The sequence below is a fragment of the Sminthopsis crassicaudata genome, chromosome 4 (assembly GCF_048593235.1).
Source record: "Sminthopsis crassicaudata isolate SCR6 chromosome 4, ASM4859323v1, whole genome shotgun sequence".
NCBI classification, from domain to species: domain Eukaryota; kingdom Metazoa; phylum Chordata; class Mammalia; order Dasyuromorphia; family Dasyuridae; genus Sminthopsis; species Sminthopsis crassicaudata.
In genome coordinates, this window is record NC_133620.1 from 377,524,623 (window position 1) to 377,668,801 (window position 144,179).

The window sequence follows — 144,179 nt, forward strand, 5'->3', positions numbered from 1 at the left end:
ACAGATATTTATAGATAAAGGTATTATGAGATATGATAAAGATTAGAGGTAGAGATTAGCCTTGTTAATTAACCTCCTAGAGGTATTGTGAGAATCAAGTGAGAAATTATAAAGCACTTTGCAAACTTCAGAGTAGTTAACTATTATTATTAGGAAACTTAATTTGCTTTGGAAAAATATTGGGAAAATAAAAATGTTGAAGAAAGTTATAATTGCTAGAAAGAACCTCAGGGTCCAAAACCCTCATTTTATAGGGACCTAGAAAATCAAGATCCTTTAAATGTAAATTAAATTTCCATTACATTATATTACATTACTTTAAATGTAAAGTAAATGTCAGAGGCTGGTCCTGGAACTTTGGTCTTCTCTCTAGAGCCAGTGCCCTTTTTTGCTGTACCATTAAATTTAGCATAGCATACTCCATCAATGCATCCATTTCTAGCCCAACCTGTACCTGAACAAGAATTCTATAGAAAAAAGCATTTCAATTCATTTCAACTAACATTGTCTCTTACTCTATGGGAGGTGCTATATGCTAGGCACTAAGAGCTCAAAAACACATCCACAGATAAATCCATACAGATTAATATGAAATAACTTCTGAGGAGGAGAGAGGGCCAATAGAAGGCACAGGTAGGGAAGGCTTTGTACAGAAGACAGAGCCCAAGCTGAGCTTAGAAAGAACCTAGGGATATTAGAATGTGCAGGACAGGAGGAAGCCATTCTCCAGAGTCCCTATACAAAGCAAAAGAGTTAAGAGATGGAAAACAACTGTCAAGCTAGTTGACAATCCCAACGTGCATCCATCCATCTGTTTAAAGGTTTCCATTAACATCATCAAATGAAATGCCCCTGTAGAAAAGAGTTCATAGATCAACTTGTCCTTTTCTGCTTTTTCCTTATTTGATGGACAGACCAGCAAACAGCAGAGTGAATCCCACATTCTACAGTCATTGAGTACACACATTCTCCTCCCCCAAAGAGCTATTAATGGCTCTTGTGGGCAGAAGCAGAATTTGGGAGTGATGGCCTGATGGAAGTTCCAAGTTCAGTTCCTTCTGAGCAGAACTACTTTGCTTGATGTATTTTGAATATCTATTTATGGGCCCTTTTGAGTACTTTGTATATAGTGATATCTGTTTATGATATCCTATGAGTTCTTTGGATCATTTGCATTTCTGGAATGGGGAAGGGAGAAGTGAAATCAAGGCTGTTCTGTAGTCAATTTGCATTTGTTGTACTGAGTGCTTGTATTGTAGCTGAAGTAGAAACCCATATACCAGCATATCTGAAATTTTTTCTTGAAGTAAACCTGGAATGGGGACAAACCAAAGAGAAAAGGACAATTTTGGGTGAATCCCCATGATGGTTCTTGTAAACTCAGGATTTAGCTCACACTTATATCCAATTGAAATCTTCCACTTTCCAACCTCCATACAACTAATCCTCTTGGGCCAAACAGAACAAGTCTAATCTCTCTTTCCTAGGCTAATCCTTCAAGTATTTGTTGATTGGTGGCATGTAAAGTATCTTCCCACCTTTACCTAAACTGGGCTGGAGGAAATGAAGTTCAGCACTGATGAGATATATAACAGGAAGGAATTCATGAACTACACACATACACACACACACACACACACACACACACACACAATTTCTCTCTCAAATAAAGAATGAACTGTGCATAGATTCTTGGAGTTAGAAGGGACTTTAATTTAATTCACCCTTGTATTCTATCTTGAGAGTCAAATCCCTTCTGGTGTTATTAAAACTAATTAATGAGACAGCCTTAAATCATCTTTTTTGATGGTCTGGGAGGATTGCACTGTATTCTTCATTCCCCTATAACTTCTCCCTCAAAGACCCAAATGAGAGACCGTAAAGTTACAAAATAAGATGTTGGTTTGTGTCTCTGAAAACAAAAGGTTTCTTTCTTACTTAATTGAGGAGTAAAACAAGCTATAGTTGGATGGGTATAATTTGCTTAAACCAATTTGCATATGACACTTCCCTTAATATCTCCCTCCCTCCCTTTCTCCCTCATTGTCTCCCTCCCTCTCTCCTTATCTCCCTCGGTGTCTCTCTCTCTCTCTCTCTCTCTCTCTCTCTCTCTCTCTCTCTCTCTCTCTCTCTCTCTCTCTCTCTCTCTCTCACACACACACACACACACACACACACACACACACACACACCCCTGAAAAATCAAAATCTCATTTAAAATGTCTTTGACATAAGGGAGACCTGGAAAACTATGTAAATAGAGATAAAGTTATAAGCACTTATACCAAATCTGAACAGGCTTTGATTACTGTCCAAACTTCAGATTACCTGAGATGTCCTATACCTGCTGTTTAAGGACCATAAAGACTAGTTAAACTGAAATAAAAATTTGACGTATATTTGAAGTATCACACCTACTTTGTGTATGACATTGTGGTGGGCTGCTGGGGATACAAATGCAATCCTTTCACTCCTAGCCTGCTGCCTAATGAATTTAGACAAAGAGATACCTGACCCTGGATGTAGTAAAAAAAAAAAAAAAAAAAAAAGATTCTGCCTTAAAATTCATCAGTTTTTGTTTTTTTGTTTTTTTAAATTTACCATTAAGACTTATGTGGGAAAGAAAAGTCAGAAATGATTTTATTTCACATATTGCAGGATGGAAAAAGGCTCAGACATGTACATCTGATCTCTTACTACCTGACCTCTTCCCTTTCTCTTGGCTCACTGAGGAAGATGATGTTATAAAACAGGGGTAACTGGAACTGAAGGAATGAACAAATCAATGAAAAATGAATGAGGTGCTATTGAGGTCTGAACTGCTAGGAGCTTCTCGGGCCTTTGCTCCTTCTCATTGTCTGAAAGAGATTAGCTGAAAGCACCTTACCTTCCAGTTGAATTGTGAGGTACTCCTAACTATTTCCTTTCTTCCTTCCTGCTCAGGTAGGAAGAAGAGACAGAAGGAGGGATAGAGATCAGGGCTTACATTGGTTGCTTCTTAGTTGTACCTTGTTGCTTTCTTATATATATCCACATAGTTGATAAATGCTACATCAGATAGATGTCTACATGCCTTTCAGTGTAAGTAATGACATCATGGATAAAGATTTGGGAGGAGGTTTTGACCCAAAAGAGATAGGAGATTATATCCCTGTTTTGAAAATGAACTGAGGGGGGGGAAGGGAAAAAGTTTCCTTATCCATAAAATGAACTGGAGAAGGAAATTCTAGCATTTTTGCAAGAAAACCCCAAATGGGGTCACAAAGAGTCAGACATGACTAAAATGACTGAATAACATAAGCAATAGAGTTGCATTGTAAATACATTCTCTAGACTAGGGCTTCTTAAACTTTTTGCACTTGCAACCCCTTTTTGCCCAAAAATTTTTTATGTGACCCTGAGTGTATAAGTATATAAAATAGGCATACAAATCAAACATTTATGGATGTCTTCATTTCATGACCTCTACATTCAACTACAAGACCCCTCATGGGGTTGCAACCTATAGTTTAAGAAACTGATCTATAGACTAAATAGTAAGCTATTTATAAATAGGAAAATTTCTAATTTTATTTTTTTCCGATTACATGTAAAAATTTTTTCATTTAACATATTCTTGAGTTCCAAATTGAGAAAGCAAACAATGTTATATAGGTTATACATGTGCAGAATAGGAAAGCACTTAAGCCTAAACCATCACTTATTTTCCTAGTTAGGACATAAAACCTTTGAGACAAATGAGAGCCTAAAAGGAACTGTGATGAAGTTGGGGAACCTTAGCGATATCTATTTATGTCAGAACTTGGCAATGCCACCTGCCTGGGAATTCAATGAAACAAATCATCCTTACATATGGAAAGCCTTGATCTATTTTACACAAAGATGAAAAAATGACAGGTTTTTGCTCTTAAGAAGTTATGGTTGAGGAGAGAGATCAGACATATCACATATACATAGGTAAGTACAATACAAGTTATCATCCATGTAATTGAGATCATACTGCTTGCCTTTTCAATGAGTAGTGGAGATGCTGGAGGGAAATTAGAACTCAACATTTTTTAAAGTTACTGTTAAAAATAAATCAAGTTTAATTTTTTAAAGTATAAAATAGGGGTTTAGGAGGAAAAAGAGATTAATCCATCACTTGAACAACCAACAAACATTTATCCAAAGTATGATAGGAAAATCTGAGGAGGGAGAGAATATTTGCAACTGGTGGTAAAGGGTGATGGTGAGAGGAGAGGAGGTGATAAGCAGGTGAAGCCTTTAAGAATTTTAAAGGATCCCTGATAAGGAGATAATGAATTCTAAGCTGGGAGATGCCTTGAGTAAGATCTGGAAAAGGCATCTTGTGTTCAGGAAAACACCTAGTTTTTAATGCAATTTGCCTATAAAGCAAGGGGATGAGAATAATACAAATTAAGGCTGGAAAGGCTGAAGGGAGAGCCAGATTGTAGAGGTTGTATTAGACTCTTCGAGATCTCATTTGGGGTTTTCTTGGCAAAGAAAACTGGAGTGGCTTACTCATTTCCTTTTCTAGTTCATTTTACACACGAGGAAACTGAGGCAAGCAGAATTAAGTTGACTTGCCCAGAAATGTATGAGGTTGGATTTGAACCCAGAAAGATGAGTGTTCCTGACTCCAGACCTGGGGCTCTGTGTTCTGTGGCAAGACCTAGTCTGTGATGAGTCCTAGAGGCAATAGGGAGTACTACAGATATTTGAATTAGGATACAAAAAAGTCACTTGTGCCTTATGAAAAATTTTTGGCCACAACATAGAAAATGGGAAGAGACTGGGAGGAAAAAGCCAAAATATAGGAGACGTTTATGTAATAAGAGTCCAGGAGAAAGCTGATGAGGGCTTGAACCAGATTGGCTATGAGAAAGAAAAGAAACTGAATGTAAATCATACAAGACCCAGCAATTATTTAAATGGAGATGAGAAGAATTGCTTCTAGGATGATAGTTGTTCATGCTAGGTTAGAAGCAGGGCCAGTGATCTGGAAGCATTGCTATCCTTAGAGCGCTTAGGTTCAGGCACCTGCAGCTTTTGGGAGGTGATCATCAGGTTAGCTTATCAACTCATCTTTCCTTTGAACTCTCTTGCTACTTCACCTAAATTGGCTTGGAAATAGTTGGTGTTGGTGATGACAAGAATGTCAGCTCCCTTTCTCCATATGGGTCACTCCCCCTTCCCATGATGGTAAAAGGAGGGACAAGCTGGCATAGGAAAATATAATTTAATTGAAGATTTGATCCTGAGAAGACAGTTGTGCTTTCATTAGAAATAAGGGAACTTGGAGGAGGGATCTGCTTTGAAGTAGTCAGGTTTTATATATACATATATATATATATATATATATATATATATATATATATATATATATATATATATGTGTGTGTGTGTGTGTGTGTGTGTGTGTGTGTGTGTTTGTGTGTGTGTGTGTGTGTGTATGTGTATGTGTGTATGTGTGTGTATCCTGTAGAGAGTTTGAGGTGAAGGACATAGCAATGTATGAATGTAGTTGAAGAAAAAATTTAGGCTTAATTCATGGACTACTATAGCACAAATCTTGGAACAAGGACCAGATGACTTCTTGTTAGAGGAACTAGAGAGGTATAGATTAAAATAGATAACTCTGACGGCCTTTTGCAGGTATGAGATCCTATGATTCCAACTAGATCAGGCAAGATGTGGAGATTGGGAGGCGGTGGATAAGAGTGAAGTCTTAAACCTCCAAGGAGCAAACAAAATCAATCTTTGAGTTTCCATGTCACTTAGTTTTGCTCAGCCCACCTGTGGGCCACTCCTCTGTTTCTTTTGCTTGATCTCCATCTTCATCCCACCTACACATAGAGCATATTGCAATAGGGTATGAAATTTAATTTAAAAATTTTTAATTTAAAAAATGTTTAAGGTGAACAATTGATTAAATATTTAACCCTGACATTTTTATTCATTAAAACAAAGAAATGAAAACAAGTTTTTTTGATTATTATTAACATGCAAACTTTGTATTAAAAGGACAAGTTTAAAAATAAGATACAAAATACCAAAAAAATTTGGGGGACATTAACTTGTGCCTACACAAATCTGGCATTTTCTGGACTCTTCCCCACCCCAAAACCCACTCGCCCAAATAGCAACAGTCATTCCCAGTGCAAGCAAGTAATGATCCTAGTGCTAACTTTCTTCTCATGCTGCATGAGAAAGTTCACTGAGGCTGCCATGATGATGATGAATGAATGTGGGACTCCACATGCTATGGATTGGACTAAGATGTAAAATCCCTTAAAACTATGAGATTCTATTCCCAATTCCTCCTTCTATTCCACTGAATTCATCAAAAATTTTGTATGATAAGAGTTACTAACTTGATTGGAGGATATATTTTGTGCTCCTGCCTCAGTGTTACTTACCACTGGCATCAGTTGCCCTGTGTCCTCAAATGACTAGTGAAGGGAGATCTTAAGACAGGATTTCCCTGGGCTGAGAGGTCCTGACCAAAGCTGAGAGCTAGAGAGAGAAGGGTAATCTTAAAATCAAAAGATGGTAGCTAAAGAGTTGGACATCTAGTGCAATCTCCTTTTTTAATAGATGAGGAAACTGAGGCACAAAGAATTTAAGTGATTTGCCCAAGATGACACAAGGTAATAAGTATCAAAGAAGGTTTTTAAACCCAAAGCCTACTAACTCCAGATCTAGTGCACTTTTTTTTTGTTGGCTTGGCAAATCACCAAAATCCTGAGATGTTTTACAACAGTGTATAGAAATGAGCAAGAAATTACTAGCATTTATATCTCTCTTTAAAATTTGCATCTCTTTACATGCATGTTAGGTAGGTTAGATAAGTGATACAGGTAATCTTGTAGGTTAAATAGATGCTATTATTATTGCCAATTTAGAATGTTCTTTCTTGGTTCTTCTTATACTGATTTTTCCTACTCATTCTCTTGCATTGGATCAATATTCATATCACACCTTATAATTGTGAATGTACTTCAAGGCTCTGATCTGGGTCCCCTTCTTGTCTGTCTGCCCTATCTCACTTCATGACTTCATCAGTTTCCATCATTTAATTTCATCTCTTTCTAGTCTACTCCCAGATCCACACATCCAGTGAAGACTGATGCAACTCTCTCCTGATGTAGCTCTCTTCTGAATTCTAGACCTGCATCTTTAATCAAATGTTTTCCACTGGATTGACTCCAAAGCATCAACATCTCAAACCCAATGTGTCAAAAACAGAACTCATTATATTTTCTCCAAAACTCAACTTTTTCTGAACTTCACTATTTCTGTTGAAGATATCAACAATCCTAATAATGATTTAGCTTAAGTGGCACCTTCCACATGAAACCTTCTAGATCCTCCCAACTTTTTGTGCCCATAGATCAACTCTTACCTTCTTGTTATCTATTTTGTATGCATCTAAATATGCATTTCTCTTTGGCTAAAAATCTGAGATAGAGATTATTTCTACTGGCTAGCATAGTAGGTGCTTATTAAGGGCTTGTTGGTTGTCTGATTGAATTGTAAAATGGTCACAGAACTAGTTGCATGTTTTACATTAGGGTAATTGTGAGGAAAGTGAATTATAAATCTTAAAATGCTGCATAAATATGAGATTATTAATTTAAGATAAGCCAATTTAATACTTAGCTCTCAAATTCTCAACTGATATGCAAATAATTCCCCATGTGCATTAAAACAAGAAACAAATTTTAACTCTAAGCAACCTTCTTCCTCCTACCTAGGAAATTTCTGGGCTCCCTGCCATCATTTAACATGTGTTCAGGCCATCCAAAATAACTTTAATAGCAGTCTAAGGAAAACATAATTAAGAAGGTAATGCTATGGCTAAAACAAACTATACAATGCCTTCTAAAACCATCAATGTTTTGGCTTATCCAATTTTATAAAATTGGTACCATACCATTAGCAAAGATAATTAAGGCTAGATTATAATGACTAATAAAAATAGCAAAGCCCAACGTTTTTACTATAGCATTTTTACTTTCAAAGTATGGTTATTCCTATAATTTAATTTTGTCCTCTGAAGATTTTTTTAAGAGAAAGAATTAGTTCTCCTTTTTAAAATAGGGCTATAATTCTTGACCAGTCAAGGAACAAGAAAAAGCAATGGATTAGGAATTTAGAAGACGTGAGTTCTACTCAGGCAAATTATATCACTGCTCTGGACCTTATTGTGATTATCTTTAAAACAGAGATGGAGTAGAATACTATTTGAAGTTCTTTCCAAATTTAAAGGAGTAATTATGAAAAAAGCAGGCTTGTCCCTACTATAGATATCTATTAAAAGGCCAGGAATTTAGGGACAAGGAGAAAACAATGACCTTAGCTTTTCTGCCTACTCATATTCTCTTGTATAGCAGATTAAAAAAAATTTAAACCCCTAAAAGGAGATAAAGCATATCAGACTCAGATGTTTCTCTCACTTTTCTTTTTTTTTTTTTAATATAAACTTTTTATTTTCAAAACATATGCAGGTAATTTTCAACATTCACCCTTGCAAAACTTTGTATTCCAAATTTTTCTCCCTCCCTTCCTCCTCACCCCTCCCCTAGATAGCAAGTAATCCAACATATGTTTAACATGTGCAAATGTTCTGTACATATTTCTACAAATATCACACTGCACAAGAAAAATCAGATCAAAAAGGGAAAAATGAGAAAACAAAATGCAAAACAAAAAAGATGAAAATACTAATTTGTAATCCATATTCAATTCCCACAGTCCTCTTTCTGGATGCAAAATGGCTCATTCCATCACATGTCTATTGGAATTGACCTGAATCACCTCATTATTGAAAAGTTTTTCACTTATTTTCAATTTTACTCTATCTACTGGCTACTTTCCTACTGCCTACAAACACACACATTTCCTTCAAAAATCTCCATTAACTATCTTATAGCTTTCCTTGTTTTCATGAGTAAATTCCTTGGGAGAAAGTCATCTACAATCAGTATTCCCCACTTTCTTCCCTTTTTCTCTCTTCTTCACTCTAAACTAGTCTGGCTTCGAACTTAACTGAAAACTACAAAATTATCATTTATCTCTAATTGCCAGATCTAATAATCTTTGCTCAGTCTTGATGCAGCTTGAGAACCTGTACCAGAGTGGTGAACGTAGTGGAGAGAAGGAATTATATGATATTGTATATAACCTACAATGTGGCTATTGTGAAATACAAATGGCAACAACTGATGATAGATACAGTGTGTGAAGTGAGGAAGAGAGAGAAGTTGATAATCCCAAAAAGAGTCTAGTGATTGTGGGAAGATTGTGGGATCCTCCACCTCCACCACAAAGTAACAATAACAACAAAAAAAGTGAATAGAGGACGGTTTGGAGCAAAAAGAATAGTTTAATTTTGGATATGTTGACAAAAGACTATTGAAGTAGGAGTGGAATTCAGAAGAGAGATTGGAATCGGATGTATAGCTCTGGCAGTATTATGTTTAGAGATGATAATTGAATCCATGGGTGCTGATACTATAGTGGGAGCAGGAAAATGAGCCCATGATGGATCCTTGAAGATCAACTACAATAAGTATGCATGATCTGGATGATGATCCAGCAGAGGAGTTTGAGGAGAACAGATAGGAGGAAAATGGGGAGAGAGGTTATATCCCAAAAACAGAGATTGAAAAGAATGTCCAATTAACAGCAACAAAGGTTTCAAAGAAGTCAAGAAAATGGGTTTTGAGAAAAGTCTTATTAGGTTTATTAAGAGATCATTACTAATTTTTCAGAGAACACTTTCAGTTGAGTGATAGATGGAAATTAGACCAAAAGGGTTTAGTAGAAAGTAGAGGACCTAGTGTAGAAAGTTTTCTCAAGGAATATAGATGAGACTGGAAAAAGAGATATAGGATGATAGAAGGGGCAGATCAAGTGAAGATTTTTTTTAAGGATATAGGAGATATGAGTGTGTTTGTAGGCAGCGGTGAAGGAACTGATACAAAGGGAGAAACTGAAGAATAGAGAGTGAAGATAATGTAGGTAATCCACTGGGGATCTGCCTTGACAAGGAAAAAAATGTACATCTTCATGTGGGATAAGGAGAAATGTAGGAGATGAGAATGGGCAGAAGAGGAAGCTCTTTTTTTAAACTATTTTTTTATTAAAGCCTTTTATTTTCAAAACATATGTATGGATAATTTTTCAACACTAACCCTTGTAAAAATTATGTTCCAATTTTCCCCCCTTTTCCCTCACCTCCTCCCTTAAGATAGCAAGTAATCCAATATATGTTAAACATAGTAAAATATGTTAAATCCAATATATGCATACATAGACAATTATCTTGCTGCACAAGAAAAACTAAATAAAAAAGGGAAAAAATGAGAAAAAACAAAATGCAAGCAAACAAAAAAAAAGTGAAAATGCTATGTTGTGATCCACACTAAATTCCCTCAGTCCTCTCTCTAGGTGTAGATTGATCTTTTTATCACAAGATCATTGGAAATGGCCTGAATCATTTCATTGTTGAAAAGAGCCATATCTATCAGAATTATCATTATATAATCTTGTTGCCTTGTACAATGATCTCCTGGTTCTGCTCATTTCACTTAGGATCAGTTTATGTAAGTCTCTCCAGACCTCTCTGAAATCATCCTGTTGATCATGTATACCATAACTTATCCAGCCATTCTCCAACTGATGGGCATTCACTCAGTTCCAGTTTCTTGCCACTAGAAAAAGGGCTGCCACAAACATTTTTGTACATGTGTGTCCCTTTTGAAAAGGAAGCTCTTAGTGAATGTCCTCAATTTTTTTTTTTTTTTGGTGAAGACAAGGTCTCCATCCAAATGAGTAGAGGGAAAGGTTGCAATGGAACACTAGAGGAGTGATAAAAATATTCAGAATAGCTGAGGAGACAGGGATGCAGCATCTGTTGGTAGCATTTGATCAGCAGCCAGAAGTAGTGGTTAAAATTAAACGTGCCTGGCACATGCTGCCTTCTCTTTTTACTTCTGAGTGCCTTGTTCCTTCAATCAGATTAACTTGCCTACCCTGTAGCAGTTAGTTGGAAGTTTACTGACCTCTTCTCCACAATTTCTCTGAGTGATAACTTCAGGAAATGTATGCGAAGCTGCAAACCAATAAACTTTTATAAATGCCTACTATATGACAAGCAATGCATTAGGTAATAGGGATTTAAAAGAGGCAAAAAAGAATCCCTCCTTTCAAAAAGCTCATAATCTACCCAGGAGATTGATTTGGGGTAGGATAGGGTGGGGGTGGGAATGGAAGTGGGGGTTGGGATGCTACTGTTCCTGGAGTACTGAAGTTTAGCTGCCTGTTAGTGACAGTTGGTCAGCAGTTGGTGGTGATGAGAGGGGTGCATCCCTTCTTCAGGAATTGATTCCCTGGATGATAGCTACAGAGACAGATCTAGACACGGGGTAAGTGGTCTTGGGGGGAGCTTTGGGGCTCAGAGACTTGGGTCATTACCAGTAAAATCTGAAGGGTCATTGATGTGGTAATAGTAGTTTATCATATGCTATCTTCCATGCTCTGTGGCTTGAATACCATAATCAAGAATTTTTATTTTATCACATAAACAATAGGAAGCCCTTGAAAATTTCTGAGCAGGAAAGTAACATCAGATGTACAAATTAGGATTATTTTATACTTTAGATACCATAATCAGTCCTGTTTTACAAAGACATGCATTTCAAGTCTGTGATTTGTACAAGAACAGGATTAAAAGCAAAACAAATATCCATCCATTAGGAAGTATTTATTAAGCAGCTACTATGGACCAGACATTGTGCTAGGTCTTGGGGGTACAAAGACAAAAGTGAGATAGTCCCTGATCTCAAGGAACTTACATTCTAGGGGGATGCAACATGTTTACAGATACCTGAAAGTTATGTTAAAAACAAATCAAATACATATAAGGCATATGTGTTTATAGATATATGCATATGACATAAGATGTTAAATTCATATAGTTTTCTGATGATACCCAGGACAGATCACTGGTGTTAAACAAAATCAAAGAATTATTTGTCATATATTTTAAGAAATGGTGCAAATTCTTCTTTTTGGGAAAATTGATAAAAATAATCCATGAGTCCTCATCATAGTAGATGATGTTCTCTATAGATTAATTGGGGCTGTGAGATGAATATTCAGGACCTCACTATACTTGATCTCTCGAATTTGTAAAGCAATTGAGTGCCTTGGAGTAACTTTCAAATTTGTGGAGGAAGTGAGGGCATTACTTTGGAGTTCTCCTAGATCATTACCACAACTCTATTAATAACAAGCATATTCCTTCTGATATGTGTTTCTGTGTGATTTAAACTTTTATAATCCTCTCAAATCGATTTCACATTCTTCTTCTCAGGAAGAGAAAACGGCAGTTTTCATTTGGTGATCAAACACCAGGTATCAACAAATTCTAGTTTCAGTTCTTCAGGAATATTTTCTTCAACCTCTTCAAGCCTTTCAATAAGTCGGGTTTCCCTCAGACCCTTCTTCTGTAAGCCCATTGAGCTGGAACTTCTGCCTTCTTCAATTCTGTTTGCTCTATATAGGATGAATCAGCAGACAATAGCCAACTTGGTGGAATTATAGGGATAAAGCCATTTTGGAGATCTTTTACTGTGGGGGAAGAACTCTGATTGTGCCTTCTTGATGGGTGGAACATCCCTGTGGAGTAATTGGGTAAGTTACCAGAAGTGATTTCATTAGATCAGAGGATTATAGATCTAAGACACATTCTTTGAACTTAAAAAGGAAGCCAAACTGAGATCTGAAGATCTAGAAGTATAAAAGGGCAGATCAAAGATCTGAGAACAGACTTGGGTCCCAAGAGTAAAGACTACCCTTCTACATATAGATCCTTCATGAAATTCAGCTTCCCAAACTACCAGTCCTAGAGATGGCAGACGTGGAGATGAAGTATCAAAGCCTATAAGCCCAAGAAATGTCAATAGATGGAGACACAGGTAGAAGGGGAGTGGCAATAATTCTGAAACACTTGGTTTTTGGACAGGCAATGATGCAAATTCTCAACCTTGGGAGATGGTAGCCATGGAGAGAAAAGCCACTAGGGGAGTTCATCATCTAGAGGTAGACCAAGGAATTAGCTTGTGACCCCAGGTTTGAAGGCATAGCAATGGACTGAGTCACAAAATAGAGAAATTAAACTTTTACTTTGAAGGATAACTTAATCAGCCAGTGAGTTCCAGTGGCAAGAGGGATGCCTCTCAATTTTAAATGTCTCCCTTTTTTTGTGGGAAAAGCCCTTTTAATAAAAGGCCTGTGTAGGTCCCTAAGTAGAAGATGGAACTCACCAGAATGTGGGGATTGATTTTCTAGCAATCCCAATTCTCTGGTAATTCAATTTTTTTTCCTAGGAGGAAGTCTTAAGCCTTTAGGATAGTTCTATAATGCTGTAGGAGGTTCCTGGGAGAAAAAGGTGAGACTCAACAGAAGAAGGGAAAGAGAAGTGTATTGATTAGTACAATTTACTTGTGAATCCTTTATATAGTTTTTCATTTTTCATGGGGTAAAAAAATGGCTGTGCTATTTCTGATATGCATTGTTACCTTGAATGCTTGCATAGGAGCATCTCTTTTGAAGAGATCTAAATATAAGGTTCCCAAGAACAAAAGCAACCAAAAAAATCTTAAGGTATACAACCTTCTAGAAGGTAAAATTTAACAAATGAATATAGTCTATGTATAACCAAAGTTTAGGGTTCTGGGCAACAGTTTGCAGGGACTATTTTTCCCACCTTGATAACTCCAAATATTGAGAGGATACCTCCAAATAGTGAAGGATTAATTCAGAAAAAAGCACTTATTTTTCTGCATTGTAAATCAAATGTCTATTTTCCTATAGCTAGCTTTCTTTCCTTCACATTGCTGCTGATGGGCATTTTGAAGGTTTCTCCAGCTTGGATTCTCCTTTTTGGAACTCATTAATTTTGTATTCCAACTCCTATAAGATATAAGGACTTTCGTTTGTCCTTTATGGTGGACAAACTTGGCTTCACAAAAAAGAAGTACATGAAACCACAATCCCAGTTTACTTACTCTCTTGGAATTCAGGCAGTGGGTCCTACTTTGCTTTCTCAACTTTCTTGCTGTTACTATAGCACCCCATTCCAGTGACGGCCTCATATCCTGGTTTTGCTAGATTCCTAGAGGTTCACTAAATCCCATGAGATGAACCATTCTTGGCTAAAGTTTCTCTCCAGCCCAATCAACCCCACCCAATTAACCTCATTAATTACATTCTAAAATTATCCTGGTCACCAAACCAGTAAATTTAGAAACTTCTGATCTCTCCCTTAATCTTGCTTTAACCACCCTGGTTAGGATCTGTCCTAACTCACTATTAATTACCATCTTTTACTTCTGTCACTGAATTTTCTTGGCTGGCATCTATTTCTTTTATCTATTTCTTTATCTATTACTTCAGAACTCAAATGGGATTTTTTTCAGGGCTTATTTACATGAGATGTGTGTGTGTGTGTTTTCAGATATTAGAGAATAAAGTAATTAAAAAGTAGGTTATAAAGCCTATGGTACCATCTTGTCTGATACTGTGACATTTTCTTGAGAATTTCCATAGGATGTTATGTTGTCCTAGTGGGCAAGGAATGAGGTTTTTTTTGTCCTGTTCTCAATAACTAGTACACAGTAGATATTTAAAAAATGTTTGTGGAATTGAATTGTGTAAAAAGTCACCCAGTCTTATCTTTCCTATTCTCTAGACCAAGAGGATTCAACTATTTTGTGGCTGTAGAAAAGATAATATTTTCGAATCTGAACACAACTCTAATCAGGTTTGGAAGTGGCATTCCTATGATTACACTCTACATATTCTATCTAGGCTCCCTTAAGTTCAATCTTGAAAAGCCCTCCCTCTTCATCTCTGTCTTGACTTCTCTATTAGTTGGGCACTGGATTTAGTGCCATATGTAAATTCTTCTATTTTTATCATATTTTTAATTCTGTGGGTTTTAAGCATGGCTATTATTATGAGGAAACCTAGGAAATTTGTAATTCTCAGAGAACATAGTTCAGTGACTGTCAGAGAGGTTGCTGGGGTTTTATAAGTATGGGGAAGCCATGCATCCATGGATCATCAAGCCCATAATCAAATGGGATCAGTTATACCTAAGTACAAAGGAAAGTGTGGTCATGAAAAATGAAAGAAAGAGCTGACAAAACTATTGCTGTAAACAGCCATAGTAACTCTCCAAAAAACAAACAATCCCCCTCCAAAATAAAGAAACCCAACTTATTAGCAAAGACTCTCAGAGACCTAGCAACTAGAGGGCTTGTTTCTGCATTTATTAAGGACCTATTATATGCCAAGTGCTTTATGTGCATTATTTCATTTGATTCTCACCATAACTCTTGATCCTCACCATAACTCTTGAGAGGTAAATGCTATTATTTGTTATACAGTTGAAGAAATTTAACTTTCTTTTTGGCTAAGAAAAATGGACTTGTTAGGTGATTTGCTGAAATCCCATAACTTAATAGGTATCTTACAGTTAGATTCGAACTCTTTAATTCCAGACTCAATGCTCTATCTACTGTGTCATCTACTTAAATATACTTTAATGTCTCAAGAACTTGCCTAATTTAAGACCCATTGTAAACTTATGGGTCATAATCAAGAATGGATTATCATCAAAGGCAGCTGTAGTGTGATTAAAAGCATGATAAATCTTTTAAACCCAATGCTGAATCATGACAAATATGTGATGACAGCACAAAAGGACATTCATTGTTAAAACTTTTTTAAAGATGTAAAAAGTTGTAGGTTTTGTCATATGCCAATGAATCTAATTATTTTGCTTTGTCCCAGTTAATTTGCATAACACTATATATAAGTAATATACATAAAAACATTAAGTTGCTACTATATGACAAACATCATGGTGAATATTATTCCATTTGAACATCAGAATATAGATATTATGATGCCCATTTTTGACATGTGCAAACTAAGACTAAGTAACTTATAACCACATAGTAAAGGGAGCCTATGCATTTGAACATTGTCTTCCTACCACTTTAAACCAACTCCAGTTGCCTGGAGGCAGAGACTGTGGTATTCACCTGAGTTTGTCCACAGCTTTCTTAGAATAGGGCAAAAACCGGAGGTCCTGGTTGGAGACAATAGAAGTACATGTCCCATGAGAGGGGTTCATGGACAATGCTCTTGGACCCTAATGTCCTGTAGATGTGGAGGTGGAGGGAGGGAAGTGGTGGGAAGGGCAGAGATTTCAGTACCACGGACAACTCAGAATCTAATAGTTTTCTGCCCCCAAAAAAAGAGATTCCCTAGGCAGTGAGGACCTTGGGGGTTATCTCATGAATAATATCAAGTATGAGAGTTCATACATCAGACAAACCATCTAAGAAAAGATAATTGATTGCCCACACATTTTGGAAGCAGCATCCTGTTTTAAAGAATAAACATCAGCCACATGACTTCATGAGGAAAGGGGCAAGAGTTCTGCACTTTCACCACTTTATTATTACAATAAGTTACTCAGACAATACATGTCCAATGGGAAGGGATAATTGAACAGTTCCAAAAAAGGAGTTTCCCTCCATTCTTCAACTGTAAAATTGAGCTCATAATACAATAGCACCTACTTCCAGGGTTGTTATGAGGATCAAATTATATATTAAAGTATTTAGCACAGTACTGGGTACATAGGTAGGCTCTTAATAAATGCTTATTCCTATCCCTCTTCCTCCTCTCCATTAAATATCTTTTATATGCCAGGCATTGGGCTAGGTACTGGGAAAACAAAGACAAAAGTAAATAAGATTTTGGTTTCAAGGAGTTTACTGCCTAGCAGGAGTTTTTCATGTCATGTTATGTCATGACCCTTTTTGGCATTTTAGTGAAAACTAATTACCCTTTCTCAGAATAATGTTTTTTAAATAATTGAAGGAAATGCTAAATTTATGTCATAAGTTAGAGAACATATATAACTTTTTTCCCATCCAAATTAAGACCCCTTGAAAATTATCTTTGGATGGACCTCCTTGGAGGTCTGTAGGACCTCATGTTAAGAAACCATGATTTAGGGAGAGACTATACATATATAAGTACAAAATGTAAAAAAGATAAAAGGTGATTTAGAGAGATGAGATGACACTAGCCATAGAGTGATTAGTGAAAACCTCGTTTAGAAGGTGAAGCTTGAGCTAAGCTTTGAAGGAAATTTAGTATTCTGAAAAGTGGAAGGAGGAAGTACATTATAGGCACAAGAGATAGTCAATATAAGACATAGAAGCAGGAGGAGTGCTGTGAATGAGGAAGAGCAAAAAGGCCAGTTGGGGCTGAATCTCAGATATATTCCAAAGGAAGGAAAAAAACTTCCTTTTTTAGTAAAACTGAAAATAGTAAGAAATATTTTCTTTTAAAGGGATTTCTAGATGGTATAGTGACTAGTCTAGATAGGCTCCAGTGGCCTAGAGTTGGAAATGTTATTTCAGTTGAGTCCAACTCTTCATGACCTCATTTAGGGTTTTTTTTTTTTTGGCAAAAAATTCCTTCTTCAGCTTATGTTATAGATGAAGAACCTGAGGCAAACAGATGAAGTGACTGTGTGACCCTGGGAAAGTCATTTAACCTTTCATTGCCTTATTTTTTTCACTTATGAAATGACAATATTAATGGCACTTACCTTGCAAGGTGATTGTGGGGATAAAATATTAGTAAAAGATTTAAAAATCCAAGTGTCATATAAATGCTAGCTCTTATAATAGCTATTTCCTAATTTCTGGAGAAAGCCCTCTGAAAAGGTGGGTAATAGAAAACAAAAAGGGTTTTCTTAGGGAATTAAAGATGCTAACCAACAAAATAATTCTTTATATCATTATTCCCCTACCCATAAAACAATTGATACTATGTTTCAGTCAAGTAAAGTAAACAGTAGGCAAGTGAGGTAGTGAAAGGGAGGCACCTTTGCCATCTCATATTCAGAAAAGATGCTCTCTATAATCTCCCATTAGCCACTCATCAGGAATAGTCCAGGAAGGAATGGGATAGAAAAAATGTAACAATTCTGGAATATAAATCCAAACTGTATTTTTACTTATCGTGATCTCTACCTTATTCAAAATTCCCATAATTGTTGTCTGAAATCTTGGGGCAGAGAGTAATATTGGAAGGCATGGGGAACTAAGGTAGTTTGGACATTTTCTTTCCAAGCTATAAATGGTTAGAAATTAGATTAATATTAATTTTTTTTTTGCAAATGAGTCTGGATTCAAGGAACTATATATATTTTTTTTAATTTAAAGTTTGCACTGGACAATTATTATAATTCCTAAGCCTGATAGAAAGTCAGCAAGAGAATTGGATCACTTCTATTTGAAGGACTAAATAGAAGTGGAAGGCCCTTTTTAAACCTTTACAGGAAACTTTTCACTATAGAAATGTCCCTAGTCTTGCCTCTAACCCTTGATTAGGCACATAGAATTTAACCATTTGAGAGAAGGGCCGAGTCTATCCACTACAGAAAAAAAGTATTTATCCATATCAGTTCTGAAGAACGTGAGCATGTCTATTTTGTGTATGGTAAACTTTGTGTTAGTATAAATCCTTTATTTAGCAGCCCTAAATCACTTTTCTACTCTTGTAACTAAGCCAATTTCAACCAAATCTGACTGCCCAGTCAGGAAAAGTACTAATCCCATGATCCTAAGTGACAGGTAAGCTATTCTTACCCCCCTCTTGATTCTGGGCAGCAGTTTACTGGAGACTGATAGTCCTTCCATAAGTTTAACTGCTCTCAGATTCTCTGATAATTCCACAAAGCACTCTGTCAAAGGAACTATAAACTGACAAAATAAAAAAGTGGTAAGTTTGGTATTTTTCACTCTTATGGTTTATTTTTTAATCTATCCCCAAGTTCTGTGTTTGATATAAAGACCTAAAGAGTGGTTATCTTAAAATTAATAGAACCCTATAGAAAAAAGTTATTTTTGGTCATTTTGGCGTGGTTGACCAAAATTGGTTATTGAACCCTCCTAGCTGAAAAGTAAATTGTTCCTTGAAATCAGGATTGCTGATCCTCTGCAACAGGAAATGTAATTAGAAATGTCTATGAAGAGGGAAAACAACAAAGACCAGATTCCATTTTTTTAGGGTAGAGCTGGCTTTAGGCTCCTATTGGAAAATGAACTCTTCAGAACAGATCTTCCATTATGGAGCTAACATCAGTACTGTGTGTCCAACGTGGGTTAAGTTGGGGAAACCTCTAAGAAACAGAACATACAAAAATGTCCTTGTCCCCAGAAAAGCTAGCATTTATATCTCACTCACTAGAGAAATAAAACATGTCAATTCTTGGCCGAAATTATTTGTCTAAAGTTACTTTTAAAGGATCTTTGTTTAATCTAATTTAAGGGTTCACTCTGTAAACTTTTGGTTATGTAAAATGAATGTTAGCAAAAGAAATATTTCACATATTTTCTTTAAGTCTGTGTTAATATTTGTTTAGTAAAAAGGTCATTAAAAAGGTGGTCAGTCTTTAAACAGACCTAAAACCAATGTAAAGATTTTCTCTCCAGCAAACTTCAAAAAAGAAAGAAAAAAAGTTGCTTTTGTTTGTTTCAAAGCATGGTACTCAAGAAAAATCTAGCAAGTATTCTTTTAAATTTTATTTTACTTAAATCATCTTGAATAAGTAATAGGCAAGTTATTTGAAGGAAAAAGAATTTTCATTTTAAAATTTTGATTTGCCTGATTATTGTGAACTTCTGGATGATATGGCAAAAAATTGTTTTGTAAATTAGAAGCAAAATTATCCTAAGGGAACTAAAACATAATCATTTATAAGTTCCTAAGAAACCAAATTGTAAGTTCTTTGCATGATCAAATAAGAAAATGCCATTAAATCTAGAAGTCTCAGCTCTGATCACCTAAAAACAAAGCTTTGAAATAGACTTGAGAGGTATAAGAAAATTGAGCTAATTTGCAAAGGAGAGACTTAAGGAAACTGGACTTGAAAAAAATTGGAAATAATTTGAATTTAATAAGAATAAGATTTTAAAATATATGATCCTTAGAAACAAACAATATATAAAGATTTGGAAAGCATTATGGATAAATCAGTAATTAAAATAGGAATTATAGTCAACACAGAATGTAAACTTCAAGTTCAGTTAAAAGACAAGAAAAAATGTATAAAAGCGTTAAAATTAAAATAAAAATCTAAAAATAAAACTCTCCTTGTAGAAGTATTAAACTCATCTCAAATCCAGATGAGTGGCTTCAGTTTCTGGTTCCCCAAAAGGTTGCAGAATCTCTAGCCAGGAGCAATGTATCTTGGGAGATGAGGTGAAAGGGGAAGAAGGAAAGACAAAGATAAAAGAAAAGGCCATGATTTTGGAAAGCATTACATAGAATTTAAGGAAGTTTTTAAATCTTCAATGAAATAAGAGAACAAAATAGTAAAGGTTGCCATGCTTATAAAGCTCTGAACTCAACTTGGAGAAATGCTTATTTCATCCTTGGGAAGATCGAGTTAGTATTGAGATAGCTGATCTCTAGAGAATTTCCTGTGCTTGTGGAAAAGTATCTGGAACCATGTAGCAGGTTTTTAAAAAATTAATCATTTTTAAGGTTTAAATTTATGTTAGGTCTGATAAATTGAAAGGAACGCTCAATTATCATTCACAGCATTTTAATCTGTACTCTGAATGTCAAATATTTGTGCTACATCTTTGTGGCTGTGTGAGTAAAAGTGATCTCTGTTGAAGAGTAAAAGGAAGAAGTTGGACCAAACTTTCCCCAACTACACAGTATAGATTTAGAAAATGTACCACACTGAGTTCTATTTGGAAAATTTTTTAAAATTGTAGGTAATTTTTTTAACCCACTTTGGCATAAGAAAGATTATCTGAGGAGGGCCTGCTGTGTACCAAAGCAAGAAGAGGTCACAGATCTGACAGAGAGGGGACTGAATTTGTCCAGGAAGTAGCACCTGATGCCAACTGGTAGTTTTGTAATTTACTCTTTTGTGTTGGGCCACAGATCTAATGCAGACTGAGGAGGATCACCTAAAGACAGCCATTAAGTAGTATATATATATATATATATATATATATATATATATATATATATATATATATATATATATATATATATATATATATATATACTACTTAATTGCCAAGAAGCAGCAGGATCAAGAAAATGCACAACAGAACCAAATACTGCTCATCCATATCCATCAGAAGTATACAGAATCTAATCCAAACATGAAATTTGACGTCAAGAAATGAGCAAATAACCCCCCGCCCAAAGGAGAAATCTACCATAAAAAGCTATTATGATGACAGTGGCCAAAGACACAAATCCAGAAGAGAATGATTCCTCCCAAAAATCTACAAAGCAATCCTGAAAGAAAAACACAGCTTGGGCACAAGTTCAACTATATAATTCATGAAAGAAACAAAGCAAATGTTTTTTTTTCAGAATTAAAACAAAATAAGAGCACTAGAGAAAACAGTTGGAAAAGAAATGAAAGTGCTAGAGGAGGAAATTGGGGGTGGGGGTGGGAAAGAGAGCTATGGAAGAATAAGTTGGAAATAGAATTAACATCTTGGTACAATGGTACCCAATCTTGACATCTTGAAAGCTTGACTGGACAAGATGTTAATCTCTCCCCAAGACAAAGAAATATTAAAGTCAAAAGACTAAAATTTAAGCTTCTATAAAAGTTACGACATGGAAATCTGATCAAGACATAATTTAAGCATTCAACTTTCTGAAAATTGTGATTAAAAAATGAGCCAAGGCAATATATTTTAAGAAAGCATAAAAAGAAAACTACCCAGATCTTTTAGAATCACAGGGCAAAATTTAAAAAAATTTAAAAATACTCATTCTAATAGTCAAAGAATACAAATTGCCAAAGAATTCAAATATATAAGTCAGTCAGAATCACACAAGACTTGACAGCAATCACTATAAAGAAGTAGAAAGCTTGGAATATGTTCCATACTCTGAAAAGATGTAGGCTTACAACCAAGACTAACTCAGAAAACCTGAGAATAATTTCACTGCATTGGACCTTTAATTGAAATAAGAGAACTTACAAATGTTCCTGGTGAAAAGCCTAGAGCTATGTGAAACTTTGAAATATTAACATAGACTTCTGTCCAGAAAAAAAAACCATGAGATCAATATTCGGGAACAGTAATAAGGAACTAAACAAGGATTGTTTGCATTCTAACATGAGTTGATGTGTCCTCTCAGAACCCCTACAATAATCAGGGATCATAGAAAAATGTGATAAAACAGAGGGACTGAAAATGAGTTTAGATCTTGAAAAAAGGAAAGGGAGAGGTGTATGCACTGGGTGGGGGAAGAAGTGTGGGAAAAATTTATACATAATCTGGGTGCAGGAATAATACTACATAAGAGGAAAGGGTCAGGGAATAGATGACTCTCAACCCTCTCCCCTGAACTAGAATAGATGACTCTCAACCCTCTCCCCTGAACTAGTCAAAGGAGGGAAGAATTCACACACAAACACATGCATACAAGTTGGATGCAGAAATTTCACACTACATGAAAAGGGGAAAAGGGAGTTTGGGGCTCTGAACCGAGAGAGGGGCAGGAGAGCCAAAGCAGATTGCAGCAAACCTAGAATACTTGTGCTGAGTGCAGTCCTCTATCATTACCCCTCTTCTAAGTAGAAGGTATAAAACTTAAGATAATTCCAGAGCATTTGTGATGAAATAAAACAATTCAACCTCTGACAGAGGTGATGGAATCAGACATTGAGACATTTTTGAAAGATGAGGGGGTCACAGAGAATTTGCTTTTTACAAAGATTCTTTTTCAATGGCAGAAAGGGTGGAAGGGAGAGGTGTATTTTCACAATATTTTAAAATTGAAAACTTAAAAAGGGGGTTTAAATGAAATTCAGTTAAGCTTGGAAGAGAAAGTGGGAAAAAAATTTGCAGAAGGTTTCTTTGATATGATAAAGATCCTATTTTCAAGTCAGAGTACTAATAAAAATATATTACCCAATTGGTGGTCAGAGAATATGAATAAACAATTTTTGAAAGCTCTAGTAGCCACATGAAAAAAATACTCCCAAATTACTATTAGAGAAACACAAAGTAACCCTGAGGTTCCCCCTTACACTGACAAAAATTGACAAGTCAAGTGTTGAAAGGGCTATAGGAAAAACAATCATTTTAATGTATTGTTGGCAAAACTATGAACTAATCCAGTAATTTTGGAAAACAATTTGTAGTTATGCTCCAAGAGTTCCTAAGTTGTTTAGAAGGAGGAAAATTATATGTACAAAAATTTATCAACTCTTTTTGTAATGAGGAAAATAACACCAGGAAACTAAAGGATTAGTAAGCAATTAGGGAAAAACTGAATAAATATGAATGAAATGAAACTTCATTATGCCATAAGAATTGACAAAGGGGGTGGTTTTTAGACAAGCCTGGGAAGACTCTTATGAACTGATTCAGAGTTGAGAGAAAAACCAGAAAAATAATTTTATATAATAGTGTAAAGATAAAGAACTGTGAAAGACTTAAAAACTCTGATCAATACAATGACCAACCACAATTCCAAAAGACTAATATATATTATTCACTTCCAACAGATACGAGATTGACTTAAAGGGCAGAATGAGGTATATATATTTTACTTGACCAATGTGGGAATTTTCTTTTTTTGGTCATATATTTCCTACAAAGGGTTTTTCTTCTTTCTATGGGAAGTGGGAGAGGGAGAGGGAGAAAAATTAATTTGAGAAAAACTAAATTAAAAAAAAGTCATGACTCTACACTGGTTCCTGAATGCAATCAACATAAAATGCCAAATTAGTAGATTTTTCCCATGTGTGTTGTTTAGAGATGCATTCTACCAGGCTAATTATATTATCAAGCGATGTTTTGTATTTATCTTTTGAGTCTGCCAGATTGTTTTATGTTAGTATATTTTCCGTTAGTGTCATGTTTATAAGTATCTTACATTGTGATTTTGGAAATTATTACAAAAAGGTGCTGTTGATTTTGCTACAGTTAACTACTATAATTCACTTGAAACTTTAGGAGGATAGATTCTCGATCAAAATACTATGGCTGATAAATGAATTAGAACAAATACAAATCAAGGCTCTTAATTGAATGATGACTTATATGTACCTTATGTGCTTTTTAAAAATGTCCTTTTGAATTTGGTAAATAATAGACTTTGAGAAGAAAGATGGAAATGCTGATAGCATAGCTTGAAATAAAATGGAAAGAATTGATAATATTTAGAAGTAATTTCAACATGAGATGGACTGCTTATATTGTACTTAATGATAAATTTGGTAAATTGTTCTTTAGAAATTCAAACATCTTCCTATAGCCTATTCAAATTACCCTATTTTTGTATTATGTGGGTATTTATGACTCTTGAGAATAGTCCCAGTCAAATTGCCTGCAGATTCCTTCTCACTGATGCAGGCCATTTCCATTGCTTGAAATACTGAGTTAACATATCTCCTTAAATGTAATCCTGTGTTTAAGTCCATGAAATAGTTTTGTGTTCGTGTTAAATGTTTATAAGTTTGGAAAATATCATATAGAAGTGTTGATTTTGCAATGATATTGTAATTCATTTAACATGAGGTGATGTCCTTGATCAGAATGCTATGATTGATTTATGAATTAAGATAATTTAAAATCAAATTAAATTAAATTTAAATTTAAATTAAGATAAATTTTAAATTAAAAAATTTAAAAATAATTTAAAATTCAGCAACCTTTTTGCTGGAGAACTGAGTTCAGGAAAATCAAAAAAGGAAAACGGAAAATTCAGCCTAGAGACCCAAGTTTGAAAATCATCTACATAATGTTTATGATGAGGGATTTTTTTTCTTTGTGAATGGCTAATCAATTTAGGAAAAGAAGATCTAGGATGAGGTCTATATCCAAGATCTATAGCCTTTTCCGACCTCATACAGAACAATTAAGACCTAACCTTCTTATTTAGCTTCTTTAACCTATCCAGAAGACCTTGCTCTTCTATAAGACTTGTTTTGTCTAAAAATAATCATCTCCCTTTAATGCCAAAGATGATGCATAAGAGCAAAGAGAGAAGTTGATGTTAACTGAGTATTTGATATTATTTTGCAACACAAATATTCTTTCTTTAAAATGTTAATATTATATCTGTCAGGGAGATAATAGGAAACAACATCAAGACAGAAAGGCTTAGGACACACTGGGCTTGGAGACCTTATTTATAGACACTTATTGTCTGTGTGAGTCTGAGCAAATCACTTAATCTTTTAGGTTCAGTTTCCTTATCTATAAAAAAGATAATAATAGCATCTCCTTCCTAGAAATAGTGTGAAGATCAAATGAAATTAGGTACATATAAAGTATTTTGTAAATGTGAAAGTAACCATGTGAATATTAGTTATCAATTCAAAGAGAGAATATGTGATGGATCTTTTTCTTTTATCATTTAAGTTGGTTCTCTCCTAAGTGCCATAATGATGAATGTATGATTGTTGTTGTACATATGATTTTAGAATAAATTGAAGCTTATCTTACATTGGGACTGGAGTCAGGAAGACCTCAGGGTAAATCTGTCCTTAAAACACTTATTAGCTATGTGACACCAGACAAGTCATTTAATTTCTGTTTGCCTCAATTTTCTCAACTGTAAAATAGGATGATTAATAATAGCACCTACTTCACAGAGTTATTGTGAGAATCAAATGAGATATTTGTAAAGTGCTAACTAAGTACAATGCCCAGCACATAGTGGGAAATATTTGTTTCCTCTTCCCTTTCCCCTTTCTGCTAAAGAAGTCGCCAAAGGAAATTCTGAAAGACTTCTGGAACTATATTACTGTTAACCAACAAATGGCTGCTAAAAGCCAGATTCTTCAAAAAAGAGATCCACATATTCAATAATAAATGACCTTACGCTCCTACAGAATTGAAACAGAGTGATTATACTAATAACCTGTCTAGCGTCTAGAAAAGATGTGCCACTCCAGAACAGAGAGACTGAATCTTGTGATAGTGTGTTTACCAACTACCAAGACTGATGGACGCCTTTTTGGAAGGAACTATGAAAGGTTCACTTGGGAATGTGAAATATGTTATGTAGAGGAACCAACTGAAATTATTACCTTTATTTGACACTTTCTATGTTGGTGGACAGAAATGTACCCTTCAAGATGATAACTGTGCATCCCAGAATAACAAAAATATGTGTAATTGCTTATTTATAAATTGGAACCATTGGTGTCCGTGCTTTTCTTTATAATGTCACTGTATTTTGTAAAGAAATAGAGCCTAGTACTGGTGATTTGAGCAATATGAGATCAAAAAAGCTATCTCATTATAATAGGATTTTATAAGAGGGTAAATGGTTATACATGCTATACTATAGATTTTAAGAGGACTTTTTACCAATATGTTACATCCCAGTTTTCTGAGACAGTTTGATTAGACCTGACTAGACTGGCACCAGATAAGATTTAATTGCATACTTTTATGTTAGAACAAAACACTGCTATTCAGTCTGGAATGTATGTAAAGGCTTAGAAACCACTAGCTGGTACAGTTAGAAAAGCTACTGTCCTTATGACAGGAAACTATTGAATCCACTACAAGTCTGAGAGAGGTCCACATCAGTTCTGTGCATGGTAACATCATGAGAACTCTTCTCCTCACTAATGAGCTGAAACATTCCAGTAAGAATGAATGCTTTAAGGTCCAGAATTTCTTGAATTACCAGCTGTGAGCTATACACGATGACCTCACTCATCAATGTTGGCCCTACAGATCAAGGAATCGAGAATTCTTTATGACCTGTGTCAGTGGAGTTATGCCTAGAGGTTCTCAACTTGGAAGAGCAGCCACCCACAATGTACCTTCTAAATACTTAATGGCCCCATTGGAGAAGTCTGGGTCTTGACTCAGGAACAGTAGGAAGGGGCATGTGGGACTAAGCAGTCCATAGTGATGTGTAAGACTTCAAATTCCCAGGGAGACAAGTTGATTCATAAGTTCTCTGTAATAATGCCAGAGTTTTGGCTTGGAATAAGCTATCAACAAATTTTCTAACCTTTACAACCATCCAGTTGCAATGTGTGCAAAACTTTGAAAGAATGAAGTACTTGATAATATTTTTATATTTAACACAATTTTCTTGTGTGTTTTGCTGAACAGATGATAGCAAGTACACTCTCTAGATGAGCATTATAACTATACTTTTTGAGGTAATAGAATTTGGAAACCTTTGAAATGTAAAAAAATTGCTCTGACAATATTCTGCTTGCTCCAAAGTATATGAAAGTAACCACAAAATATGGTGTGCCATTTTACTATGTGCTATTTATTGAATATGGTTCATATGTTTTGCTTTGTGATAAGGATAAAATTTAATAACTCTTGTATGAGGATTTAATCTATATTCATTTTATTTAAATGGTGAAAAAATAGGTTTAAGTGTCTGTATGGTATAAAATAGCATTAAAAATCAAATAGTCTACATGGTCTTATTTTCAGTTTATGGATTTCAAATATCCATTTTGTCATAGCTATGAATAAATGGATCAGACTATCAATTGTACAAATGACCAGAAACAAAAAGTTCCAATTACTTTTAATCCAGACCACCTTGATCCCAGACAGCTCATCAATATACATAGTCTTTTGGCTACTTTTCAAGATATTTGAGTCTCCAGCCAGCTTTTTAATACATCAACTGCATCACTTTCTATATTCCAGTTCAAGTCAATTATCATCTCTCATTTAGAAAAGATGCTCAATTTCTCCCAGGTAGGGGGAAGATATTGATAATTTAAACTTTTAGAATGTAAACTTCCTGTATTTTTGCATAGAATGATTTTTCTCATTAAAGAATCCCAAAAATGTTACCTAAAATCAGTGAGTCATGTTGGAAGGCATGGGAGACTATGCCAGTTTGGACATCTCTCTTTTCCCCAAAGATAAAAATGCTTGAATATTAAATTAATGTTAAACCACACAAATAGAAGTTTCTGGTAGACTTGAGTCTATAATGCAGAGTACTGCATTAACAGAAATACATAAATGTTGATTGGAAACAGGTTGCAAAAGAGCTTTAAATGTCAAATGGAAAAGTTTATATTTGATCATAGGGAGGTAACAGAAAGCCACTAGAATTTACTAAATAAGCAAATGACATCCGACCTATGCTTTAAAAAAATCAGTTTGATAGCTGGGTGACAAATCAAAGTGAGGAGAAACTTGAAGAGACCATTTAAGAAGTTATTGCACTAGCTGGAGAAGTGAATTGTATCTGAATTAGGGTGGATGTATGAGCAAAGAGAAGAATCCAGATGGGAAAGATGTTATGAAGGTAGAAATACCAAGGTTTAGTAACTTTAGTAGTTAATGTGTGGTAAACTACTTTCAAAAGAATTCAAATCTTGAGATAACTTTTGTGGAGTTAAAGAGGACTTCTTAATTATTATACTTTCTTTGTATGTTTCTATTATTTGCTAATGATAGTTCCAAGAGTTCATATCATCTTAGACATTTTTGGTGGAATGACATTAAGGTGATCCAACTAACTATATGTTCTGAGTACCTACATGAGAAATGTTTCTCACATTTGAAGAAGCCTAAAAGAGCAGCTAGATGGAGCAGTAGATGGCCCTGGAATCAGGTGAACCTGAGTTCAAATCTGACATCAAATGCAACATTTAACTAGCTGTGTGGCAATAAAAATGCTTGAATATTAATGTTAAACCACACAAATAGAAGTTTCTGGTAGACTTGAGTCTATAATGCAGAGTACTGCATTAACAAATACATAAATGTTGATTGGAAACAGGTTGCAAAAGAGCTTTAAATGTCAAATGGAAAAGTTTATATTTGATCATAGGGAGGTAACAGAAAGCCACTAGAAAGCCACCAGTGACTCAATTGCCTTTCAAAAAAAAGCAATAGCAGAAGAAGCCTAAAGACATAAATTATACTTAAACTACAATGGGAGATTTTCCTGGAACAATTTCAGGAAGAAACAATGAGCCAGAGAGAAACTTACACATTTGGGTCCTGACCCACTGTTTTGGACCCAAAGTCCTTTGGGGGAAGAGATATTATACCAAGAAGTTTCTCACATCCTATAAACCTCCTAAATGTCAATGGACAGGTCAGAATATCCAGCAATTTGAGAATTTAGGAAAAGATAATTGAGAGGAATTTTATTGAACAGAGTCCACATGATACCCACCTCCAGTGATGTTTCCTTGGCAACAAAAAGAACAATCTTATGACCAGCAAGTTAAATTTAAAGATGGAGGGGAGCTCAAAGCAGACCAGACTATCAAGGTAGATCTCCCAAAGAGGTAGGCAAGGGAGACATTGTACCCCCAAATGAATAAACTATGTCCATCTGCAATTGTATGACACATCCTGCCTACAATTTTGAAAGAGTGATGGCTTCTCCTAAATTAGATAATCTGTTCCTCTCCACTCCCCACTCCCAATACATAAGGATTTGTCCACAATCTTAGAATCAAGTATTTTAAGAATTGTCATTTCATAGAGGAGTAAGACTTCCTGCTTAGTCCCAGAAGTTAGAACTAAGAAAAATGGATGAAAATAGCAAAATGGATAATTCAGGCTACATGTAAAAGATTTCATCCCTGATGTAACTTTTTAAAAAGATTTGTTTGGCCGGACTTGTTCCTGAAGAAATCATGCAGATTTTTTTGTGACCATCTATAGATGATCACTAACCATCTATATTCCAGAATTTTCTCAGGAATTTATATATGATTTGTATAACTGATATAATATACAATTTATATATTATTGCTCACTACAGCTTGCAGTCTTTTTTCTCCCCTTTTTTGAAATTTAGGAAAATACATGTCTTGTCCTATAGAATCTTCCCTGTTTTCCATGATCTTCAAAATACCTGGAAATACCTCAAATCACTTATATCAATTATTTTAGTACCCAAGGATGTAGGTCATCTGAGTAAGCAGACTTAATCAGTGTTTTTAATTTTTTCTGCATGCATCCTTTCCCTTGTCATCCTATATAATAAAAAACTTGACTTATTTTCCTCCCTTTGTTCTTCCAGTCATTAAATTCAGATGGCTCCAAATCCTCTTTCAAAGGCCTTCATATATTGCCCCTTTTTCTGTCTTCTTACTCCCTAATCCCTTACCACTCCAAACCATGTACTATGTGATCTGTTGACCCTATTCTCCTTGTCACAACACTCAACTCCTGACCCCCAGAGTTTTCACTGGCTATCAATGCCTGGGAATTTTCCTTCTCATTTCTACCTTTTGGCTTCAAGAAGCAGCTAAAATTCTGACTCCTGCAAGAAGTAATTTTGGGTCTTACATCAATACTTTAACCTCTTACAGAATTAATCAATTTATCCTGTATATAGTTTGCATATAACATTTAATATGTTCTAGGCATTGTACTAAGCGCTTTATAATTATGAGCTCATTTGATCCTCACAACAACATGGCAGACAGGTGGTATTATCCCTATTACACTGATGAGGAAACTGAGGCAAAGAGAAATACGTTCTCTAGGGTTGTACTGGTAAGTATCAGCGTGGATTTGAATTCAGATCCTAACTCCAGGCCTGGCATTTTTAGTTATTTTATCACCTGGCTCCCCCCTTAGACTGAAAGCCTCTTGAAAGCATAAACTTTTTTTTTCTTGCTTGCTTTGCTTTACCAATTCTCTATCAGAATCCTTGGGACAAATGAACACATTTTAATATTAGCTAACTGACCCTCACACTAGGCCTTTACACAAAGGCTAGGTAACTAATTGAGTACATTTTTGAGTGGAATTTTGTTCAGATATCAATTGGACCAGGTAGCTGCTAAACTCATTTTAACTCTGAAATATTCTAGTAGATTATATATCAGCTAAGAGAACTGAAGGATGTTTAGCTTAGAGAAGATCAAAGTGAGACATCATAGCTGTCTCCAAATATCTGAACCTATTATACAGAAGAATTTGATCATCTGGGCCTCAGAGTACCAGAATCAATGGGGGGATAGTATTTGCAGAGACACATTTTTAATTTGTCACAGGCTCATAGATTTAGAACTATTTCACTGGAAAGCAGATTAAAATTTTCATTGTGTTTTATACTTCAAAAATTGGCAAAGAGATAAAATTAGGGCTTGATTTATTTTGTAGATTACATAGACTTAAGAAAGTGATAGAGATTTAAGTGTCAAAAAGTATACATTTTCCCCCCATCCAGAGAACTGAGCCCTAGACATTTACCAGAACACCCCTAATGTGGCCACCTAGACTAACCCTCTCCTGTTACAAGTGAACTAATTCCCAGAAAAAGTTAAGAGTTATAATCAGAACTTGGGTCCTCCAAATCAAAATCCATCATGTTTTCTACCATACCATGCTAACTCTTAAAGCCCACCCTGCTAGATAGAAGAAAAAATATCCAATTAAGAGTTACATCAAAATAGAGTCTACCTTAGGAGGCAGAAGATTCTCTCTCCTCCCCCTCAAGAAATCACTTGTATCTGATTCTTGTTCAAGTAAGGATTTAGCTAATGGCTTCCTAGTTTGCCTTCTAGCTCAGATTCTGGAAAGGCTGTCCCAACTGATACAGGGTGCCATGGTTGGGACTTCTTATTCTCCAGAGTCCCACATTTCTCTACTCTTGTTTTCCAGCACTGCCATATCCAGGGTAGTTAGGGGACTCTTCTTATAAGAACACTGACACCACCTTTATAGATTTCCCAACTTTTTCCCTAACCATAATTCACTTGTCTCAAAGTCTCATTAGATTTGTCAGCCTTGTGAATGGCTATATGGTGCCCTCTGGTGTTCAGAATTCCAATAACTAAAAGTATCCCCAAAGTTGGACAGTGCCTAAGAGGCCAAATACTCTGACCTAAAACAGGAATTCCTCCTGTAATATATGCTATCCAGTCTACAATTCAAAGAGCTTTAGTAAAAAGGAACCCATTATCTTAATCCGTTCTTAGGTCTTAATTATTAAGAAGTTTTCTCTTAGATGAAGAGTAAATCTGCAATTTTCACATATTGTTTCTAAGTTTACCCTCTGGAGCCAAGCAGTGCAAATATAAACCTCTTCTACATGAGTATTCAGATATGTGATATGTTTCTCCTTTCCATCCCACACCTTCCCCATATCTTCACTGAATTATCTCCAATTAATCCTCCTTGAGAAAACAGACGCTCTGCTAGGGATGTACAAGAGACATCTCTTTGAGCATCCTTTGAGCCAATTGACACATTTTCAGTGTCAGTATTTATATCTTGGAAATTAGCAAACTTCAGGGATTGATTTATTGTTGATTATATAGACTGCAGAAAATCTTAATTAAGATTAAATTTCAAATCATGTCATGTAAACAATTTTCCCCCAAAGAGTGAGTTGCGAAGCATTTACCAGCTCAAGTCTCTAAAAGGATTAGAATTGTCTTGTTTGGCCCTAAAAAGTAAAACTAGAAGCAACAGGTAGTACTACAAAGGAAATTTAGATTGTCATAATTTTTGGCAAAGCTATTCCTAAGTGAAAAAGTGTGGTAGGAATTGCACTTATTTGATGTTAGAGTTTTTCCTCAAGAAAGACAAAAAGACTATTCTTTGACATCATCCTGGGTTTGGCCTCTTTCTTGCCTGAGGCATAAAACATGTTGGGGCATTGGTGTGAGAGATTTAGTGGAATTCCCATTCCCCTTTTCAACTTAGCATTGCAGATGTTGAGGCTAGAGCAAGATAAAGTTTTGAGTTCAACTAGGAATTGTATTTCTTAAAATCTTATTCTGAATAAAACTTTTTGTTTCATTTTATGATTGGCCAGGGTCTCATTGAATTCTAATCCCAAATCTGAATCACTGAACGGGGTCCTAAGCTAAGTAATGCCTCAGATATTTGGTGTTCGCCAAATTAACATAATGTCAGGACTAATTTCTATGTTGAAGTAGGATTAAAAATGGCTCAAAAGAAAGAAGCCTCCTCAGGTGATAGAATGGCCAAATACAGGACACTGATATTCTGTTGCTGCAGCATAGTTAGAGGCATATGGGGAAACTTCTCAGTAGATGAAGGAACTTATATTGACCCAAAGGTTGGCCAAAAAAATGTTTACAGAGCTTGAGAAGACGAAGTACAGCAAAGTTCGATATTTCCTGGTTTTTATTAATTAGAAAACGATCATCACTGTAAGAAAATAAAAATAATGTTTTCATATTTGGCAATTGGAGGTAGAGGTGAATGTTTCCAAATTTTAGGTACTGTGCTCAAAAGGCAGAAAAAATTTATAGATAACCTAGATTCAGTAGGCATGAGTGAAAGTGACAGTGCAAAGGATGTAGTATATATAGGATAGAATATAGGAACCAATAGGCTGCAAATAGGAAGTATATCTAATGTAGTGATTTTACTGGAAAATGTCAATTCTTGGTGAGATTAGGTATCTAATTAAATTACTAAATTACTAAAGTAAAGTAAAATTTGGATCTACCTCACTATCCCCACCACATATTATCATCCCTTGGGAAATCATGTCCTCCTTCAGGGAAGTCTTGAGGTTGGTGGGCTTTCACAATCAAGGAATTTGGAAGACTTTAGGATATTTTAAAATCTCAAGCTAATGAATCATTAGAAGAATAGTCATGAGTATGTTAACTAATGGGGGGAAATAAGGGTTTTGTCCATTTCAGTGTTCTATTATCTGGAAAGATTACAGGGTATTTGGTCCTGTAAAGCAACCAAACCAGTTAAGAGATACCAGAATGAGATTTCTTATTCTCCATTTTTTGATGGTTAAAATGGAAAATTCTATATCCTTGATCCCACAAAGATGAATTCCCTCCATAACTGCTTTTAGAATTAGAGTAAGAAAACAGGTGAAATATTTTAAAGAAATGAATTTAGTCAATAGGATTTATGTCCTCTTTGTGTGATCCTCTTCTTCACCCCAAAAAACTACTTTGAGTACAATTAGATTTTTCCTTTTGGGCAAAGCTCTAAATGATGGCCTCAAGTTTTAGCTGACTGGGCAGATCAACCATTTGATGAAATTTGAGCAGGTGATTGGAGCAGCTTCAGTTTTTCAAGTAAATGGGTTATCCATACAAATGGATGCTCTTGAGATTGTGAGAAGTATTGTGCCCACTACCATATTAGGAAGACAGAAGGTGGCAATATTTTTCCTGTGGGGAGCTTTGGGCATGCCTTTTGGAAACCTAAGTCCTTTGAAATAAAAAAATGTCAGCTTGTGGGGTTGCATGAAGACATCTAAGGGGCAATAGAAAGCCCTTCTACACAAATTTAAGACATTCCTGAAAGCCCTGATCCTATTTTGTTATTGTGAACCATTCAAGTGGCTTATTATCATAGTATAAGAATTCATTATTTGATTTTAAAAATTGGGAAAAACTGGAAAACAGCATGGCAGAAACTGGGCATGGATCAATATTTCACGTCACTTACCGATATAAGGTGAAAATGCTTACATGGTCTAGACATAGAGATTTAATAAGAAAATTAGAACAACATGGAACATCTTCTTAATTCATTCCCTGATCCCAGCATAACATTCTTATAATAACATAATAACAGTTCCACTTAGCATAACTGCAAAGAAATTAGATGAAATGATCATGAGGAAATGCCTTTCAAGTCTCCAACATAACACCTCTGACAACATTCCATGAAAGTCTCAGAGACATAAAATGGGTAAAGATGGCAAAAAAGCCTCGGTTTAGCTATTCTTTCTACCTAGCAAAAAATTTCTGCCTTCCAATGTGAGTCAATAGAGGTATATGACAAGATAATGTGACTTTGGGAAGCATAGTGGCAGAACTAGGGAAATCATGATAATTCACTGTGCTCTACATTGATCAATCCATAATTGGAAAAATGTGTAAAAATGTGTCTACCCAGAAAAAAGACAAAGATTATAAAGGCCCTTGAGTTTGTGCAATATAAGGATCGACTAAAGGAACTGGGGGTGTTTAGCCTGAAGAAGAGAACACTTAGAGAAAGATATGATAGCTGTCTCCAAGTATTTAAAGGGCTGTCATATGGAAAAGAAATTAGATTAGACTTGTTCTGCTTTTCCCCAGAGGAAAAAGCTGGGAATAATAGGTGTTTCAAAAAGGCAAATTGAGACTTGAGAAAAGAAAAATACTTTGCTAAAAGTAGTTATTCCAAAGTGGAAAGTATCTCAAGAGGCAAATTCCCCTCACTAGAGATCTTTTATTTTTGGAGGACAAGGTTACCACTGAAGAAGTCTACTGAGGTTTTGCAATTCTTTTGACTCCCCAAGTATCCACACTTGTCCCTTTAGCAAACTCTTTTGCTTCTTCATCAGATTTGTTTCTTTTTGTGTTTACAGATTTCCATTCTTAAGCCTTTCCTAACCCTGCTGAGATGACTTCCCTTTCAGAATTTTAGACCATGGGATTCTATATGTCCTCCCCTTGAACCTTTTGAAATCTGTTCTTCCCAAATCAATTAATCAATTTTAACGAGGGCTTACAAGCTGCCATTCTTAATTACAATGATCACATGGGAACTATGGTGCTGGCCTCTTGCCACATATGATTCAGGGCTACAGGGCTTTTAAAAACTCTGTTATGACAGAGTCCCCTTATTGGCTGCTCAGGGGACCTTTACGAAGAGGAGACATTTTCTAGCTAGGACTCTGTTTTAAAGGGTTCACCAATTTAAATCTGCCTAGTTTAATCTACATTCCGCATGGGGAATAGCAGTGGCCTAACCAGGATACCAGAAAAGAGGAGGATCTAAGTTCCCTGTCCATTACTGAAGTCCACCTGAAGAATCACAATTAAGAGGGACCCAATCAAAATAAGCTTCTTTTAAAAGATCCACTGAGCTACTAACCCCCTGCCCAGTTCGGCAGCCAAAAGGAGACTTTTTTGTCAATTCAGAATATGATGTTTTACCCTGAGTTGTGCATGGTATCAAAACTCCCATCTGTTCAACTCCAACTAAGAAGAGCAGTTCTATGAAGGGAACAGAACCTGGAAAACATTGTACACAGTAACAGCAATATTGTTGGATGATGAACTGAACGAGTTAGTTATTCTCAGCATTAAAATGATCCAAGACAGTCCCAAAGGACTAATGATGATGAATACTGTCTCCAAAGAAATGACTGATATTGATTTGAATATAGACTGAAGCAGGCTATTTTTCACCTTCTCAAATTTTTCCCTTTTATTTGAGTTTTCTTGTATAAAATGAGTAATATGGAAATATTTTACATAATTACATATGTATACCCAATATCTGTTTACCATGGTGGGATTGTCAGTTTTCAAGAAAGGATGTCATGTTGCCCAATACCCAAGGTTAGTCTGAACTTCTTTGACTGGGCAATCCTTATCTAAATAGCAAAGAATAAGAGGGAATTCAGAATTCAGATATTCCATACCTGACAGAATTTTTCTTCCCATCTTTCATCATAGTTCACTCTTTGCTAATTTGTGCTGTGTAAGGGTTTGAGAGTAGAGTGGGAAGAAGAAGGGAAAATACTAGCAACCAAGTTATAAGCCTACAGAGCTCTCTTCTTACTCCATTATCCTTCTTGGGCCAGTTATGAAATATAATAGTTATTCAAATTTTCAGACACACACTCTCTTTTAGATCATTACCTGACTCTTATCAAGTTCCAAATAAGCTGTAGTTTCTAAGCTTTTTATTTCCCTTCATTCTTCCTTTCTAATCTCCAACACAGTGATGGAATATCCCTCTGTTTCCCTCAATCCAACAATATCTCAAAACGCCAAAAAGAAGTTTAAAGGCTGATGAGCCTAACTTCAGTTTCTGGCAACATTTTAGAATTTATTAAGTGATGGTAATTTGCAATTTTACAGAAAGGAAAAGGGTAATATGTAGGACTAATAGATGAGAAAAATATTTACATTTTAGCAAGCCACTTGATAGTCTCTTGTGATATCTTTTGTGAACAAGATGAATATATGTGTATTAGATTATAGTGTTACTAGGTAGAGTTGGAAATAGGTGAACCAATAAACTCAATTTTTTTTTTTAAGATTGATGTCAACCTCAAGATAGCTCTCTAATGCAATACCTCAGGGATCTTTATTTAATTTATGCTATTTGACATTCTTATCAATGACATGGATGAAGGCACATATGACATAATCATCAAATTTGCAAGTGAAGCTAAGCTGGGAAGAATAACTAATATATTATAAAATACATAATATATTTGAATCCCCAAAAGTTTTGAGAGTCTGATGGTCTAAATTTATTAAGATGAAATACCTACCCTTCTATTTAAAAATAGATTGCAAAAGCATACAATAAAGGGAAAAAATGATCAGATAATTTGTGTGAAAAAAGATCTGTGAGTTTTAGTGAATTATAAGTTTAATAAAAGCTAATAAAGTGACAATAGATTTTTTAAAAATCTTAATCTTAAAAACCTTTTTAATTGAGGCATAATGTTCAGAATGAGAGAATTGATAACCCACTGCTTTCTTTCCCGCTCAAAGTGCAACATAGGGTAGATTAGTCAGAGCTTTGCTCCAGGGTGCCAAAATATAGAGGGCTCAAAAACAGAATGATTGTGCAATTGAAAGAATACCATTTGCATTTTGGCAGTACTTTCATCCTGTCAGCCACCTAAAAACTAGTAAGAATACTTCACTAAACTTGGAAGCTCTCAGGTTGTGAGCTATGACCCCATTATCAGGTAAGTTCCATCCTGATAGTGGTCCTGACAGTGGAATTGAACTGTTTGGAGAACCAAAGTATTTTCACCTTTTCAGCCTCCCACAGTCTTTTTTTCTTTGTGGTTAACTGAACTTATTTTTTTTATTCTTGCCCCAGATGCCAAAATTCCAAATGACAGAATCAATCCCCATCAAACCACTTCTGCTGCATTCTGTTCAGCTTCATGAACTAAACTAAGAAAGAATTTTGACAAATTAGTATCTATCTAGCCAGGGATGTGGATGAGGGTGGAGCCGCCAGGGGATAGTAACTATTATGGTGAGAGGACTAGAAACTGTTGTGTGATAAATTATTTGAGAAAGAGTTGTTAAGCCTAAAGACAATAACAACAATAACTGACATTTATATGATGCTTTAAAGTATACAAACTTCTTTCCAGGGGCATGATTGCTCTCTTTCAGTATTTTTGGATCTGCCTTATACAAAAAAACTATTGCTCCTCTTGGCTCCAGAATTAACATAGGAGTGAATGAGTAGGAGTTTCAGAAAGGTAAATTTTAGCCTGATAAAAAAAAAAGTAAAAAGCACCTTAATAGTTAGTGTTGTCCATAAATCGAATGAGTTGCCCTGAGAAGTAGTGAGTTGCTCCTAATTGGAGGTCTTCCAGCAAAGACTGAGTACTTAACTTCTCTGCTATGTTGTAAGAGATTTTTTTTTTGTTTCACTATAGACTGGATTAGATGGCCCCCAATTCTTACTATTTCTGAAACTTTATGACTTAATAGGGAGGTAAAAACAGGAGGTTACATCTTTAAATAAAGAACAAAGTGTAGCAGGAAAAGCACAGTGTTTGGAGACAGGAGACTTGGGTTTGTACCCTATTGTATATCTATCCTCCAGCTTCAGTTTCCTCAAACATAGACCTAGCCAAAAATATTTTAAAACATTCCTCCAACTGGTCACATGAAAATCTAATGAGTAACTAGGCCATCCAATTAGCCAATCCATATCTCCTAACATTAATACTTGCTGTGTAGATTGTGACCATCCTGAGTTCCCTAAAATGTGGACATTTTGGTGGTAGTGGTGGTAGGGTTTTTTTGGGGTTCTCTTTGTATCCCCAGTATTTATATTAAGTGCTAAATTAAAATGTTTTGTCCATTGTTCTCCATGAGGACTGTAACATCACGGAGGGGATACCATGACAGTGCAAGTGAATTGGATTTAAGTAAGGGCGGGCTCACTTTCCCCTCCAGAATTATCTTTGTCCAGTGGCCAGTAATAGGCACTTAATAAATGCTTGTTAACTGATTGTCATCCTGAAGGTCCCCTGTGGTCTGCCCAGCATCACATCCCCTTCCTCCCCATCCCTTCAAAGTGCTAACAGATTGGGGTGAAAAACAGAGGGACCTGATAACAAGCCCAGAGAGGAAAAAAACTGGAGGTGGGCAGGAAGGGGCACCCATCCCTAGAGGGCAAGATAGGACTAGAGGCAAGAAGGTGTCAGTGTTTAACTGGTGCCCATGAGGGAAAAAAGAGATCCAGGCCACAGCTTAGCACCCTGAGCTCTTCCCATTCTGCTCAGGGAAATTCAACATTTATCAACAAACATGTCTGAAGCTCTTATTATGTGCAAAGTACTGTGATAGTCCCAGAGGGAAATAAATTTTTAAAAAAACAGGTTCCCTGCCCTATTTATCATTCTATAGGAGAATGGCCCAACACACACACACACACACACACACACACACACACACACACCAAACAAACTTAAATATGTGTTATTACATGGTAAGTGTGCTGGAGATTTGTAAAATGAAGTACCTGAGGAGTGATGTGGGACCACATCATGAAGAAGGTGTTGTTGTTTTTTTAAGAGGTAGCTAAATGAAGTAGTGAGAAGACCTAAATTCAAGCCCAGCTTCAGACACACTTCTTAGTTATGTGACTCTAAGCAAATTACTTGATCTCTGCTGCTGATTCCTCAACTATAAAAAGTAATACTAATTCACATTATTTATAATAGCTATATGTTAATTTTATTGATAGCAAATTTTAAAAATTGTTTTGAATTTATTACTATTATTATATTATTAAAATATATGCATAGTTTTCAACATTCACCATTACCAAACTTTGTATTCTAAATTTTTTTCTACCTCCCTTTCTCCCACTCCTCCCCTAGACAGCAAGTAATTCAATATATGTTAAACATGTGTAATTTTTCTATAAATATTTTTGCAATTATCATGCTGAACAAAAAAAGCAGGTTAAAAAGGGAAAAACATAATAAAACAATGTTCTCCTGATTCTGCTCACTTCACTCAGCATCAGTTCATGTAAATTTCTCCAGGCCTCTCTGAAATCATCCTGAAGCTCATTTCTTACAGATCAATAATACTGATGGTAAATTCTTCCATTGAAAAGACTACAAGCCAAGACTAAAGTGGAGGGAGTGTTGGTGAATGATTTTTTTGGTTTGCAGATGACTGCACAAAATGCAGACTCATTCTTGCATAGTCATCACTGTTCAGCAGAAGTACAGAGTCAAGACAAATGATGATGGCTCAACATGCAGTGAATAAGTTTAGCATCCTTGATGTCTAACCAAAAGTACTCCACAGCACCTTTTTAGTCACTGGAACAAATTGTTTTCATCCAATCATTCCACCAGGGAAAGTCACCACATGCTTGGAGTAAACTAATCAATAGGCTTGAGACCCCTTGGTTATCCTCAACCTAGTTTAGTCCATCTACCAAAATGGTTTACCAGAATGTGGCCTCTGTGCATGCTACAGCTTCTTAGATCCATTGGTTAGGTGGATCAGTTGTACACCAAAGGCAGAAAACAGCCCTTGAAAAGGACTTAGCAATAGTCACACCGGGGTACTAGTCTTCCCTGAACATACCCTACACCCCAAATAATACATTTAGTGCATGAATAAAAGGTAGTATTTTCTCATAAGGAATGACAAATATGAGAAATACATTTAAACATGGAAGACTTAGGAAATAATGAAATGTCAACTGTAGTTTCTTAAGGAAAACAACCGAGAGTTAAAACTGTCATCTCTGAGAAAGATTAAGAGACAGTATAGCAGTTATTCTTGTGAAAGATAAAACTGCTTCTTAATCTTAGAAAGAGTTAGCTATTATCTTGTGAATGAATCTGAAGAAACATTGTGAGAGAAATGCATTTAATTCTTATTTTGTGAAGAGATATTTTGAAAATAATTTCTGAAAAATGTGAATTACAATTCTAGGTGACCTCTATTTAATGAATTGAAGAGGATTCAGTCAATGTGTGCACAAGAATATTCTATTCTACTTCACCTGCTCTTTAAGAGCACAAAGGTGACTCTGACTGTGAACATTACTTACTGCCAGTACAAAAAATATTTATCTGTATTCTTTTCTTCTGTATTAAATTATACGAGCAATAGCGTGAATGTTATTGAGATCTATGAATATAGATTTTATATATATATATGAGATCAAGAAAATTTGAGAGAAGAACAAAAGCTTTTGGGAACAGATTTCTCTGTTTTATCTATAAACTGGGGTAGGGGTTCACAGCAAACTGATTAATTAATAAGAGATATTATATATTTTATTTATGAATATCAGAACAGACTGACTTAGAATCTGAAAAGACAATTAATATGGAAATTAGAACTGATAGCAGGAATAAAAAAGATAAAGGATTAATGTGGTTGTCAACTCATGTACATATACTCACAGCAAAGTCTGTTATGTCTATGTAGAATATTCAGTCACATTTTAGTTATATTTGATCTTTCATGACTTCATTTGGGGATTTTTTTTTTGCAAAGATACTGGATTAGTTTGCCATTTTCTTCTCCTGCTCATTTTCAGATAAGAAAATTTGAGGGAAACCAGGGTTAACTTACTAGCTTGTATGATCGTAGGCAAGTAAGTGCCTGAGATCAGATTAGAACTCAGTAAGAGCTCTTGACACTCTACAAAACAATCTGATGTAGTTACCTATCCTGTAACTAGGAGTTTCCCCTATATAGACAAGCTATATTAGATGAATTAAACAAAACCTCATTTACAATTTAGGTCTGAGTTCATTCTGTTCTTCCTAGACAGTGTGTTTAACCTGAACCTTTCTCTAACATGTTATTTGTCAATTATTTCAGGATCTTTGGTCACCCAAAAAAACAAATAAAATTGCCTTTTTATTTTGGTTCCAAGCCATTTTTCAGCTTCAAGTTAGATCTTGGATTTTTTCTCCCTTGCCACTCAAATCCTGATTAAACAATATCTGACCAAAGTGGTTTCTCTTTGCCATATAGAGCTTGTCTGAAAAAGCTTCTTCTTTGAGATTAGACTTGTCACGCATTATGTCATGCTCTTTACATACTCCCCTAACAGAACAGCTATGAGTAACCCTTTTTATGATTGCTCCTGTCCCTCTCATATAGGATTATGCAGAAAAATGGCATTTTCAGAAGCTACATTTGCCATGCTGAAAAAGGAAGTACTTCAGTTAAAGAAAAACATAGATGCTAGGAAAATGAAATAGAATCTTACCTTCAGCTATAAAAAAAAAAAAAAAAACAAATTATCTCAGATATAAATGCAAACACAAGCAAAGTAATATGGTTGATTAAAAAAACCAAACAAAGATGTGACAATAGGATGATTTGCAGCTAGGTGTCATGGTGGATAGAGTGCTAGGCCTGTAGTCAGGAATTTGGCCTCAGATGCGTCCTAGCATTTGATTCTAGATGTTAGAATTCTGGACAATTCCTTAACCATGATTGCCTCAGTTTCCTCATCTGTTAAATGAGCTTGAGAAGGACGTGAAACACTACTCCAGTATCTTTACCAAGAAAACCCTAAATGCAATCACAAAGAGTTGGAAGTGAAGTTGGAAGTTGGAAGAGAAGTGAACAACATGAACATGTTATTTCCCTGAGTAGAATTTAAGCTTGTGGGCAGACACTTTCACTTTTGCTTTGATATCCCAAGTGCCAAGTACAATGACTAGCATATAGGAAGCATTTAATAAATGTTTATTGATTAACTGAATGTAGGGAGCTAGTAGTTTAGGAAGAGGGATTAAACAATTACGAAAAAGTATCAAGAAAATTTTCAATCTTACAGGAAATTAGATTAACAGGGTAGCAAGCTGGCACATAGTTGATCAGGAGGACCTGAGTTCAAAACTGAGCTCAGGCATTTGACACCAGCTGTGTGATGCTGGGCAAGTCTTTTAATCCTAATTGCCTCACATACACAAAAAAGATCAGAGAATGATAATGATCATTTTAGGAATTAACTTCAAATCACAAACTTTATGTGATTTTAAAATTTCAACATTGGTAGGTCCTATGATAAGTTTGCAAACAAATTTCCTCCAAATCTAGTTTGTCTAAAATCTGAATTCAGCCAATCACTGGAATTTTTCAACATGAACCCATGCATAGTAAATTTAGTTAAATTGTTGTTGCTTTAAATGTCATCTTCCAGTCCAATAATGAACTGGAGAGTTAAATTGGAACTCTAAATTTTAAGAAACCTATGGAAGATGATGAGAAATGAAGTAGTGTGTCTTGGATTAAGGCACAGGAAGTGAGGAAGAGAGGAAGGGAAAAAAGAGCAGAAAGAGGAATGGAGGAAAGAAAGGAGGAAAAAAGGTGGAATGGAGGAAGGGACAAGAGATAGGATGGAAAGAGGGAAGAAGACTTCATTAGGAAGAAAGGAAGGAAAAAAGCAAAGGAGGAAGGGACAAAAAGAGGGATGAAAGGAGGGAAGGAGAGAGGAAAGGAAGGAAGGAAGAAGAGAGGAAGGCTGGCTCCAGCTATTTTGGGGTGAGTTGTTCATCCATTATCTTTGAATCCAGAGTGATATCTTACATATGAATTGAGGGGAGGCAGAGTTGCTTAGAGTTGCCAGGCTCACTCTCTTGCAGTCATTGAAGTCTAGTGGCAAGACAAAAGTCAGGATGACTGGTGATGGCCTGGGATGCAGTGGATGACTGGCATTTTCGACATCTGATCAAGCTCTAAATTCTCCACAGTGCCTGCTTCAGCTGCCTTCGTGGCCACTGGAACAAATTGTTCTCATCTGTTCATTCCATTAAAGGATGTCTTCACACGCTTGAGGGAGGTCTGCCTCCCACTCCCCCTGCTGCACTGACAGATTGGAGCCTCCTCAGTTACCCTGAACCTGGTTTGGCCAGTGTGCTAAGACATTTTTACAGTAGTGTGGCTAAGTGTGTGCTACAGCTTCTTGGAGGCACAAGTGAGAGTTGGGAGACAAGTGGACACCAAAGTTGGATAAGTTGCCATGAAAGAGCTTGGCAAGCCCTCCCGTCCATGATGCTAGTCCTTCATTGTTACCGGGGGGGGGGGGGGGATTTTATTTAGAGTGCTTCCCCATTTAAAGGTGGACATTTAATTTGATGAAAGCGGCAAAAAAAGAGGAAACATTCCTATGACAAAAGCAGCTTGAGACAGCTCTAAGGACAGGAGAGAAAACCACCCCTCAGATAACTGTACTGAAAGGACCTGTTTGAAAGCAGCTTAAAGACATAAATAGTGACTGAAGGGAAAATGGTTACAGGGCATTATAGTCCATCATTTAATTTGCATAAGACAATTTTTCTAGTTTTGAAATATAGCAAAGAAACTATAATTCAAATTTGTGTTGAGACTATGAAAAAATCATGTATTATTTACTTTTTAATATATGATTCAACTGTGAATTTGGGACTTATCAACTTGAGTTAGAGCTAGATTACTATTCATGAGAAGGTCATGCTTTATTTAGGTCATTAGAAATCCCAAAATAAGAAAATAAGAAAGCCAATGAATGATCAGAGGAACAAGACACAGTCACTGTCTGAAGAGAGCTGACTGGTGACTGACTGCAATTCTCAGCAATACAATGGGTCAAGAGTATTCTGAAGGATTTATAATGAAAGACGCTATGCAAACTCAGAGAAAAAAAGAGAGACAAGAAAGAAGAGAGAGAAAGATGGGGGGAGAGGGGGAACGGAGGGAGAGATAGATGATGCTCCAGTAAGGAATAAATGTGGCTGGGCTTGTTGACCTCTAGCACCATCTACAGGCTGAGAGAAGGAAAACACATCACAAGGTCCACTGCATTGCCTCCTTACTTCCATTTCAGACTTGAGAATGAACAATTCCTCAGAGGCCCGGAGAGCAAATGTAAAGAGCTTTGCAGTTCTATAGTTTAAGGGGGTCTATTTGTCACTGAAAAAGATTAACACTTCTTCAGTGCCCAACCAAAAGAGCATATTTGAAAAGACAGGCTACTATGTCACTGAAAGAATATAATGCTTTTGCTTGAAACATGCATACACATACCTTCATTGGCCTGATAGTGGCAGAGAAGTGACTTTATCCATTTGTTCCCTAAAAAGGATCACCAACATCAAGCCTTCAGTCTAATAGTCCAAAGTCATGGGTTATTCCAAGCACATGGAATTTTCTTCTCATGCCTCATTGCTAGATTTCTGTATACTTATATGCTTATATTCATTCTATCTACCCTTATTTTCTCCCCCTTCCATACACACTTCATGCTTAGGTGATAGAAACTCAGGTTCTAGGTAGACTATTATGGCTTGATCATTTTTTATTGTCTTTTGGATAAATGTTTCGGTTATTCTTTTTATCTGATCATTTAATAAATGTTTCATGTTTCAAAATCAATGGTGTCATTGAGACTAATTTTGTATATTTTGTACACTGGTGACTCATGAGCTATATGCAGAAATGGTTAGTCCTGGGAAATCTGAGAGTAAATAACCCTCTGAGGAACCATAAAATGAGGGGTCAGCAAGCAAGGCCCACCCAGCCTATGGAAATAAAAAGCCTGAAGAAGGGTTTGGTAAGAGCCACATCTGGAGTTCATCTGGGATTTATTATGGTACTTTTTTACATTGACAGAGATCTACTGGAGGGATGATTTATTAATTTCCTAGGAATTTTCTAGAGAAAGGAAATGTTGGAACTTTTTGAAGTTTTTCTCTATAGGATAAACCAATTTTTAAAATATAATTTTGATTATTTAACACATCTTTTGATTTTATTAACCTATCAAATATGAAGGCTAATATCAGTAATAATATAGTACATCTACAGAACTGGCATTAAGGAATGCAGACAGTCCTCTCTCAAAGGAATACCATCTAAAAAGTAAAGATATTTACAAGCTGCTATTAAAAATGAAAAGTGAGTTGAGATATGAAAAAGACAAATCTTTCTTTTCCATATTTAAATTATCTGAGAATGTAAACAATTTCAAAATTCTTCATAAGACAGGTTTCAATATTGCAAGTGCTTACTGATGGATCTGCCTGCCTCAATTCTATCCCTATTCAGCTAGCAAAGTGATTTTCCTAAAGCCCAGGTCTAACCATATCACCATCCTACCTTTCCCATTCAATAAATGTCAATGGCTCTTTATCACAACTCCCTGTCTGGAGTTCTAAGCCCTTTATATCTGAACCCTCTTCTACCTTTCCAGTCTTCTTACACTGTACTCCGTCACCACCATTTTCTCTGGCTGTCCCCCATGCCTAGAAGGTTCTCCTTCATCTATGACGCCCCTGGTTTCCTTCAAGTTCCAGTTTAAACCATTTACAGCAAGCCTTTCTCAAGGTTTTCTACCGCTGGAACCAAAGAGAATATAAATCTTAATATAAATAATAACACATTTACATATATAATATAAACAATATATTTAACATAATTCTTCTAACAATATAAATCTTTTAACAAAGTGAATGAACTCAAGAATGAAATATGACTTTAGTCTACAATTAAGAAAGTCAGAGGCCAGACTTTAGACAGACACTAGGCTTTCTTCTGTGAGATTCTGAGATGGTTTTATAGATTCCAAAGAAAACAAAAGCTATTTACCACCATTAACAGAGAGGGAAAAAAAACTAGCAAAACACAAGGGAGTTCAAAGATGCAGCACCCTTAACTTCTTTGATTTATATCCTTGCTGATAATCAAGACGTTGCATTCTGTTAAAACAAAGTCATGTTTTCAATTAAAAATAACCTTTCAAATTGAAGTCATTCTGCTGCTTTTTCAAGCTAATAACTGCCTAATTCAGAAGTCTTCAACATATTTATCATTCCTATTTCCCATGACAACCTTCAGACATATGAAGACAATCATTTATTTCCTCTTCCCAAAAATTCTCCAAGAAACATTTACAGTTCCTTCAATTGGGCCTTTATTACATGGCATCCATCCATTATCTTGACTGCCCTCTTCTCAATGTTTTCCAGCTTTAAAGTTCTTAAAATGTGGCGGCCAGTACTAAACATGATTACTAGGTATGGGAAACATTATCATCCTTAAGTACGATGACCTTTCTAAGACAGACTGAAATTTGCTTTTACAGATGCATGTCACCTTGGAAGCTTATATTACACTTGTACCTATTATCCATACTTTCAGCTCTGCCACTTTCTCTCTAGGTCTTTTCCATCATCTATAAAATAAGAGGGTTTGACTGGAGGTTTCAAAGATCCATGGCAGCACCAAATCCCAGGATTTTGTGAATTTTAATGGCATCATGATACTACAAACTTCTAGTAACGTCTCATTCCAAAGTTCTTCCAAGGATCAACTATTGTGATTTTGAACTTCAATTTGAAATCATGGATATTTATCCAATTTAACAAATATTTACTGCATTTGGTATATGCAAGGCACACACGTATCATTTCTAAAAAATGACACTCAGGTACACTCACTTTATTAGCTTTCAGTTTGCCAGTAATCTCCTAATCCTCAGCCTCAAAGGAACCAATGAAACCATGAAAAGTAAATGCTTAGTGATGTTTTCATCCATAATATTATACATTCAAATTAGTTGCTTAAAAGCCTAAGTAAATTAGGCTGGGTCCAAAGTCTCTCGAATTTAGGGGAAGAATTATTATTATGAAAATCTGACTCCATGTGGGTTCTGCCTTTAGATTCTTCATGCTGACTGTGAATAGATGTATCATAATAATGTAATACATGAGATTTACGACTATTTGGCAGACTGACAGAATAATTTTATGGGTAGAAAGGTTGAAAATCCTTTTGTGGATGAAATGAGCTTTAAAAACTTCTTAGGAATGCTACAAGGCATTTTAAAAACTAACATTATAAAAAAGTATGGCTTCTATTATGCAAAGGGCATGGTAATTAGAGAGCCTAGACTTTTAGGTATGTTCATATATAGCCTGATTACATTCAAGGAAATGAATCCGCCTGCCTGTTACACCAAGTTCACGGCTTAGTGCTGAATTATGTGACCTCCTGAGCTCTTACTATTAGAGCAAAAATTTATCTATACTATGGCTTCAATGGGTTTTTAATTCACTGACTTGGAACTCTTAACTATTTGTAAGATAATTTAAATGAGGAAATGAATTTCTGGCACTCAATAAAAAGGTTAACAAAGGGACTCAGGAAATACTTTTCTACTCTCTGTAGAAGGCCGTCCTCTACTGGCCAGTCTATTCATCTCAATCATATAAACTAAAGGAAGGACGTGAGATTTGTGCTCATGTTATCTGTAAAGAACATTTAAAATTATGCAGTTGTTTTAACCACTCAAACTATAAACACTTTAGAGATTAACTTTTAAAAGAAAAAAAAAATTTTAACAATCAAGAACTAAAAATGTGCTATAGGCACATAGTTTATTTACCATTTCCCTGCTCCAGAAACACAAGTCTGAATAACAAGTATATTTGAATTTATAAAGATGTATCTCAAAAATATGTTTCTTTCAATTTAAAAAATGCAATAATTTTTATTTATTGAAAATCAATTGCATGTCAATAACATCAGTGTTAAAGTGCAGAAACGATGGAACTTGACAAACCAAACCAAATAAGGAATGAAATGGCATGATTTAACAAATGAAAAAACACTCAATAAGCACTTAAAACTATGCTAAGTTCTAAGACACACCCAAAAAGGTAAAACAGTGCTAGTTCTCAAGGGACTCACATTTGAAGGTGTCCAATAGGTTTTAGCAGTTCAGCTTCAAGTCATACAGAGAAGTTTGAGATAAACAACTTACATTTGTTTTATTCATTACTTATGCCCTGAAAACTCCCATTCTATTTTATTTAAAAGAAAAAAGTATTGTGCCTAACAAATAGTGTTTTATTTAGCACTTGTTATCACAACTCTGTAGGGCTAGTGATTACTAATTCTGTTTTATAAACAAGAATACTTGAAGGTTAAAATGTAAGAAGAGAAACTCCCTGAGTTTACTAAATCCAAAATCCAGCTGGCTCGAATCTTGCAGTAAGTGATTCTTATTCTTTCTTCTAAGAATGTCTTTTTCAATATGTATGGGGCTTCACCTGCCATCTAGGGGAGGGGGAGAGGGAAGGAGGGGAAAAGTTGAACATTAGTTTTTTCGAGGGTCAATGTTGAGAAATTACCCATGGGGGCAGCTAGGTGGCGCAGTGGATAGAGCACCAGCCCAGAATTCAGGAGGACCTGAGTTCAAATGTGACCTCAGACACTTAACACTTCCTAGCTGTGTGACCCTGGGCAAGTCACTTAACCCTAGCCTCAGGGAAAAAAAAAGAGAGAAATTACCCATGCATGTTTTGTTAATAAAAAGCTATAATAATAATTTTTTAAAAAGGACTATCTTTGGCGACTGAGAACACACTTATTCCTTTACAATATAGGATGTACTCCAAGTCTCAGTATAATGGTTAATAATCTATTCAAGTTTAACATCGCACTAAGACTTGGGAGACATCTGCAGTCAAGTATGTAACTTTCCTTTCCTAGTGTTCTTCAAAGGAATTGCATCCACAAGAAGCCATAATGGCCTCCACGTTTTTCCCTACATTCTACTTGAGATTTCTAGCTTACACGAGTTTTGTGTACCTTTCTTTTCCTTGGGGGTGTAAAGTAAAACACTTTTTAAAGCACTTGGGTGGCCCATATGATGGGCATAAAACACAGAAACTTATATTATTACCCATTACTGGGATTTGCTTTTCTCGGTCAACGGTCTCAGCTGATAATGAGAAATAATCTGAACCAATATGTAGCAGTTAATAAAAAGAAATAACAAGCCAGCTAACCAAACGAGCAAAAAAGTGTTTTTCCCTCGGAACTCCAGGAAATAAGCCGGAGTCAACCACAGAGCCTGCCCGAGGAACCACAGCCCCAGGAGGAGGCCGGCTCTCCTCCAGGACATCCTCATCTGCGGCATCACGAGGGGCAGCCAGCAGAGGTACCACAGAAAATACTGCGAGGTGCACACCTTGTTAAAGCTCACGAAGATGGCCGTGTGGAGGAAACAGCAGAACGCAAGGTCCCTGTAAAAAGCCAAAGAGACAACCACGAGCAGCAGTAACTGGGGTGCAAACGCCGCGAGTCCCAGGGAAAAACTCCACTGGCTCTGCGCTGTCAGATAGAGCATGTAGAAGTACGGGGAAAAATTGTGTCGGATGTCGCGCCTGGTGAGGTGATACAAGTAAGTGTGCTCCACAAACTCCCAGCCGTATTTGTAGTAAAACCCCAAGCCCAGGGCCAGAAACGTGAGTCCGGCGAGCCCGCCAAAGAGCACCACGTCGGCACTGCAGAGCCCGCGGGCCAGCGCCCACAGCCGCGCCGGGAGGCGTTTCTGGGGGCCGGCCGCCTGGCCCGGCGCGGCCCGCAAATACAGGGCTATGGGAAGGCTGTAGGTCACCGGGTACACTTTCAGGTGCACCGCCAGGCCGTAGAGCACCGCGGCCCCCGCCACCTTCCTCCGCCGCAGGAGGTACAAGGCCGTGAGCACCAGGGCGGCCAGGACCGACTCGGCGTTGCCCCGGCTGGACACCACCAGGGGCAGCGGGTTCAGCAGCCACCAGGCGCAAGAGCCGCAGGCTCGGCGCGGGCTCAGGCCGGATAGCAGCAGGAGACGCAGCATCAAAAAGCCGGCCAGCAGGTCGCAGCTGACGAAGAGGAACTTGCCGAAGAGCTCCGAGACGCCGACGTTCGGGGTGAGGAGCCAGGCCAGCAGCGGCGTGTAGCGGTAAGTGGCTCTCCCATAGGGGGAGCGGCCCTCCGTCACCAAGCGCGCCGCGTCCGTGAACACCCGGTAGTCGATGTCCGTGAACTTCACCGCCAAGGTACGGTCCTGGTAGAGGCCGTAGAAAACCAAGGCGATGCGGGCCGCCAGGGCAACGCCGAACAGCCGAGCGGCCCCGCCCCAGGTCTTCATCCTTGGCCGCCCCTCACCGAACCGTGGCCCCGGCGCTCACTCCCGTCCCGACCATCATACTTATCCGCGCGACATAACGCCGCGGAGCAGAACCAATGCAGCCACTTCCGGGAAAATAGTCCCGCCCCTAGCACCTACTTCCTGTTCTGCCTCGCGCTTTTGATTGGTTCATATGCGGTCGAGCTCGGCTCTCTTTCCAAGGAAAGGGTAAGACTTCCTGTCTCGTGAGCGTCCCGCGTTCACTTTCAAAGGAGACAGGTAGGAAGCCTTCTCTCCGGAACTCAGAAACGAGAAGGGGCGTGGCCTGAGTTTGGGCGTGGTCAGGGAGAGATAAAACGAAAATTCCCCGCGCTGGTAGGCCCCCCTCGGAACCGCCTTCTCGTGACGGTTGTGGAGGGAGCCTCTGGTTTTGAAAGAGGATGAAGAACTAAACCGAAGAGTACAGATAATGTCGGGGTTTTAAAAAGGGACGCTCTTTGCCCCGCAAGTAGGGGGCCTGCGAGATTGGCTTCTAAACTGAATCATAAAGAAAAAAGAATTATAAAATTACTGAACTTCACAAAAGGAGTGCGATTCCCCAGGCTGGCGCCGTCAGGGGCAGGCCCGGAGGCTAACCTCGGTCCTCGCTTAACGTAAATAACGGATTTCTAAAGTGGCGTTTAAAGCTTACAAGGCTTGCTGCAGGTGTCTCACTCGATCTTCCCAATCCGCAAAGTGGGAGAATATCGCCATCTGCAGATTTCCCGCTGCCAGTGGGACCACCGTCCTCCTCGGACCCCGCCTCCTAACAATGTTTTTAAATGCACAAAATAAAACAAAGAGGATTACAAAGAAAACCAACTATACTGAAATAATGAAAAAAACAATCCTTTTATTTAACGGGTAAGGGAACTGAAGCTCGAGTGATTGCCAGGCAGGGTCCCGCAAGTAGAACGTGGAAGAAACAGAATTCGAATCCAGCTCTCTGGCTCAGGATCTAATGTTCTTTCTACCGCCGCTAACTAGCTATGAAAAAAGTCTCGTTATTTTTGTACATTAAAAAAAAAAAAAAATGGCGAGCCCTTAGTACTAGCATTTTCTCTGTGCCGGATCTTCCCTTTAGAAACAGGAGGAGTAGCGGATTCATGCACTGTTGCCTGGTTCTTCAAGGTTCAAATAGATACAAAAATTGGAACGTCTTTGGTTCGTTAGAAAGTTTTTCTTTGAGCCTCAATGGGCCTCCCTGTTGCTTCTATTCACGTTCCTAGTTCTGTCCTTGTGGGCCAAGTCGCCACACTGCGCTTCTCCTTCCCCTTATTCTTTTCTAAGTTAAACACCCCCGCTACTGTCCCACCCCACATCGTTACAATCTCTTAGTGGCTGCATTCTCCACTGCCGGGATTCCTAGTTGTAGCCTCACCAGCCATCAAAATTCTCCCCATCTGACATTTGTAGCCTCTTCCAAGGATCCTCCACAAAGCTATCATATGGTTATTCAGAAAACCCACGGTGTGTGATGTCATTCCAGAGCTCTAGAAGTTTCTGTGGCGCCAGGTAGCCAGGTGGCGGAAATGAGGAAACTGGAGTTCTAAGCTGGCCTCTGCAGAAGTCACTGAACTTGTTTGCCTCAGTTTCCTCACCTGCAAAATGGGGATAATAATACTCTCTACCTCCCAGGGTAAATCTCTTAACATAGTGCCTGGTACATATAAATATGTGCAGATTAAATGAGTATCCTGTGAGATGAGCACTATATAAACACTGCCTATTACTATTAACTCCCGATTGCTTCTAGATAAAATACAAGCTCCTTTTTTGGTGTTTAAACACACACACACACACACACACACACACACACACACACACACACACACACACACACAACAAAAACCTGTCACAGTCTGATTTCCAATCTATTTTCCTTGATTGCTTCTACATACTCTGCATACCAGTTAAGTTTTACTGCTACTTTTTTACTGTCACTGTTTACTTTTACTGTTTTCTATGCTTCCAGAGGGGGGCTGGAGCCAACTCTAACCAACCTGCAAGAACCCATCGTTAAGTTTTCAGTTGAGCATCAATACCTCAAAATTATGAGTTGCTACAAATCGGTTTTTGATTTATTGTTGTGTTGATTTCTAGATTTAAGAAAGGGATGGGGGAAATGGGGTAACAATTCAGATTAATGTAAAAGTATATGTGCATACCCCCCCCAGGAGCCCAGTTGTTAAACATTTACCATCTTATGGCTGTATTGCTCTATAAATATCGCTTGATCTCAAGAAAAATGCAGTAAAGACTCAGGGAATGAAGTCAGGTGACTGTAAGCTAACAATAAAACAATAAATGGTGTTTGTAAGGTGCTCTGAGATTTGCGAAGCATTTTCCATCTCTTATTTCATTTGAACCTTACTATACCCCTACATGCATATTGCATTGCCTACCTCCATGTTTTGTTTTGTTTTTTCACATAGAGACGTATGACCTCTGTGCTGTCCCTCTATACTTCCAACTCCAGGAATCCACTCCCTCCAAGGTTCAGTGCAAGTGTTGTCTCCTACAAGAAGCCTTTCATGATTTTTCAAATATTAGCACCTCCTCTTTCCCCATTGAAATGACTTTGCATTTATTTCTCAGTCATCTCATGGGATACTCATTTAACTGCATTCATTTTGAGTTTGATTCCCTCTCAAAACAGATCTACCACTTCAAGTTCTAGGATTATCCTGTGAATTTCCATTTTTAAAACCATAAATCTTAAGTCACCACTTGGTTGGGGTGTGCTTCTCATTAACAATTACATGGTTGGCTTTGAACAAAAACTTTTATTTACTAAGGCTGAAGAGTATAAACAGTGGCTACAAAACATTTTCATTACCTCAGGAACATAATCTCCCAGAAGTACACACAGTGTGTGTGTGAAAGAGTGGACATGAATAGAGTACACTGGTTCTGTGCCAAATGGGTACTGAATATATGGCCGGAGTAATGGACACCTTCAAAACCGCAGGACCTGGAAGTCCTCACAGAGCTCCCCTGGATGCATTGTCTGCTGGTTTAAACGTGCTTTCGGGATCTGCTTTTCTCCACGTATCAACTCTCAAATGTCTTCACTCCATATATGCTTCTCTTTTCTGTTTTCTGGAGTCCACACAATCCTGCTAACTGCTTCAGTGCACCGCCAGGATTTATTTCTGTCCAAAGTTTATGGCTCTGCTCCGTCTTCTATGCATTGAATTCTCCTGACCTAATTCTCCTATTGCATTAAATTTAAAGATTCATCCTTTTGGACAAGCAGCTCTGAGGCTAAACTCCTCATCCAATAGAATGGGATAGTTTGGAGAGTCTTCCCCAAGTAGGGGATCTCCTGCAAAAGTAACATCTAGTCTGCATTCAACTAGTCAACTTTTTTAGTTATTTAAAGCCCCCTCAGGCATGTAGCTCATTTTCAGCCCTGAAAATCATGTGGCTTTATCTGATTAATTCAGAAAAGGATGCTCAGATTTTCAAAAGGTCATTGAGTTAGCCATCAAATCCTCTTTATGGTATTATCTACAAATTGCTTGCTGAGATTGTTTCAGCTAGGGAAGGAACAACCATATTCCCCTTACATTATTTGTCCTTGTGCATGTTCTTTACAGTTAATTTAAGCTCCGCGAGAGCTCCAGACTTTCTTTTTTTTTTTTCTTTTTTCTTTTTTGTCGTTTTCTTTTAATCATTATAGGTCCATAACTTGCAGAATGGCTGATACATAATAATTGGTATTTAATTAACCCAGGTCTTCTTATGTCAAACCCGTTAGCCACTCCCCTCTCCCCCCCCCCCCCCCACTTAATAAGGTCCAGTGGCTTCCTATTGTTTCCAAGATTAAATACAAAATGTTTGTTTGGTATCCAAAGCTCTTCATAGCTTTTCTAGTCCCCTCCTGTTTTTCTAGTCTTTTTAAACTTTACTCAGTGAAGTGGTCTGCTGAGTGTTGCACACATAAGACATTCTATCTTTCTACACATTTTTTCTGGCTGTCTCACGATCTTGGAATGCTCTCTCTCTCCCCCCCTCTGACTATTGGCTTCCCTAACTTGTTTTAAGTCCCAAGTAAAATTCTACTTGCCATAGGAAGCTTCCCCCAAACTCTTAATTCCAAGGCCTTCCCTCTTTTAATTATTTTCTATTTGTCCTGTACATAGCTTTGTGTGTGTGTGTGTGTGTGTGTGTGTGTGTGTGTGTGTGTGTGTGTGTGTGTATTATCTGGTGATCCCTTGCTCCTGTGAGCAACTTGTTACCAAAGACTTTTGATTCTTTCAAAATGTCTCAAAAGCTGCCTCTTCTTTTAGTTGGTTTATCTACCCCTGGGCCTTGGGCCCCCTTGTAGAACACATTCAGCTAAAATTATGCAAGGAATCTTTGTCTTTAGCTTCAGTAGTCATATTTTTCCTACTGTCTAAGCCTTCTCTGGTCACTCTGTCCAAATGGAACACTGCATTTCCTGCCTGCCTTTAGCTTGACTTTAGTGATATGATTCAAACCACAGTGATTCTATTCTGCTTCTGCCATATGTAACACCACACGTATTTTGGTGCTCAATTCTAGCACCCATTTTCTACTTTTCCTTCCCTCTACCTTCTTTCTCCATTCCATATACAGTGTCCACTACTGCCCACAGCCCTCTGGAGTGTACAACCAGATGAAAATATAATCAGGATGTACTTGGCTAAATAAAAATATAATAAAATATAAATAATATTAATATATAATTAATATGTGGACTCACAGGGATCCTTATTATGGTTCAGTGAATCTTCCATTTCTATTTGAGTTATCACCAGTGTGCCAAATACGACCATAAGAGCGTATTTTGTAAGGTTTGCTTAAAAGGCAAAGGTCCCTACTGCCACCAATTGTTCAGGGCTAAGCATATATGGCCAGAGGACAATGCAAGACCCTGGAAAAGCTCTTTCTCAGATCACGGTGTTTCCCAGCCAGTTAAGTCTTTTTCAGATGCCTCTTGTCGTGGAGATGATCCTGGATTCTTGGAAGCTATGCCAGTAGAGCAAGCAAGGCTTTGAAGGTGACAGGTGTCTATCTGGTTTCAAAGAACAGCCTTGTCAACTTTGTGGGGTTCATCACCAGGTTGGCAGCAAAGTGATGGATTTTTTTTTTAATACCAGAACTCTCAAAAATAACCAAAAAACTTAAAGAGGAGTTGGGATCTGCAGATTTAGAGAGTGAATTATCAACAAAATCAAGAATCTTGAAACATAAAAGTATAAATGGAAGTGTACACATATACATACATATGTATATGTGTGTGCATATGAATATAAATATATTCAAAAATAATTGCCAAGCTGAGTTAGTATGGAGTGTAAATAAAAAGAGAAATCTACATAGTCTCACAGACTTGGGAGTTTCTCTTAAGCTAATATATGGAGCCAGTGTTCTCTGTGTTTTAACCTTTCTTCACTTGTTTCTGACTCTCCATGAGCCCTATTGGAGCAGTTACAGTGGTTAGAGCACTAGGTTGGAGTCAGGAAATTATTGTTGTTGTTCAGTTGTTTTAGTGTCTGAGTTTTCTTGATCCCACTTGGGGTTTCCTAGGGTAGCTTGCCATTATCTTCTCCAGCTCATTTAACAGATGAGGAAACTGAGGCAAATGAGGTTAAGTGATTTGGACAGGGTCAAACATTAAGGTCTGAGGCCAGATTCGAGCTCAGGAAAATGAGACTTCCTGACTGCAGGCTTTGCACTCTACTCACTACCATCTAGATGTTCCAGAGTTCTCTAGCTTTTGACAAAATAATCTCCCCGAAGCCATGACAATGTTATATATTCTAAATCTCATTCTTAAAAAGATATCATTTCTTTCAATCTGAAATGTCTAATCTTTTTGGGGGCCTAGATGAAAAGGGCAAAGCAGGAACTGGAAATCAGTTATCCTAACTCCCAGGCTAATACTTTCTATGATACCACTATTTGATTTAAAAACATTTTTAAAGAAATTTTATTTTATTTTCAGATTCACATTCTTTGATTTTTATCCACTTCCCCTCAATTAATAAAGGAAGAAAATCAGTACCCCTGTTTTAAGCATGTATAGTCAAAAGAAATAAATTCCTGCATTGGCTGTGTCTCAGTCTGACGTTCTGGCAGCAGGTCTCATCACAAGTCCTCCTGAATTGTAGTTGATCTTTGTCATATCACTAATTGTATGCCATTTATAATCTGGATCATCCACATAACACTTATTACATAATGTGTTATGTCCTTCCCTACTAGAGAATAAGATATTGAGGGCAGAAGCTGCATCTAAATAATCTTGATGGCCCTTATCCCTATTCCCAAAGTACCTAGTATAGTGTCTTGTATCTAATAGATTTCAATACATTTTTATTTACTGAATTTGTCCCAAAGTGACAATCACTGGGGGTAACCTGTTATAGTGAAATTTTTGGCTAGAGCAAGAAAAGACCAAGTTTTGTGCCTATGAATGGAAATCTTAACCTAAGGAGATATGGAGAGGTTGGCGGGTAGACTTTGGTTTCTTGTTTAAAGATCCTTAGTCTATGAAATAAAATCCAAATTCTTTAAGGATCACTGGATCTTTCCCTCTGACTTGAAGCTGAACTCTGCCTTCCCCTATTTGAAAATGAATTCTTTGAGATCTAGGACTATGATTTTTTTTTTTAAATTTGTAACTTCAGCTTTCAGCACACTACTTTGTACACAGTAAGTGTTGCATAAATACTTCCCCCCCCATCCATTCATTAACTGAGCATTCAATATTCAGGGCTCTTTATAATCTCGAATTTTTCTTTAGGCTTATATTCTGCTCCTCCCTTCCAAAAATCTCTTTGCTCTAGCCAAATACATCTTTTAGTAATTCCTAAATATTTCTGTTGTGGTTTAGTCACTTTTCAGTCATTTCTGAGTTTTGGTTACCCCATTTGAGGTTGTCTTGGCAAAGATACTAGAGTGGTTTGCCATTTCTTTCTCCAGTTCATTTTATAGATGGGAAAACTGAGACCAGGAAGTTGACATGGCTTGCCTAGGGTCCCATAGATAGTAAAAATCTGAGGTAGACTTGAACTCAGGAAGAGGAGTCTTGCTGACTTCAGGCCTGGCACTCCATCCACTGCACCATTTGGGTGCCCATTCTTAAATATACCTTGTGCATTTTTATCCTCCAGTCTTTGTTCATGCTATTTTCCCACTCAGAATGTGCTCCCAGTTCCCTTCCCTTATCTAAATTCTATTCATTTTTCAAAGGCCTGCTCACAAATCACCTGCTTTCTGAAGCCTTTTCCGAAGTGACATCCCTGTCCTTGAGATTTCTTGAGCATAATTATTTATCCATGGAAAGAACAAAGACTTGGAATCGATAGACTTGGGGCCTGGCTTCAACATATTCTAGCTTAATCACTTGGAGAAATCACTTCACTTTGTCGAGTCTCAGTTTTCCCATCTGTAAAAAAGGGGTGATAATGCTTTTTCTGCCTCACAAGGTTGGTGTGAGTAAAATGCTTTGTGAACTTTAAAGCACAATAGAAATGGGAGTAATTATTTATTTGGTACTTAATTTTAACTACTTACTATTTATTAGTTTACCTACATCTCCTTTTCCCCTCCCCCCCACTACTTTATAAGGGCAGAGACTGGATTTTATATATTTGTAATATCAGTGCTTTATGCAAACATAATAGGTACTCAATAAATGTTTATTGTTATTGTTAAATGTTTATTTATGAGACTTCACTTTTTCTTTCTTCCTTACCTATTATCTGGAACAGAGGCTTTTGAATTTATTTCCTTTCTTGGTTAAAAAAACAAAAACCAAAAAAACCCTGTTTGACAGGATGGGAATATACAAGTCTCTCTCAGAAGTTCAATAATGAAAGGCAGAAGAGATTAATTTCTCTGAGATTTAAGGCAGATTCTTTGCCTAAGCCAGGGAAATAGGACCATGGACTTTTGATGTCCTTTCCAACTCTGTGATTTTGTGAAGATTTATCCACAAATACAGGCAACAGGCCAACCGATTGTTTCAAAAGAGGAAAAAAAATTAGTTTTGTGCTACTTACTAGATTGAAAGTGTCTAGTATTAAAGATAAAGTGACTTTTTGGGAGCATGTTTCCAAATAAGACTTCAAAGGGGATAGCAAATTTTTTTTTTATCCTTTTTGACAAAATCACTGACTTTCCCTTTCCCCCACCCAAGGTATATGGGGCATCAGGGTTAAAAGCAAGTGGAAAGATGAGTTGTCTTAATCAAATATTTAGTGGAAATGAAAGGAGAAGGATCAGACCAAGAACTAGAATATATTCACTTGATCAAAACCCCCAGATTGCTCTATCTCTGCCCCCCTTGCCTGTCTATCCAACTTCCTCCATTAATAATACTTTATTGTTGTTACAATGGTTGTTTTTTTTTCCAAGAACAGCCTGGATACAAATCATGGTGATGAAATATTTTATTTAGTAGCTTATTCTGTACAGAAAAAAAAATACTCAAGCATCTTTTTCCTGGATAAATCTGACCTGGTTTAGTTTTTAGCGCAATGAATGGAAACACCTTTTCCTAGATACTTCTGGTTCAGTACAATGGGTCATTACTGGGCTGAAGGCCCAAGCTAGCTTTATAGTGAAGACAGCATATGTTACTTTATAAACAAACTAGATAAACCAAGTGAAGGAGGATTAGGGTAGCAGGCTGGGGAAGAGAATAGTATTCCTGCCATGTAGGATGGGGGAGTTGTAGATAACCTCTTCCTTTTCTTCAGGCCACATATGAAATCCCCAGGTGGTCTCATTAGATTTGGGAGACACTGAGGGGAATAATCCAAGTATGAACGATACAGTTGGCTATCCTTTAGAGCAATTCTATCCTCTCATCCTAGCTATACAGAAATGAAGTATCATCACTCATGATAGGATGATCTACTCATAATAGGCAGGTCTACCTGTCCTTGGGGACATTCTTCTCCTAAGTGCTGCTTTTAATCAGCATTTAGACAGATACCTAAGCATTTATCTTAGGAGTACCATTGGAAGTAGCAGCCCACTGACCCTGAATTGGAGAATTGGAGGGAGGGACCCTGGGAGATGAGACAGAATCCTCTTACCACAGCTCTCCTGCTCCTACCTCCCTCCCCCTTCCCCCTCCGCTTATATGATAAGGAAGCCAAGATGGAATCTCAGTGGTAAGGCTCCAATATGATAGTCATTAGTCCTAACAGCTCAGGCTATAGTTGCCATCACCCTGTGAATTTAAAAGAATAAAGACTACCGAGAGGGACATGTTGGATTGGACTGTACTTTAAAAAAAGAAAAAGGAGGAGGATATGTGGTCTAGAAGCCAAAAGCTAGGATTCAGAAACAGAGCTAAGAAGTTTTCCACCAGACTGAGCTTCTATACTGAGAATAAGAACCAAAAAAACCCCTTTTCCTGAAGAGTCCTTTCTTATTTTCTCTGCTTCTTCCCCTACTCATCAGTAGACCCCATTTGGGTTCTAGCAGCATGCTGGGCTCTGGAGAACAATTAGTTTTCTAAATATCTTTATTTCCAACAAGATCTAACCTTTCTCAGTCTCCATAGACCTCAGAGAAAATCTCTCAACTCTAGACTGTGACCAGAACCAGTGACCATCATGAGACAGAGTCTGGGCATCCCATCCACCCCTCCCCCAATCCCCACCCTTTATCAGTTCCTCACTGTACACTCTCCGTGCACTTTTCTGTACACATATTTACAATACATATATGTATATATTATATATATATATTATTTTTTTCTCTCTCTTCCATAGGTAAATCTTCTATACATGTCATGTGACCTCTCCCCCAAATCCTGCCTACACCTTTTTCTCTTACCTAAGGTGTCTAATGATGTAATTAGGTGAATGGTAATGCATAAAGGTTTTGTGGATTTCCATGGGTTCCCTCCATACCACCATTTTCTTCTGTCTTCTTACCCAGACACTTCAAGGATCCCCCTCCATGGGTTACCAGGCCATCCTCAGAAACATTCCCCTTCCACACTCTTAACTTTCTCTTTCCCTTTCCCCCCACATTCTTGGATGATGGTTAGTAGAGATGTGATCCATTTCCTTAAGGACTGTCCATACTTATAGGCACATCTCATAGTTTAGAAGAGAAATGTCTCATCTGGGGACAGAGACAGCTCTCTGTTGAAGGCATTCAGGGTTGGGGAGAAAAGTGGGATCCTCATGTCAGATAAAGTGCAACTTACAGGGAGATCTGGACTTGGATGCAAGACACAAATAGGGAAAGTAGGGAAGTCAGTGAATTGGGTTCCGGTCAATCTCTCTAAGTTTGCTAGTTGTCCAAAGAGTCTGGAAGTCTGAGAAATTAAGACTAAGGGAGTGGAGGGAGGGAGGAGAAATGACTCATATAAGGAGGTGGCAGCTATGTGCAATAGAAACCAGATGGATGGGGACTGATTAGGTATAACATATAGATATGGACATTAAAGTCAGTGTGTATGAGTCCCGTTCTGTATATAGATATATACAGAAGAAATTTGGGAAGTCGATTCCAAGAAGAAAAATCCAGCAGATGGTCCTTTCCCTTCTGGTCCCTGTGGAAGGCTTTCAAATATCTGTAAGCTTCATCTCTGTCTAAACTCCACCTAGGCCAGGGGCTTCTAGCTGGGTTTATTATGAGCAAAGATTGTTGGGGAAGTGGTATCAATCTCCACTTGGCAGGTGGGAGTAGCCAAGTTCAAAAGGTTCTTCTTGGGTGGAACACAGATCTGGTCAGTCTGTGATTCTGAGGCCAGCTGGAGATGTTTTGAGCCTGTTTACTAAGGCTACAGAATGAGCATATATATATATATATATATATATATATATATATATATATATATATATATATATATATATATATATATATATATATATATATATATATATATATATATATATATATATATATATATGAACATCTAAATGCAAACATGTTTTAGGTTGGGATGTGATTTTCTGGCCATAGGCTTATTATATAAACAGAGAATTGCTTTCTCTCAACTACCTCATTTAACGATACTCCACAAGAATCTTGCAAAATGTATCCCTGTTACCTGCCGATAAGGCTATCCTCCATGGATATGGAGGCCTTCTTCAGGCAAGAAACCTCACTGTCTGCCCAACTTGGTCTCTGCCAGAGAATGGATCATATTTGGAGCTAAAAGAGACTTTAGAGGTCAGTTAGTTCACATGATTTGCAGAGGAGGGAACTGAGACCCAGAGAGTTTAAATGATTTGCTCTAGATCACAAAGGCAATAAAGGGCAGAACCAGAATTTGAACTCGGGTCCCTTGACTCCAAATCTCACATTCTTTCTACTGTGTTACACTGCTTTCCTTGGATCCCATCCAATAATCCAGTTCTGTTCCTTTGAGATACTTGCTCACTGAGCATCTGGGACTGAGTTCTGGGCAAACAGCAGAGTTGGGACAAGGGAAAGCCTCTTTCATTTTCTTCTAGAACCCGGGAATGTCATGTTCTTCTTCCCAAGAGCATTCCGGTATTTACCTAATGGCCTGGGAACTTGTACTTTTCAGAGGAGTACAGGGTGACTGAGAGTGTAATAGTGACTTCCCGTCATAGATGTGAGTTTCTGTCCAGTCCTCAACAACAAATCACCAGGTCCTTGAAGGCAGCGTACCCTAGAAACTCAACTCAAAAGCCTGGCTTATAGAAAACTTCCCACGCGGTGGGATTTTTGTCCAATTCCACTAGAGCTTCTGGGCCCTGAGAACTGGTCCTCGGTGTAGCAAAGAATAAAGAAAATTCCTCTTTACTTCCTGTTCATCTTGGGAAATAGAGCCAGTATAGTAAGGGGAAAGGGGACATTGAACAAACTGGTTAGAAGGGGGGTACCTAGGTACAGCTTCTGTCTGAAACATCGTCTTAGACCCTTTCCTAAGGGTTCAGACACCTGAATCTTTCTTTGTAGAATGTGGTCACCAGGGTCAGACCTCTCACAGAACACCTGGAGTAACCTAGGGAGATAAGCACCTGAAATCTGGACGGTTTTTCTTTCCCAGTGATCCTCAATTTAAAGAATTTTAAACTCTTATGAGTATATGATTGTGGTAGGACTATATGTTGTGGTCATTTATTATGATCAATTCCAATGTCTGGGAACAAAGGTATTAAAGGAGGGACAAGTAGAATCTGGGGCATAGGGAGAAGGTCCACGTGGGGAATTGTGAAGAGAAAGTAGTGTACTCTGTTGGGGTTTAGCAGAGATTCCATGGTAGGCTGATGCTTTATCCACTGCCAGGTCCCAGTATGAGACATATCTAAGAGTGTAATCCCCAGAGTGACCAGCAGAGGGAGCTTGATCTCAGGGAACTAGCTGCGTGGGAAGGTAGAAAAAGAAAAGTCCTCCATCCTTAAGGCACCAAGCTTTATAAATGGAGCAGAGTTTATCCATCCATCCAATTGCAAAGCTCTCTTACAGAGTCTCCAGTAATAGCTGAGAATTCCTATTCTTCCTCAGCCCAGTCTGCTGTGTCCCAAATACCCCAAACCTTGGCTCAGAGGTGGGACTCCGACTCCAAAGGGGTCCGTTCCCTCAGGCTGGCCTAAGGAAACGACGGGCCCCTGGGGGAGGGAGATGGGATTAGGAGAAGGGCGATCCTGGGGCTCTCCCCAAGGAGCCTGGGAGAGAGAGAACAGGCATGAGACAGGGGGGAAGGTAGAACCAGAGAATATCTCCTCTGGCCAGAAGGGGTGAGGGACGTGGGAGTCAAATCAGTCAGACGTTGCTGATTCGCACACTGAGGGCACTGCCCTCCTTTCCCTCCTGCTCCCGGAACGATTCCTCTAGTTTGAGCTTCTCAGGGTCCCCATAACGGACAGTGGTATCTCGGAGGCAGCCGGGAGGGGTCACTTTTACCACCTGGTCAAAGAGGCTGAAGTCAGCCACGTACTTGCCACTAGCTGAGAGTGAGATGGCAGGCGTGAATTCATAGCCCCAGAGGATCTCCTCTGGCAAGTAGGAGGTGCGCACTTGGCAGGTGGCGCTGGTCGATTCCACCGTCCCACTGAGGATCAGAACCAGCTCGAAGTCCCCCTCACCACTGCGCAGGGGCAGGTCCCGTAGAGGGCTGGACTCATCCACCACATGGTAGAATGTAAGGGGCAGGATGAGGAATGGGCTGTCAGAGGCTGTATCCACCTGGAAGGCCACATTGACTTGATTGAGCCGGATGCTCTCCCCTTCCTTGGTTAAATGGGTCTGGAGCAGCTTACCTGTCACCTGGCAGCCAATGAGCAGGCTTTTGCGCATGTTGGCAACGCGGATCATGAGGCAGGGTTTGCCATCGTGGGTGGCCACCACAGCATGCTGGCTGAAGCGGATGGTCTCAGCCCTCTTCTTGGGCCGGGCAATTTTGGCCAGGAAGGTGCCTGTGATAAAGATCTCCAAGATGGTGGTGAGCACCAGCTGGGCAATGAGGAGGACAATGGCCAGCGGACACTCTTCACTAATGTAGCGGAACCCATAGCCGATGGTGGTCTGTGACTCAAGGGAGAAGAGGAAGGCACCGGTGAGCGTGTGCACCTGCACCACACAGGGCGTGTGGTTAGCGGGGGGCCCTAGCTCCAGCAGGTCTCCATGGGCCACAGCCACCAGGTACCACACCACACCAAAGAGAAACCAGGTGCCTGCAAAGGTGGCCGAGAATAACAACAACTTGTAGCGCCACTGCATGTCAATGAAGGTGGTCCATAGGTCCTTGAGGTAGAGGAAGCGCTTGTCAGCGATGTGTTCCATGCGGATGTTGCTGCGGCCATCCTTAGTCAGTACCCGCCGGCGGCGCAGCCCCGGGCCCATCAGGGGCCGGCTCTCTGTCTGGGTGGTCTGGCTATAGTACACCTTTGCAACCGAAGTCATCTGGAGAGGGAGACAGCATGGCAGAGATTTATACAAGACCCTTTCCTTCCTCTGGCAGCCATCCCTAGAGGATGTTTGAATATCCTCTACTTTCTGATGTGAAACTACTATCAACCTGGTTTCAGATTTGATCACAGTCTCACCCCAAGATCCTTTGAGATGAGAATGAGGAGAGCCTGAAATGGGATCCACTGCTCCTAAGTAGACCCAATCTCCATTAAGCCCCATAAGGAATTATCTGGAGCCTTTTGAATCCAAAGTAAAATTCTGCTGACGCTGGTACATTTCATCATACAGAGTGCAGAGAACCCTGATTTTGTGGCAGAGCACCCAGGCTTAAATTCTGCCCCTGCTACTACCAGCATGACTTGGGGCACGTCAAAACTCTCTGGACCTCAGTCTCCTCACCTGTCAAATGAAATGTCTCTAAGATCCCTTACAGCTTTCAGTCCCCATTCCTAAAACCCAGCGAAAATACAATAGATATAATAACTGACATTTATTCAGTGCTTTAAAGCCCACCTCTAAGACTGGCTGGACGTGTTCATCCAGAAGTCACTTGACCTCTGCATGCTGCAGGCAGTTTAAAAAAAATGTAAATTGTAGAGAAGATACTGATCTATATTGATAGATGGAATTTTTTCATTCAGGAGTTCTCTATATAGCAGTGCAATTATCAGGCCCTGTTCCTATATATTTTTGTACATTTTGTCACTTGATCTTTATAAAAATCCTGTGAAGCAGGTACTGAAAATTTTATTTTTTCTATTTGGCCATTGAGGAAACAAGCTCAGAAGTAGTATATTTAAACCGGAGTTTCTTCTTATACTACAACATCTCAGAAACTTCTCCCTTTCCTCTGATCCCTTTGTCTCCAAACAATGCTTGGAGGTTGATCTCATACCTGAAGGATCCTGTATCACAGGTAAAGGTAAAGGCAGGACTCATACATGCAGATAGAACAAAGGAAGCTGCAGTGAAAGAAGGAGCTCTCCCAAAGGTGGTGGGGCATTTTTTTTTTTTTTGAGAAGCCCTTGAGTAAGATTGGCAGATTTCAAGCTGGCCCAGGGAAGAAGGTACAAGAGGGATTGAGTGCTAATTATTGGCTGTGTCTGACTAGGCTTATATTCAGTTCTGCTATGCATCCTGCTAGTAGAAAAGCAAACAAAGCATTGAAATAGGAGACAGTCTCCTCTAGATTGGACGTCTGGCACCCCTGCTTGCCTGTGGAGTAACTTGTACTTTTCCAGAAGTAAAGCATTGGTGAACCAAGCTTTTGCATTTGGCCTAGGGGCCTGACCTCCTGGAGATGTCCTGGACCTGCCCTGGGAAGGTAATTTCATCTTGAGGAGCAGGGGTTAAATGAGCCCACAAAAGCCTGACACTTCCTGAAAGGCAGGCCAGTAAAGGTTTCAGAGCATCCAGGGGTCTAGACAGCTGCTGCTGCTTTTTCTTTCCCTTATGATTTGAAATTTTTTTTAAAAGAGAGCATAGTAGTGATTACCTCTGGAACATATCAACATAAAAACAATTGTGCCAGAACTTTCTAGCAGGGTTTTCCTCCTTGCTCTCAAACTTTCAAGGGAAATATTTCTGCTGCACTTGTAGTGACGCTAGGAAAAAACCAAGGCAGACACAGCCTCAATGTCCCATTTCACTCAGCTCCATCTCCATGGGCAGCAGGGCCCTTGGCTTCTAGCTGGCCCGTTTGCCACCTCCGCCTGTTGTGTCTGCCACCTCCAGTTGTTGTATCTGCTGGTGCCAGCTGTTTTATCTGCCTCCTTCATCTGTTATCTGATGCCCCCAGCTGTTGTGTCTGCCACCTCCCACACCCAAGTGACTTGGCTCCTGATGGAGAACCAGGGCCAGGAGTGGCTGGGAAAGGATCTCCCTCTCATCCCCTCCACCTCCAAACTGGGCCCAGAGAGGGGAAGGCAGGCAGGCCAAAGCTCCAACACACAAGGGCTGTGTCCCCACTTTGCCCCTACTTCTGCCACCAGAGGGTGATATTGTCCTAGTTTCCAGGACTCAGACCAAAGTCAAACTCAGAAGGCCAAGAGAGATCATGATCACAGAATTTTAGACCCGGGAAGGGAACAGAGAGATCGCAGGGTCACAGATTTTGTGCTGAAGGAGACAAGATATCATCTATTCTAACTCCTCTCGTTTCACAGATGAGAAATGATTGAAGAGCTAGGGCAAGGTCACCCAAATAATAAGTGAGAGAGTTGAATGTAGGGCAGCTCTTGTCCCAGGGTCCAGCAGATGGTCCTGACCAGGTTCAGGGCAGGTACTTTTCCCCAGTCCTTGCTCCATTTCCTTCATGTGAAATGGATAAAACAGCTAGTCTTAATCACAACTTTTCAACTTTTTCCACTCAGGACTCCTTTTTGCCTGAGAAATTTTTATGTGATCTCAGGTATATATGTATATAAAATAGGTACAAATCAAACATTTATGTGACCCCCATATTCAATTACATTTTTCACAGTTTAAAAAGCTTTGTTCTAATTTACCCAGATATCTTAATCTATAATGCCCTGGCTCAAAGTGGTAAAATGATTTTCCTCCCTGGATCATTCAGTAAATTTTTCAATCCATTTTTGTCTCCATTTTACAAAAAAAGGAAACAGAATTCAGAAGGTAAGATAACTTTATTTTTGTCACTCAGCTATCAAGTCAGTGCAATAAATGGGTCTTGTGTCTTTCTGAAAAGACAAAAATCAAATTAGTCACAACCTTGCAGTGGCTAATCTATTGGAGATCATACAGTTTTGAAATCATGATCTGCACCTAGTTTTCCCAACTCTTTTTCATTAAACCTTAGGGCCTTTTAAAGTGATTGGACAGGATTAAGGGAGCAATCTGTGCCTGTGAACCAATTTCATATACCTCCACACCTTCAGCTAATCCACAAACACAAGATCAAGTACTTAGAAGTTTGTGCTCTAACCAGCTAAGCAAGCCAGTCTGCATTTATCACAACTTTATTTTTTAGCAATGGATTTTCCTTCTTAATTGGAGCTCCTATTAAATTAGGTTGCTTCTTCTTCCTATCCTAATTGACAACCAGGGGAGGTCTTGACCAAGTATGTTGGGAGGCAGGTAGAGACCAGGTTGGGAGGAAAATTTTTCTCAGGGATAACAATCAGGATGAATGACAAGAGGGAAATTAGAGGTGACAGCATTCTTTTTCGTTTCCTCTTTTCATTGTTCCCAAACTTTCTTCTTTGGCTTTTTAGACTATTTCTTTATTCTTTCCACTTTTCTTCTATGAATCCACTTTCCCACCTCATTTTCTGATTTTGTGTGGTATCCTTTGTTTCTTATCCATTCTGCTATTTTATCTCTTTCCTCTTTTGTCTCTGTCTTCCCCTCCCTTTCTTTATGGGATTCCTCAGTTTCTTGTGTTGGATTTGGAGTCAGGAACACCTGAATCCCATCTCAGTTCAATTCAGCAAGCACTTAAGAAGTACTTACTAAGTGACGGGAATATGTTAGGCACTGGAAAAACAATAATTAAAGTGAAATAATTCTTACCCTACAGCAATTGACATAATTTCTCTCTCTTCTTCTTTTCCTCTCTCTCCCTCTTTGTCTCTCTGCCTGTCTCTGTCTCTGTCTCTCTCTCACATACATATATATCTATGTGAGGGTATGGTTATAGTTATTGTGAAGATTACAGGAGATAATCTATCCAAAGTTCTTTGCAAATCTAAATGTACTACGTAGATGTCAGTTAATAATTTTTGTTTGTTTAGATCTGTGATTTCTTTGTGAAGGAAATTCATTATGAGGGAACTAACTCCCTCATGCAATACGGATTGGCACTTAGGGTTTTAGAAAATTCACTGGGCACCAAGAAGTTAAATGATCTGCCCATAATCACAAAGTCAGTGTATGTCAGAGGCTATTCTTGAACTTGGGTCTTCCTGACTTTGAGGCCAGCTTTCTGTCCACTCCCCCTACAATGTCTTTGTAAGAAAGAGATCATTTCAGAAACTTTGGAAAAACTAAATGGCAGAGCCCATTTTCAGGTTCTACTTTTTTTTCCTACTTATTTCCTCTGGATTCAATCAGAACAAATCTGTCCTCTCTTCCACGTGACAGCCCATCAAATATTTGAAACAACTAGATTATGTCTCCCCACTTCATACCTTGTCTTTTCTTTTCCAGGCTAACCACCCTAAGTTTGTTTAGTAGATCTTAGAAATGTTATGCTTCCCTCTAGTCTTTCTATCCTGGTGACTGCTCTGAACTCAGAATTTTTCCTTTCTGAAATGTGTCCCCACTTCTTCAGGGGTGAGCTGATCAGACCAGCGATCGGGGAAACTCTCCTGTCTAGTGCAATTTTAGTTCATTCTCATTTGTTTTGCCATCCAGGGAAATGAGAAATTACTCCACAATCTCCTCTTACAGAGCTTGGCTTTGTATCTTTAATGGATTACCAATTCCAACTCAAACATCAGTCTGGCCTGATAGACTCTCCAAAGTGTATTAAACACAGTGGAATAGAGAGAGATGTGAGAGAGAGAGAGAGAGAGAGAGAGAGAGAGAGAGAGAGAGAGAGAGAGAGAGAGAGAGAGAGAGAGAGAGAGAGAGAGAGAGAGAGAGAGAGAAGAGAGAGAGAGAGAGAGAGAGAGAAAGAGAAGAGAGAGAGAGAGAAAGAGAGAGAGGAGAGACAGAGAGAGAGAGGAAGAGAGAGAGAGAGAGAGAGAGAGAGAGAGAGAGAGAGAGAAAGAAGAGAGAGAGAGAGAGAGAGAGAGAAAGAGAGAGAGAGGAAAGAGAGAGAGACAGACAGACAGACAGACAGACAGACAGAGACAGGAGAGAGAGAGACAGAGAGACAGAGAGAGACAGAGAGAGAGAGAGAGAGAGAGAGACAGAGAGAGAGAGAGAGAGAGAGAGACAGAGAGAGACAGAGAGAGAGAGAGAGAGACAGAGAGAGAGAGAGACAGAGAGAGAGACAGAGAGAGAGACAGACAGACAGACAGACAGACAGACAGAGACAGGAGAGAGAGAGACAGAGAGACAGAGAGAGACAGAGAGAGAGAGAGAGAGAGAGAGAGAGAGAGAGAGAGAGAGAGAGAGAGAGAGAGAGAGAGAGAGGGAGGGAGGGAGGGAAAGGGGGAGGGAGGGAAAGGGGGAGGGAGAGGGAGAGGGGGAGGGAGAGGGAGAGGGGGGAGGGAGAGGGGAGAGGGAGAAGGAGAGGAAGAGGGAGAAGGAGAGAGAGAAGGAGAGGGAGAGGGAAAGGGAGAGGGAGAGGGAGAGGGAGAGGGACAGACAGATACAGAGAAAAGGAAGTTGGTGCAAACCTCAGGACAAAGAAGAAAGCATTGTGCGTTAGGTTAACCTTTAAGTAAGAATAAGGTTGGATTTAGGATTTATTTTCTTGAGGCAGCTTCATTTTTCATTAATTTCTAGAAAGAGAAGTAAAAATGGAATCATATGATCAACAAACTTGGAATGGAGGGGGTGGAGTAGGTGGGATGAAGGCCGTGTGTATGTGTTCATGCTTATTTCTGGCTGAGTCAAAATTGCCTCCATCCCCATCCTCTGCCCTTCTTCCTTTTTCCTCCCATCCCTTGGCCCCAGTCTGGCACACAGGCCCTGGGCCCATAGCAGAAGAATAGGCTTTTCTTCCCTTGTGTCAATGTTTGGAAAGTTTTCATTCCCCGAACAAAAAAGAGAGAAAAAGCTTCAAAGTGTTTCCTGGGAGCCAGAGACCTCTGCCTGGCCCCTTTGGTTCTCCCATGTGCTTTCCGGTTAGGGGAAGGAGGGAAGGAGAGATGGGACCATATTAGAGGCCCTTCTCTAACCATCCAGCTCCTCTGTCTCATGGGCTGATCTTAGCCGCTCCCTCTTTTTCCCTTCCCCCCCCAAGCTCAGTAATTCCCAATTTTTAGGCCATGCCCTCTGTCCTCTGGAAAGAGGGCACAATGTTCCTGCAGAGAGTTGCCCGGAGCTTGGCACTGCAGGGCTTCCCTCTCCCAATTTGTAAATTGAGGGCACTAGGAGGGCAGGCTCCCTAGGGCACACAACAGATGGATATTGATTCTATGCACCCCCTTTCCACCCTTCAGAATCTCCAGGCCACAGTGGGGACCACACCAAGGAATCCATTTTTACTTCTTACTTGCGCTGGCAGTGCTAAGTGTCCTGGCAACAGCTGGCATTCTTTTTGTGGAACTGGCCTTAAAGGGTGACTGAGGACTCAGTTCAGTTGCCCAGGAGGAAGAGTTAGGAACAAAAATTTCTCAACCCTGAGACCCAGTATTCATTCTCCTCAAAGACAGGGCTGAAGTCAAGTGCAACCCAGAAAATGGTATTCCATGGCTTGCCACCTCCCACCTTTCTAATTCATCTCTACTGAGGAATCAGAGGAAATGAGATTAATCCAAAACAGAAGAGATTGAAATTAGTCATTGGGGATAACTACATAACAGGCAGTATAAAGGACCTAAGAGTAGTGGGTACTTAAGTACTTGTTGAATTGAATTGGATAAAGGAAGACTATAGAGTCCTTTTTGTGGAGGAATCTGACCTGGGTAAGATTGAGGCAAAGAAATAACTGAATTCATCTCTTCTCTCTCAACCTTAATCCGACATATGGCAAATCTCTAAACTTCAGCACATCCCTCTCTGTTTCAGATTTTCTCCATAGGGAAAACCACATGAAGTAGCCTTTATGAGAAATGGTCAAAGAATATCTATAAGGAGAGAAGAGTTCCTATGCAGAGGGCAGGGACACTACAATAACTAGCATGTAAATGCCACTTTAAAGTTTACAAAATACTTTATATTTTGTAATATAAATTACACAGCACATACTATTATCTCCATTTTCATTATGATCTCCATTTAATTATCTCCATTTTTAGTAGGAACTATTATTATTTCCATTTTACAGATGAGGAAACTAAGGTAGCCAGGGATTAAGTAATTTGCCCAGATTCTGTCACATAGCCAGGAAATGTCTCAGGCCAAATTTGAACTCAGATCTTCCTGATTCCAGGTCCAGTCCTCTACCTCGAAGCTCCATCTAATGGCTTGCTTACAGTCTCAGCTCCCTGGTAGAGATCGGAGAGCCTGGGCTGGAGAATGAAGCTGGAAGAAGAAGATACCTTAGTCTTAATCCACCTGAAGTCCTTGCTAGAAAAATCAGTGTCCAGCCACCAGAGGGCAGAGCTCTCTGGCTTTTGGGGGTGGGATGGGATGGGAGACATTCATCGTAAATATTCTTGGGATTGTCATTTGCCACAAGGACTAGTCTTCTCCTTTTCTGAACTCTAAGTGTAACAACTACTGATATAATTTCTAGATTCCCCCCAAAGAAATTCAGGGCCTCGCCAATACCTTGTTTCTCTGCCCCCTCGTCACCAATCTCCAAGCCCAAAAAGGAGCCACTGGGCAGGGGGGCTGGGAGACCAGGGTTTATTGAAAATATAGATGAACAAAGATGGAAGAAGTCAGGGCTCTCCAATCTACTTTTACCTCATCCTCACTTCCCTGGGCTCCTCCTCCCACATAACTCCCTAGGCAAGAGAGGGTCCTGCAGTGGGGGGTCACTGGAGAGATATTTTAGTTATTAAGATGCTAAATAGAGCTAAACTCCCCAATTTTTGTCACTACCACCCCCCCCCCCAATCAGGGCATGTGCCCTTCCCCTTCCCCAGGCTTATGTCTCCAAGAAGCTGGCAGGCCCTGAATGCTGATCTGTGGCATGGAGATGGCCAGGCCCCAGGAGATAAGGCCTAGGGAGTGGAGGCCAAAGCTCTATTGAGCTGTCACCAGATCTGCCACCAGCATCTTGGGCCATGGCCCTATGGAGGAGCCAGGAAACCGGAGAGGGGCCAAAGCTTGTCAGACCGGCTCCTCAGGGGCTCCTGGCCCCCTGGGCCCAGAATGAGGCCATACTGTCCTCCAGCAGGGAGAAGGGAAGAAGGGCAGGGGCACTGGCCTGCATCTCATCTCTATTGTCCTCATTCTGTGCCTCAGTTTCCTTACCTGCAGGGTAACTACCCTCCAGGATATGAGGAAATAGTAAGACAAAAAGGCTTGGAAATCCTTTGTGGGGAGTTTTAAAGGAGGAAGAAAAGATTGAAGGAAAATCCTAAAAGTGTTTCTGGGTGGCAGAGGGGCAGAAAGGATTGCATGCCAGTAGAAGAAGACATAGGATGAGGTCCTTTATTTTATTAGGATTCTTTTTAGAACTGGCTGAGACTTTTAGAGGTCATTTCATTCGTCCTCCTGCTTTACCTCTTTCAAATAAGAAAAATCCTCCTTTATTAAAAGAGGTCATGAGAGAACAAATGATTCCATATATTCTCCTGATCCATATTCAATCACCCATTCTAGGATCTGATACTCCCCATTGTTTGGATGTTCTTCCTTCTGTCTGACCTCAATTCCCCTTACTGCAGCAGCAGTTTAATCTTCCAAGGACTTGGGGATTCTAACTTAAGTCTCTCCTCAATTTCCCTTTCCTTCAGACTAGATTTAACACTTGCTTCCTGGCTTTCTCCCTTTCTCTGTATCTGTTCCTAGTGATTCCTTTCCAATACACTTGGGAGTTCTCTGTTGTTGGGGAACCCAGATTTCTAGAAGAGTCACAGTCCTACAGGGAAAACAGAGGGATAGAAAGTAACAAAGATGGAGTCAAGAGGTCCAGTATTAGGACTCCTGGGTTTCTCTAACAGGACTTTTCTCATGTAATGTGGGAGAATTCAGGACTGGAGACCAAAGCCAAAGAGCTCTGGACCCAAAAGATGTCCTCTAGACTCAGCAGGCATCTCCTCCCCCTCCTTGCTGCCCACAGTCCCATGATACAGATTCCTGGCTATAGCTGAGAGGCAGTAAAGGTCCGAGTTCCACCTGCCTCTGCCATTACCTATGTGACCTCAGGCAATTCCCTTAACCTCCTAAACCCCCATTTTCTGAGCCGTAAAACTAGAGAGTTACACTAGGTAATCTCTAAGATTTCTTGAAATTCTAAATATGTGACCCTAGCCTTTTATCAATAGAAAGGGAAATTGAGGCCCAGGAAAAAAAGATTGGAAAGATGAGAGAGACAAAAGGACCAGCCCTTAGTTTCCTGGAACTTCCCTAGAAGTTTTTACATTCTATTTTCCCCTCCAGATGTATACATAAGTGGACTTAGAAGGATGAGAAAATTTTTGCATAGGCAAATTAGGGGAGAGAAAGGAAAGTAAGGCAGAAGCAACAGGTTGATAGGTTGTGGAAAAGCACACCATAGATAACAGTGAATTGCCCGACTTGGCTAGATTGTATGTGCCAAGGTCAGAAGTGGTCTGTCTAAAAACTCCAAAATGGAATTCCATGGCTTCTTTTCCTAGATTGATTCAACCTAATGGAACAACTCAACAAATGACCATTTTTCAATTGAGCTGCTTCATTTTTAACATAAAAAAAATCACAGGAATGCCTCTACTTTCCCCCAAAGCTACCACTTCTTTCTTTTTCTTCCCACAGGCTTCTGTCCTTGGGGATGCTCTTGGTCCCTGTAGAGTTCAGTTGTGCTGTCCAACTTATAAAAATCTGGTTGGATTCATCTTATGTTTTCTTTAAGGTAAGTGGAATATGAGAAAGAGTTAAAAATCTGATTTTGATTGATAGGAAGGATAAAAACAGATGGAGCTAGGGATGCTGTGAAACAGGGCAGGCAAGGACAATTATAATGAAAACTGTACACTGGATTGAAGAAGAGGGGAAGTCCAATATCACTATCCTTCCACCTCAACCTGAATTTGATCCTTTTGGTGACAGGGTAGGTGGCAGGGGTAAGGGGAAAGGGACAAAATGATCTCATAGCGGGACATATTGAAAATGCGGCAGAAAACCCAATAGCCAAAGGTTTCTGGAGAGCTTGTTTTGCTTCCAGACACAATTGCCACTTCTCCATCATCCTATCTGAGTCTATGCTCTTCACTAACATTTCCAGTAAGGAAAGAGAATTTCTCATCTCCTCCATGCCTGGGTGACCTGTGATCATTGGGAAGACTTCTTTTCTTCTTTGAATTTTAACCTAAATCCCATGTAGGGCTATCTAAGCAGATTCTTCCAGATTTTTACACTTGGCATAAATGGAGGCTAAGGGTAACCTTAAAACTCCCACTGTTCTCATTCAACACACAGATCTGGGATCATACTCCCATTTCTCTCTCAAGTTGCAGACCACCTTCAAAAAGAAACCCCAGTCCCCCAGCCTGATAATTTCCATTTAACCTTTTCCTCCAAATTCCTCATATTGAGAGTGTCAGAAAGAGAAAACCCAAACACAAAAGCAGAATCCTGGAAGAAGCAAGGGAAAGTACTGCCTAGAAAACTGTGGGAGCAAGAGCACCATCTTCTCACTATACCAGTGGGTATGGACTGAAAAAATAATGAGATCTTTTTGGGGAAGACCCAGCCTGAGAGAAGACGGGGAGGGAGAAAGGTCCTGAGGCTGGGGGTCAGTGAGGGAGCGAGGAGACTGGAGGAGAGTGAGAGAGGGCCTGGAGGACACTGGGGAAGGGGCTGGGGCTTCCCATGTATTCTTCATTTTACCACAGGAAACACTGGCGTGAATAAAATATGCAAACAAGCAATGAACCCAGTTCTGGTGCTGCTGTCACTGATGGTATAGAAGGTATTGCTCCAAGCTGGAATCCCTTCCCTGATCTCTGTCTTTAGTCCCTAGGGTTCTCCTCTTGAGGGGGTAGTTGTCCCTGTCCTTTTAGGGTCAAACTCCCAGAACCTTGATACCAAGAGGTGCTCAGTCCTTGAGGGATTATGAAACCTAGCCCTGGGTCTACATACATGAGCTCCATCATCAGCAGGGATTGAGACTGGATATGAGAAAAGACTCCTAACATAAAAGCATCTGGGGTCCTGGGATGGACCCCCTGGGGGTTGCGGGTCTCCAGGAAGAACAATGGTGTTCTCAGATAGGCTCCAGCATCGCCTTCCCTCTCCATCCTCCTGGGTTGGTGAACCACGTGAGGGAGAGGGGCATCCTCAGCCCAAACTCAGCTTTGGTGAGTGACCACACAGCGGGACGTTGGCGAGCTCTCTCTAGGGGTGGAGGGAGGCTGGCGCCCTTTTGGGGGGAAGGGGAGAAGGAGCCTGGAAGGGGCCCCAGGGAGTGTGCTCTGGTTAAAGTTTAAGCCACTGCTGGAATAGTGGGACATTCCCAGCCCCAGGGCCACATTCTCGAGGTCACAACAAGTGCAAACTTGTTACAACCTGTGTCAGAGCAGCAGGGGGCGGCAAGGGCACGGAGGTGGGGGGGTGAGGTGCCCAGTGACGGGGAGCGGGGTGCTCAGGCCTCCAAACGCAGGAACGAGGTGGAGGACGTAGGGGACACGTGGGCATCCTCAGAGCACAGGTGCAGGCCATTGGCCAGAGGCAAATCTCAGTGCGGCTCTAGGTGGGGTCATCCGTGTACCCGCAGATGGATGTGTATGTGTGAGCAGACACAGATAAAAAGGACTCACATTTCTATGGTGACTTACTGAGGGCTTTCCTCCGTACAACCCCAGGAGCTGGAGGTACCGATATTATTATTCCCATTTGACATATGGGGAAACTGAGGCTCATAGGGGCTAAGTCCGTGCCCAGGGTCACACAGCTAAGATGCTTCACAACTAGGATTCCTGCTCAGGCCTTCTAACTCCACATTCGGGGTCTTTATCTACACCCTGCTGTGTTTCAGTGCGCGTGTCTGTGTGTGTGTCTGCATATATGAGAATGTCTATGTGTATGTGGGCAAATGTGTGTGCATGTGTGAGTGTGTGCCAGTGTGTGTGCGTGCATATATAAGTGTCTGAATGGAAGTGGGCAGGGGGAGGTGTGTCTGTCTCCATTCTAACTCAGGAGTTTGGGAGAAGAGAAGAATGATAGTTATGAGACCCTGCTGGGTATTTGTGACCATGTAGGTGGGCACCTCTGGAAGTGTCTCCTTCCTCCAGCCCGATGGAACCCACATTCCAAGCAGGAGCGGCCGCCCCCCAATCCAACTCCCACTGGGAATTCAGCGCTCGGCCTGCATCTGTATCCAATGAGGTCTGGCCTTGCCAACTACCCATCTTTCAAGCCTGACCCAGGGGTGGCAGTGCCCCCTGCCCATTCTCCCCCACCCCCAAGGCTGCTGGCCCAGAGCCCATTCCCCCACTCTCCCCAACCCCTCCGGACACTGTTGGGGGGGGAGGAGAGGCTCTGAAAGCAGGTGACTGTTTGGGGGGAACTCAGGGACAGAGCCCCCATTGTGCCTGCTTCAGAGCCGCCTCAATGGAGAGCTGGGGCACAAAGCCGCTTTGACAATGGGCCCTGCATTAGTATGCAGGGCTGGCCCCTCCTCTGGCTCCCTGTCCCACAGTCTGGGAGGGTATGTGTGTGTATGGTTGTGGGGGAGTTAAGGGGGGAGGAGGATGCAGAGCCTTGGTGGGGGAGGTCTGGGTTAGAGCTAGGGAGGGAGATGGGGAGCCTCAGACCTAAGTCCCCTTAAAGGTACTAAACAGGAAAGAAAGAGAAAAGGATTGAACCCCTTGAGAGAATCTGTCATTCATGCTCCAAACCCAAAAAATCCCAAGGAAGGATTTTCCTTTCTTGAAAGAAAAAAAAAAAGCCATAGAAATCCCTTAGAGATGAGAGAGGGAGGAGAGGCTTGGAAATATGGCATCCAGACATGCCTCTAGAATAGGAGAGGGGCTGGGGCAGAGGGGCTGGGACCACCCACTCTGTGCCTTATTTCCCAGACTGTTTTTAAAGGGGTTCTGGAAACTGGAGAAACAGAGCTCCAGAACTGTCAGCACTGGGTCCAAGGATGGGATTCTGAAGGAAGGGCCAGGAAGCTATTCCCACAGAAGTCTCCCTTCCCATGCTCCCCCACCCCAATGGGCCTTTCTCACATGCTTCATGAGGATAGACCAAGGTAGAGAGAATACCTGAGTCCAGCCTTTAAGCCAGAGGGATCTGGGCTTAAAAGAACAACCTATTTGTGCTCATGCTCTGTGTCTGCTCTCTTTTTGTGTCTCCATCACAACCACTCTGTGAGTGGCAAGCAGTGTCAGTGTCCAAGCCTGTCCCCATTCACCCATTCAACAAGCCCCTTCATCCCCAACCCCGCCTCCAGCTCCATCCCTGACCCAGGCGCCAGGACACAAAGCAGGGAGGGCACCCAGGAGGTAGTTACTGAGGACAGCTGGCATGGGGCAAGGCGCAGTAAGGGGTGAGACAGCGGGAAGGCCAGGAACAGAATGAAGGAAAGCTATCTGGGAAAAGGTGAGAGGCAAGGGGAACAGGAACAGCATTGAGTCATAGATGGACAATAGAGTGGGTAGTTGTGTTGCTAGAAACACAAACTCCCTCCTATCACTCCTAGCCCAGGATACCACCCAGACCAAGAGGTCAAGAGAAAGCCGGGATACCATTTTAGCACATATTGGACTACTGGTCATCTAAGAGAGGGCGTGAGGGAAGGAAGGGAGAATTGGAACATAAGTTTTTGCAAGCGCTAATGTTGAAGAATTGTTCATGGATATGTTTTGAAAAATAAAAAGCTTTATTAAAAAAAAAAAAAAAAAGAAAAGTTTTTGCACAAACAAATAAACAAAAAAAGAGCAGGGGTTTTGGAAGTTAATAGAAGAATATCAGTTAGGGGATAGACCAGTCAAATATCACGTTGGCTGTTTTTCAGATATCTGTGGAAAGAACATTTGAGAGGCAAAAGACTTGCATCCACTTGATTTCCAGTTATGCTCCTTACTAGCTATGTGGTATATGGCAAGTTATTTAATGTATCTATACCTCAGTTTCCTATGCTTTAAAATGAGAAAATGGGATACAAACCTCATAGGGCTTTTTGAAGGATTAAATAAGGTAATATACTTGGAGATACTTTGTATTTTGCAAAGCACCAGAAAAATGTAAGTTATTAACAGTTTCCATATTGTCATTCTGAAGTGCTCTGGGAAAATCCTATTACCCTCCTGTGAGTTCAGGCAAATCATAATTCTGAGAGGACCTGCTTTAAAGTGACTCCATTTTAGTGTTCAACTTGTCCCTATGTGAGTCCTGGTAACTCCTGAACTTCAAGGTCAGTTTAGAGTCAGACCAGTCTTGATCAAGGACATACAGAATTTTGACCCAACATGACAAAAGCACCAGGATCCCCATGGCAGATCCCCACACTAAAACAGTGTACGAGTGCTGATAGAAGAGGGGAGAAGAGAAAGGTTTACTCTGGAGGTTCTGAGAGACCGGTTCCTCCCCTACCTAAAACCATTCAGATGCCCCAGAACGTTGACCTTACTTTCTGGGATTAGCCAGAAGAGATTCTCACTTCCATTTGGATTTGAAACAATTCAGATCTTTAGTCTATTACTGGCTGTGTGATCTTAGACAAATCACTTTTGTCCACATGAGCTCTCTGTGTCATACTGTACTTATCTATAAAGCAAAAGGATTATTATTAATTATTAACTGCTTCCAAGGTCCCTCTCAGATTTAAATTTGGATTCAGAAGTGAAGGGGCCTTAGAGATTATCTAGTCTCCCTTTTCTTTTTCAATATAAAAGCAGCAGTGAACATTTATTTACGTGGAACTTTAAAGTCTGAAAACACTTTATCTAAGTTATCTCACTTGATCTTCACAATAACCCTGACAAGTAAGTGGTGTTACTCCCATTTTGCCACTAAGGAAATTGAAGCTAAAAGATGTCATGACCTTGTCCAAAATTATATAGCTAGTATTTGAGGTAGCATTGAAATTCCTCCTGACAAAGTCCGAGACTTTTTCCATGTAGCACCTACTTTCCTCTGATGAGGAAACTGAGACTCAGAGAAAGAAATATCATACCCAATTTGCAGAAGTGATCCTCAAACCCACATTTTCATGCATTTAGTGTAGCTTCTTCTATTAAATTATTAGCAACTTGCGCATAAGGAAACACACTTTATAGATCTTTGTATCTTCTCTACTGCTCTGTATATTGTTTTGCACAGATGAAGACACTTAGTCAATCTTTGTTCAATGATTGAATAAAAAACAGTGAAAATGATCTGAAATTCAACCCTTTCTCCGCATTATAACTTATATTGTAGTTCAGTCATGTCTGACTCTGTGATCCCATTAGGGGTTTTCTGGACAAAGGAACTAATTTGCCATTTTTTTTCCAGCTCATTTGACAGATGAGGAAACTGAGTCAAACAGTGTTAAGTGACTTGCCCAGGGTCACACAGCTAGTAAGTGTGACTTACTAGGCTGCATTTGAACTCAGATCTTCCCGACTCCAGGCCCATCTCCTTGATACAACTTAATAACTTTCTGCTTATTTACTCTCTGTCTTGGAGCTGAGCACTCAGAGATTATCTCAGATAAGAAGTTATACACAGGTAACTCCATGTCTGAGGAAGGAAAATGAGGATATATACCCATATAAATAATTTAAAATGTTAAAACCATAATTAATGCATAGGACATCCTAAATGATAGCTAGGCCTGAGTATGAAGAAGGATGCTATAGAGATTTGGAAGCTTGGATGGAAACAATCTGGGAAGCCTTCATAGATAAGGTGGGACAGGAACAGAAGGTCAGAGGTGAAGGAGAGAAGGAGAAAGTGGATCCTAACCTGGAAAGGGTGGGGAAGTGGTTATGGAATCTGTGTCATGTTTTAGGGTGGGAGAAGGTGAGTATGATACGGTGAACAATGAAAAGGTCTAGTTTGTCTGCCTAGAAAAGTCTCTATATGAAGGAAATTCTAATAAATCAGGACAGTGAAGGGTCCCAAGGATACAACAACAGCTTCTATTAATTTAGTATTCCCTTATAATTTGCAAAGCTCTTCCATGTACATTATTACATATGATCTTCACAATAACTCCATCACAAAAGTGGGGGCAAACATAGGATAAAATACTTCCATTTTATAGTTCAGGAAATAGAGGCTCAAAGAATGATTCCCTCATCTCTGAAAGAAGATCAGTAAGTTCCCTTCAGCTCTAAAATGCTATGATTGTAAACTCTAACCTAGTCCCTGAGGCAGTGGATCTGAGTACTAACTCTGAAAAGTCAGATGGCCTGGGTTCAAATCCTAGCCTGTACCTGTTGTCTCCATGACTTTGGGCAAGTAATTGACTTCTCTGATTTTCAGTTTCTTTATCTGTGAAATGAAGAGGTTGAACTAGTGACATCCTCCACTCCTCAGGGTCCTTTCCAGCTCCAAATCTATAATCTCAAGTCTCAAGACAGAAGAATTTTCCTGTACCTTGTGATGCCTTCAGTGGAAAAATCTATAATTAAAAAGTTTTCATTGAGTATAAGATTGTGCTGCTATGATGATCTAAATAGGAAAGGACCAGGATTCAGAAAAGGAATAAGGAGAGAATGTAAAGCAGCTATGACTGGATAGAGGCTAGGTGGAGGTTGTTTGAGGTGTCCAAGCAGAATGGAAATCTGAGCATGTTCAGGAAGAGCAGAATGATGAACGAATTTTAGTAAGGACAGGAAAGAGAGGACACAAAAGTTCCATGATAAGCAATGTAGAGGGATGAACCAAGGAGGTTGGGGTTTGAATCTGAAATCTGTATGACTTTGGAAAAGTCAATTAATTTCATGAGCACAATCTCATCTGGTAAGTGAGGAAATTTAAACTAGACAATTGCTTAAGTCTTTTCTAGTGGTCTCTTCTAGCACTAAAATTGATGGTAAATTCAGGGATTTGGCAAAAATTGTCAAAAAATACAGACAATAGAATATGGGAGTCTGATGGGACTTATTTTTGGACATACAACATTTCCCTGTGGGTAAAAGAAGAATTGAAACCAGAGATGTGGAAAAAGTGGTAAAACAATCTGTGGAATTGAGGGATGAGATCTCGTGATATGCCAAACAAACATTTAGCACACAGTAGGTGCTCACTGAATAGTTGATGATTGAATTATATAAAGTTCATTATGTACTCACTAATTGCAAGGCATTGTGCTCCCTAAGAGAAGGCTCTGAGAATTTGAGATGCAGGAGCTATTGCTCGGGACAGGTGAAGAACCTAGAGAAGAAAGGAACCCCAAAAACACAAAGGAGAAAGGATGTCTAGAATACCCTTGTGGAACATTAATCTCTAAGAGAATTCTAGACTGGTTAGTCTCCCATGGGTCATATCTATCCCTTTGTCTCTGAGCCAGGGCCAAATTATATGACCTCCTCAGGGATGTTACCTGGAACAAAGAGATCATAGCTTCCCTCTCTTTTTCTCTTCTTCAACTCTGTATTTCAGATGCCTTTCATTTATGCTTCATGCTCCCATTTTCTCTATTGTCTTTAGTGGAAAAAGGAAAGTTTAGGTCCTACATATGAACTTATTTTATGCATTGTATACACATATATCATACATTATATATACACATATATATATTCACCTTGAAGATCACAATTCAGTCTTTCTGTTCTTTCTCCAAGTTTTTCAACTTTTTATTTTCCAAACTAAGCAGCCCCTTATTTCTCAGCAATAGAGAAAAATTTAAAGAAATCATTTTACCTTTCTGAGCCTCTGTCTCCTCATCTGTAAAATATAGGTCTTGTGTTAAATTATCTCTAAGGCCCTTTCTAGATCTGATATTGTATTAAATATTTGCTTTCCTTTCCCCAGTCACCTGCAATTTACAGCCTAAATTTGGGATTTGACATGAAGGAAGGAAGGAAGGAAGGAAGGAAGGAAGGAAGGAAGGAAGGAAGGAAGGAAGGAAGGAAGGAAGGAAGGGAAGGAGGGAGAGAGGGAATGAGGGAGGGAAAGAAAAAGAGGGAGGGAGAGAGGAAGAAAACAATCATTTTTATTAACCATTTGCTTTGTGTTATGCACAGCTCTAAGCACTGGGGCTACAAATACAGGCAAAGAGAAAGAGCCTTTGCTCCTGAGGAGCTTCCATTTTAAAGTTTAAGATGACACCCAAAGGAAGGTAAAAAGCAGGATTAGTAGGGAAGAGAGGGTGGTTTTGAAACCCAGAGAAAGTCAAGACCAAAACTACAGGGAAAGGAAAGCAAACTGGCTTGAATTCCTCCATAAAATAGAAGCTCCTGGAGAAACTCACCAATGGGAATAGATTTTCTCCACAGTGTTCTCCCTGGACCTTTTAAAGACTCCAAGAAGGGATTAGGAAGAGGGGAGGCCATCCTAAGACAGAGATACTTCAGAGGGAGGGTTGGTTAAAGATTTCCACCTAAATAACAAATGCTGTCTGGCAAAAGTTGTTATCTCTAGCCTGCAGAAACCACCTCCCTTTCCTGTGATCCCCCAATCTGTGCTAGCTAGGAGAGGAGCTATAGTGATGGTCCAGAGACAGGGAATAAACAAGAACTTGTCAAGAGAAACTAATCAACTCTAGGTCCAACTTTAGGAGGACCACCTCCTTCACATCCATCTGAAGCCCAGGTGAATACATCTTCTTTCTCTCTGTCTATACACCTCTCACTATTGGAGAGTTAGAGATCCCCTTCCTTAACCATCTCAGCTGTATCTTTCTGCCTCACCTCACTCTGTCTTCTTAACCACTTGCCCTTATCTTGGCAGAACCACAGATCAATCAGACAGAATGAGAATCTAGGCCGGAGGTGGAGTGGGTTCCAAAAGCTGTGTTTTTTTTCCTTCTGTCCTAAATAACCTTTGGCAAAAAGCTTTGGGGGCTCCACTGCACAGCTCTATTCTCTCCAGCCTCACAACTATTGCCAAAGGGTTACTGCCCTGCTTCTCCTTGTGTCAAATATCCAGACATCTTCCCAACCTAATTCTGGAGGATCCCTCTATAGTTACGTTACTCTGCATTACTTTAACTTCATTCCCCCCCCCTCCAAAGATCAACAATCTCAAATAACTGCATAAAGTTGAGAGAGATTGAAGAAGAGACCTGATGTATCCCTGACCGTCAAATCTTAGATTATTTGAGCCCAAGGAATAAATAGAAAAGTAATACTGGCATCTTGGACATCTGAATTAATTTATCAACCTCTTCTCTCTCCCATTTCCAAGCTCCCATGAAGTAAGGGGGCAATGCAAGAGGGCATATGGTAATTGGAAGGGGAGCAGAGGAAGATAACTTTGCTCCTCCACCCCAAATATACACTCCCATGTGCATGGTGCAGGTAGGATCATATCACAGCAAGGGAGCAGATGGGATTCAGAAAGGGGGAGACAGAGCAGTATATAAATGGCCAAACAGTAGTGGCTTTTGCTCAGGGTGAGGAGTGGGGGGTCAGGCTTTGTGCCAAAGCTACTATAAGGAATCTGGACCATTCCCTCCTCTCCCCATTAGTGGAGTCATTGCTATTTGATACCCACAGAGACAAGCTGGCTGCTGGGGGGGGGAAGGGAGGAGGGATGATTCTGAAAACAGCAGCTCCTTTCAGGGCCCAGGTTGGCAGGGGCTTCTGGAGGCCAGACAGGCCTAGAACCCCCCCTTCCCCCTTCCCACCTCCTCCCTGGTCACCAAAGAGGCTGGGGAGAGGACATGGGAGAAGAGAGGCTGACATCATTCAAAGCTATGCCTCCTGCCTCTGCAGATCCTCCCTGGCCCCTCTTCCCATCATGATACCTCCCCTGGATACCATTCTAAAGAATTTTCAGGAAGTTAGGACACCTGTTTTCTCCCCGTTTCCTTTGAGCTTCAGCCCTATCCAACTCCCAGCCTAAATCCAGAGACCATCATGCTGATCTCTGAATGAAAATACAGCAGGGTGACCACAGTTAGGCTGAGAATGTGCATTAAAGTTCCTTTACCAGCTGCTTTTTCTGGAACATCCAGGAGACCTAGGTCCTAGGGTTGAGATTTTTGTGGCTAATCTTGATCTTGGTTGGATCTGGGAAGCCCACCCTCTGCAACAGTCTCCCTTCAGCCTCCTGAGTATTTCCTCCTCTATTGACTTCCTAGGAAGACACCTTCCAAGAGAAGTGTGATATGGGAAAGGTCAGGAAAACTGGATCCTAATGCTGATCCCGATATTCACTAACACAGATAGTGAATATCGCCACAGGTAGTAAATATTGGAGTCAGCATTAGGAATCAGCTCCTCATCTATGATGCTGTGATCATCCTTCTCTCCACATCTGGAAAGAACACTCTCTCCTCAGACTGCATCTGGGCTGAAAACTAAACCAAAGAATGACTAGAAACAATTCATTCCCCCCTACTCCAGCCTGCAAGTTCTGATCTTTATGACTGAAGCATTACCCAGAGGGTCAGTCCCTGGCATGGAGTCGAGGTGAGGAACGAGGAGAATAATGGGGAAGGGGAAGAAATTACCCCCTACCTCGTCTCCTTCAGTGGAACATTTTCCCAGCTTGTTTTTGGAGTCTTCAATGGTCCCACTGCTCCCCCTCACACAGACAGCTGCCTGCCGTGGCGGGTGGGGAGATCAGTCCCAAGCGGCTGGGGGTGGGAAGGTGGAGTGGGTGGAGTAGAGGAGGTCACAGGGGAGTGGGTGCACATGCTAGGGGGGGAAACCCTAGCTAGGGAAGGGGAATAGGACTGGGCAGAGACGGTCCTCAGTTTAACTCGTCCGCTAACAAGAGAGCCGTGTTTCTCCGTGTGTGGTTCAGCACCAGTGCATGTCACTATTAGACTTTTACTAAGCTGGACAAGGGCTTCTGAGTGTTTCTGGGAGGAGGGAGGCTCCGTCGTTGCCATTCAGGGAGCAAGTCTGAGTTCTACATTTGGGAGTCACTATGCCACGGACTGAAGAACTGTGTTGTCAGTATGCAACCACTTGAAGCTCCTATGGAGGTGGTGGGGTGGGGAGAAAGGAGGCAAGGGACCACTGGTTCCCCCAGCTCAGCCCTAGATTGTGGGTAGCCAATCGACCTCAACTACTTCTTAGCGGTCCCTGCAGGGACTTCCATGGAGAGCGAAGCAGAGGAACGGAACGCCGAAGTCCGCTGGAGGAAAGAGTTCGGGGTGAAAAGTCCCCCACGATTCCATGTTAGAAACACTAGCTCCGGTTCATCACCCCCGATACCCCCGGGGCACAGTCGCCGCATCCCTTACCTTAGGTCCTGGGCAGGGAGACACCTCGGACCGGGTGGCCGAGAGGACGCACACTAGGCTTGACTGACGGGGCGGGCTGGAGAGAGGAGCGGAGCTCTGTGACGGGCGGGGCCCGGCTCTTAAACTAGACCAGTAGATCAGATAAGGGTTGGGCCGGGACCGGGGGCCGGAGCCAGGGCCGGGCCGGGCCGGGGGCAGAGCTGGGCCGGACCGGGCCGCCCCCTCCCTCTGCTGCGATGGAGCCAAACTTTGTGTGAATGGAGGGGCTACGGGGTGGGGGGGGCGGCTGAAGGATGGGGGGAGGACGACTGGGCGGAGTCAAGGGGGGGTTGTTCCCCGGTGACCAATAAGAGAGTCGAGCGCTGAGAACCTGTTGCTGGGATTGGAGGGGGATAATTCGGGGGTGGGATGAGTGGATCAGAAGTGGGGGAAACCGACTCGGAGAGACACAGACAGAATAGGGAGACTAGAGAAGGGAGAGGGAGATGAACACAGACGGCGGGGGGTCACAGGCAGACGGCCAGGGAAAGACAGAGGGAGCAAGAGGCGGAAAGACGAAGTGACAGAAAGAGGTAGAGAGAATCAAAGCAAAGAGAAAGAGGAGGGAGTGAAGCCAGAGCTGCCCTAGGGGAAGGGGGGGAAAGGGGGAATGTGGGTGGGGAGGAGTGGAATTGAGGTAGAGTTAATGAGGTGGAAATAAATTCAGGAAGGGCCCAAGCTGGAGGTTGCCCTGAGAACAGCTCTTGGGAGTGAAGCTGGGCTTGGGCTCCCGCCTGGCCTTGGGAATATGACAGAATGACACGCATCCATTCATTGATTACCTACTATGTGCTAGCCTCTGTGAAGATTTTAAAAAATAATAATTAATGGGCCAGGATCCCTGACCTGGCGGGTTTAAATCATTAGTCGGGGATGTTGTTAAGCAACTGGATAGTCTTGTCATCCACTAACAACTGATGTCTTAAAGTGCCTTCCAGCTCTAGGATTCTGTGATTCATTCTTGTAGGAAGGATAAGACGCGGCACAAATATATGTGGCTCCGGACGTACTTAATAATGTCATAAGGCTGATGTAAACTAAAAAGTGGTTTTTGTAATTCCTCCATTTGAAAATCTTTAATGTCATTCAAAGCCCTCCACATTATCACCCTATTTTCCTAACTAACCCATATTCATATCCTCTTCAGTCAAATTGTACTCTTAGCTCTTGCCTCTCTCACAGGGCCAAATGTATGCTGAATTCTTTCATCCTGTGTCTTGCTCAGAGCATTTCCAAACTTTTAACACGCTGAACTCTTACAAATACCACATCTACCTGGTTGTCTCCTCTGACATTTCCTATTGTGGAGACCTTCTCCTTTACTTCCCCGAGTCTCTTGTGTAGCTCCTCTCTGTGGCACACATTGTATTAAAGCATTTGTGTCTCATTCCTCTTTTATACCTTAAGCTTTACTAGCATAGAGTACTAGAAAGCATCAGAATTGGAATGGATTTAATTCTGACTGTTTCTTGCTATCTATGACTTTGGACATTTTACTTCTCTACTTAGTTTTCTTCTCTAAAAGGAATATTTGGGGGATTGCATCTCTCTAAGGTCCCTTCTAACTCAAAATCTATGATATTGAATCAGTCACTTTTGTCTCTCCTTCAATGGCACATAATATTTGTTGAATAAATAATAATCAAGGAAAGGAAGAGAATACTTGTGTCTGGAAGACAGGCAGGGAATGCATCCCGAAGAAAGTAGAATTCAAGTGGAATCTTGAAGCATAGATAGGTTTTCCAGAAGCAAAAAATGAAAGAAAGGGGGGAAAGTCAGTGGAGGTAACAGGTGACAGAAAAGCAGGAAATGGACAAAGAACAGAAAATTGTCCCGCTTGGCTGGACTTTTCATGTGGGAAAGCTGGGAAACTAGGAAGTATTATGAGATAAAGCTGGAGAGGAAGGTTGAAGCCAAGATATGAATGCCATGTCAAGGAGTTTGGACTTTATTTTAGGGAGTCATTGCTAGGATTTTTTTTTTTAAGGATGTGTGGCAAGGCTCAAGAGAAAGTCCTAAGGAGAAGTGCTGAGAATCTGGAAGCAGAGAAAATAGGAAGTTATTGAACTAGTCCAGCAAAAAGTTAATGAAGGTCTGAACTATGTTATTGGGAATAAAGAGATTAAAGACTAGCCTCAGGAAACAATGAAAGAGAAAATCAAGACAATGTTAGGATGGAGGAAGGAAGATTAAAAAGTCACAACTTCCCAAGTCATAAGTGTCAGAGTTAGTTAGAAAGGAGCCTAAACCTCTCATTTTGCCTGTGAGAAAACTAAGCCCCAAAGAAGAAAAGGAATTACCCAAGATTAGACAACTAATTAATTAGAACACCCTCATTTAGGGATTACCATATCATGCTCTTTCTATTACACTATATACCAGAGCTTCTTAAACTTTTTCCACTTGTGACCCCTTTCATCAGAGAAATTTTTATATGACCTATAAAGTAGGTATTTAAATAAGACATTTACTCATAATAAATCATAATTTTGCAATCTCATATGGGGACTTAAGTCACAGTTTAAGAAGATAGATCCTAAATTATTACAAAAATAATGATGCTACTAACATTTCCACAAGGACATCTGATAATATCATCATATAAACATGACATGATCTGGAAGACAGTGTATACTGAATTGGTTATCCCAAAGAGTAATAATTAATGAATCTGTGTCAAATTCGGATGGAATGTCTCTAATGGAATACCACAGGGATTTATTTTAGCCCTATTTGTTTAATATTTTTATCAATGACTTAATTGAAAGCTTAGATGACATGTTTATCAATTTTTTTTGGAAAAAGAAAGCAGAGAAGAACACAGAAAATTAAGTGGCAGAATAAGGATATTTAAAAGTATTGAACATATCTAATATAAAATATATCAGACATATATGAGTTCATAGTACTTAGATGAAGGAATCTTAAATGCCATTTAATTCAGCCATCTCCATCTATAATCCAGTAAACTAAGACCCAAGCCAAAAATTATGAAGTGATTTGCTGAAGGTTACACAGTCAGAAGAAGAGCAGGTTTTGAATCTCTGCTTTCAAATCTAATTCTCTTTCTATTGTGCTATGGGAGCAGTTAGGTAGCACAGTGAATGGTGACCTGGGCTTGGAATCAGGAAGTATCATTTTCCTGAGTTCAAATATGGTTCCAGAATAGCTGTGTGACCCTGGGTAAGTCACTTAATCCTGTGCCTCATTTTCCTTATCTGTAAAATGAGCTGGAGAGGGAAATAGTAGACTACTCTCATGTTTTTGCCAAGAAAATCCTAAAATGAGGTACAAAGAGTTGAACATGACTGAACAACAAAATTATGCTAAAGTGTAAAAATTTTTAAAATCAGCTACAAAGCATAAGATGTTGAAAGAATAAATAAGAAATAGAAAAAAGAAAAAAATCTATTAAGAAGCAGTTATAAGCCCTTACTATAAGTCAGAAACTCCTGCAAAGAAATGAAGATACACAGACAAAAGTGAAATCCCTGCCCTCAGATCCTTTATATGTTCAGGGAAATCACCATGTACATCTACAGGTATAAAATAAAATCAAAATAACTGTGGATAGGGGAGCCATTAGCAATTAAGGATATTAGGGGGGAAATTTCATATACCAGGTAGCACTTGAAATAAGTCTTGTAGGAAATGAGGGATTCTAAGAAATCAAGATGAGAAGGGAGTGAATTTCAGTCATAGAGAATACAAAGATATGGGGAGATGAAATGTATGAGGAGTAGTAAAAATGCTATTTTTGTTAGATTATGAAGTTAGATTATAAAGAAGAATAATGTATAATTAAGATTGGAAAGTCTCATATAAGACTTTACATGTCAAACAGAAATTTTATGCTAGTATTCAAATAGTATTTTATCCTAGAAGAGACAAAGAATCACTGGTGTTTAATGAGTAGGGAAGTGACATGATCAGACTATGACAGCTGTTAGGAGGATGAATTGGAGTAGGGAGAAACTTGAGAGAGAGACAGACAGACAGACAGAGACAAAGACAGAGACAGAGAGACAGAAACAGAGAGATAAAGACAGAGAGAGATAAGTAAGAGAGAGAGAGAGAAAAAAAAAGAAGGAGGAGGAGGAGAAGGAAGAGGAGAGAGGAGGAGGGAAAGGAGGAGGAAGAGAAAGGAGGAATTATCTGGGGAAGAGGGTGATCAACAGTTTCAAATGGTCCAAAGAGATTAGGAATGATGAAAAATTGAGGAAGGACTATCAGATCAATGGTAATTTTGGGAAGGGTAGTTTTAACTGGATAATGAAGTTTGAAGCCAAATTACAAAGAGTTGATTGAGAATCAAGAGAGAAGAGAAGTAGAAGAGTGAATGTGGACTGTTTGATTTTAACTCAAAAAGGATAGCAGTGTTAAATAAGATAATGTTTTATAAAATGCTTAATATAGTACCTGATACATAGGAAGCACTTAAAAATGTTTTTTTTTTCTCTCTTGTGATTTACTAAGCATTTTTACAGAATGTGGGTGACTTAGGTGTATATCAGCATCAGGGACTGAACAAGCACATAGGAAGATCAAGATTAGGAAGAGAAGGGATGATTGAGGGAGAGAGCAATTTATTGAAGGCAAAATTTGATAGTATATATAGATACAAGTTAGTGAAAAGAATGACTACCTCTTCATTAGAAACTAAAATGAAGGAATAAGGAATAGTGGAGGGATCAGGAGGTTGTGAAGTATAGTGGAGAAAAAAGGAAATTGCATTGAATGACTTAAATTTTCTCAGTAAGTATAAGAGGAAGTCATTGGCTGAAAGGGTTTGTAGGAGGAAGTGATTTTCTAGTCTTGAGAAGAAAAAGTTTGTAACAACTGCTATGGAGCTCAAGATAGAGAATCATTCTCATGATTTAATAACAGAACAAAATAAAACTAGAAGATACCATGATATAATAGAAAGAGTCTTGGAGTCTCAGAGAATGAGTATCAAGATTTATATTGAACACTTTTTAGCTTATTTAACCTCTATGGACTTGTTTCTTTACCTGTAAAATTAAGATGGTAATAGTTACACTTCCTGCCTTATGGGGTTGTGACCAAAAAAAAAAAAAAAAAAGCTCTGGAAACTCTTAAGCATGCTTGATATGTGAGCTACAGTTATAATAGTTAACATTTGTGTAACACGTCAAAGTTTGCAAAGCACTTTACGTGTTTTATATCACTTGATAATCACAAGAAATCTATGGAGTAGGAGTTCTTATTCTCACTTTCTACATAAAGTAGAATTCAGGATCATAATTCTAATACATGTCTGAGGAGAATTTGAACTCAGATCTTTCTGACTTTCAGTGCAACTCTCTATCCCCTTGAGCCATCTAGCTGCCAAGCTCACCATGAAATAACAATATGACATAGTAGCTAAAATTTTTTTGATCTTGAGTTGCATTGAAAAGTACAGTGCAAAAAAACAGGGGAGGTCATCATCTCCAGCTATCTTTCCCTGGTCTCATCACATCTTAAAATATTTTGTTTAATTGAGAATGATATTCCTCCAGATATTTGTCTCCCTGGCCAGACCACCTCTAGAATATTTAGAGTTTGATTGACTAAAGTTTAGCTAAAGGAGGGTGACTAGTATAGTGAAATGTCAAGACTAGTTCACTAGCTTCAGTTGTAGGAACTGAGGATAGCTAATCTAAGGAATAAATAATTTGGGGTTAAGCACTGGGAGCACAGTAGCAACTGTTTTCAGGCACTGCGTAGCCTTTGACCTTCAGTAAAGATTGGACTAAAGAGTTAGTCCAGGCAGAGGCCTGGTCCCAAAGGGTAGAAGACAAAGCACATGTTGAAATTACAAAGGGGCAGATTTCTGTTTGCTAAAAAACTTCCTAACAAGTTTTCATTTGCAAAAATGGGATGGGTTATGTTGAGAAGTAGCAATTTTCCTCAACCAGATCTTTAAAAAGAGAATAAATAATCTCTTGTTACATTCATTGTTGAGGACTCTTGTTTTGATAATCTCTGAGGTCTCGGCCAGTTCTAAGATTCTGTAATATATTTTGAAGTTAGAAGCCAGATTGAGATTTAGAAGAAGTGAAAAGAAAAGGCATTGTCCCAGAAGACAAGGAAGAGAAATGTTTCAGGATGTAAAAAGTGATCAATTCTGTCAAGTGATGCAGACATGCTAAAAAGAATAAAGCTATTGTTGGTCATTAAGTGGTCTTTAGTGAAATTTGAGTGGCTAGGTAGGCAGCTAGGAGGCACAGTGGATAGATTGCTAGGCCTGGAGGAGGCCCCGAGGTCAAATCTGGTCAGATACTTCCTAGCTGTGTGACCCAGGCCAAGTCACTGAACTCTGTTTGCCTCAGTTTCTCTATCTATAAAATGAGCTGAGGAAGAAAAAGCAAGCTACTCCAGTATCTCTGCCAAGAAAACCCCAAATGGGGTCATGAGGAATTGGACACGATTAAAATGACTGAACAACAACAAAGTGATCTTTGAGAGATTAATTTCAACAGAGTTCTATAGGCAGAAACCAGATTACAAGGGGTTGAGGATTGATTGAATGGGTGATGATGCAATGGAATCAGCGAAAGTAGGCTACTCTTACAAGAAGTTTGATAAAAATAGGAAAGTCAGAAAAAGAGGAGAGGCTTTGAAATGAAAAGTGAGTAGCACAGTAGTTTGAGAGATTAACAAGGAGGTAAAGAGAGAAAGTTTATGTTATCTGGGGTTTATTTTGTTATTAGGAGAAAGAAAACATGAATATTTATAGGAAGAAGAAGAGAACAAGTGAAAGATCTGAAGAGAGAGAGAAACAGAGAGATAGAGACAAAGATAGAGACAGAGATGGTGGATAATTGACAGCATAAGGTCCTAAAGAAAGTGGATTCAAGTGCATAAGTAGAAGGATTGAGGCAAAGGGAAAGAAGAGAAGACTGATAAAGATATAGATATAGTTTAGCAATTGATTGGATATGGGGAGCAGTTAAAGACTGAGGAAAGTTGAGGATATAGTTTAGTAGCTGGATAGCTGGTAGGATGGTGATGGTGTCAATCTCAAAAACTCAGGAAAATAGGAAGAGAGACAAATTTTGAAGGGAAGATGGGTTCACTTTGGGTCACATTAATCTAGACTCAGAATCAAATTTAAAGAAGAGGGCTGGGCTACATTTGGGAAACTACATAGCATTTTCAGTAACTCCAGATTATTGATTTACACACACATTTTAAAACATATTCTTCCAGTAATGCTGTAGGGATTCAGCTCATGGAATGTCGTAATCTAATTAATAATCTACTAATCAAAATTACGGGTGACCCAAAGGTAATGAGGAGACCCATGATGGGTCTAAGCAGGATATAGCATTATACCAAAACTGGTTTTTATGCAAAAAGCAGTACAAAAGATAGCAGTCAGGAAATATGAAATGGACTGGTCATGTAGCAAGAGGAAGGATAGTAAATGGACAGCCTTTGGGCTACACTAATGGCCAATAAATGTTAAAAGATCTAGATAAAAGTCTCTAGTATTTTGGGGTAGCTTATACTCGACTGTTCCCCTGAACTTTGCACTTACACCTCCCACTTCTGTGCCTTTATACAAAGTGTTGCTCATGTTTGGAATGCACTGTCTCCTTACCAAATTCTCTAATAATCCTTAACTTCCTTCAAGGTTCACTTCCCTTTTTTCTTACTCCGTTATTATTAATGCTCTCTTCCTCCTCAGAATGTCTTGTGTGTTTGCATGTTATCTCCTCTAGTACAATGTAAATTCCTTACAGTCTGCAAGTAAATTTTTAACATCTGGCTATCTGAGGAGGAAATGTGCAAAGATAGATGGATATCACAATTTATGAAATAAAAGATGCATTGACATATTGAAATAGTAATTTGTTCTATCGATAGAAAAACCAGATAAAGATTTCCAGCAGAAATTAGAGAAGCAAGGTTAGGTAGCACTTAAAGGGGATGGGAAAACTGGGAGTGGAAAGATAGATCTAAGACTCATATTTATTATTATAGATCAGTAGAAGTGAAAATTGAATCCACAGGAGTATGTATATCAGATCACCAAGGAAAAAAGAAAGGTGACAAATCTTAAAGAAGAGAAGTTCATATTTAGGGTTCATAAAAAAGAATAGGAAGAGCAAGTTGATTTGAAGTAGTCAGAGTAGTCAGTAGGTAAAGAGGTAGTCAAAGAGGTTGAAAGAGAAATCCAGGAGCTCTCGGGGGAATTAGGGATTTAAGAAGGTCAATGGATTGGGTAATGAGGTCAATAATGACCTTTGAGAGAAATTTCTAGAGTGGTGGGGAAAGAAGCCAGAGGCTGAAGAGAGAGTTCATGATGTAAACTTTGAGGAACAAGAGAGTTGAAGTGGACCTTAGAAGGCAATATGAAGATGGGAGAGAATGCTATGAGGATATATTAGAAAGTTATATAATTCCATAACATAGATATAATATTAGAAAGCAAGGGGCAAGTGTCTAACCTCTGCTCTTCACCAATGACAATAGGATAATTCAAAAAGGCAAAAGGATAATAAGGTGAATGTGGGTACATTATAAGAGGACACTGCAATAACCTAATGGTGGGTCAATCTATTTTATCCTCCATTCACTTATCAGTAATTTTTCTAAAGCAGAGATCTGACTATATCACTCTTCAACTCAATAAACTTCATCCCCATTCTGTGGCATTCAAAGTCCTAAATAATTGATTGACTCCTCCCCCACAAGGCTTTTTTTTTTTTAATATAATGTATCTTCCTGATCATTCATTCTTCAATCAAATGCTATTTTATTTCAGTCAACTGGCATCCCTGCTATTCCTGAATAAGACCATTCCACTCCTCTGCTCTAGAGCATTTTCTTTACCTGTCCCCCATAACTAGAATGCAGTCTTCCTGGCTTCCCTGTCTTTCTTCAAGTGTTAGCTAAAATCCTTTCTTCTACTGAAGCCTTTTCCAATCCCTCTCAATTTTAATGCCTTCCCTCACTTATTTCCTATTTATCTTTTAAGTAGCTGTTTATATATACTTGTTTGCATGTTGTCTCCTCCACTAAACTGAGAGTTACTTGAGGACAGGGACAGTCTTACCTTTTTTCTTTGTCTTACCACAATTAGTAGACACTAAACAAAGTTGTTTAGCCTTGTTTACTAACTGACTGACATACTAATATCTAGAGAAAACCAGGTTTCCATTAAGAATAAGAACAATCTCACTGTATACCAAGATAAGGTCAAAATGGGTTCATGATCTAGGCATAAAGAATGATATTATAAATAAATTAGAAGAACTTAGGATAGTGTATCTCTCAGACCTGTGGAGGAGGAATTTGTGGCCAAAGAAGAACTAGAGATCATTATAATGATTATATATATATATATATATATATATATATATATATATATATATATATATGTATGTATATATATGTACATATACATATATATATCATTATTATATATCTATATATATCATTATATATCAATATATCATTATAATCATCATAAAATAAATAATTTTGATTATATTAAGTTAAAAAGTTTTTGGACAAACAAATCTAATACAAACAAGATTAGGAGGGAAGCAATAAACTGGGAAAACATTTTTACATTCAAAGGTTCTGATAAAGGCCTCATTTCCAAAATATACAGAGAATTGACTCAAATTTATAAGAAATCAAGCCATTTTCCAATTGATAAATGGTCAAAGGATATGAACAATTTTCAAAGAAATTGAAACTATTTCTAGGCATATGAAAAGGTGCTCTAAATTACTATTGATCAGAGAAATGAAAATTAAGACAACTTTGAAATACCAATACACACCTCTCAGATTGGCTAAGATGACAGGAAAAGATAATGACAAATGTTGTTGAGGATGTAGGGAAACTGGGACACTGATACATTGTAGGTGGAGTTGTGAACGGATCCAACCATTCTGTAGAGCAATTTGGAACTATGCTCAAAAAGTTATCAAAATGGGCATACCCTTTGACCCAGCAGTGCTACTACTGGGCTTATATCCCAAAAGAATCTTAAAGGAGGGAAAGGGAACTGTATGTGCAAGAATGTTTGTAATAGCCCTTTTTGTAATGGCTGGAAACTGGAAACTGAATGGATGCCCATCATTTGGAGAATGGCTGAACAACTATGATATATTAACACTATGGAATACTGTTGTTATATAAGAAATGACCAGCAGGATAATTTCAGAGAAACCTGGAGAGACTTACATGAACTGATGATAAGTGAAATGAACAGAACCAGGAGATCATTATACATGGCAACAAGAAGACTATATGATGATCAATTCTGACAGATGTGTCTCTTTTCAACAATGAGTTGATTCAAATCAGATCCAATAATGAAGAGAGCCATTTACATCCAGAGAGAGGACTATGGGAACTGAGTGTGGAACACAGCATACATAGCATTTTCACTCTATTATTGTTTGCTCGATTTTTGTTTTCCTTCTCAGGTTTTTTCTCTTTCTAGATCTGATTTTTCTTGTGCAGCAAGGTAACTGTATGAAGATGTATACATATATTAGATTTAACATATAATTTAACATATTTATCATGTATTGGATTACCTGCTATCTAGGGGAGGGGGGAGGGGGGAAGTAGGGGAAAAATTGGAACAGAAAGTTTTGTAAGGATCAATGTTGAAAAAATACCCATGCATATATTTTATAAATAAAAAATATTTTTAAAAGAATAAGAACAATCTACACTATGATCCCAGATCTGCAAAGCTCACTGTGCCATCTACAGTAGAGCACTTTTCTCTCTGGGATGCACTTTCCCAACTATGAAGTGAGAAAGTTGGCTTAAGTGAAGAGTTCTTAGCTTTTGAGTTTTCATTGACCCTTTTAGCAGTCGAATGAAGTCTATAAATCTTATTTAAATGCCTAGAATAAAACATATTTAGAGAACTCTTAAAAATGAACTAAAATGAATTGAAACAATGAGAAACCTCCAGGTGAATATTTTATTATTTTTTTCCAACTCTATAAAATAATACTTTGGTAACTTGATTAGCATGGCACCAAGTAAGTAAATTAGCTTCGTTAGAATTATCTTTTTTTATTATTTTGGCAGCCTAATCATGAACAATCAATACTTTACCAATTGTTTAGATCTTGATTTGTGTGAAAAGTGTCTTGTAATTGTGTTCATGTAGTCCCTGGATTTGTCTTGGCAAGTAGACTCCCAAGTATTTTATATGGTCTGCAGGTATTTTAAATGGAATTAATTGTACCTTTAATGTTTGGCAAAATTCACTTATAAATCCATCTGGTCCTAGAGATTTTTCCTTAGGAAGCTCATTGATGGCTTATTCAGTTTATTTTTTCTAAGACAGGGTTAAGATTCTACTTCTTCTGTTAATTTGGCAAGTTCATGTTTCCATAAATATTCATTCATTTCTCTTAAATTGTCCATTTTACTAGCATATAATTGGTCAAAAATAACTCCCTAATAATTGCTTTATTTTCATCTTCATTGGTGATGTACTCATTCTTTTCATTTTTGATACTAGTACTTTGGTTTTCTTCTTTCCTTTTATAAATCAAATCAACCAATGGTTTAGCCATTTCATTATTTTTAATATAACTTGGAAAGATTTACATTAATTGATGCTGAGTGAAGCAAGCAGAACCAGGAAAACATTGTGCACAGTAACAAGATTGTGTGATAATCAATTATGATAGACTTGATTCTTCTCAGTAATTCAGTGATCCAAGACAATATTAATAAACTTTGGATGGAAATTATCATCTTCAACTAGAGAGAAATCTTTGGAGACTGAATGTGGATCAATGTACACTATTTTCACCTTTATTTTTCTTTCTCATGGTTTTTCCTTTTTGTTCTGATTTTTCTCTCCCAACTGACTCATGGAAAGATGTAAAAAAAAATAAATGTACATGTATAATCTTTTAAAAAAATGAAACCAGTTCCTAATTTTATTTATTGGTCTAATTTTTTTCTTTTCAATTAGAAATTTTCTATTCTAATGCTATAATTTGAAATTCGAGGAAACAAGTGGTCAAACATTTGGAGAGTGGGATTGAATTAAGGACTGAGAATACATAGAAGAATCTTGAAAGTAGAAAATAGGGTGCCTTTTTTAAAAAAATCTTTGTATCATATGCAAGTATGGAAAAGCACTTCAGAATGCTATGGAAAGGAAAAAATATGTAAATGCAGAGTATAGTGCTTTGCACTGAGGAATTGGCATAAAGGGAGGTTCTATCTCAGAACCAGAGAGAGTTTGAGGGTCTGAAAGTGCAAAGAAAGGAGAGTTATATAAAGCTGAACCAAGAACTGGCAGCCCCTGGAGAACTAGCTAAAGAAGAGGAGGATGTGGGCAGCTAGATGATGTAATAGATAGAAACCTGGTCCTAAAGCCAGGTAGGACCTGAATTCAAATCCAGTCTTAGATACCTTCTAGCTTTGTGACTCTGGGCAAGTCACTTAACCCTGATTGTCTCCCCCCTTAAAAAAAATTAGTGAAAAAAAAAGAAAGAAAGAAAGGGAGAATGTAAAGGAAGATAAGGAAGCTATTGAGGAAACTCGTCAACTCATCAGGCATCTTAGAACAGAAGACCCAGATTGATACCATTAAAATACTCATATATGTAAGTATGACTTTTAAGGGAAACACTGAGAAAAGTTTTGTTCTTTCTCCAATTCTCCCTCCAGGTCCCTATTTGTCCATAGATACACAATATAATCTGTTATTTTGTTTCCAGCAGCCTGAATTTTTCCTCAAACACAAAGAGACCAGGGGTTAACTAGAGAAAGATGTAAATGTAAATCTAGGAAAAGTCTAACTTCTGCCTAAATCAATAATTCTTAACCTTTGTCTGATGTATCCCTTAGGAAGTCTGGTGAAATCAAAGGACTCCTCACAATGTTAAAAAACAAACGCACATGCACAGTTTTGGAAAATGCTAATTTTCAGTTAAAGATCGTTAAAATAAAGATGTAATTTTTATTCTATCAAAGTTCATAGATATCTTCATCCCCCAAAACCTATCCATTTTAGATCTCAGGCTAAGAAATTTTTGAGTTCTGAATGATTACAATTGAATTCACAACTTTTTGTTCAAAAATCTCCCTCAAATAGCAGAGGAGGGAATATGTACTTAGGGACCATTTTATTGCACTGAGGTTTGAATAAGTAAGTATTAAGTTAACGACAGCTGGGTGACTCTGTGGATAGAGGACTGGCCTGGAGTCAGGAAAATTTGCATTCAAATTTTACCTCAGATACTTTCTAGTTATATGACCCTAGGCAAGTCATCTAATCCTGTTTGCCTCAGTTTGTCTCATCTATAAAATAAGTTGGAGCAAGAAATGGCAAACTATTCCAGGATCTTTGCCAAGAAAACTTCAAGTAGAATCACAAGTTGGATACAACTGAGAAACAACAAATTAATGCATTTAAAAATAATTTAAAATCCTTTAAAAAAATTGGGAGGGCGTAATCTTAGAACTTTAGTAGAGTATTCTGCATTTAGGAACAGGCTTGATAAATGGTTGTTGAATTGAAAACTGGATTGAATTAAGGTGAGATGAGACAATGGAAAAATAATAGCCAGCAAACCCGAATGCTTGTCCTAGCTCTGATATTAAATAATTATATAACTTTGCAGAGTTCACAACATCTTGCTGGGACTTACTTTCCCTATTTGTATTGTTAAGGAGCTGGATTAGATAATTACTAACGGTACTTCCCTCTCTAAAAACTCTATGATGACCACCTTACACATGTGCACTGTTTTAGGTAAAATAAATGTTAAGGATCTCAATTTTCAAATCAAATAAATTACAGGATGGTTCTTCAGTGTTCAGAAAGATTTGCCATGAAGTTTCTTTAAATGTTGTGCAGTTCAAAAAATATAATGCGGTATAGTAAAGTGTTATCCAACTCAAATAGAAACAGAACTCTCTATACTATCTGTAAGGATCCCCTATGTTGAAAGCTTCTTATTAACATTATTTAAGTTTTATTATATCTTTATTTGTGCTGCTAAATATTTCCCAATTACAGTTTATTCTGTTTGAAGCCACATTCAGGGAGTAGAAGTTGCATGTTGGACATCTCTGGCGTAGTGGAAAGAAGGTTTATGTGAAATTCAGGAGGTCTGGGCTCCAATCCAGGCTCTGCAGTTTACTGCTCTCCCTCTCTAGGTATTGGTCTTCTCATATTAAGGGAGTGGTCTTTGAAAGCCCAAGATCTAATCACCAAAAAGGAACCCACAAAGAGCTGTTAAGCTAACTGTAAAAGGTTCTGGTGGTTTCTTTATGAGGTGCAAATTATTCTCTTGAATGAATCATCAAGAAAACAACAGAATGGGAACAAGAATAAAAGGCCTCCACATTATCTTTGAAAATCAGTTCAATGAGTGGACTATTGGAAAACTTAAACAGGAGCTCAAAAGCTGACTGGAGGAGCAGAAAAAGCATTAAACTGAAGAGATGGGTGTTCTAAGAAGCATCATAAGATAGCAAACGTGCAGTAAAAGACACCATGAGGAAAAGTACCTAAAGAAAATTTTCTTGAGCCGTGGGATTAAAGTATGTTAGGAAAAACTTTATTATTGAAATCCCTACTATAGATATCCAAGACAATAATAGTGAACCTTTTGTTTCTCCTTCAATTACATTTAGGAAGCCTGAATCCTTTTCTTCCAGGCATGGTCTTTGGAGGGATTTTTTTAAAATAAAATGTCTATTTTGTCTTTATAAACAGTGGCAACCACCAGAAATTATCATTAGAAATTGATAGTACTTATTGTGATTAGAGTTGGGAAGAAGCAACTGGAAAAGAACCCCAAGGAAGAGATAAGAGTTAGATTTAAGAGTAAGATGTTTTGCCAGAAACACATTCTCTGTTGGGGGCTCAAAAATAACAAAATAGATAAAACACACTTATAGATCCTTTCATATAATATGGGAAAAGAAGGATTTATGTCCAAAATAAGGAGCAGAAAGAGTGATTGAACCATCCTGATCATTGTAAAAAGATACTGCCTGGCTTTCTAACACTCATTTGATCTTTGGTAAATCACTTCACTTTTATGACATAGGCTCCCCATATATAAAACTTGACTGAAGATTCTATAAGTCCATTCCTGTTCAAATTTTATACTATTTACAAAAGTCTTATTTTTTTCCTTCACAAAAATATATTTGTTGTGTGAAATAAGGCATACCTGTAGAGAAAGTCTTCTCATTGACTTTGTTGAGAATAGAGGAAAAGGAGTGAGGTCCATAAATCCTTGGGGTCCTTCTGTGCTCTGTTAGTCTCAGACTGACAACTCATTTCATAGTTCTATCTTCATTTGTCCCTCCAGCCTTTTCCCACATAGTCCCTTTGATTCTCCCCATTTCAGAGCACTCTGAAGGAGTGCTGCTACTTCTATAATATCTTACCTCCCAGGGCCCCATTATGCCTGAATTTTATTAAGATTTTCAATGTCACTGTCAACTTGACCACTGTGCCCCAATTTATTCTTTATTTTAGCCCTATCTATTCCCCTCTTCAGACATTCTTCTCACTCTGGGTTTTTGCTCAAATTGTCCCAAACTTTTCTGCATGGTAAAGCAGAGTTGAAATCAGAGAACAGAGATTCACATTCTATCTTTGCCACTTAGGAGCCAGGTAATCTTGCCATTTCTAACATTCCCTTAACTACAAACTAGGAATAAAAATACACTTCTCTTCAACCATATACACAATATAGTTACATCTATGATCTCATCATCAGTCACAAAAATATTTTACTTCCATGATCAAAGAAGTGATTCTTAATCTGGTCATAACCACCTAGTTTTAAATTGTTCATGTGCCTCATTTCTGCCAAATCTCTTTTCTACTTTTTTATATTTGAAAAAAAGTGTAACTATTTAATCAGTTTTCATATTCTAGATCCTTGAAGGATAGAATATCACTTGGATCTTGTGTCCAATGGCCTTGGCAAGAAGATTGCTTCTGAACTTGGCTCAAATCATTCCACTATTTCCATGAACCTGGGTAATTTTCCCACAGATCACTCTTGTTCTGTTGGATTTCCCACCAGGAGTCACTGTTGTCTTTTGTTTTGTATACATAAGCATATCTCTTGCCTAAATAGAATTCAGTTTCATCCTGAGCATAGACTCCTTCAGTTTTCAGAAGAGCTATTATGTTCCCTTTGGTTTCATCAACCTTACTTGTAGCTAGAAAAAAAATGGCTTTGGATCACAGCCTTCCAGACATTTTGCTCTTCTAGAAGTCTTGTTTCTAACAGGCCTCCCAGGCTCCAAGATGGATGAAAACCTCTTTTCATTTTCACACAGCTTCTAACTCTGCTATCATTCAATGTTTTCCCAGATTATCATCTCTGTTGTACATAGTACATAGTAGGCGCTATATAAATGTTTTTTCCTTTCCTCTCCCCCCTTATAGGAACTTGACTAAGAAAGGCAGGAGGGAAATATGGAATAATACTTTCAACAAATGGTCCAGTAATGTAGGAGCTATATGCCAGAGGAGATGGAAGGAAATGGATTAAAGGATACAAGTAGAGAAATTGGCTTTGGTGAAAAGTGCTACCTCTTCATCAGAGACTGGAGTAAAGGAAAAGAAAATAGAGGATACAGATTAGGGGGGGAAAGATACAGTTCTCCCTTCTCAATCAACCTTAATGTCAACAATTCAACTTTATTCTGTTTTCTGCTTTTGAATGCTGTTGCCTTTCTAGACCTGAACACTGCATGACAATGAGAATACCTATTATCTTTTTTCTGCATCTACTTGTATTTAGCTGAATACTTCTTGAAGAAGTCACACAACTGTGTGACTAGAAATTTATATTATAAAATGGCAACCGGAAAAGTTAATGTTGGATAATGAGTGGAGAGCCCCTGTTGGAATTAAGGAGACTTGGATTCAGTTCCTGTATCCAATTCATACTAGTCATGTGACCCTGGGCATGTCACCTCTTAGCTCTCCCAGAAAACTGCCCCAAACTACAAGTTATAGAGCAGGTGCTGATCTAAATTGGTAGTGAGAATTTCCTCATACAGAGACCCTACTAATGAAATCAGATACCCAAGACAAAATTTCAACTGGATCTTTTCACAAGGAAATTCTTTCACTCTCCCCTTCTTATTGTATTTCCTATTGCATTGCATTGTTGCATTTCCTGTTCTGAACTTTCTATTTTCTCTCCTTGTTGCTCAGTCATGTCACCTGTATCTGACTCTTTATGATCTCATTTGGGGTTTTCTTAGCAGATGTACTGGAAGGGTTTGTCATGTCCTCTTAGAGTTCATTTGATAGAGGAAGAAACTGAGACAAATGAGGTTAAGTGACTTACCAGTTAAGGATTTGAACTGGATTTGAACTCATGAAGATGAAGATTCCTCTCTTCAGGCTTTCATAACTATCTTCATTCTCCTTTTAGCATACTAGACTCTTGTCTTCCTGAGAAAATAGTTCTCTATTAGCTTCTGTCCGTCTTTCCACCACTCTCCTGTCCCACATCCCAGAACCCCTTGACAGCATCCTCTGGTTCTCTCCTCCTTTACTCCAATCTTCGATGAACATGTGGCACTTCTTACCAAGGTCAATTCCTCTACTTCTAACCTCTAACATATCCCTTCCCATCTCCTCTGACTAAGTTCCTTTTATAATCACTGGACCACATAATTCATTACAACAATCATTCTACATCTCTCTCTCTTGCCTTTCTCAGTCAAGCTTCTAGCAGGAAGGAAGGAGAGGGAAATAAGCACTTACATAGTACCAATATGTGCCAGAAATTAGATGATCAATTTTTATTAATATTTTTTTGATTCTCACAACAATCTTGAAAGGTAGGTATTATTTTCCCCATCGAGAAAATTGAGACAGAGGTTAAGTGTCTAACAGCTACTACTAATAGCATTTATATAGCACTTACTATGTGCCAGGTACTTATAAATATTTTTTTCATTGCCATATAACAACCTTGTGAGGTAGATTCTATTATTAATCTCATTTTACAGATAAGAAACTGAGGCAAACAGGGTTAGATGACCTGCCCAGAGATACACAGTTTAAGTATCTGAGGCCAAATTCCAACTGAGGCCTGGTGCGCTATCCATGGTACTACCTAGTCACTTCTAGAAAAAGCTGTCTATACTGTTGCCTTCACTTCTATTTTCACTCCTTATTCTTTTGTAATTTGGCTTCTGACTTCATCACTCAATAAAAATTTCTTTCTACAAAGTTGTTAGTTGTGGTGCTCCTTCCTCAGTCCTCATCCTTCTTACCTTTGCAATAATCTCTGCCTTTCAGGAAAAAAAAAAAGTTATATACTAAGTTTATTATATGTACATAATTATGTATTTATATTTATCTCACATTATACATAAACATATATATACATATATAAATAAAGCACAAGTAATATATTATAGAGAGTTGCAGTTTCCTGCATGATCTCTTCTGTTATGTTGGAAGATATATATGTGTGTATGTGTGTGTGTGTGCTTTATATTTAACATCGTTGATTTCACATTCTATTCCTATACATATTCTACTCTCTTAGTTTTCAAGACATGGTATACTCTCCTCTTTCCTCTATTTGACCACTTTTCACATTCCTTTGCTAGTCTATTATTTATGTAATATATCCTAACCATGGGTGTTCCTCAAAGTTCTAGCCTGAACTCTTTTTCTATTATGATTCTATATTCTCTTTATTTCCTAACTTTGTTGCCAAATTACCACCCCATGAGGTGAAGTATTTCCATATAGATGACATATATATATATATAATGTATATATCATAGGATCATAAATTTAGAGTTAGAAAGGACCTAAGAGAAATTATCCATTACTAAGTCTTAATTCTCTCCACAATGTCTCTTACATTAGCTTCTATCTCTTTATTCATGTAGCCTCACTTTAATTTATGGCCCTGTCATCTATCTTCTGGATTATTGCAAAAACTCCCAAATGTTCTCCTAGCTTTCTGTCTTTTCATCCCCACCCCACACCCACTCCATCCATCCTCCACATAACTACCAGTATTATTCCTAAAGTACAGGTCTGATGATGTCATTCCTATGCTCAGAAAATTCTAATGATTTTCTACTACTCTTTGACCAAATATAAATTCCTCTGTTGAGTATTTAAAGCCTTTCAAAATCTGACTCTGGCCTCCCTTTCCAGGCTTGTTGAAAATAATTATTTTTCATACACTCTATGTTTCAGCCAAATTAGCTTACTTGTTCCCCATAAATGATATTGCATCCCTATCCTCCAAGCACTTGTAATCCCTGAATTCTATCCCTGAAATATACTCCCTTCTCACTTTTATCTCCTAGAATCCGTTAAATCTACCTTTTTAAAAATTCTGCTCATGGGTTGCTTCCTTCTTGAGGCCTTTCCTGACCTACCATGGGCTGGTTCCTTTCTGTCCTAATGATTTTTTATATATAATTTGTATTTACTTATATAACAAAGACCTGGGACATGCTCAGATATGCCGTTATTTTTGAGTTACATAGAACAGGCACAGAAAATCTCTGCCTTTCAGGAAAAAAGTTGTATAATGAGTTTATTATATGTACATAATTATGTATTTATATTTATCTCACATTATACATACACACATATATATATATACATACACACATATATAAATATATAAATAAAGCACAAGTAATATATTATAGAGAGTTGCAGTTTCCTGTATGATCTCTTCTGTTATATTGTGATGTGTGTGTGTGTGTGTGTGTGTGTGTGTGTGTGTGTGTGTATACCTCATGTAGGAGGTAGCCTTTGAGCTAAGCATTGAAGAAGGAACAGAAAACTTTGTGGGATTTGCCTTCTAGGTATATGTATGATGGGTTTGTTAACTGCTCAAGGATGAAGGAACTTTGTGCATCTATCTACAAAAGGGTGACCCGTCTAGCTTCTGTCCAGTTCTAAGAAGGGCTACATTACCTTGGGCTGCTTCCCAAGCCAGGTGGGGGAAGGGACTCTGTCCTGTGGCTCTTCCTCACCTAGCCATGGTGGTTGTTAACACATGAATGCTTCTGTCTCTTTGTATTTGCTGTTTTCAAATAATAAGTGAATGAATATCCAGAAGGGGAATTGTTTAGGTAACATAACATTATGAGGTTCCTTTTTTAAAAAAATGTTTTTTCATCCATATTTATGATCTTTCAAAATTTTTATTTAATTTTTTTCTGGATTTAGACACACAATAAAATGGGTATTTGCATTAGCATTTGCATAATAATAACAATAACTAGCATTTATATAGCATTTATTACGTGCCAGATGTTTTACAATTATTATCTCATTTTATCCTCACAACAATCTTGGGAAGTAGGTGCTATTATTATTCCTATTTTATAGATAAGGAAATAAGCATGTCTAAATTGTTCCTGATGCTAAGACTGATACTCTATCCATTGTGTCACTTAGATGCATAGTATATAACAGAACAGATCATGCAGGAAACTGCTGCTCTCTATAATATATTGCTTGTGCTTTATTTATATTTATATATGTATATATGTGGATCTATGTATATGTGTGTATAATGTTCAATAAATATAAATACATAATTATGTGCATATAATACATTCAGTGTGTGATTTTTAAAACTACCCTACTTGTATTTGTATAATCACCCTTTTTATCTAAGTCATATAGCTGTGATTTATTGCTGGCCTTCTTTCTACTATCTTCTGTGCTTTTTTTAAAAAGGTGCTTCAGTGGCCATTCTTTCTTTTTCTTTTTTTTCTTTTTTTTTGTTATCCCATCCATATCACCCATCTCTTTGCACTCCTCCCACCTCCAACCCATTAGAAAATAATAAAAATAAAGCACTTGTAACAAATATGGATAGTCAAGCAAAACAAATTCCCACAGTGGCTGACTCAAAAAATGTTTTTCTCATCTGCATTATTGATGATAAATGCATCTGCATTTATCATATCTCACTGCAAGTGGATAAAAAACCTCAGCATCTAAACTCTTGAATAGTGAATTGTTGTACTGAGGAGTTCTTGGGTCCTTTAGAGTTTTATTTAAAATCATGTTATTGTATGTATTTCTGGTTCTGCTTATTTTGCTTTGCATCAGTTAATAAGTTTCCTTACAGGCTTTACACTTTCCCTTTTGTTATTTATTATAGTGCAATAATATTCCATTGTATAGATGATAATTTTTAAAGTTCCTTTGAAGGGAATTCCCTTATTTTTCAGTTATTTGCTACAACAAAAATATTGGCTACATATAATATTAACAATTTGTGCATAGGAATACATTTCCTTTTAAAAAATCTCTTTGAGGATAAGGGCTTAATAATGGTATTTCTAGGTCAAATGATATGTATAATTTAGTGACATCTTGAGGGTGGTTTCAAATTGCTTTTTAGATCAACTGAGCCAATTCTCAGTTCCACCAATAGTGCAATAATGTACCTGTTTTCCTATAGCCCCTCCAACATTTATCATTTTCTGATTTTGTTATCTTTGCTACTCTGATGGATATGAGGTAAAAGCTTAGAATTTCTTTAATTTGCACATCTCTTATTATTGATGATTTGGAGTATTTTTAAAAAAAAAAAAATATATATATATATATATATATATATATATATATATATATATATATATATATATATATATATATGGTTGTTGATAGCTTGGATTTCTTTCTTTGAAAACTAATTATTCTTATTCTTTTACCAAATATCTCTTGTAAAAGACTTTTGTTTTTATACATTTGAGTTTGTGCTTTACATAATTCCAATATGAGAAATTTATCAGAGAAACTTGCTACAAAGATATTTTCCTCACCTGTTTCTTTTCATTTTAGCTGCATTAGTTTTGTTTGTGCAACAACTTTAAGTTGTTGTTTTTTTTTTATCAAAACTGTCCTTTTAAAATTATAGGCCAATTTCCCTAATGAATATTGATACAAAAATCTTAAATAAAATATTAGCAAAGAGATTACAGCAAGTTATCACCAGGATAATACACCATGACCAAGTAGAATTTATGCCAGGAATGCAGGACTGATTCAATATTAGATAAACTATTAGCATAATTCATTGATCAATAACCAAACTTACAAATCCTAAAATTATCTAAATAGATACAGAAAAAGCATTTGACAAAATCCAATAGCCATTCCTATTAAAAACACTAGAGAGTATAGAAATAAATGGAGTCTTCCTTAAAATGATCAGTATCAACTATTTAAAACTATCAGTAAGCATCATATGTAATGAGAATAAATTAGAATTTATCCCAATAAGATCAGGGATGAAACAAGGCTGCCCACTCTCACCATTACTATCCAATATTGTATTAGAAATGTTAGCTTTGGCAATACAGAAGGAAAAGAAATTAAAGGAATTAGAACAGGTTATGAGGAAACTGAATTATCCCTCTTTGCAATTGATATAATGGTATACTTAGACCATTCTAGAGAATCAACTAAGAAACTACTGGAATCAATTCACAATTTTAATAAAGTTGCAGGATACAAAATAAGTCCACAGAAATCATCAATATTTCTATATGTTACCAACAAAGTCCAGCAGCAAGAGAAACAAAGAGAAATTCCATTTAAAATTGCTATAGATAATATAAAATAATATAATACAAATGATAATTCTACTTAAGTTAATCACTCAGTGCTATATCAATCAAACTCCCAATAAATTACTTTACAGAGCTAGAAAAAATAACCAAATTCATATGAAAGAACAAAAGGTCAAAAATTTCAAGAGAATTAATTTTAAAAATGCAAATTAAGGTTGCCTAGCTGTACTAGATCTAAAACTATATTATAAAGCAGCAATTATCAAAACCATTAAGAAATATAGTCATCCAAGATAAGAAGGGAAGCAATAAACTGGAAAAACATCTTTACAGTTAAAGGTTCTGATAAAGGCCTCATTTCCAAAATATATAGAGAATTGACTCAAATTTATAAGAAAAAAGCCCTTCTCCAGTTGATAAATGGTCAAAGGATATGAACAGACAATTTTCAGATGATGAAATTGAAACTATTTCTACTCATATGAAAAGATGCTCCAAATCATTATTGATCAGAGAAATGCAAATTAAGATAACTCCGAGACACCACTACACACCTCTCAGATTGGCTAAGAAGACAGGAAAAGATAGTGATGAATGTTGGAGGAGATGTGGGGAAACTGGGACACTGATGCATTGTTGGTGGAGCTGTAAATCGATCCAACCATTCTGGAGAGCAATTTGGAACTATACTCAAAAAGTTGTCAAACTGTGCATACCCTTTGATCCAGCAATGTTTCTACTAGGCTTGCATCCCAAAGAGATTTTAAAGAAGGGAAAAGAATCTGTGCAAAAATGTTTGTGGCAGCCCTTTTTGTAGTGGCTAGGAACTGGAAATTGAATGGATGCCCATTAATTGAAGAATGGCTGGGTAAATTATGGTAGATGAATGTTATGGAATATTATTATTCTATAAGAAATGACCAGGAAGATGAATACAGAGAGACTTGGAGAGACTTACATGATGAACTGATGCTAAGTGAAATGAGCAGAACTAGGAGATCATTATATACTTCAACAACTATATGAGGATGTATTCTGATGAAAGTGGCTATCTTCAACAATGAGAGGATCCAAATCAGTTCCAATTGTTCTGTAATGAACAGAACCAGCTACATCCAGCGAAAGAACACTGGGAAATGAATGTGGATCACAACATAGCTTTTATATTCTTTCTGTTATTGTTTGCTTGCATTTTTATTTTTCTTCCCAGGTTATTTTTATCTTCTTTCTAAATCTGATTTTTCTTGTATTGCAAGACAACTGTATAAATATATATACATATATTGTATTTAACATATGCTTTAACATATTTAACATGTATAGGACTATCTGCCATCTAGGGGAAAAGGTGGAGGGAAGGAGGGGAAAAGTTGGAACAGAAGTTTTTGCAAGGGTCAATATTGAAAAATTACCCATCCATATGACTTTTCAATAAAAAGCTATATTAATAAAAAAAATTTTACAAAGAAATATAGTCATAGATCAATGTGATAGGTTAGGTTCACAAGACAAAATAATCCATGACTGGTGTTTGATAAACCCAGTTTCTGGGGTAAGAATTCGCTACTTGTCAAAAATTTCTGGGAAAATTGGAAATTAGTATGGTAGAAAGTAGGTATTGACCAACAATATCCTATAAGTGACAAGCTTCAAATGGGTTCATGATTTAGAGATAAAGAACAATACTATAAGCAAATTAGAAGATCAAAGGATAGTCTACCTCTTAGATCTGTGGAGAAGGAAGGAATTTGTGGTTAGAAAAGAACTGAAGTACATTATGAAATGTAAAATAGATAATTTTGATTATATTAGGCTTAAAAAGTTTTTATACAAACAAAATCAATGCAGTTAAGATTAGAAAGGAAGAAGTAAAGTGGGAAAATATTTTACATCCAAGGGTTCTAATAAAGGCCTCATTTCTAACATTTATAGAGAATTGATCCAAATTTCTAAGAATATAAACCATTCTCCAATTGATAAATGTTCAAAGGATATGAACAGACAATTTTCAGATGAAGAAATTAAAACCATTTCTGATCATTTGAAAAAATGCTCTAAATCACTTTATCAGAAAAGTGAAAATTAAGATATTCTGAGGTAACACTATACATCTCTCTGATTGGCTAAGATGACAGGAAAAGATAGTGATCAATTTGGAGGAGATGTGGAAAAACTGGGATACTGATACATTGTTGTTGGAACTATGAATGGATCCAACCATTCTGGAGAACAATATGGAATTATGACTAAAGGGTTATCAAACTGTGCATGTCCTTTGATCTAACAGTATCTCTACTGGGCCTGTATCCCAAAGAGACCTTAAAAAAGGAAAGGGAATCTACAAATGCAACGATGTTTTATGTGATCAAAAGGAACTGGAAACTGAGTGGATGCTCATCAGTTGGAGAGTGGCTGAATAAGTTATTATATATATATACATATATATTTATTTATTTATATATATAAATTATCATTCTATAAGAAATGATCAACAGGATGATTTCAGAGAGGCCTGGAGAGACTTTCATTAATTGATGCTGGATAAAGTAAGTAGAACCAAGAGAACATTGTACAGCAAGACTATATGATGATCAATTCTCTCAGATGTGGCTCTTTTCAGCAGTGAGGTGATTCAGGCCAGTTCCAATGATTTTGTGATGAAGAAAGCTATCTGCACCCAGGGAAAGGACTACAGGGACAGAGTATGGATCACACCATAGTATTTTCACTTTTTTTCTGTAATTTCTTTGCATTTTGTTGTCTTTCTCATTTTTTTTCCTTTTTGATCTGATTTTTCTTGTGCAACATGATAATTGTGGAAATATATATAGAAGAAATATACTTGTTTAACATATATTGGATTACTTGCCATCTAAGGAAAAAGATGGGGGTAAAGTAAGGAAGAAAAAATTTGGAACACAAGGTTTTGCAAGGGTGAATGCTGAAAATCATCTATGTATATGTTTTGAAAATAAAAATCTTTAATAAAAAAAAGAAAGATTGGCAAAAAAGATAATAGCACTTCAGAGAGTAATCTTGCATTCAGTTTATCTTTGTTTTTTTGCAAATATATTAAAAGCATAAATATGATTTTTAAAAACTGTCCTTTTACTTTCTGTGATCAGATTTATTCATTGTTTGGTAATGAACTCTTCTCCTATCCATAAATATGAAAAATAATTTTGTTCTTGCTCCTTGAATTTGTTTATGTCATCCTTTATGTCTATATCATATATCAATTTGGAGCTTAATAAGTTCCAAAAGAATAGAAGTTAATACTTCATTTCTGTCAGACTGCTTTCCAGTTCTCTCAGTAATTTTTGTTGACCTTAACCCAATTGTTATCACCTTTATGTTTACTGACTATTATGCTATGTTTGTTTGCTTTTGGATGTTATATACCCAATCTGTTCTACTGAATAATCTCTCTAGTTTTTTAAAAATATCAAACAGTTTTAATGATTGTTCTTTTGTACTATAATTTGGTTTTTGTGACTGTTGGAATGCCTTTTCTTCACACATTTTTCCCACTATTTCTCCTGAGATTTTTGTTTTGTTCCTACAGATCAATTTTGTTTTTTCTAATTCTACAAAATAATAATTTGAAATGAAAGAAACCAACATTTTCTAAGTAACTGCTATGTGTCAGGTGCTTTATAAATATTATCTCGTTTTATCTTGCAACAAACATAAAAGGCAGGTGCTATTATCATTCCCACTTTACAGATGAGGAAACTAAAGAAGCCAGAGGTTAGGTAGCTTGCCAGGGTCACACAACTAGTAAGTCTCTGAGGTCAGATTGGAACTCCAATATTCTTGATTCTAAGTCTAGCACTCAATCCACTGTGCCATTAGCTAGCTCTAGGCATTTTAATTAGTATGGTACTAAATATACTAATTAATTTAAGTAGTGTTGCCATGGTTTTCCCTGGAGTAATTAATATTTCTCCAGTTATTTGTCTATCTTTTTTCTATAATGAGCATTTTCTATTTCTATTCAAGTAAACTCCCAAATATTTTGTACCTTCTGTTGTTATTTTTAATAGGATTTCTCTTCCTATAGCTTCTGTCTGGGTTTTGTTGAGGATATACAGATTTATGTTCATATTTATTCTATAACCCGCAACTTTACTGAAATCATTATTTCAATTAATTTTAATTGACTCTAAAAAACTAGATAATTTTATTACTTTGATTTCTTTTTCTTGTCTAACTGCTGTAGAAGGTATAGAAGGTAAATAATGATAGAGATAATGAACATTTTCACTTTACCTTTGGTCCTCCTGGAAAGGCTTCTGTCCCTTCTCCATTTTATATTAGGTTTGATTTTTTATTAGGTCCATTCCAGAAAGGTCCATTTATCCCTATAATTTCTAGTGTTTTTCAACAAAAATGAATGTTGAATTTTGTAAAAAAAAAAAAAAAAAAAAAAAAAAGAAAAGAAAAAGGCTTTTTTTCAGTATTTATTGATGTAATCATGTGTAAAGGCTTAATTTTTTCTTTTGTGTTTTTCTATTAATATTTAATATTAACATGGTATGTGTAATTTCCATTCTATAAATCAAACTTTGAATCTTGAAATAACTCTGCTCAGTGCATAACTTTTTGAATATGTTATAGTCTTTTTTTTGGCTAACATTGTAATAAATACTTTTTTGTGTTAATATTCATCAAGGATATTGGCTTATGAATTTTGTGCTCTGCTTTGTCTCTCCTTGATTTAGATATCAAAACTATATTTGTGTCTTGAGTTTGGAAGAAACCCTTCTTTTCTTATTTTTTTGAAGTTCACATAATAATTGAATTAATTGTTTCCATTTACTAGTCATCATTCTTCTATTCAAGCCTTCAACTTATTTGTTTTTCTTTATGTAAGATTCATCTAAATCTAAAGAGATACACTGGGGTTCCTCTTAATTACAGTTTTACTTTCATCTTCCCCTGTGATTTGATTAACTTTTTCTTTAAGAATTTATATGCTACATTCATATACATACATATAGATATACATATTAACAACATGTATATGTATATGCATATATAGATACATAGATGCACAGATCTCTATAGTATATATCTAGATACACTCATGTACCATTAATATATTTATGTATATGTGAATATTATATATACACAAAATACATATGAATATATTTATATATATGAATAAATTTATATACAACTATATATAGAGATATGCATCTATGTCTAAATATACATGTCTATGTGTGTGTTTGTTTGTCTATATAGATATATATTATTGATATAGATATAGAAATACAGTATTGATATTGGGTCATTGTCTATAGTCTTTTTGATATAGTTTCTCTGCTTTTATCTTTTAAAAATATATTTTATTGTTACCCTATGTGAAAGAATAATAAGTATGTATAATTAATGTATTTTTTATAGCAACACATATATATGTGTATATACATATATACACATGTATATACATATAATATATATACCTTGCTATATTTCTCTTAATTCTATGTTTGTATTTCAATCATTCTGCTCTATTCTGGTCTTTTCATCAGGGATATTTAGAAGTCCTCTATTTCATTAAACATCTATTTCTTACTCCTTGTAGAATTATAGTGTTGTGCTAGAAATCTTATTATTAGTTGTAAGCCTTTATTATTTGTCTTTTTAAATGTTATATCCCCTTCCTTTTTTTAATTTCCATTTTTTTGAGGCAATTAGGGTTAAATGACTTGCCCAGGGTCACACAGCTAGGATATGTTAAGAGTCTGAGGCCAGAACTGAACTCAGATCTTCCTGACTTCAGGGCTGGTGTTCTATCCACTTCACCCATCCAGCTGCTCCTATATCCCCTTTCTTATAAGTGACAAGTACCAAGTCTTGTGTGATATTAACTGTAGCTTCTTTGTACTTGAATTTTGTCTTTTTGACTATTTACAATATTTTTTTCTTTGACCTGGAAACTCTGGATTTTGTTTCCTGGGAGTTTTCATCTTGGGATGTCTTTCACACAATGACTGGTATTATATTTTCTATTTTTTTGCTTTGGTCTCTGTTTCTAATTGATCTGAATAGTTTGCATTTAAATGATTTCTTGAAATGTGGTATCTAGACTTTTTGTTCTAATAATGATTTTCAGATAGTTCAATGATTCTAAGATTATCTCTCCTTGACCTGTTTTTTAAATCAATTTTGGTAGCATATTCCTTATATTTTCTTATATTTTTTCAGACTTTTGATTTTACTTGTCCACATCTTATTATCTCATAGACTCATTGCTTTGTGCTCTGTCCATTCTAAATTTCAGAATGTCAAATTCTTGTGTAATGTTCTAAGCTATGAATTTTCCTTATTATTCTTCTCTCCCTGGTTATTGTTTTCTATATCATTTCATTTGTTATTTCTTCTTTCATCTCTTCTACTTACCCTTATACTTTCATAGCCAGGTCATTCCTTTTTTTCTGAGATTTTATTTGGACTTGCAGAGTTAATATTCTCTTCTGGAATTATCACCTGGATTTTTCTCAGTCCAAGATAGTTCTTCATTGTGTCAAGCACTTTCTTTTCTTTACTCATATCTCTAGCCTCAGTTTCTGAACCAAGGCTTTGTGTTTGAGTTAGCATCCCTTTAGATGGATGGGCAAATCTTATTTTGTGGTGCCTACATCTAGGCCCCATCTTCTGTAGGAATTACTCGTTTTGGTTTGTTTGTTAGGGATTCACATTGGTTGCTTGCTTATTTTTTTCTTACACAGCTTGAATCTGGATTTGGTTCTGTCCCTTGCTGTAACTGTGCTACCTGTAAGGTGTTGATTGGCACTGCCCTCAGCTGTGCTTGCTTTAAGGCCTACTGGTCACTGGGTGCTGAGCTGCCTGGGCACAGTGCCTGGGCACTGATCTGGCCTCGTCTCGGGCTGTTCCTCTGGCAGATTGCCTGTGTGCTGAGTTATTTGGGAGCTGGCCTCATCTTACTTCTTGGTCCTGGTCCTTGCTTTGGTTTATGATTGCCTGGACCTGTTTCTGCTCTGAGGTTCTGTAGAATTTTTTGGTTGGTTGTTTTGCTATATTTTCTTTTTGCTGCAGTCCTGGACTGGAGGGAAGAGCTTACAAATGTTTCTTTTTGATTTTCTTTATCACTGTTCCTTATAGTGCATTTCTAGAACTCCTTAGGTCCTTTCACACAGGTCTTCCCACTGACATCGTGTTTGTGTCTGTGGTCCATGGCAGTAGTAGTGGCCCTTAGCTGTGGATGGACAGCAAGGTGACAATGGTTAAGAACTCCAGGTCTGAGCTCAAACGTGGCTTCAGACATTATTTAGCTGCGTGATTCTGGGCAAGTCACTTAATCCTGCTTGCCTCAGCTTCCCCCTTTGTAAAATGATCTGGAGGTGGAAATGGTAAACCCCTCTAGCATCTCTGCCAAGAAAACCCCAAATGGGGTTACAAAGAGTCATCCATAACTAAAATGAATGAACAGCAGCAGCAGCAGCTGTGGAATTGCCTGTATCAGGAGAGGATTGATACACTGAGGACAGACATATGTGGAATTACTGGAGCATGACAGCAGCTTCAGGGAACAAGACTCTTGGTGGCAGAGAGAAGTTCCAGCTGTGGGTTCAAGAAGGGCTTGGATTCTGGGAGCCCAGCTAAGCAGCCCATCCAGCAGAGAACTAAACATAAGGGGAACATACTACAGATTCAATGAAGGGAGACAAGGATTTCCAGGACCAGGATCTGGGAAGTATTCTATTGTATAGAAGCCACTCTTGGCATGTGGCTCACTAACATTATATTGGGAATCCAAAGTCACTCTCCCCTGGATGTTGTATTTGTGGGAAAGCATACCCCCGGTTAAGGGGTAAGTATTTTATATAAAGCATTCTTATAGTACCATGGAAGCTATTAGATAATTATTAATGGAGAACTCTGCCTGAAATTTAGAAGCTACAGAGAAAGATGTATAACCCCTCAGGAGTTCTCTTAGAACCCTAAGACAAAGACATTCACTTTCCCTTGGGACCTAACTTCCCAATATGAGTTCCATTGTGGGGAATCCTAAAGAAGGGGTTCCAACTAAAGTATATCTGTCTTCTTTACCTCACCCCCCCCAAGAAAAGATCCTGAGCTTCAGGATATGTATATTACATATATGTTTTTGCTGAGGCAATTGGGGCTAAGTGACTTGTCCAGGGTCACACAGCTAGGAAATTTTAATTATCTGAGATACTGAAAAATAAATCTGAGACCAGATTTGAACTCCCGTCCTCCTGTCTTCAGGGCTGCTATTCTATCCACTTCACCACCTAGCTGCCCCTGCTGTTTTCTTTCATATTCATGTCTTAGCATAGTCTTTGGCACTTAGTAGGTGATTGATACAAGTTTGTTAGTTCATTGAGTGGTGGATTGAGTACCTGAAATACCTATCTCACAGGGTTGTGACAACAGCATTTTAAAACTCTTAAATTACTATATAAATGAGGTTTACTTTCTGCTTTTTACAATTGTAGCTCAAGGCTTCCTCCTTCAGGAGTTCTCCTTAAATTCATACTTGTCTATTCTCCAAATGACCAGTGCTATCTCTGATCTTGTCCCATTTCCTCAACACAACTACTTTATGTATTTCTACTGATATTCTAAATGTCAGCTTTTTCTTCCTCATTAAATCCTGAGCTCCCTAAAAGTCAAGAACCATGCCCCATCTTGATTCTATGTACTAATGCTAGAATGTTATTATGTTCTCTGTGACCATTCAAAAAAAATTTGATGATTATTGAACAAGTGAGCTTAGTCTACAGGAAGGACTTCCCAACTATCATTATGGAAACTAGAATGGGGGAGTTATTTAAATAGTAGAGTCTACTTTCTCAAGAGCTGTAAGAGCAGGAGAGACCTTCCTTAATAAATGTCTTGAGTTGAATTGAATATGACATCTCAAGAGTACAGTGTGTTTTTCCTTTCTCTAGGAAATGGGGCCAGGTCCATACAAATGTGGCCTTGTGAGGAGTTTGATTTCCTTTGCCCCAAGCCCCTGGCACAGTGGTGCCAACTTGAGCTGCCCCTTGGCAAGACAGATAGGGGTAGGCGAGCAACTCCAGGCTCAGGTGACAGGGCTGTGGCCAGAAGGCGTGGATGGGGAGTAGGGCTTTAATAGCCTCTCTGATGCCAATCTTGGGCTGAAAACCCGATATTTCCACTTAGAACAACAAGAAACATGAAGAAGGTGGGGCGCTGATTTGAGTAATAGGGTGGGGAGGGGATGTATCTGGAGTGCCCCCTGCAGATCACAGGATGCCAGGATGGAGGCAGAAGATAATTCATTCAAATTCATTATTAAATGCCTAGTGTGTGAAGGGCCTCAGCCATATGCCAGGGAAGAGTATTTCCTGCCCTCAAGGATCTTGTAATTCCCTTGACAGAGCTGTTATAATATAGACTATACTAGGCAATACAATATGACCCAATACAAGTCATATATTATTGGAGACAATAGGATCAGGGTTTGGATAATCCTGTTTTAACCCTCATTTGACAGATGAATAAATAAAAGACCAATGGCTTGCTTAGCAAGGGCTAATAACTGTTAAGTAGCTGAGTTGGGATTAAAGCCGAAACTCTCTGATTCTCAGTCCTGTGCTACCATATCTCTTCTTCACAAAGAGAAATCCTAACCTTGTCCAAGGTTCATTCCTCGATGGCCCTGTACAAAGATTACGCTACTTCGAGGACTTCTCGTTTCATCTGTCTGTGTAGATGTTCTTTATATTGCTATAGATTATGGTCTTTACATGATTTGGTGAATAGTCTTCAAGACACATTATGAAAAGTTTATTATCATAGTCTATCTAGTGATGAGACAGATAGGGGAAAGAGAAAGAAAAAAGGATTTCTATTGTGCTTACTACATGCCTATGATAAGCACTTTACAGATATTATCTCACTTGTTTATCGCACTTTGGCAAGGTAGATGCTATTATTATAATACCCATTTTATAGTTGAGGAAACTGAGGTAAGCAGAGATTACATGATTTGCTCAAGATCACAAAGTATGTGAGTACCCAAGGCCAGATTTGATATCAAATGTTCCTGACTCCAGGTTCAACTCTCTATCCACCATATCACTCAGCTACTGAATAGAATTCAGGAAGACATGAATTTCAAATCAGACCTCTCACATTAGCTGTGTGATCCTGGACAAGTCATTTAACTGCTCTGTGCAAAATCAAGAAGATCAAATGAGTTAATATATGTAAAGGGCTTTTCAACCTTAAAGCATTATACAAATGTTGGTGATAATGATGATGAAGAATTTCCTTGCAGACATATAATTAAGAGAGTCATTAAGAAATAGAAATTCAGCCCATTACAAATCCATATGATAGGATCTGCCACCTCTTACATTTTGCTAGCAAGAAGTCAGGGTTTGATCTCCATGCTATGGTGAGGAATCAAAAAGGGACATTACAAGGAAAAACAACAAGGGTGAATAATAACAATACTCTTAATGGCATCTTGTATTGGCATGGTATCATACATTAAAAGGCTCTTTTGATTCTTCACTGCAGCATGACTGTGGAGCTATTCAGGGAAAATGCAAGTTCGCTGAACCCTACCAAACTGAAAGGACTTTGAGTATGGATCTTATGAGAGTGTATATTTATCAACAAAGGAGGAAAAGGGGGAAGGAAACAAGCATTTATTAAGTACCTACTAAGTGTCAGGCACAGTTCTAAGAACTTTATGAATATTATCTCATTTGATCCTTATAACAACTCAAGGGAAGTAGGTGTTATTATTGTTATTATTACCCCCATTTTACAGATGAGGAAATTGAGGAAGACTAACTTAATTGGTGGTTAATTTTGGAGGGGAAGGGACATACAGAAATTCATTAAATACACACAAGGGTAATAATAAAAACTAGCATTTAATCTAGTGCCTACTATGTGCTAGGTAATGTGTGCTAAGTGCTTTACAAATATTATCTCTTTTGATCCTCACACACCTTGGAGGTGGATGCTATTATTATCCCCATTGTACAGGTAAGTGAGACAAACTGAGACATACCCAAAGTCACAAGACTAGTAGGTATCTGAGGTCATTTTTGAACTCACCTCTTTTTGACTTCAGGTCCAGTACTCCATCCATTCTACCACCTCTGTCTCTGTGCATAAGTGAAGGTATTATCCACATAGATGGAATCATGGCTTTTTAAAAGTATTGCAGTGAACATTTCTAAAGCATTATATATTTTTAAAATGTTTTCAGATTATTTCAAGGTTATACAATAAGTAGTATCTCTATACAGATAAGAAAAAAAAAACTGAGGTCCAAGGAATTTAAGATTATTTGTAAGACTCCCCTAAGGTTTTGCATTTAATTAATGATGAAGCTGAGACTAGAACCCCAGACCCCCAAATTTTCTGCTGGCCAGTACTTCTCCAATGCCTGTCCCACTCCTTTCAGTTACTCCCAGGCTCCCTTTCTCAATCTCCTCTGAACCTGATTCAGGATAAAAGCTGCACTAATACAACTGAAGAATCTCATAGTTGGTTGGTTTCAGTCAGGGAATAGCTCATTTCACTCACATCCTTGTGAGGTAGGATCCCACACGTTCACCTGTTAAGGGATATCTCTGGATATCTTGGGGAGCCCATCCCTGTCCCAATCTCCGAACTTATGAGAGCCCTCAATTTCAAAAAAGGAAAAGAAGCTTCAGTAGAATGAGCTGACTTCCTTGGTGGTAGAGGGGGGAGGTCTAGTGCAAGGAGTGAAGAGGCGTGTGGTAAATATTAGCTAAAAATAACCATAGTGTGTTGATCAGCCTCTAGTGGTACCCAAGATTGGGGGAGAGTACGGGGAGGGCGGGAGCCGTCGCCTAGGAGGCCACCAGACTGGTTACCGTGGAAACAGGCAGGAGCAGGGGAGCCTGGGAAGTTAGGATGACACAGATAGCGAGTCCTGGTCGGAGCTGCCGCTAAATTTAGGAAAAACAGTGGTGTCCTCGACTTCCATTCTCCTGGGGGGGCAGCCCTGGGGGGGAGGTGTCAGGGGCATGGACGCCACCCCCTGGGGGGCCCTGCTGCTATCTCCTCTGCTCCCCATGCACTGTGAGTTGAGTTGTGGAGGGGGGATTCAGGGTCTGGGAGCCCCGATTTCTGTGGCAGTAGGGAGGATGGGATGAGGGATGGAGAGGGAGGTCTGGATCTCTCTAATTCTTTTCAGACTACCTTGTGAATGACTACTTCCCCAGTACTCTTAAATATTTCACTCCCTTTAATGGTTTTAGAACGGGGGAGTGATACCATGGGGACTAAAAGACTGAGGACCTTTGGGAATGGGGAAAAGAATACACAGAGGATAAGGTTGGGGGGTGGGGAGGAATGCAAGGAGAGGCTGGACAGATCCTGGAATGGAAAATGTCATTTGAGATCTTTACACCCCTACAAGGAAAAAGATAGTCCCTCTTCACTTTAACTGGAAGAAAGGGGTTGGGATGGGGGTAAAAATAGGAGGGTCAGCCTTAGTTCTGAAATAATGGGTGAGGGGAGAAGGTTATTAAAGAGGGAGCTGAATGCTTGGATTTCCTTTGTTGACCTGAGCAGGAGAGTTATCTAGCAGGCAGAATGAGAGAAATGACACCTGGGACCCTAGTAAAGCTGGACCACTTTGGGGGGTACCAGGGGATTGTGAACTAGCTAGATTGTTTTTTGAGTGACCTAGGGCCTCTGAGTTGGAAAATGCTTAGAAATCTCTCCAGGAGGACAACTCCAGCCGCAGTGGAGGAAAAAGGAGGTCAGTGATGGGAGGGGGGAGAGAGAAAAATTGTTTTTTACCATCCTATTCAAAGTTAGGGTAATACTATACTCTGTGATTAGAATGGTGTTCCTTGAGCTTTCCTGGAGAATCTATATAGGATTTACTCTGCCCCCTGAGTCCTGAAGCCTTTTTCAGGTTCTCCTCTGACAGAGAATATGGCTGCAGTGACTCTAGGGCCTGGAGTTACAAATCCAGGCAATTTTTCTGTAGGTCTTGGCCAGACTCTAAAACCAAGAGACCTTCTTCAATCCCTTTCCCCCAACTCTTCCTTCCACTCCATCTTATTACTCTTTCCTATTATGGCCACCCTATTTCATTCTGCTCTCTATATTCTCCAATTATCAGCTTAATTTGGGAACTCCAGATTGATTTGGGGTTGGAGTCCAGACAAATTTTAGGTAATTGCTAGGAGAAATCTTTTATGATGGAAAAAAGGAAAGGAAGGAGTAGCAGAACTAATAAGGGTGATAATAAAACTAAGAGTTGGTTTTATGGAAAAAAAAACAACAAAATAGATAAAACTTTAGTTAATTTGATCAGAAAAAGGAAACGAAAACCAAATTACCTGTATCAAAAATGAAAAGGGTGAATTCACCTCCAATAAACAGAAAATTAAAGCAATAGTTAGGAGCTATTTTGCCCAGCTGTATGCCAATAATCTGACAATCTAATTGACATGGATGAATATTTACAAAAATATAAATTGTTAAAATTAACAGAAGAGGAAATACAATACTTAAAGAATAAATAAAAGTGAGCTTCCCTGAAAAGACCAAATTTAGGTAAGAAGGAAGGGTAGGTCAGTAAGTGTGAGATAGGCTATATCAAGTGCTAGGAGAAATAAGGAAGAAGAGACTGAAGAGTTTGGGATGTGGACTAGAGCTTCATTTAATCTGATCTAAATTATTTTTTCTAATGGAGAAATTGAAGTGCATTGACAGACAGAACCCACCAACTCTCCTGAAGTACCTCAGTTCTATTTGCCTCTGCCCTCTTTCTTCTTGCCTTATCTCTTCCTTGCCTTTCAACTATTTCTGAAAACAGAACCTAGAGGGAATTGAGCTGACCTTGCAGCAGAGAGGACGGTGGTTAGACCTCTTTAGAATTTCTAGGTGGGCTTCCTAATACAAAAAAACCTCCACTCAGTTTTGCCTTCCCAAAGAGTCAAAATAGTATTAGTGTAAAGAGCCCTAGATTTAAAGTCAGAAGATGAGTTTGAACCTAAACTAGCTATCACCTCACCTCCCTGACCTTCAATTTCATCATCTTTAAAAGAGGGATAAAAAATTTGCATCACATTCCCTGCAAGCTTATTGTAAGGAAAGAACTTTGTAAACCATAAAAATACCAAACAAATAAGAGCTATTATTATCTCCCTGTGGGGGTAGAGAAGAATAGGGGGACTGAGCTGAGAAGGATGGAAAGACTCATTTTTTAGTTATTTACAGAAAGGAAAGGAAAATTGGGAAAGCAGCAAAGACAGTAAGGTGGGGACAAGAGTGGCCTGAAATTGTCCACAGAGGTTCTGGACAGGATAAAATGGCAGCTGAGTAATTTTCAATAGAGAGAAAATAGAGATTATTAGTGAAGTGAAATGCACAGAGTTTTGGCTTAGGATGCAGATGCCCTGAGTTCCCGTGTTCGAATGCATTTAATTCAAACCCACATTTATTTTAAATAAAAATAACTGCCATGCATATCTCCCTTTAGGGTTGGCAAAGAGCTTTCCGTGTTATTTTCTATCTCATTTGACCCTCACAACGATTCTGTGAGAGGGTACCACTGGTATCCCATCCTCGTTTGATCTAGTACGCCTGAGGTGTAGGGAGTAGAAAGGCAAAAAATAAAAATAAAAAACTGAGCAGTCTTTGTCCTCGAGGATTCTATTCTTAGAGCTGGAAGGGACTTTGGAGATCGCGTAGTCAGACCCATTATCTGACAGACGAGGAAGCAAGGTCCGGAGAGGTGAAGGCAGTGTCACCTCGTCCAAGATGACCGAGGCCAGGGTGGGCAGGGCGGCGAGCGGAAGCCTGGTCCTCCATTCTAGGTCCAGGTTCATGGGGGCTTTCGGGGCGCTTGGCAGACAGGGCCACTGGGGAGGTGATGGGGTAGCGCAGGTGGAGGTGGACCGGGGCTGTCCCGCAGCTTCGGGCTCCCAGGACCTCGCTCCTCACTGTCCCTTCCATATCCACAGCCTCCGAGGGGCGTCGCTGCTGACATGGCTCAGGAAAACTCGGCCTTCTCCCCTGGGCCAGAGGAACCACCCGGGGGTCTCCCCCGCGCCCTGGCTGCGCGCGCCGAACCCCGGGAGCCCCCGGAGAGGCCGCCCCGACGGGGCCGTCAGCGCTACGTGGAAAAGGACGGCAAGTGCAACGTGCAGCAGGGCAACGTGCGGGAGACGTACCGCTACCTGACGGACATCTTCACCACGCTGGTGGACCTGCAGTGGCGGCTCAGCCTCCTCTTCTTCGTGCTCGCCTATGCGCTCACCTGGCTCTTTTTCGGCGCCATCTGGTGGCTAATCGCCTACGGCCGAGGGGACCTGGAGCACCTGGAGGACACGACGTGGACGCCGTGCGTGAACAACCTCAACGGTTTCGTGGCCGCCTTCCTCTTCTCCATCGAAACCGAGACCACCATCGGCTACGGGCACCGCGTCATCACGGACCAGTGCCCCGAGGGCATCGCGCTGCTGCTGCTGCAGGCCATCCTGGGCTCCATGGTCAACGCCTTCATGGTGGGCTGCATGTTCGTCAAGATCTCCCAGCCCAACAAGCGCGCCGCCACGCTCGTCTTCTCTTCGCACGCCGTGGTGTCCCTGCGAGACGGGCGCCTGTGCCTCATGTTCCGCGTGGGTGACCTGCGCTCCTCTCACATCGTGGAAGCTTCCATCCGAGCCAAGCTCATCCGCTCGCGCCAGACGCTCGAGGGCGAGTTCATCCCCTTGCACCAGACCGACCTCAGCGTGGGCTTCGACACGGGCGACGACCGCCTCTTCCTCGTCTCGCCACTGGTCATCAGCCACGAGATAGATGCCTCCAGCCCCTTCTGGGAGGCGTCACGCCGTGCCCTCGAGAGGGATGACTTCGAGATCGTGGTGATCCTTGAGGGCATGGTGGAGGCCACTGGTGCGGGGACTGGGGCGTGGAAGCAGGGGAGCGGGTGGGAGCGGGGGCCACGAGGACGGAAACAAGGAGAGCGGGACAGGGACCGACACTCCTAGTGGGAGAGGAGGGCGACGGGAGACTTTCAAGGGGCTTGTGGGTGCTAGGAAGGAAGGCAGCTTGGACAGTGAGATCAAGGGGTGGGGTGATGGTAGACCTAAGGGACTGGTGGAGGATGCTCACAGGTGGAGGAGGAAGAAATGGGGAGAGCCGAGAAATGCAAGGGCTTGCTGTAGAACAGCTCCAGTGGGAGGCTCACGGTGGGGGAGAGGGACACAAAACCTTAAGAACCGGAAGGGACTGGAAAGGTTGTGTTACACTTGAACAGGAATCCTCTCTACAACCAACCTGGTGGGGGAAAATAAGCAAGCAAACCTCACTACCTCCCGAGGCAGCCCACTTCACTTTTGGACAGCTCAAATTGTCAGACTTCTATTCCCTTATTTGGACCTGAAATCTATCTCTTCTCCCCTTTTACCTTTTGTTCCTAATTTGGGCCTCTGGAATCAAGCAGAAAAGTCTAATCCTTTTTTTCTTGTATAACCTCTCAGATATTTGAAAAAAGCAAGTTCTTTCTAAAGTTTTCTTTTTTTCCCCCCAAACTAAACATTCCCAGATCCTCTTAGGCACTTTCAATCTTATCAATATCCGTCTTAAATTATGGCACCCAAATTAAACACAATATCCCAAATGTAGTCTGATAAGTTCAGAGGCACAAGCAGAATTATCACCTTTACACTGGATTCTTTGCCTAAGAATTCATTTGATTTTTTTTTTAAGTTGCAGACAACAGACAGGTGTCTGGGAGATAGGGAAAGTTTAAAGCAAGAGGAATGGATGAACAGAGTCACAGGACAAAAAGTAACTGAGTATGATAGATGAGGAGGGGGGAGGTTAAGTTGACTCACCTTGAGGTTGGGAAGTTCGGGGAAAATTAGAGCCAGGTAGCTGGGGAAGGAAATATAAGAGCAGAGAGCTAGAATAAAAGTGCAGGGGCTGAAGGGCAAATGATCATAGTAATGGGCCAAAAATAATTTGGTGATCTGAGGTGGCGTAGGACAGGGGTAAGGAAATAAGATCTTGGAGCAGGGGACAAGTGACTGGGGGATCAGACATGGGGAAGATAAGGAGATGAGGTATTAGTTATTAGAGCAAAGAAATACATTGTTTCTGTTCTTTTGCATGTGTCTGATGGAGGTATTGTTACAGCAAAGAAATGCTTTGTTTCTCTTAATACTTGTACAGGGTCCTGATGGAGGTATCAGTTGTTAGAGCAAAGAAATGCATTGTTTCTGTTAGTACTTTTACATGGTCCTAACAGCCAACCCCCTCCAGCCGCTTCTAATTCGCCTTCTCAGTTTGCCAGAAATTGGGGGCTGTTGGAAAGGACTTAAGGTCAACAGAGAATAGTACTCAGTCATTGAAGACTCTGTAGGCTGAGACACGTCCCACATCCAAGACAGGGGACTCTGAAATTGCTATGGAGTAGTCTCAGAGCTCCTGCTGCCCCCTGGCGGTCTCTTTCTGACAAACAGCTGTTTAAGAATCCACCTCTTTGGAATTTCATGGCTTTTAAACCCCTTTCTCCCAGTATTTCTTTCTTTCTTTTTCTTTCTTTCTTTTTTTTTTAGAATTTTTTTCCACAGTATATATGCATGAGTAATTTTTAAAATAATATTATCCCTTGTATTCATTTTTCCAAATTATCCCCCCCCTCCCTGTACTCCCTCCCCTTGATGACAGGCAATCCCATACATTTTACATGTGTTACAATATAATCTAGATACAATATATGTGTTTAAATACCATTTTCTTATGGCACATTAAGTATTAGATTCCGAAGGTATAAGTAACCTGGGTAGATAGACAGTAGTGCTAACAATTTACATTCACTTCCCAGTGTTCCTTCTCTGGGTGTAGTTATTTCTGTCCATCATTGATCAACTTCTCCCAGCATTTCTAATAGCCCCAACCCTGTTCCTTTACTATCTTCCCATCATCCCTAGTATTCCTAGTAACCACTCCAGTCTTTTCCCTTCTCTTCCTTCTGCTTCTTAAGACACTGCTCCACTTTCCCTTTGTCCTCATCATTATCTTCCAAAAAACTATCTTTCCCACACTGCCCCAAACCAGTTCCAATAGTACTTCATATTCTAGCATCCATCATGGTAAAAACAAAATCTTATCACACCCAAAGATTCAATGGGTTCACAATGTTGCGAGGGAAACTGGCCTTCTGAGGTAGATCTATAGGGGAGAGAGGTCTAGCTCTCCTGACTTTACTTACTAATACCAAAATATCGTGGTCAGTTCTAGGCACCAAACTCCAAAAAGAATGTTAACAAAGTAAAGTATGTCCAAAGGAGCAGAGTGACATTGCTGAAGTTTTAAAACCTTGTCACAAGAAAATAATTTTTAAAATGGGGATTATTTGATGTGGAAATTACTAGACATGTAAAAGCTGACTTTAAATCTATGTATGACTGCAGAAGAAAATAGAATCATTCTCTGCTGCTCCAGAAGTCAGAACTAGAGAAAGTAAACAGGTAAGAAATGAACTTGGCTCAACAAACTATGGATTAACCAGCAATTAGAGTTGTCCAACAATGGAACAAGTTGTTTCACAAATGATTGTAATCTTCATCATTGGTAATGTTTAAGCAGAGATTAAATATTTCACCTCTTAGTGCTAAGGAGTACTCGAAAAGCTAATCACTGTATTTTAAGAACTAAAAGTTGAAGAGTTTTTCAAAAGCTGTTTAGTCTACCTCAAGAATTCCATTAACAATATGATTTGCAAATAGTTATTCAGTTTTCATGAGACTTACAGTAATGGAGAGCTCAACTAGCCAATCAAAATGCATTTGTTAAGCATAAGAGAAGCAATATGAGAGGCAGTGGAGCACAGTAGAGTCTTACCTAGCTTTAATCACTGAATGGCATTGCCTCAATCAAAATGTAAAAACCTTAGATTAAAATGACCAAAATCCCCACTGCATTCAAGGTCATCTCCAGGCATCCTGATCTACATCTTGCCACTATCCCAGATGTGTTTGGAGGAGAAAGACAGGTGACTTTGCACAGTCCTCCCTCATGTAAATCAAACTCAACTGTATTTTAAGACATCACTTTCCTGATGTCATGGTTCTCTTCAAGAATGAAAGACAAACAACAACAGCATAATGGACAGATAAAATTCTTGGAGTTAAGAAGACCTGAATTAAAGTCCCATCAGCTGTGTGAACGAGGGCAAATCATTCAATATTTCAGTGTTTTAAGCAACACTCTAAGATTATAACTGCCAGGCCATTTCTGAAATATGGTTCCTGTGTTCTGTTCATCTTCCTTGTGGACTCTGCTGCTGGGACCCTGAGATCTAATAAGTAAACTTTTGCTTTATCTTTACCTCTACATCATTTTTCAGCCATTTTAAAACTATGCTACAACTCATATTTGCTGTCCCCTTTTTTTCTTCCCTTTATATGTTGTCTTTCCTCATTAAAACATAGCCTCCTTAAACTTATTCTCTCTTGCCCTATAAAGCAAAACTGGATCATTGGGTGAAAGTTGCAAATAGGCAATAGTTACTACTTTATTAGTTAGTGTATTCTTCTTTATTTGAAATATTTGAGCAATGGTTGGATGACCCCTTATGAGTTATGTTATATAGGGAATTCCTATTCAAGAATTAATTGAACAAAATGGACCCTGAGATTCCTCCCAACTCTGAAATTCTGGGATTATATTGTGAAGTTCATAATAAAAACAAAGAACAGATTTAGGGACTGAAGGGAGTGATGGAAAAACAGAAGAAAATGAACAACAAAGGGGATTTCAGAGTTCAAAATCATGAAGATTTTGAATGATTGTGAATCTGGTGTATGTATCTCTCATAAGTAGCTGAAGTAAAGGAAAGATATAGTCATAGAATTTGAGGATGATGATGAACTGAAGGCCAGATTTTTAAAGGAAGTATTAACTTAAATACTGAAGTCCTCAATGGGAGGGAGGAGGAGTGTTAGGGTAGAAAAGAATGCTTACAAACTATTCTTTTAGTAAATTATTCCAGGATTTTGCCAGTAATAGAAGTCAGGTTAATTCATTTTACCTTCTTTTGTAAATTAAGATATTTGCTCTTCTCTAGACCCACAGCACCTCTTCCCTTCTTCTTTAAGATCTTTCAAATATTTCCATGGCACAGCAGGCCCATCTGTCAGTTGTGTCAGTGTTCTGGATGTAGGAGCCAGGAGCCAAGCCATCAGAGTGTATTGACTTGTTTCTCCTTTGTTTCAAAGAGAATCAGCAATAGCATATGATAACGTCTTGACTTGCAGATGAATTAGATTTCAGTGAGACAGAGTTGTACAAAATTGCTTGAACTCATGGGGACAGCCAAATATTGCATTGTCAACTCCTCAACTACCTTGGCTTTTTGTTTACTGTGAATTCTTTTTTTCTATCTTTCTTAGTCTAAGGTTCCTTCCTAATAGAAGATTAAACAGAAATAAGTGGAGCACTTTAGCCTATCATCAATTCTAATACTTTTATCAAGGATAGTCCTCATTCTTTCTGTATCTTCCTCATAGCCTCTCCCCCACAATTTAGAGAAAATAAAAACAAACCAAAAAATCATTGAGAGGCAGCACAACATTATAATTAGAATACCAGATTTGGGGTCAGGAATCTTCTGGTTCTGTTTCCTTTACTCTGCAACAATTCATTTAAGTAATCCCAGGCTTGACTCAAACTACCTCTCTCCTCCTTTCTTATGATGCAATAGTTTTCCAGTTTGGCCAGTCATTCCCCAGTTAATGGGCATCCTCTTACCTTCTAAATCTTTGCTTCTACAAAAAAGAACTGCTATAATTATTTCTGTGCATATGAAGCCTTGTTCTTTTCCCTTATCTCTCTGCTATCTCTTTGCTAGGCTTAACTAGTGGTGTTACTGGGTCAAAGAATATGTGCAGTTTAACTACTTTGGGGACATAGTTTCAAATTGCATTTCCATATGGCTGGAATAATTCACAGCTTTGTCAGTAGGGAATTAATGTCCCTATTTTCTTGCAAGTCCTCCAATATTTGTCAGTTTGATATGAGTGAGATACAAGTCCACATTGTTTTAATTTATATTTCCCTAATCGTGACTTGAATTATGTTTCCATATGGCTACGGATGGCTTGAATTTCATCCTTTGAAAACTATCTGTTTGTAGCTTTTGACCATTTATCAATGGCGATATGCTTTTTTAATGTAATTTCCAATGATAAGATCACATTTCTGATACTGAACCATTTCATGGTGGCAAGGACTTTCTGATGAGAACTTTCTTTTTCTCATCTTCAATAACTGTGCCTGCTAAAGGAGGCAGAGCTCCATTATTTGCAGAAGCAGTTGCCAGGATTCTTCCCCAGAGAGATTGCTTCCCAGAATGATGACTTCAGGGGGCAAGCTACTGGTTCAGCAGGTGTTCTTATTCATGTGCTCTTGCGTTTACCTAAGAATTGAGGATGTTGGTTGCAGTTGGTAAAGAAGGTGAGTCAATTCTTGATAGTGATTGCTCACCTCAATGATGGCTGTAAGGTTCTGGCTGAAAGCAAAGTCTGGGGACACTACTGTTCCCAAAGCTTGTAGGTTCAGAAGTCTGGGGTATCTCCCTTAGGGTTGAAGAGAAGACGATGGTTAGGATGGTGATAGTATTTTGACTTGCTTAGCATATACTGCCTCCTGTCTTTCCCTCAGGCTGTCTTGCTGCTTCAGTATGCTACCTTGCCTGCTTGTAAATGGCAGTTGGTAGGGTTGGCTGTCCTCTTTTCCACGAGAGCTATTTCCTCTTATAATAGTTTCAAGAGCTGGGCTGGAACAGAGCCACTGATCTGGGGGATGCTGCTATTCCCAGAACTCTCGGACCTATTTGCCCATTGGTGGCAGATGGTATTAGTAGTGGTAGGGAAGTGATTGCTCCTCTCAATAACAAAAGCTCATAAGCTGTTAAAGCACTCTCCTCCTAACAACTCTGAGATGCAAGTAGTACAGGCATTTTTACATCTATTTGTTTTTCTATCTGACCTTTTATACAATTCCCAGTGGGGGAACTTCCTCTACTTTTTATTTATTTATTTATTTATTTCTCTTCCTCCTATTTTCATCTTTATTTTTAAAATTTAATAGTATTTTTCCAATTACATGTAAAGATAGTTTTCAGCATTCATGTTTATAAGATTTTTAGTTGCAAATTTTTTTCTCCTTTCTTCTCTTATCTCCACCCCCTTCCCAAGACAGCAAGAAATCTGATATAGGTTATGCATGCACAATCACTTTAAACATATTTCTATATTAGCCATGTTGTGAAAGAAAAATCATAACAAAAGGGAAAAACTATTTGAAAGAAAAAGCAAACAAAAAAGATGAAAATAATCTGCTTCAATCCATATTCTGTCTCTATGGTTCCTCTCTCTGAATGAAGATAGCAGTTTCCATTCAAAGTCTATTGGAATTGTCTTGGATCAATATATGTTAAGAACAATCAAGTCTATCATAATCTTGCTGTTACTATATACAATATTTCCTGTTTCTGCTCACTTCATTCAGCATTAGTTTATGTAAGTCTTTTCAGGCTTTTCTGAAATCAGCCTGCTCATTTTTTCTTATAGAACAATAATATTCCATTACATTCGTATACCATAACTTATTTAACCATTCCCCAATTCCATTCAATTTCCAGTTACTTGTCACTATAAACATTTTGCACATATGGGTCCTTTTTCCTCTTTTGGGATACAGACCCAATAATGACATTGCTGGATCAGAGCATATGCACAGTTTTAGAGCCTTTGGGGCATAGGGAAATTTCCTCTATTAATGCAGATTGCAACCTATAATCTAAGTAAATTACTCAGGGATACTAAGAATATAAATAGATTATCTAGGATTATCCAGTCAGTATATTTGTAGAGAAGGGACTTGGAAAACTTATCTGAGGCTTTATCCTGATACTCCCTCTTCACTATATTCTTCTGTGTTCCTATTCCCCTTTTACAGCTTAACAAACTAAAACTGAATGGCAAAGTGATGTATCAGACAGTTATTATCCAACATCTCCAGAACCAAACCTCAGTGTCATTTTCGCTACAAAAAGACAATGGGATCAAATGGAGGCAGTGCTGGGCTGAGATTTGGGGAAACCTCTGAATCCTACCTAGATATTCACAACCTGGTCACCTTGGCTCATCTTCTAACCTTCACCCTTTAGGGCTTCAATATTTTCATTTATAAAATAGGCATAATAATAGCACTTAGTATCATAGGGTTCTTATGAGGTTCAACATTTGTAAGATACTTTGTAAACCGTGGAGCATTATATTAATGTAAACTATTATTACTGTAATTACCTATGAGGTCTAATTTGCTTCCTTGAAATTAGTATCTGCCTCTGATTATTACCCATTCTTTGTACATTCTTCTGTATTTAGACAACTAAAGTCATGAATTTGAAGATTTGTCTCTTTTAGGATACAGTCTCCCATGAATGAATACTGATTAATCAATCAAGTAGCAAGCATTTATTCAGTGATTGTGATGTTCCAGGTATTATGCTGGGCACTCAGGACACAAAGATAAAAATAAAAACAGTTCCTGTCCCCAAGGAGCAAATTCTAATGGGGGGAGACAATATATACATGCATAAGTTTATACAAGACAAATACAAGGAAATTGAGGGTATGGAAGGAGCTGTTATGATGAACAAAAGCTTCATGTAATAGGTTGTCCTTGATATGAGCCTTGAAGGCAAATGGGAATTCTAAGAGATGAGAGTGAATTGAAGTAAGGGGGATAGTCAATGCAAAGACATGGAAATAAGAGATGAGAGTCAAGTAAGCAAGAATTCCAGTTTAGCTGGACTGCAGGGAGTTATGTCTAATAAGGCTGAAAAGATAGTCTGGGGCCTGGTTGTAAAGAGCTTTAAAGGCTCAACAGAAGGAAGGGAAAAGCATTTATTTAGTGATTATTATATGCTGGCCACTGTGCTAAGCATTTTATTATTACTCCCTCATTTGATCTTCACAAGAAGCCTTAGAGACAAATATCATTATCCCCATTTTATAATTAAGGAAACTGAGGCAAATAGAGGTTAATTGACTTGCCCAGGGTCACACAGTCACTATAGTTATATACAACTGTTACTGGAGACCCAGTGTTCTATCTGCCATGCTACCTAACTATTTTGACATAGCTAGAGGAGATTACACTTGATCCTAGAGTCAATAGGGAACCAATGAAATTTCTTGATTAAGGGAGTGACATTGTCAGATCTAAGCATTAGGACAGCTAGATGGCAGTGTGGATATAGAGCCAGAGCTAGAATCAGGAAGATCTGAGTTCAGATCAAGATTTAAAACACTTAGTAGCTGTATGATTCTGAACAAGTCACTTAACCCTGTCTGCCTCAGTTTCCTCATCTGTAAAATGAGCTGGAGAAGGAAATGGTAAGCCACTGCAGTATCTTTGCCAAAAAAACTTCAAATGGGGTCACAAAAGTAAGACAAGACTAAATAACAACAAAGTTTTAGGAAAATAACTTTGTTAACTGTGTTTTGATGGAGAGACCCAAGGAAGGGAGATTATTAAGGAGTCAGTCCAGTCGTCCAAGTGAGAAGTGATACAATCCTGGCCTAAAGTGGTGGCTATGTGAATGGGGGAGAGACAGATACAAAGAATTGTAGCTATGATGAGATGTAAGACTTTTTTCCCTTTGTTTCATCTGTTATAATTATAGGTTATCCACAATACCAGGTTTGTATTATTTTTGTGCACAGTATTCTCCTTTTCCTTCCCTTTTTATTTTAAAACCCACTCCATCATGTTCCCAAAACTCCAGATATATATGTTTTACCTGCCCTCATCAGGCATATTTTATCCCTTCCTAAGGACCAAATATTCCTCTATTTTAGGTAGTAGTCTCTCTCTCTCTCTCTCTCTCCCTCCCTCCCTCCCTCCCCCCCCCTCTCTCTCTCTTTCTCTCTCTCTCTCTGTCTCTCTCTCTCTTTCTCTCTCTCTCTCTCTCTCTCTCTCTCTCTCTCTCTCTCTCTCTCTCTCTCTCTCTCTCTCTCTCTCTTTTACTATTAAAAAGCTGAGGCAGTGAAAAGTTAAGTGACTTTACTACAAAGAATAAAACCCAGATCTCCTACATCTGAAGTGAGATGAAGTCTAGCAGATAACATTGTTGTTGAAAAGATGACTGTATTGGAAGAGGTGGGGGACCAGGTGACTTACAGGGCCCCTTCCATGGATTTTAACAGCAAATGGGCATATCCCTAGACATCATTTCTAGAGAGATGGAAAACTATGGAGAGGTATGGTGGCTAGAAAGATGAGAATATGAATCAAAATTTTGTCAAATCTGAAGGGTAGGGAAAGGATAAGAAAAAGGTTTCTATAGTAAGGTGGGAAAGAAACAAAGGCTTTGTTTGTAAGACTAGAATGAAGATCCTAAGTGTGTGTGGAAATGCCTTTCGGGTACTACGAACAATCTAAGAGGCCTTGAGATGAAATAATGTGTTTGGGGATGCTAGAAGGAATGATGATGTAGGGGAGCCGTTTCTTGACTCCTGTTCTCCAATTCCCAGGGATGACTTGCCAAGCCAGGAGCTCATATCTGGTGGATGAGGTGCTGTGGGGTCACCGCTTCATGTCCGTCCTGAGCTTGGAGGATGGTTTCTACGAGGTGGACTATGCCAGTTTCCACGAGACCTTTGAGGTGCCCACCCCCTCCTGCAGTGCCCGAGAACTGGCTGAGGCTGCTGCTCGGCTTGATGCTCATCTCTACTGGTCCATCCCCAGCCGGCTGGACGAGAAGGTGGAGGAGGAAGGGGCGGGAGAGGGGCCAGGCTGGGGGAATGAAGGAGACAAGGAGAAGAATGGCCGCCTGCCCCCCCCAGAGAGTGAGTCCAAGGTATAGCTATATCCAGAGGAGGTAGGAAAACCCCGCCCCCTACCACCTCCCAACCCCCAGCGTCAGACAGATGGCTAGGATTAGGATGGACAGGACAAATGGTAGCAGAGAGGCCTAGACAGAAAAGAGAAAAAAACTTAAGTACCCAGAAAGAGCTTGAAATTCAATGGGGCCTTGAGAACCTCAGTCTAGGATTCCCTCTTGGGGAGAGAGATAGTATGGGTGTTAGGGGTGGAATTAAGAAAGCATTTGCCATGGAATTAGGTGGGTGGGATAGTGGTTATGGACCATTGCATTTATGCTTGTTATTAAATCTATTTAAAGATGGACACACATTTGAGTGGTATAGGGTCAGATCAGTATTTGGGTAAGAAGGTAAAAGGAGAGAGATATGATCTAATGAATACATGACAGGATAGGAAATTGAGAGTTTTATGAGAAGATGGGTAGAGAAATGGATGGAGGATAAGATTAGGATTATATGGGATTAAAGTGTTAAATTCACTGGAGAGGGAGTTATGTAGGAATCTGAGTGAATGGATGGATGGATAGATGAATGGAAGGATGGATAAGACAGAGAGAAAAAATATGGAAATTGTTGAGTGAGTAGGGAAGAATGGCAGAATGTTGATACATGGAAAAGTAGAAAAGAGATAGAGGGGAATTAGGAACTGTTCCTGCCCCATTCCATGAGGGCAGAGAGCTCTGATTGAGGTTAGAGGGGAGAGAACTTGTGCCTTGGGGGGAAGAAAGAGTAAGTCATGGGTAGCTGGCTCTTCAGATGGGCTCTTAAAAAGCTTCTATACTAAGATAATTATACGCATATATAGATCTATTTTTAATTGTGGGGTAGGATGGGGTAGTAAGAGTTTGGGAGTGATCCTAACATCAGTAGGTAGCTCCAATGCATTTGGGGATCAAAAGAAGCTCTTCCTGGAGAGGAGAGGGAATTTGAGCAGTAGTGTTCATTCAGACAGGGATCATGTGAGCCAGAACTGAAGAAGGAGGGTCTTCTATCACTTTTGTTACTGTTGAGCAAAATGGGAGATTGGAAAAAAAAGTTAATCGGTGCTCTTGACTGGGTTTTAACCATGTGTGGAGCACTGACCTGGGCACTATAAGAGAAACAAGAGAACATGAGAAGAACTGGCCCCTATCCTGATCATGTATCTGGTAAGAAAGAATACACATGTGAAAAAACTGAATAAACAATATACCAATCGGTATAACTGAGACTCATTCCAAGTACTAAAGCACTAAATAATGAACATACAAATTGGGAGAGGGCAGTAGTATCCTTTGAGCTAAATTCTAAGGCATTTAAGGATCTGTGCCAGTGGGCAAAGAGAGGACAGCATGATTACTGTGGATAGAAGGAATTTATAGAGGTCTGAAAGTGGGAATGGGAGCAGACCAACTGGGAAGAACCAGGTGAAATGGAGAGCCTGAGCATGGTGGAGAGAAAAAGGCCTTGAATCTCAGGATTAAGAATCTGGGTTCTTCTGAGCTGACATCAGAGAACCATTGACACTTTTTCAACAGTTCAATGAGCACTAAGTTCTTGCTCATCCCAGGTCCTGGGGTTACAAAGGCAAAATGAAACACTTATACCCTCATGGAGTTTATAGTCTATTGGAGAGAGATAATACATGTGCACAGAGAAGTAAATAAAATATATAAGAATAAGGACAAGAGCAGTGATTTCACTAGAAAAGGAAACTGCCGGCTGAGAAACTCCCTCTACAATTCCTTTTATCACTGTAATAGTTGGTACTTTCTCTGAAATTCATAATCTTAGCAAGATCTCCAAAAAGATCAAATGTCTTGCCTAAAGCCACTTAGCCAGTATATGTCAGAGACAGAACTTGACCTGTCTTCCTAGATTCAAGGCCAGCTCTCTAACCATTGTGCTTATATATGGTAAAGATGCACAGAGAATGAAATCGTGGAATCACGGAAAGTATCATCTAGAATTGGTGCTTGAGCTGAGCCTTGCAGGGCGTTAGAGATAGCAAGAGGTAAGGAAGAAGAAGAACATTTCAGGAAGAAATTATGGAGGAGAGGAGAGCAGCAGAAAGTGGGGAGAGGAAAGGATCATGGAGGGCAGCTTTTGCAAAGGCAGAGAGATGAGAGCAGGATATGCATAGGGAACAGCAAGGGAGTGACCTTGGATTATGAGGGACATGTGCTTTCGGAAGATTTGTCCCGTGATGATTGTGGGATGGATTGAAAGGCAGGGACAAAGGGGGTAGGGACCTCAGGAGGCAAGAAGGAAGTAATTGAAGTAATCCATCCATGAAGGCCTAGAGGAAATGGCACTTAACATTTAAAGATTGGGTTTGACTTTAGGTCAATTCCCTGAGATTGAGTACTCAAGGAGAGAGGACCTGAATTAGCATGGTGGCTATGGAAATAAAGCTAATCTCTTGTGGGGGAAGGATGACCAGGATGTAGTGATGGATCAAAAAAAAGGAATAAAGCAGAGAAGAGACTCATAGGTGACTTTGACTGGGACTGTGGCCTGCTGTCTGTCTGTGCTGCTCCCCCTGGGAGCCCCCCTGCCCTGAAAGAATCTCCCTTTCATATCCTCTCATGCCCTGCCTGCCCGTCCCATCCTTCTGACCCAGTAATTTAAAAGCAGAGGCCTATGGTACCATGAGGGATAAGGGTGGGGGCAAAGCCCAGAGGGTAAGGTGTGATGAGGGGAGGCAAACTTCTGTGGTCATTCTTCTTGAAAGGAAGCAAAAGAAAACATGGTCACTGCCCAAGTGAACCCACACCCTAAGTCCTGTCTGCCCTCAAGAGGGAGGGGGGACATATATGGCAGTGCTAGCTTAGTGAGGGCCCTTTGCTTCACAACTGTGACTTCATACTCACTCCTGCTCTTTAATAAACTTATACCCCCTCTTGGGGGGGAAGAACCCCAGCCCCATGTCTGGTCTGTTCCAGGTGAGTGTGTGTGTGTGTGTGTGTGTGTGTGTGTGTGTGTGTGTGTGTGTGTGTGTGTGTAGGGGAAGTGGGATGGAAATGAGTGTCCAACAATAGGATGCTCAATGATGGGAGGTACTCAAGAGCCAAGCTTCTTTCAGAGAAGGAAATACTGACATTTAGGGTAGTACTTAAGGTTCATATCATAATTTGTTTTTTTGTTGTTGTTTTCATACCATAACAAACTACATGATGTAGATGCTATAGGCACTTTTATCCCCATTTTACAGATAAGAAAACTGAGGCTGAGAAGCAAAGTGATTTTGCCGTGGTCATCCACCTAATAAGTATGAGAGGTAGAGTGCTTGTTTGCCAAATGAGCAGGAAACAGAAGATTGAAAGGTAAATTTAAAGGCACCTGGATGATAGAGGTGGGATTCCAAAAGACCCAACCAAATGTATGATGGCATCAGTCTATATACTTAAATACTGCAAAGAGCCCTGGCTTCATCTGCCTAGGCAGTTTTCACTGGCATAGATCACAGCTCCTTTGAATCTGAATAATGGATTTGGAGAGTCATTCCACACTCAGAGCTTCTATAACCTTGTGGTTCTCCTGGTAATAACCTCCTTGCCACTGAGCTGGGCTGGTTCTCAGACAGAAGCCATCACCAGGCAGCCAGGCAATGGAGTGGAGAGAGCACCGGGTTCGAATAAGGAAGAACTGGCTTCAAAGCCTGCCTCAGACACTCACCAGCTTTGTGACTGGGCAAGCAACGTAACCTCTGTGGGCTCCAGTTTCATCTACAAAATGGGGAAATTCCAGAGTTGTTGTGAGAATCAAATGAGATAATAATTATAAAGTGCTTAGCATAGTGTCTGGCACATAGTAAGTTCTACATAAATGTTAGCTAGTTTTATTTTCTATCATGAAGACTATACCAAAAACCCTTCAGTCTGGTCAAGATTTGCCAGTACATCCATTCATCAAGAACTAAGTCTCATATCTATACCATGATGAAGCATTGGGAGGTGAAGATAAGGATCTAATAAGAAGGAATTCAACTGGAATAAGTGTAAATTCCTAGGTAAATTTGTTTTCCCAAAAAATCATAGGGGATGGGGGATGGGGGAAATCCAGTTCCTGTGAAAACATATAGGTTTCAGTAGATAGCAAATTCAGTCTATCAGTGGTATCATGGCAGCCAAAACAAAAATGCATTTCCATACTGCATTGAATAGTGTTCAGAACAAGGGAAAGGATAGTATATTGCCTTCTATTTTGGTCTGAAAAACTACTTTCCTTTCTGAGTATCATACTGTAGGAAAGACATTGACAAACGAGGGTGCCTCCAGAGGATAGCTAAGATGACGAGAAAACTGGAGGCCATGCTGTGTAAGGGCCATTTGAAGAAATGGGATGTTTAATTCCCCCATCCTCCCCAAAAAAGTTAAGGGAGACCCAATAACTGTTCTCAGTTATTTGAAATATTATCATATAGATGAACAGACATAACTAAGAACAATGAGTGAACATCACAGAGAAGCAAATTTCAGTACAATATAAGGAAAGACTTCCTAACATTTCAAGTTGTCCAAAAATGGAGCTGTTTAGTTTCCTGTAATTAGAAGTCTTCAAGCAGAGGCTAGATGACTCCTTGGTGGGGATATTGTAAAGTATTCTTGCTCAGATTAGAACCACAGGATTCTGAGCTGCAAAGAGCATTTCGGGGCATCTGATTCAAATTCGTATTTCTTTTGCTTGGCACCAGAGGTAAGATGTAGAACCACTGGGTGGGAAGCTACCCAGTCAAGCTCCTTGAGAGTAGGGCATATCCACCACACTTTGCATGGCACCTGGTACATAGGAGATGCTTAATAAATTCTTCTTGCTTGATAATAGAAAAACAAGAGGAGAGCAAGTAAGATTGACTTCAGGAAATTGTATATCTACTTCAACAACCATAAACTTCTGCTAAAAATAAAAGCCATCTTTCTAACACCAATATTATGTTAGTTTCATGAGTTAATCAATACATCAAGATCATTCAGGATTACTTGGAAGATACCACAAGAGAAATAACTCGTTTCAACAATCCTCTGACAATAAATATAAGTCAAAGCATAAACCGGGGAAATGGATTGTATTCTTGCCAAAAGTGGAGGAGATCAAATGCAAAGCTCAGGTTGAAGAGGGATTTCATGTGGATAAAGAAATCCTTTGGATGCTCCTGTTTGTATATGACATTGTTCTGATTGTATGAAGTTCAAGGATGTTAACAGAGCTTAATGATAGAGATTTGCAAGCACTCAAAGGAGTTTGTCCACACAAGGAAGATCAAGAGAATAAAGAATGTCTATTATCTATATATCAACATATGTTTGCATAGACACCCTATAGAGCAGGGGTTTTAACTTTTTTCCATCATGACTGTCTTATAAAACCTACAGATTCCTTCTCAGAATAATATTCTTAAATTTAAATTAAATATTGGTTTTCATTTTAGATACAAAAAAAATAAAATACATAGGATTATCAAGGAAATCAATTATATTGAATTGCTTTCAGGAAATACAGAGCTCTTTTACTAACCCCAAGCTTCCCAGGAAAATAAAGGTCCTTTTTGTTTTTACCAATAACATTTTATTGGTGTTGCTAAAGGAAGTAAGACATGAAACACAGATGAGTATCATCCAAAAAAAACATGGTAGAGATGCATAGGTTGCAATATATAAACAGCGAAGAACTGCAAACAGTAATAAAAAACATGATCAAAGAATTGTATGACAGGAAGTTCTCTAGTCCTGTGGCAACAGAAAGGGATAGCCCATGTGCTATAGCTATACCTGTATCTTCACCACTTCAGAAGGAAGCAAAGAAGATCCCCAGTATATTGGGCAGACCCCCATTGGCAAAGTGAGATGTGGATGAATTGTGACCTATGTTGAAGGAGAGAAAATCCCCACTGATGAGATTATAAATATCTTTAAGTACAAGAAAAAAAAGTCCTCAGAGCTGTCCAAAAGTAGAATGGCTTGCCTTCATAATATGTGATATCTCCATCCCTGGAGAGCTTCAAAAGACAAGTAAGTGACCCTTTGAAGCAATATCATGTAAGGAATTCCCACTTAAGTTAAAGGGTACATATCTACTGTCCTTCCCAACTCAAAGACTCTGTTATTCTTAGTTTGGTATTTGAGCTGACACTCATAGTTGTGGAAAGGACACCAAATTGGGGATTAAGAAAGCAGTCCTGTTTCTGACATTATCTAGTTCTGAGACCTTAACTAAGTTATTTAACTTGTCTGTGCTTTGGTTTCTTTGTCTCTAACAAGAGGAGTTGGATTGGGTGAGCTCTTCTAGCTGTGACTTTTGATACCATGATGAGGGAAGTGAGTGAAAACTCACTCTCAGAAAAGTAGAGATTCAGAGAATCCTCTGTGTTGCTTGGGAACAGGAAAATCCACTTGAGCTGTGAGGTGGGACCATCTGTGAAATTTCCTCAAGAGCTGGAGGCAGAACTAGGTATTTGTGTGTCTGGGTACACATAGCAGAAGAAGAAATACTTACACTCATACCCATTGTGGATTCTAGTTTTTTTTTTTTTTTTTCCATCACCCAGGTAACCATCAGTGACTTCTTTCTGACTGTTATCACAGGCAGAATGAAGGTCATGAAGGAAGACAGAAGGCCCTACATCTGGTTTAGGGTGCAGGAGATGGGAATTTTGGGATAGAAAGGGAAAAATTGGGAAGCATATAACAATAGGGGAGCTGCATCAAGGCTTTTCTGTCCCCAAAGGCTAAAGGAAGAAGTCAGCAGAATTGGATTAGTTCCTGATCTTCACTCCCACCTATATTTGGAACCCAGTTATATTTGAAACCCGTTAAAGCTCACCAAAGCAATAATAGTTCATACAACAGATGTGACCAAGGGATCTTGTTAGAGGGCAGGAGACTGAAGTCAGATGGTATGTGTAATGAAAGGGGCCCTGAATTATCCAGAGGATTTCAAAGAATTTAAAGACCATCAACTTAAATGGAAAAACATAATTTTTTCTTAAACAACATGAATATCTATTACATACAACCTCCACTTTTACATCTCTACTGTAGAGGAACTCATAACTTCTTGAGGTAATTTATGCTGGCTTTCTTCAGCTATTTTATTTATTTTAAAAACAGATTTATTTTTCCCTAATTACAAGTAAAAACAACTTTTAACATTTTTTAAAAATAATTTTGAGTTCTACTAAAGATCATTATTGATCACAAAATAGATAATTTTGATTATATTAAGTTTAAAAGTCTGCAAAACTAATGCAGACAAGATTAGAAAAGAAGCAATAAACTGGGAAAATATTTTTATATTCAAAAGTTCTGATAAAGGCCTAATTTCTAAAATATATAGAGAATTAGCTGAAATTTATAAGTATTCAAGCCATTCTCCAATTGATAAATGGTCAAAGGCTATGAAGAAAAACTATTTCTAGTCCTATGAAAAGGTACTCCAAATCAACGCAAATTAAGACAACTCTGAGATGTCACTACATACCTGTCAGATTGGCTAAGATGACAGGAAAAGATAGTGACAAATGTGGGAGGGGATGTGGGAAAACTGAGATACTGATACATTGTAGGTGGAATTGTGAATGGATCCAACTATTCTGGAGAGCAACTTGGAACTATGCTCCAAAAGTTATCCAACTGAGCATACCCTTTGACCCAGCAATGTTTCTATTGGGTTTATAATCCAAAGAGATCTTAAAGGAGGGAAAGGGACCCACATGTGCAAAAATGTTTGTGGCAGCCCTTCTTGTAGTGGCAAGAAACTGGAAACTGAGTGGATGCCCATCAGTTGGAGAATGGCTGAATACATTATGGTATATGAATGTTACGGAATATTATTGTTGTGTAGGAAACGACCAGCAGGATGATTCCAGAGAGACCTGGAGAGACTTACATGAACTGATGCTGAGTGAAATGAGCAGCACCAGGAGATTAATATACAAGGAAACAACATGATTATAGGACAGTTAATTCTGAAGGACGTGGCTCACTTCAACAATGAGAGGATTCAAAGCAGTTCCAATTGTTCAGCTATGAAGAAAGCCATCTACACCCTGAGAGAGAGAGGACCATGGAAACTGAATGTGGACCACAACATAGCATTCTCACACTTTCTGTTGATGTTTACTTGCATTTTGTTTTCCTTCTCAGGGTTTTTTCTTTCTAGGTCAGATTTTTTCTTGTGCAGAGAGATAATTGAATAAATATGTATGCATATGTTGGATTTAACATATTTTAAAAATGTTTAACATGGATTAGACTACCTGCCATCTAGGGGAGGGGGTGGGGGAAAGAGAAAAAAATTTGCAACAAAAAGTTTTGCAAGGGTCAGTCTTGAAAAATTACCCATGCATATGTTTTGTAAATAAAAAGCTTTAATTTAAAAAATTCTTTTTGAGTTCTAAATTTTTTCCCTCCTTCTGTCCCTATCTCCTCCCCCACCATTGAGGAGGCAAGCAATTTGATATAGGTTATGTAAGTGTAATCATGCAAAACATATTTCTGTATTAGTCATGTTATAAAAGAAAACAGACCAAAAAATCCCAAAAGAAGTAAAGAAAAATGCTTAAAATATGCTTTGATCTGCATTCAGATTGAATCATTCTTTGATGAAGGTCATTTTCATTAAAAGTCCTTTGGAATTATTTTGGATTATTTTATTGTTGAGAATAGCTAAGTCATTTACAACTAATCATTGTAAAATATACACTGTTATCTTGGTTCTGCTCATTTCACTTTGCATCAGTCTCTGTTTTTCCAAGTTCTTCTGAAATATCCTGTTTGTCATTTTTTATAGTACTTCATCACAATCATACTACAACTTGTTCAGCCATTCCCCAATTGATGGGCATCCTCCTAACTTCCCACTCTTTGCCACTACTAAAAGAGCTCCTATAATTATTTGTGTGTATATAGGTCTTTTTCCTTTTTGTTTTTATCTCTTTGGGATATAGACCTAGTAGTGGTATTTCTGGATCAAAGGTATGCACAATTTCAGAGTCCTTTGGGCACTGTTCCAAATTGCTCTCCAGAATAGCTGAATCTGTTCACAACTCCACCGACAATGCATTAATGTCTCAATTTTCCCATCTCCCTCCAACATTTATCATTTTCATTTTCTGTTATATTAATCATTCTGATAGATGTAATGAGGTAACTTACAGTTGTTTTAATTTGCATTTCTCTAATCAATAATGATTTAGAGCATTTTTTCATATGATTTTAGATGGCTTTCATTACAACATCAGAAAACTGACCATTTATTGATTGGGAAATAGCTCTTATTTTCATAAATTTGACTCAGTTCTTTAGGCCTTGAGAAACAAGTCCTTTAACAGAGAAACTCACTATAAAATTTTTTCACAGTTATGATTACTGTGTACTTTTCTCTATCCTATTTCTCCTATTTACTCCACTCTCTTTCTTTTCACCTTGCACATGCTTAAAAGTGTTCTGTTCTTAATACTACCTTCTATCACCTCCTGCTCCCTTCTATCAGTCTCTCCACCCCTATTTCACCACTCCTCATTTCCTTCTCTTCCTACTTTCCTAGAAGATAATATAGCTTTCTATACTATTTCATATACTGAGCGTATATGTTATTCCCTCTTTGAGCCACTTCCAGGTAGAGTTAGATTCAAATACTCACCCCTATCTCCCCCATCCTCCCTTATACTGTAAA

At 38.7% G+C, this 144,179-nt stretch overlaps 3 protein-coding genes across 5 annotated transcripts; 1 reads left to right on the forward strand and 2 right to left on the reverse strand.

Annotated features, from left to right (window-relative positions):
- Window positions 1-11,964: 11,964 nt before the first annotated feature.
- Window positions 11,965-52,033, reverse strand: PIGM (phosphatidylinositol glycan anchor biosynthesis class M). 2 transcript variants are annotated; one of them, XM_074262291.1, is made up of 2 exons: window positions 50,088-52,033; window positions 11,965-12,690 (listed from the first exon to the last, which is right to left on the reverse strand). In XM_074262291.1, the coding sequence occupies exons 1-2, from the start codon at window positions 51,030-51,032 to the stop codon at window positions 12,640-12,642; spliced, it is 996 nt and encodes a 331-aa protein (XP_074118392.1). In that variant the 5' UTR covers window positions 51,033-52,033; the 3' UTR covers window positions 11,965-12,639. The 2 variants fall into 2 exon arrangements, with proteins under 2 accessions (XP_074118392.1, XP_074118390.1); XM_074262289.1 differs by lacking the exon at window positions 11,965-12,690 and having other exon boundaries at window positions 48,465-52,027.
- Window positions 52,034-63,358: 11,325 nt separating this feature from the next.
- KCNJ10 (potassium inwardly rectifying channel subfamily J member 10) lies at window positions 63,359-86,178 on the reverse strand. Its single transcript, XM_074262292.1, has 2 exons — window positions 85,963-86,178; window positions 63,359-64,931 (listed from the first exon to the last, which is right to left on the reverse strand). The coding sequence occupies exon 2, from the start codon at window positions 64,929-64,931 to the stop codon at window positions 63,792-63,794; it is 1,140 nt and encodes a 379-aa protein (XP_074118393.1). The 5' UTR covers window positions 85,963-86,178; the 3' UTR covers window positions 63,359-63,791.
- A 34,305-nt stretch (window positions 86,179-120,483) lies between these two features.
- KCNJ9 (potassium inwardly rectifying channel subfamily J member 9) lies at window positions 120,484-142,885 on the forward strand. Of its 2 annotated transcripts, XM_074262294.1 has the most exons (5): window positions 120,509-120,678; window positions 123,582-124,515; window positions 134,175-134,500; window positions 137,719-137,830; window positions 142,347-142,885. In XM_074262294.1, exons 2-4 carry the CDS (start codon window positions 123,606-123,608, stop codon window positions 137,770-137,772), a joined length of 1,290 nt encoding a protein of 429 aa, XP_074118395.1. In that variant the 5' UTR covers window positions 120,509-120,678; window positions 123,582-123,605; the 3' UTR covers window positions 137,773-137,830; window positions 142,347-142,885. The 2 variants fall into 2 exon arrangements, with proteins under 2 accessions (XP_074118396.1, XP_074118395.1); XM_074262295.1 differs by lacking the exons at window positions 137,719-137,830; window positions 142,347-142,885 and having other exon boundaries at window positions 120,484-120,678; window positions 134,175-135,142.
- The last annotated feature ends 1,294 nt before the right edge of the window (window positions 142,886-144,179 follow it).

Excerpts from the sequence above, each read along its gene's own strand:
- PIGM (XM_074262289.1), bottom strand. The coding sequence starts at position 51,032 with ATGAAGACCTGGGGCGGGGCCGCTCGGCTGTTCGGCGTTGCCCTGGCG.
- KCNJ10 (XM_074262292.1), bottom strand. The coding sequence starts at position 64,931 with ATGACTTCGGTTGCAAAGGTGTACTATAGCCAGACCACCCAGACAGAG.
- KCNJ9 (XM_074262294.1), top strand. The coding sequence starts at position 123,606 with ATGGCTCAGGAAAACTCGGCCTTCTCCCCTGGGCCAGAGGAACCACCC. Across the intron at positions 124,516-134,174 it reads GGGCATGGTGGAGGCCACTG|GGATGACTTGCCAAGCCAGG; the intron begins GTGCGGGGACTG and ends TCCAATTCCCAG. Across the intron at positions 134,501-137,718 it reads CCCCAGAGAGTGAGTCCAAG|ATAAGAAAACTGAGGCTGAG; the intron begins GTATAGCTATAT and ends CCCATTTTACAG.